At 47.9% G+C, this 141580-nt stretch overlaps 6 protein-coding genes and 1 pseudogene across 7 annotated transcripts in view; 4 read left to right on the forward strand and 3 right to left on the reverse strand.

The window, feature by feature from the left end:
• Positions 1-10954: 10954 nt before the first annotated feature.
• Positions 10955-20502, reverse strand: PDIK1L (PDLIM1 interacting kinase 1 like). Its single transcript, XM_081087942.1, has 3 exons — positions 20361-20502; positions 17777-18078; positions 10955-12268 (listed from the first exon to the last, which is right to left on the reverse strand). Exons 2-3 carry the CDS (start codon positions 18059-18061, stop codon positions 11528-11530), a joined length of 1026 nt encoding a protein of 341 aa, XP_080944068.1. The 5' UTR covers positions 18062-18078; positions 20361-20502; the 3' UTR covers positions 10955-11527.
• Positions 20503-34805: 14303 nt separating this feature from the next.
• LOC308515597 (cleavage and polyadenylation specificity factor subunit 5-like) lies at positions 34806-35474 on the reverse strand (annotated as a pseudogene). The gene has a single exon. The product of its transcript is annotated as a cleavage and polyadenylation specificity factor subunit 5-like (transcript).
• A 15204-nt stretch (positions 35475-50678) lies between these two features.
• TRIM63 (tripartite motif containing 63) lies at positions 50679-65994 on the forward strand. Its single transcript, XM_081088160.1, has 9 exons — positions 50679-51537; positions 52439-52611; positions 56315-56483; positions 57285-57380; positions 58937-59170; positions 59879-59901; positions 60241-60365; positions 63071-63139; positions 65493-65994. The coding sequence occupies exons 1-9, from the start codon at positions 51379-51381 to the stop codon at positions 65501-65503; spliced, it is 1059 nt and encodes a 352-aa protein (XP_080944286.1). The 5' UTR covers positions 50679-51378; the 3' UTR covers positions 65504-65994.
• Positions 65995-69502: 3508 nt separating this feature from the next.
• SLC30A2 (solute carrier family 30 member 2) lies at positions 69503-78241 on the forward strand (the record flags this gene model as incomplete). The annotated part of the gene is made up of 9 exons (XM_081086103.1): positions 69503-69506; positions 70183-70285; positions 70942-71162; positions 72166-72312; positions 73033-73186; positions 74548-74746; positions 75382-75487; positions 76555-76689; positions 77135-78241. The coding sequence occupies 9 exons, from the start codon at positions 69503-69505 to the stop codon at positions 77278-77280; spliced, it is 1215 nt and encodes a 404-aa protein (XP_080942229.1). The 3' UTR covers positions 77281-78241.
• A 1180-nt stretch (positions 78242-79421) lies between these two features.
• EXTL1 (exostosin like glycosyltransferase 1) lies at positions 79422-93863 on the reverse strand. The gene is made up of 11 exons (XM_081085239.1): positions 92744-93863; positions 87929-88022; positions 87528-87635; positions 86336-86455; positions 85681-85813; positions 85380-85486; positions 84232-84321; positions 83580-83666; positions 83094-83254; positions 81859-82030; positions 79422-81691 (listed from the first exon to the last, which is right to left on the reverse strand). The coding sequence occupies exons 1-11, from the start codon at positions 93511-93513 to the stop codon at positions 81527-81529; spliced, it is 2007 nt and encodes a 668-aa protein (XP_080941365.1). The 5' UTR covers positions 93514-93863; the 3' UTR covers positions 79422-81526.
• Positions 93864-105278: 11415 nt separating this feature from the next.
• PAFAH2 (platelet activating factor acetylhydrolase 2) lies at positions 105279-138366 on the forward strand. Its single transcript, XM_081086615.1, has 11 exons — positions 105279-105303; positions 114273-114409; positions 115345-115498; positions 116275-116371; positions 119942-120010; positions 120600-120741; positions 121932-122045; positions 128958-129049; positions 130875-131045; positions 133225-133379; positions 137825-138366. Exons 2-11 carry the CDS (start codon positions 114320-114322, stop codon positions 137917-137919), a joined length of 1179 nt encoding a protein of 392 aa, XP_080942741.1. The 5' UTR covers positions 105279-105303; positions 114273-114319; the 3' UTR covers positions 137920-138366.
• STMN1 (stathmin 1) overlaps positions 137839-141580 on the forward strand; it is a 45623-nt gene continuing 41881 nt past the window's right edge. Inside the window, exon 1 of the mRNA XM_081086621.1 lies at positions 137839-138366. The gene's annotated coding sequence lies outside the window, so the exon portion shown is untranslated. The remainder of the gene's footprint in view (positions 138367-141580) is intronic.

Here is a 141580-nt window from a genome sequence, read left to right on the forward strand (position 1 = left end):
CAATTGGCTGCCTCTTGCACGCCCCCTACTGGGGTCCGAGCCCGAAATCCAGACATGTGCCCTGACTGGGATTGGAACTGTGGTCTCCCGGTTCACAGGTCAACACTCAACCACTGAACCACACGGGCCTGGCATTTTAAACATTTAAAACATTTATTTCTCTCCCCCACCCCTCATTCATTTGGAAGTTATAAGCTCTGTCTTCTAATGGTCACCTCAGCAATTCTAACCTAATGATTAGTTTATCTACTGAGTTTTCAATTTCAATTAGCCTATCTTTTCATTTCCAAATGCAAAAAGAAATTGTATTTGGTTCTTTTTCAAATTTACTAGTTCCCACATGTATTAAGTTTCTCTTCATTTCTTTAAACTTATTAAACAAGGTTATTTTATATTGTATGTCTGGTAATTCCTATATTTTTGAAGGCCTATTTCCACCGTCTCTCAGTTCTACTTGTTCTCCCTCATGGTGCCTTGTTACCTTACTAGAGGCCTGGTGCGTGGATTCATGCACCAGTGGGGTCCCTTAGCCTGGCCTGCACGCTCTTGCAATGTGGGATCCCTCGGGGATTGGGCCAAAACTGGCAGTCCGACATCCCCCCCGAGGGATGCAGTAGTGCGTGAAGCAGCAGGTGGCCCGGGAGGAGCCGGAGCCGCTCCCCTCATCCTGGCCCCACTGTGCCTGCTGCTGCCACTGCTCGGTAAGCTCGCTGAGCAGCACTCAGCTGCGGGAGTGCACTGACCACCAGGGGGCAGCTCCTGCATTGAGTGTCTGCCCCCTGGTAGTCAGTGTGCATCATAGCAACCGGTCGACTGGTCATCTGGTCGCTTTAGCTTTTATATATATATATAGATATGTTTGGGTATTTAAAAAAATATGTTTTTATTGATTTGAGAGAGTAACAGAGAGAGAGAGAAACCAAGAAAGAGAGGGAGAGAGAGAGAGAAACATCATTGATCAGCTGTCCCCTACATCCCCCCTACTGGGGATTGAGCTTGAAACCCAGGCATGGGCCATGACTGGGAATTGAACCATGACCTCCTGGTTCATAGGTTAACATTCAACCACTGAGCCACACTGACCAGGCAGAATTAATGAATTTTAGAGGTGGAAGGACTCTTGGAAACTATACTTAGTGCTGACAGTAATTAATTATATGAAAAGCAAAGACATAAGTCTATTGAACCCTTTTGGTCCTATGTCCTTGAAAGAAATCCTGAAGTCAGAAGTTTCTCCTCTAAGGACGGGGTCTAAGATAAAAGAAAGGCCCAAATAAACATGTAATTTAACTCCAAAGAATATTTTTTTCTCCACAGCCCTTTGCAGCCCACAGGTACCGCCATTCCTTTGGGAAGGACTAGAAGAACCAAGTGTTTCCTCCCATCCACTGGTACTAATTTGATCAGAGGAGTTGAGGGTCCACCAGATCTCTTATAGCTTCAGGAAATCCTGTCTGCTAAACTGGAAGACACAGGCCAAGTCAAACCTCTGGAGCAGACTGGTTAGTTTGTGGGCCAGGTGGAGAAGGACCAGAGCCCCTGCAAGCACACGTAGCTGTGTTCTGACATGTAGACCTAGACAAGAATGGGTACTTTCCAGTAGACAGCCAGTCCACTGCAGCCTACCTTGGGCTAATCTCTGATTTAGCTTCTGAATCCCTTTGGTGTTCATTCTTTACTTTTCAACATCTGCTCCATTTACCCCGTAACCAAAGTTTTCATGCAATGGTTCCTTATGCAACTGTAATAGTGGTTGTTAAAATGGTGGAAATAGTGGTTCAAAGGTCTTTTGGACCTTTTCAAGAATCTGAGAAAAGCCCTAGCCAGTTTGGCTCAGTGGATAGAGCATCTGTCTTTGTACTGAGGGGTCCCAGGTTCAATTCCCACCAAGGGCACGTGCCCAGGTTGTGGGCTCGATCCCCAGTAGGGGGCGTGCAGGAGGCTGCTGATCAATGATTCTCTCTCATCATTGATGTTTCTATCTCTCTCTCCCTCTCCCTTCCTCTCTGAAATCAATAAAAATATATTTAAAAAAGAGAATCTGAGAAAAGTTGTGAACTGACTCCATGGAAAAATGCATAGGCATGTAAAACTTTGCTTATAATAATTCTAGTCTGTCCACTGATAATCCTGAATTACTTTGTTGAATTCTGGCTTGAGGAGCCTTGCCCTGGAGTAAAATACCTGGTAGTGATATAATACATTGCCTCTTCTTTCTGTTTCTCAGAGACACAGCTAAGTTCTAACATGAGGTAGGAGTCTGAGGGTAAAAATAGGGCCTTGAGTTTGGGCCTTTAGTCGGGGTGCTGGACGGTAGGAGGCAAGCAAATCTAAAAGACACTACACTATGACCTTTTCTACCTATTTCACAGTCTGACCAATGCTGTTTTTTTATTTTTTTATTTTATTTTATTTTTAAAATATATTTTATTGATTTTTTTACAGAGAGGAAGGGAGAGAGATAGAGAGTTAGAAACATCGATGAGAGAGAAACATCGATCAGCTGCCTCCTGCACATCTCCCACTGGGGATGTGCCCGCAACCCAGGTACATGCCCTTGACCGGAATCGAACCTGGGACCCTTCAGTCCGCAGGCCGACGCTCTATCCACTGAGCCAAACCGGTTTCGGCCAATGCTGTTTTGATTCCTGTTTTCACCTTAGAATCACTAACACTGAAAAATATTAATGTGAGGGCCCTACCTACTGAAATTCTCATTTAATTATTATGAGATGGACCCAGGGCATCTTTAAAAAATTTAAATGGCTTTGTTGAAGTATAATTGATGTAAAGTAAAATGCATAAATTTAAGAGCATAGTTTGGTGAATTCTGATATATGTATGAAACCCACGAACATACTTATCATCCCCCAAAGTTTCCTCATGCTCCGTGTTAGTCCATTCTCCTACCACCTATCCCCCTCCATCCCTAGGCAGCCACTGATCTGGTTTCTGTCATATTAATTACAGAATTTCATGTTAATGTAACCATACAGTATGTACTTTGGGGGGAGGGGGCTGGTTTCTTTTACAGTGTCATTAAAGATGCAGTTATCAATAGTTTGCACCTTTTCATTGCCGAATAGTTATAAAGGAGTTTACGCAAACATCACAGTCTGGGGAACACTCCCCATAAGACTGACCTTATTCTAGACATCAGAGGCCACTTCAGAGACTCCCAGAGTCTCCCTCTCTTGGGAGGAGCTAGCTACGCATCCAGGAGTTCCCATGACATGACCAATCTCAGGTTCAATAATTTGCTTAAACAACACATTGAACACAGGGAAGTGCTACACAGAAGGTCCTTGAATAATGTTGTTTCATTATAACATTGATGAGGGGGAAAAAGAGCCACAGCTCATGACTGGGGGACCACTGTCTGCATGGAGTTTGCATAGTCTCCCCACGTCTGCGTGAGTTTTTTCCTGGGGATCCCAAAGCTTTGCCTGTGAGGTGAATGGGCGTGTCTACATCGTCCCTGTCGGAGTGAGTGTGGGACTGCACGCTGTGATAGAAGGGCATCTGCTCCAGGATGGGTTCCACCTTGTGCCCTGAGCTGCCTGGAGAGGCTCTGGTCACCTGTGACCCTAAATTAGAATAAGTGGGTTGGAAAAGAATGACCTTACTTGTTTTATTCATCTTTCTTAAATATATATGAGACTCTCATTTACTTCAATATTTAATATTAGAAGTGTTTTGGGTCATTAACCAGAAGTGTGCTGCAGGAACTTAACTCTTGTTCATACCAATTAGCCTGTGATAAAACTGGTTTTGTTATGCATAGTTTCCCTTATAGTCACAAAATCCAAGAACCTTCAATGATACTGTTTTTACGATTACATTTTTATTATAGCAAAAGAATACAAATGAGAACCAGATCTTCTAGAATTGTAAGCAGAGGCAGACACACATAAGACATAGTCTGGGAGAGTTCCAAATGCAAAGCTCCTGTCATCCTCAAAGACCAATTAACCCTTCTGAGTTGAAGTGTGAACCAGGGACATCTTGGTCCATGGGATGATGCTCAACCACTGAGCCACACCAGCTGGGTTCATCTTCTTCTTTTCTTTTAAACATCAATTTTTTTTAAAAAAATATATTTCTTTATTGGTTTCAGAGAGGAAGGGAGAAGGAGAGAGAGACAGAAACATCAATGATGTGAGAGAATCACTGATCGGCTGCCTCCTGCACACAACCCACTAGAGACTGAGACCGCAACCCAGGCATGTGCCCTTGGCCGGAATCGAACCTGGGACCCTTCAGTTTGCAGGCTGACGCTCTATCCACTGAGCCAAGCCGGCTAGGGCTAAACATCAGTTTTCTGTTCTACTCATTTATGCATTCACTGGTTGCCTATTATATGTGCCCTGACCAGGGATCGAACCCACAACCTTGGAACATGGGGACAATACTCCAACCAACTGAGCTACTCGGCCAGGGTTCATCTTCATTTTTTTTCTGGGTGTAAAGTTCTAGATTAATTATTTTTTTCTCTAAGTATTTGAAAGATGTTGTTCTTGGCAAGAGAACCAAGATGGCAGTGTAAGTAAACACCTGTACTCACTGCCTCCCACAACCACATCAAAATTACAACTAAAATACAGAACAAACATCATTCAGAACCACTCGAAATCTGGCTGAATGGAAGACATTCTGAATTATTATCAATCATGTTTTCAGAAAATAGGAAAAGGAAAGAAAACTGGGCTAAGAAGATTGTTAGTTAAGAACTATACCTGTGCCCTAATCGGTTTGGCTCAGTGGATAGAGCATCGGCCTGCATACTCAAGGGTCCTAGGTTCGATTCCAGTCAAGAGCATGTATCTTGGTTGCGGGCACATACCCAGTAGGGAGTGTGCAGGAGGCAGCTGATCGATGTTTCTCTCTCATCGATGTTTCTAACTCTCTATCCCTCTCCCTTCCTCTCTGTAAAAAATCAATAAAATATATTAAAAAAAAAAAAAAAGAACTATACCTGTGTAGGGCTACAGGGCAGAGAGCCAGGCAGGACAGTAAAATAATACTAGAGGCCCGGTGCACGGAGGCCCGGTGTGGGGTCCCTCAGCCTGGCCTGCGCCCTTTCACAGTCTGGGAGCCCTGGGGGTGGTGGTGGTGGGAGGGGTGTTGCGGGGAGTGGGCCTAAGCTGCAGTAGGACATTCTTAGCACTGCCTTGGAGGCAGGCCCCTGTGCTCGCTAGCCATCAGCCCAGCTTGTGGCTGAGCCGTGCTCACTCCGTGGGCACTGACCACCAGGGGCAGCACCTGCGTTGAGTGTCTGCCCCCCTGGTGGTCAGTGTGTGTCATAGCGACCAGTTGTTCTGCTGTTTGGTCGATGTGCATATTACCCTTTTATTATATAGGAAATATATTTTTCAAATAATTGTGGAAAAATAGAAGCTAATTTAAATTAAAAACAAGCAGACCTACTACCTATCAGGGGTGTAAATTACCAGTAAAGGCAGCTCAGAGTCATTTCCTGAGTTTTCCAAAGAGAATGAGAAGCAATCATTTAAGTGTGCCATGCATTTCTACATGCATCATCTTATTTCATCTTCATAGTGCTGAATCAGGTATTATCTCTCTTTTAAAATATATTTTTTATTGATTTGAGAGAGGAAGGGAGAGGGAGAGAGAGAAAAACATCAATGATGAGAATCAGTGGTTGGCTGCCTCCTGCATACCCCTACTGGGGATCAAGCCTGCAACCTGTGCATGTGCCCTGACTGGAATCAAATCCAGGACCTCTTGGTCCGTGGAACGACACTCAGTCCACTGAGCCACAACAACCGGGCCTTATCTCTCTTTTATACATGTGGAAACTATGAATTTGAGAGGTTAGGAAACTCACAAAAGTCACACAGCGAATAACAGAAAGGTAGTATCTGATTTCAAAGTCTGTGTCCTTTCCCTCTGCCTCTGAAACAAGTGTCGAGGTAGTCTTCAGCTCCAATGTGCATACATGTTTTTTTTTAAAATAAAGTTTTACTGAAGTATACATACCTGCAGGAAAATATATAAATTGTTAGTGCAGCTTGATGAATTTTTACAATATAAATATACCTGTCTAACCAGCCCCCAGATCAAAAAACAAAACAAGCCTGACAGGTGTGGCTCAGTGGTAGAATGTTGACTTATGAACCACAAGGTCATGGTTGAATTCCCAGTCAGGGCACATGCCTGGATTGCGGGCTCGATCCCCAGTGTGGGGCGTGCAGGAGGCAGCTGATCAATGGTTCCCTCTCTCATCATTAATGTTTTTCTCTCTCTCTCCCTTTCCCTTCCTCTCTGAAATCAATCAATCAATCAATCTATCCATACACACACACACACACACACACACACACACACACATACATATATTAAAAAAAGAAGAAGCTGCACGACTTACTCTCTGGCACATTTAAGATCTTGCTCCTCAGCATATGTCCAGTTTGGCTCAAATAAACTCATAAAAATTTTACAGGTTTGACGTTTCTCACATTGACATATATATTATCTCTGACTCTTACGAAAGCCCCAAAATGTAAATATCTCCATTTCACAGGTAGGGGAACTAAGGCTCAGAATCAAGTGACTTGTCCAACACCACACATTAATTATGTAGGTGTCTGAAAAAGCTAGTGTTCAGTATGAGATTTGCTACAACAAAACATGTGCTATTGCTACTAAGCATGATGCCTTTGGCAATATCAAGTTGCCTAACGTCTGTTCAGGACAAGCTAAGCTTGAAATACTAGGGCTGAACAGGAAATGAAATTGTGAAGTCAAACAAAAGCCCAGGCATCTTTTAAAAAAAAAACCACACACTCGAGAAAAAGCACACAACTCCCTTCTAACCAATGAAAACTCATTGCAAAAGGGAAAGTACTGTCTTTAAAAGACGCACTTTGCCCTCAGGAGGTGTGGCCGGTAAGCTTCCTCAAGTAGGAGTTATTATCTAACCACAAACCAACTGTCTATCATTACACTGCACTTTAGCAGACACCTATGATTGGCCAACAGAGAGCAGTATTTGAATTTAAAGATCCAAATAACTACAGGTTATTACTTCAGTGAGAAAGGTAAAGCTTTGTTGTTAGAGGGAACTTCAACTGGGGTCAGAGATTAGGCACTAAAGCCCTGTAGTAGGGTAAAACTATTACCTCGTAACTGGTGTTATTACTAACACATTCTTCATCAAATCAGCCCTTATTTTAAGTAAAACCTATTGAAAAGATATGCAAAACCTTGTGAAGTCATTTTGTAAACTGCAAAGGATTACAAAAAGGCTAGTAATACAAATATTTATAGTTTAAGAGTCAATTTAAAATATTAATCTTTAAATAGAAAGCAAAATTTGCCTGTCTATACCAGGAAAGAGTGGCAGAGTCAGAAGCAGCCACAATTCCTGATGCCTTCTTTCCTACTCATCACTAATCACATGTAAAGTTAATGTTCCTGTCTCCCATTTTCCCTGTGCTGTTCCATTGGACACCAAGTGCACTGTATCCTCAGTACTTTGCTTATTCTGGAGAAGACATACATAATAAAACCTATAAAGAAAAAAGTAGACCAAATGACTTTATGGAAATGAAACCATGGTCTCAAGTTATAGACAGAAAAACGGCATTTTCTTTCCTTCATTGAGTCTGGAATACATCCTCAGCTTAATAAAATAGAAAGATAAATGAAAAAAATTTTTTTTCAGCCCCACCAAGTGGATCAGATGAAACCTGAGCATCAGGTTTCATTCCCAGTTAGGTAGTATACAGAAGGCAACCGATGATGTTTCTCTCTCTCCCTTCCTCTCTCTGAGCATGTCCTTGGGTGAGGATTAAAAAATATATAGCCCTGCTGGTTTGGCTCAGTGGATAGAGTGTTGGCCTGCGGACTGAAGGGTCCTGGGCTTAATTCTGGACAAGGGCACATGCCTGGTTGCAGGCTTGATCCCCAGTAGGGGGCATGCAGGAGGCAGCCAATCAATAATTCTCTCTAATCATTGATGTTTCTCTCTCTCTCTCTCCCTTTCCCTTCCTCTCTGAAATCAATAAAAAAATTAATATATATATATATATATATACACACATAATATACATATATATACAAGTTCTTCTGACAAATTCTGCAAAATAGAAAGCACTAAAATTTTAGGTAAGTTGAAATGCTGAAAAGAACTTTTATAACTCAATCATATTTCCTTCAGCAATAGCTTCTATTATAGAAAGTTTAATTAATAGGTAAGGCTGAAAATGACATCATTTCAAATTTTATACCCTGTATTACATTCATTAAGTAAAGCACTATGGAACTACTTAGCCACCAAACCAGTAATGTAGAATATTCAGGGTTGTTTTTTTGTTGAAACTCACTTTATTAAAAAAAAAAAAAGTCATGAACAATAAATTACAATCATTTCCCCCCCTTTTATAAATTCTTCATAAAATATATTTGACAATTTTAAAAGAAAATTTCAAAAGTTGCTTTCATTTTTGAAGTGCTGATGACTTATTTTTTGACCATTTTGTCATGCTGGTGAATTATTTTGTAGCTGCTACAATAGTTTGATAAACATTTTACAGTTAAAAACAACAACAAAGAGGAAAAAACAGACCAGGAGAAAAACTATTCAGTGTGCTATTTATCTGACACTTAACACTTACTTCATCATAATGACAAAGTATCCCTTAGCACCAAAAAATCTACAGGAACCCCATCTTTCTAAGTGACAACTAGTGCAAAATAACATTCTAGGAACTAACTGTACAACTCCATATTTTAACTGGTCACAGCTGCCTACAAGCTTATTTTAAATATTTGGTCTTTTTTCAATTAAGACAGATTTCATAAAACACTATAAAATCATGGCAAGAGAATCTATGAAGAATAATTGTTTATTGAGTACCTATTATGGGCAAGGCACTGTGCACAAATTCTTTCTTTCATTTTTCCTATAGCAAATATCCAAGAATTTTCAAGTATTGCTAATCTCTTGTATTTCTTACTCCAGGCTGGAAAAGACCTATGGCTATACACCATTTTAAAATTGTCATTTTATCAACTGATCTATAGTGCTGAGCACACAGTAGGTACTTAATAAATACCTCCTGATTGAAAGAATAATGACAAAGAATTTACTGTCATTTTGCTTGGTATCTAAGGCTATTTTAGGATACAAAGACTTGAGAAAATTCCAGAAGAAACTTCCTGACCACCTGACACCCTTACCACCAATGAAAGAAAAGAATTTTACCTCACAGGTTAAATCTTTCGAAATAAATTATAATCATTAACTTTTTAAATGAAGCAGGACCAAAAACTTTGTACTTAGGAAAGGATGGCTCCAAGCACATAGATATTTGAAGAGCTTACCATCACCTGAACTGTCATGAATCTCTGTCACGTTATTGACAGACATTACATTACAATGCTGCTCTTTACTTCCAGTAACTCAATCCCCTTGGACAGATCTGTTATACTAATTTGATGATCTAGACTCGAGGGTCAATTATCATGAGGTGCCAATGTATTGTTCCACCTCTTATTGTCAAAGTGATGTTAAAATGATTTTTTGTCTTCATTTTAAAAGACTTTATTTCGGCCAAAACCGGTTTGGCTCAGTGGATGGAGCGTCGGCCTGCGGACTGAAGGGTCCCAGGTTCGATTCCGGTCAAGGGCATGTGCCTGGGTTGCGGGCATATCCCCAGTGGGAGATGTGCAGGAGGCAGCTGATTGATGTTTCTCTCTCATCGATGTTTCTAGCTCTCTATCTCTCTCCCTTCCCTTCTGTGAAAAATCAATAAAATATATTAAAAAAGAAAAAAAAAAAAAAAAAAAAAAAAAAAAGACTTTATTTCAATACAACCTTTTAGTCCAAGTTTTAAACTTCTGGATCAAGTAACACACATAGTTCAGAAAGTTTATACACTCTAATTTCTTTGTGCTTTTTTTACCTTTTATAGTCCCCTGAACCAATTTTAAATAAGAAAAAAAATTGATAGCAATATTCCAAAAGTTGTGTAAGTTCGAAAGGAACATCTGAAGAGATTATGCAAACTATCCATTATTTCAATATTCTAACTTTTAAAAATACTTTTGACCAAAGGTTCTAGTGCTTTATAAACATCAACCTAGATACGGTCTTAAGGTCTCTAACCTTGAAAGCTAATGTTCTGTTTTAGGAAAATTTTCTTTCCTTAGATATTAACTATCTGCTTTTACAGAAAAACTGGAGACAACCATGTAGAGTTAAAATCAAATTGACTTCAAGTGGAATAATGGTCTACTGGTTTTTGACATAGACCATACCAATGATTGTATAAAATCTATAACTTTTCTACTTGAAAGATATAGTTGATGTCACAATATATTATCCATTTGCCAAACTATATAGGTATCATCTCCGTTAGAAAAAGGTGATCAATATTTAATACAACTATATTACTACCATTACTGTGTCAAATTAGAAGAGAAAACAGCATTAGTACAAAATGAAAGGAATTCCAGTGATGAAACAAGAGACGATTCAAGGTAGGTAATGTGAGGATAGAGCTCATTTGGTTTCTTCAATTTTATGCTGAGGCTTAGACAAATTCTTGAAATAAAAAAAGTAATATATCAAGTACTATAGTACATATATATAGCAATGATTTCAGAAATAGAAGAATCCTGTGTTCAGATTGCAGATGCTCAAGGGCAAACATGTCCCAATGCAGTGGTTTGATTAATTGAATGCTTGGTTACCTAACGAAGGTATGACTGAATCAATATCCTTGCCAACCTGCTACCACACAACTGCATGGCTAGTTCTACTCCTGCAGCTATAGGGCACTGGAGAGCTCAAGCATATTCGGCAGCTTTGATCACTTAGTTTCATTTATGTTTAATCAGATTTTAGGCCCTCCAAAATGATGCCTTTAAAAAAACTGTATAATTATAAAAATAAAGAACTTAGTATGATTTCATTAGAGGGAGGGATAGGGTAGGAAGATGAAGATTCTTTTATTTTTCATCACTGATTTCACCAGCAAATCTCAAAAACCCAAACCTACATCAAATAATTTAAACAGAAGTGGCATTTTCTTCATATGGAATGCAAAATGCACACATTCACATACTTACATATACATAAATATATACATATATGCTTCCTTTACAAAGCTTCAAAGGTTGCATTACCAGCACGCAAACCTCTTCTTCCATGGAAATTGCTAATACTGACAAGGAATGTCTAAAATACTTAGAGACATATTTCCAGAAAACTGGATTCTCTTTTCTTCTTGGCTCTTAAGAGAATTTTCCTGCCAAACTTCTACCAATGATCATTAAAAAAAAAAAAAATTTACACCCACATTGGTAATACATTTAAAACATACGACAAAGTGGCCAGCTCAGACTTAAGAAAAATGAGGAAAAAAATATCCCACAATAAATTCTAAACCCTTAGAAGGTGAGGTTCATCTTTTTATATTCTTTTTCAGCCACATTATGTTGCATTACTGTGAAAACAGAAGCAGCATATCATCCAAGATATTTGCAAATAATGTATGTGTCACGTTTCCCAGCTGCTATCTTTAAATGCAATTTGTACTAATCTGAGTTCTAGTTCAAAAGCATCTGGACGATCCTGAGGGTTTGCAGCCAGCATTTCCTTAATCAGTTGTTTCATTCGCCCATTCATAGACTTTTTCTTCACAGGAATAAGAAGTTCCATTTTGGGATTTTCCAGAAGTGCCTCCCCAACAGGCACAATCTCAGTTCCTTGTTTCACATAACTCCCCAAGAGTTCCTTCTTTGTCTCTGTGTCTATGAATGTGATCCTTTCCAGCATCGCCCAGATGATAATCCCCAGAGCAAAGATGTCAGCCTTTGCTGTGTAATGTCCCTCCCATACTTCAGGAGCCATGTAGAAATCTGTTCCACAGGCTGTGGAAAGGAAACACTTGTTTACACTGACAGGTTCTTCTGGGTTCTGCCCAGAGGCTGAACACACTTTACTTAGACCAAAATCAGCCACTTTCAGTGTGGGTTCCAAGTCACTGGTATCCAACCTGCTTTGAGAAATCAAGATGTTATCAGGTTTAAGATCGCGATGGATGATCTGGTTTTTATGCAAGAAAGCCAGGGCACTGCTCAGCTGAAGCATGAAGCTGGTGTTAGTTTTACGATTGGGTTTCCTGGACAACAGATACTCATTCATATCTCCTCCATCACAAAAATCCATTACAAACCACAAGTAATAGGCGCTTCTGGGATCAAAGGCAATTTCTCCTTTTAATGAAGTCTCTACGAGCTATAAGGAAAAGAAAACAGTTTATAATCATCTGCATAGTTTATATAATTCAGCTATAAAAAGAGTAACCGGTTAAGTTAGTCTCCAATTTTATGTGGATATTCTGTAAATATTTTATTTGGTCAGTGTTTTCATATGTGCATGTTATTTTAAACTTCAGTACTTGAAACTGTCACTTTGTCCCTAATGAGTACACACCAAATCTCCAAGTCAAGAGCTAAAAACTTATTTACAAATAGCTTTATTTTAAAAAGTGTCTAACTGCATGTGCCAATGGAGTTGAACTCTACCCACTTAGCTAATAGCTTCATGAAAAGATTGATGTTTAGCAGTTAGATCCTGGGAGATTGCCAGCTGGCATATAAACATCAATTAGGAAATGATATTAAATGAAACTGCCTGAAATACTCTTCTTCCTCATTGCACATAGACTATCAACATCATCTAAAAAATCGAAAAAAAAAAAATGATCAAGGAACAACTTGTTATTACAGAAATAAAGGGCTCCTGTAGTCACTGATGAAAAAAGACTGACATTATTCTATACACTTCTACAACCAGAATGCAAATGTTGGCTCTTTGTATCACAGGATGGTTTCTAAAAATCCAATTTATAAAAATTATATTTGCATTTTGATATAAAAATTCAAATTGGAGTTTGTATATTTCTTTGATACAAGCTGAAAATCTGGAATAAATCACTGTTTTATTTGTTATTATCTAATTATAATTCTCCTATTATCTGAAATTCAAGAGTATTAATTATTTTACTGAACATGAACTACCATTTTAAAATACAGGTATATAGCCCTGGCTGGCGTGGCTCAGTGGTTGAGCATCGACCTATGAACCATGAGGTCCTGGGTTCGATTTCCAGTCAGGGCACATGGCCGGGTTGTGGGCTGGATCCCCAGTGTGGGGCAAGCAGAAGGCAGCCAATCCATGATACTCTCTCATCATTGATGGTTCTATCTCCTTCTCCCTCTCCCTTCCTCTCTGAAATTAATAAAAAAATATTTAAAAAATAAATAAAATACAGGCATATAGTGCTTTGAAAACATATGTCCTATGGTGTCCTCTTTAGAACCATGGGTTTAAAAGAAACTCAGTAGGGAAGCCGAAGCGTTGTTGAAGAGTGAGTAAACTGCTAACTTCACATTCAAATCTACGGGTACTTCCTCTTATCACTGTGGCGGGCAGAAGCAAAGAACAATTCTCCGTGCCATTTCCCCCCATGGCAAACAACAGTAATTGCAAAGGTCTGCTAATGTCCTTTTGGCCTGTATTTTCTTTGTTGCAAGTGTTTGCCAGTGAAGACAGAAAATGAAAGACTATATCATAGTTATTTACCAGGTGCACTATTACTAAATATGCTGAGAGTAAAGACCAATACCATCACTCTTACTTCACTCTCTTTTTCTGCCTTTACTCTCAAAAGCAAACTTCCTAAACAGTTTAAGCAATGTGAAGTCCCAGCATTCAAAGAATGGTTTAGAGCAGTGGTTCTCAACCTTCCTAATGCTTCGACCCTTTAATACAGTTCCTCATGTTGTGGTGACCCCCAATTTCATTGTTACAAATTGAACATAATTAAAGCATAGTGATTAATCACAAAAACAATATGTAATTACGTATGTGTTTTCTGATGGTCTTAGGCGACCCCTGTGAAAGGGTCGTTTGACCCCCCCAAAGGGGTCGCGACCCATAGGTTGAGAACCGCTGGTTTAGAGTAAGGCCAGATAGTAAATACATATTTTAGGCTTACAAGCCACATAAGCTCTCTCTGTTCCATGTTGTCCTTTCATTTTTTTTTTAATTCTTAAAAAACGTAAAAACTATTTTTAGCATTTAGGCCATACAAAAACTGGTCTAGGGCTATAGTTTGAGAGCTATAAAAACTGATTGAGAGCTATAGCAATACAGAGCCCAATTTGCTTATTTTTATGTGTAGAGGATGTTAGTCACTGGCTCTCTTGCCTAAAATCCTTCAATAGCTTTCCTGTTTTCTTAGGATATAGTCTAGTAGGCTCTTTAATAAGGGCTAAGGGCTCCTGTGTGCTCTGACCCCTGCTGAGCTTTCTAGCCTCATCTAAAATAACTCATCCTGCCCTACCTGGTTTTGCTCAGTGGTTAGAGTGTTGGCCTGCAGACTCAAGGGTCCCAGGTTCGATTCTGGTCAAGGGCATGTACCTTGGTTGCGGGCACATCCCCAGTGGGGGGTGTGCAGGAGGCAGCTGATCGATGTTTCTCTCTCATGGACGTTTCTAACTCTCTATCCCTCTCCCTTCCTCTCTGTAAAAAAAATCAATAAAATATTAAAAAAATAAAATAAAATAACTCATCCTAGCCCAGTCGGTGTGACTCAGTGGTTGAGTGTTGATCCAGGAACCAATATTCCTGGTCAGGCTGGGTTGCAGGCTCGATTTCCAATGTAGGGCATGCAGGAGGCAGCCGATCAATGATTCTCTCTCATCATTGATGTTTCTATCTCTCTCTTCCTCTCCCTTCCTCTCTGAAATCAACAGAAATATATTTAAAAAAAAATAACTCTTTCTTTACACTAAAGTCTTACTATCTTCTTTCATTCTTAGAATGTGTCATACTTTTTGCTCCAATAGATTTGTATGCGTAGTTCTTTCTGCCTAGGAAGTTTTCTTACTCACCTGGCTAATGCCTCTTCACCCTATAAGTTTAGTTAAAGCAGTTAGTACTTACTGAACCCCAGGATGTCAGTTTCCCTATTATATGTTCCTATGCCATCCTGTACTTCTCACTCATGACACTTATCACAAGTAGGCAGAGTGGCCTCTAAGTTCTTATGCATGAGATTGTGCCCTCTGTTAATTACTTGTTTTACATTTTCTTCTAGGTGAGGTGTTTAGATATCAGGAACTGATTTTTTTTTTTTAAATCCTCACCCAAAGATATTTTTTCTTTTTTAAAATATATTTTATTGATTTTTTACAGAGAGGAAGGGAGAGGGATAGAGAGTTAGAAACATCGGTGAGAGAGAAACATCGATCAGCCGCCTTCTGCACACTCCCTACTGGGGATGTGCCCGCAGCAAGGTACATGCCCTTGACCGGAATCAAACCTGGGACCCTTGAGTCCGCAGGTCGACACTCTATCCACTGAGTCAAACCAGCTAGGGCCAAAGATTTTTTCATTGATCTTTAGAGAAAGAGTGGTAGGGAGAGGGAGGGAAAGAAAGAGAGAGGAACATTGATGGGAGAGACACATACACACACTATTTGCCTCCCACAGTCGCTCCAACCAACCAGGGCTGGTTATCGAACCTGCAACTGAGGTATGTGCCCTTGACTGGGACTCAAACCTGCAACCCTTCTGTCCTCTGGCGGATGCTCTAACCACTGAACAACCAGCTAGGTCGGGAACTGATTTAATGATTCCAACAGACAACAAAGAAGCTATCTGGAAAAACAAGGAGAAAAATAAAAGATTTGTATAGAGAATTGAGAAGACTATGCATAGGGACTCTGTGGCCACTCTTTAGATTTAATTATCTTTACCAGATATAAATATTGGTTGTCTTTACTAGATATAAATTTAGATAAACTAAATGTGTTGATGAATATCTGGTTAACTACACAAATCTATAGAAAAGACAATTTTAATAGGGCTACCTAGCATTGAGTACTCCTATATGTTAAGTACTGTATCTGCATCACTTCTAATTTTGACAACTTCCATGGAAGGCAGAAATTATTATTCCTATTTTACATACAAGAGGTAGATGCTGGGAAAAGTTAAATTATTTATTCCAGGTTATACACCTGGCAAAAAGTGCCACAAGTAAAACACAAGTCTATCAAGCTTTAAAAGAGGAAGGGAAGAGATTACTAAACAAAAAGGTGTTTTAGATTTAAAAAAAAAAAAAAATCATCACTGCCCTGGCCAGGGTGGCTCAGTTGGTTGGAGCATTGTCCTATATACCAAAAGGTGGTGAGTTCGATTCCCGGTCAGGGCACATACCCAGGTTTTGAGTTCGATCCCCATCACCATGTTTCTCTCTCACATTAATCTCTCTCTCTCTCTCTCTCTCTCCCTCCATCCTTTCCTCTAAGATCAATTTTTAAAAAAAAATCACTGAATGAAGTCTGGAAGTACTTATATCATAGAGCCTTGAAAGACCAGCTAATACCTAGTTACTATAAAGCTTGCTTGATCTGGACTCAAGGATACCATCAGCACTGCTATGTGTTTAAATGTTTTGGTCTCCAAAATTCAATGGAAGGTTCTATACACTTTTAAGAGCAAATTCGGTGGTAAGAATGTTTCTGATATTTTCTATGAGTATAACTTACAAAATAAGCACTTTGAGAAAAGTAAACAATAAATCAAATAGAGGCAAAATAGTTGTGTTTTATATTCAGCCTTAGAAAACTTCAGGGCATAGCATGGTAAACTGCAATGTATACTAGATTCTCAAGATTGATATTTGCTCACCATACAGTAGAACTAATTACACATACAGGTATTGTTTGCTTTCTTTGTTGTTTATAATCCATAAGCCTTTGTTGTTTTAAAAACAGACATTAGCCTAATGGTAAATTCTGAATTCAGATACAAATGGAAAATTGTTTCCCTTTCCAAGAATGACTGGACTTAAGACATTTTGTTCTGGCCTTTAACTAGCTATGTCTTAAGAATCTTTTCTCTTTAGTGAGTATAGAGCTACTAGAGATTTTGGTCGATGGCAGAAGCCAACCTAAAAAAAAACTAACGTTTTCTGTTTTCCTGTTAATGCTTTTCCCAGGTCTACAAAAGAATAACATGGAGGCAAAAGAATAATTTGGAGGTTAAGAGAGCACAATTTTTAGGTTCCAATTCTGCTAAATGCTAGCTATGTGACTTTGTATGTAATCTAAACCTCAGTTTCTTCATTTGTATGTAGATAATAATAGTACTTTTCTCATAGTATTGTTCTGAACAACTACCTTTAAAGCACTTAGCACACAGCATGGAACTAAGCAGGAACCCAAATAAGTTAGCTTAGCACTGTTAATAACATTCAGGTGCTAAGCCACAGACTTCATGAGAATTAAGTGGAACTGAATGGTTAAAAAACTATATAATTGTCTAAAACAGCAAAGGCTTATGTTCAAAACAGTGTCCTATGGGTGCTGCTACTGATTGTGGAGATTTTCTCTTTCTTTTGCCTTCAGTTTTTAAAAAATTGATTTCAAATAAGTAAACTTATTAGGGTCTAGTCTTGATCACTTCTCTAGCTCCTATACTGCCCCATTCCTATGCAGGCTGGCAAATATCATGGCATAACAGGTGGCTTATATTATTTTTAGGTATTTGCATCACGGTTTAAATAACACCTTGTTTTAAAGCAAACATCTATTCAATTTTTGGCAGACCCCTATCTACGCCTCTATGAACACCTGCATTTAAAAGTAGTTCATCTGATTCTTTCATTCCTCTTTTTGCTTACAAATGTCACATTCAAATCATTTCTATTTCCCGTTCAACCACACATACCTGTAAATAAAGGGAAGAATTAGAGCCATGGGACATCTTTTGCACCATCCCATCTTTTTGTAGGATGCATTCCTCCAAGTGAATCACATTTGGATGTTGGCTCTTGATACTGCTTAGGGCCCAGAACTCACGCAGGGCTAGTTCAACATTCTCAGGAGCATGGCATCGAATTTTCTTCACTGCCACGCGTGCAGAGGTCTTTCTGATGACTGCTTCATACACAACACCGTAACTACCTCGGCCTACCTCCCGTATTAGATCGTACTTTGGCTGGCTACTCACCATCTTCAAGGTCAAGGCTTCTGGAAAAATCAACAAAATGCTTTATTGAAATTAAGCATGCCTACTGGCTTGTATTGCTTCTTATGTACGATTTAGGTATCATTTCTCTGTTTGCAATGCTTTAAAGGTATTTGCTACACCTTGGGCAAATCTAAACATTTTAATCATAACAGTAAAACAGCTAACATTAATGTAGTACTTACCATCTATTAGGAACTGTTTCAAGCAATTTTTAATACAGGCTGGGGCAAAAGTAGGTTTATATTTGTGACTACGCACAAGTTTATTCTTTTTTTAATATATAATTTTATTTATTTCAGAGAGAGAGGGAGAGAGAGAGATAGAAACATCAATGATGAGAATCACTGATTGGCTGCCTCCTGCAAGTCCCCTACTGGGGATCTAGCCCACAACTGGGGCACACGCCCTTGACTGGAACCGAACCCGGGACCCTTCAGTCCAGAAGCTGGCGCTCTATCCACTGAGCCAAACAGGCCAGGGCAGAAGTTTATTCTTGTATTATTATTTATTAATTATTGTATTATTTTCTGTACGAACAACTGTAAACCTATTTTTGCCCCTCTCTGTATTCTGGATATCAGCCCTTTGAAACATAGGTGTGTTAACGCACTGAATCCTCATAATAATGCTACGAAGTAGATACGACTATTGTCGTTTTATAGGTGAGAAAAGGGAAGCATGGAGAGTTTAAGCAACATGCCCAAAGTTGGCTAGTAACTGGAGGTCCTGCGATTTGAAACCAGGCCACCTGGCTCTGACATCCGCAGTGTTAACCACTGCACTATACTGCCTCTTACAAAAACCGCTCCAATCGTCACTGTTAAAAATAAACCAAAACATTCAGCATTCTTACTGATCATGAAAAAAACACATGCCAGCTTCTCTTTAAAGCGGACACACACACATCAAACACCCCTCACAGTGAGAAATGCACACACCTGGCTTACGCTTCGGGACTGAAAGTGAGCCAGGGCACATTTAGAAATGAAAACGTGTCCTTGTGTAAGTCAAAATGTATATGTTCCTATTTTAACTTTATGTTACTTCCTTATTTCCCGCAAACTAAATGAGAATAAAGTCTGTGGAGGAAAAAAAACCCACAACACGTTCCTTACAGTGGTTCTCAACCTTCCGAATGCCGCGACCCTTTCATACCGTTCCTCATGTGGTGGTGACCCCCAACCATAAAATGATTCTCGTGGCTATTTCATAACTGCCATGTTGCTACTGTTATGAATCACCATGTAAATATCTGATATGCAGGATGTATTTTCATTGTTCGCGACCCACAGGTTGAGAACCGCGGCAAGTAAAGGAAGCTACTTAGAATAGGATTCCCTTTCTGCTGTCGAACAATAGTTATTTAGCTCTAGGTCATTTCTGCCAACAAACACTGTCCTCCACGTCAAGGGGCTCTCTTTGTTCGGGGGAACAAAAAGCCACCGGCCCTGAGGCTGACGGACTGGGAACAGCTACTTTAAGTCCACGGGACGATGGAATCGAGAAAACGAAAGCTTCCGAGATTGCTCCAGTCCCGCGTTCTCGGGTGGACGCCCACCCTGCAAAGCCCAGCGCGCGTCCCGGCGTCCGGTTTCCCGGCCCAGAGCGCTCTGCCCGGGCCGCACAGCAGCCTTTCCCCTCGGCTTCCCACGGCCGCCGGCGCTGCCCACCTCCCAGCGGCCGCGTCTGAGGAACCGTCCCGTCTCCCCGGACGAAGGAGCACCTCAGGGCGGGGAGGGCGGGTGCGCACGAAACCCTCGCGACCCGAGCAAAACACAGCCGGGCGATGCACCCCGTGCTCACCTGCGGGACTGAGGCGGGCACCCGGGCCCGCCCTGCTCACCCGGCGCCCGGTCGCGGGCCGGCCCGGCCGTCCACCTGCTGGTGCCCGGGTAGGGCCGGTCCCGGGCAGAGGTGCAGCCGGACGCGGCAGCGGCGGGCCCAGCTCATTGGCCAAGTCTCAGGCCCACCCCCTCCCCAGGCGCGTCCGGACCAAACCCGGAGGGAATGCTCCCGAGGCCCCGCAGCCGCAGGGGCCCGTCCGGCGGCGGCCCCAACCCCCGGGGGCTGGCGGCTGAGGCCGGGGGCCCGGGGCAGAGGCCACAGGCCCAGAGGAGGCCGGGGGCCTGAGGTGTGCGGGCCGGAGGCCGGAGGGGCGCGAGGCCCTCCCCAGGAGGACTCCGCTGACAGGGCTGTGACAGGCCCCCCGGAGGGGCGGGCACCTGCGGGGCCCCGGGCTCTGCAGCAGGGCCTCTCCGCCGGGCTGACGGGCCGGATTTACCTCAGGGCCGCCGACGCCGCTTCTCCCTCCCACGGGCTCTGCAGGCCGCCATTATCGGGCAGCTCGCGCCTCCGCCGCCGCGGCCTCCCGTCAGAGGCCGGCGCGCGCCCCCGTGCTGCGCGGACTCACACCCCGACGCCGCGGGCCCCGCCCCCTCCGGCTTGCCGTAGCGCGAGCCGGACGCAGCGCGGTCCCCATTGGGCGCGCGCCCCGCGCTCCCGGCCACCTCCGCGCTCCCCGCTCCCCTGGCTTCCAGGAGCCGGGAGCCGGGAAGGTGTGCGCGCTCCGGCACGCACCACTCCGGTCCCTCCACGCAGGGGAGGCCGGGCCCGGGAGCGAGGAGGCCACCCCACGCTGGGGACTCGGTCGGCTGCGGCCGCAGCGGGCGAGCACGGCCCGGGCCCCGGGCTGGTCCTCAGAAGCGGGTCTGGGCGCGGGGCGCACGCGCTCGGCGCGGCCACCCCTCTCCCTTTCGCCCCCCTGCCGACCTACCCAGCGGCGGGCAGGTGTGCGAGGGTCGCTGGGGTCGGACGCCCGGTGCATCTTCCTTGGTGCGGGCCGAGGGTGCGTGCGGGAAGCGGAGCGCCTCGGCGGGCCCGCGGGGAGGCGCGGCCCGAACTGGGAGGCCTGGCGTCGGCCCCGCCGGGAGAGAGGCGGCCCCTTTTGTCAGAGTCTCCGAGCCATGTCTGCGGGCGGTGCAGTTGCCGAGGCGGCCGCGGCGCCGGGCTGGGTGCGCTCATCTGGGAAGACGCCGTCCCCTGCCCCGCCGGCGCGGTGGTATCTCCCTTAAAGCAGCCGGCGCCTCATTGTTCCGGGACCGCGGCCGCCGGGAGTTGGGGGCGCCCAGCCCAGCGCGTGGAGAAAGGGACGGTGGCGCCCGCACCTGGCCGCTGTCACCCGCGCGTGTCCTGCTTGACGGCCGCACCCGCGGGCTCGTGGAGAGTCGGGAGGCGGCGGGCGGAGCCGGCGGGGCCGGGACTGGCGGAGAACGCGGCGGCGCCCTCGGGCCGGCGGTCAGCCCAGTCGTTGGGCCAGCGACAGCCGGCGGTCAGCTCTCAGCGCGCGCTCGCCTGGCCAGCGCGGGGCTGTCCGTTCCTCGGGGACCAGAACCGTCCGTCATGCAGTCAGTTACCCAGATGAGTGAGCATCGCCGAAGCGTCCATTCCTTCTGCACCTATTGTGCACCTCCTGTTTGTCAGTAGGCGGTCGGTCCTCCTCCCAGTGCGGTGTGAGGCACGATGTGCAAAGGATCCGGCGCCGCCGCCTTCAAGGATCAATCAGTTACCCATTTTATTTTCTGTCCTCCATTTATCGACCTTCTCTAGAGCCCGGAACTGACTTTAGAGAAGGTCTAAATTATCTCCCCTAATCCTAACCAAACCCCACAGGCTTTATTATTAACGCTATTTTTACAAAAACGAGGAGACAGGCCTCCGACTTATTTGATCTGAAGGTGTCTGTTTCTTGGGGGGAGGGTGCCTGCTTTGAATACTCACACCCCTAGTGTGACACCTCCCTTCCCTCCATCCCGCCCCCCCCAAAAAACTTCTGTAATCTGTGCCAGGCTTTTGTCCTGAGTGCCATGCACCAGTCTTCACCTTTCTACTGGGACTACTGAGGTCGGCCGAGGCTTGGTTTCTGCTCTTCTTGAAAGTAGAGGGAAATAAGGAAGGCTCTGCGGACAGCTAGCTACCTGTATCGATAATTGATCTGAATCCGGGGATGGATATCTCTAGGCCAGAGGACGCGTCTTTTGTTTGTCTCAGTCATTAACTATAGGAACCCCTCCTTTCGAGCTGGCGGCAGAACAGACTTGAAATCCACCCCCCTCAATCCCCAAAGCACAGCTGAGTCTAGTCTGTGAGGTGGATTCAGGACTGTGGAGCTTAAACTTAAACAATTTAGGGTGTCCTCTTTAAGAAAAAGATTACAAATTGGCCCTGTAAACATTGCTGGGGCCTTGGAAACGGTTTCATTTTTTTTAATAAATATATATATATAGATTTTTATTGATCTCAGAGAGAGGGAGAGAGAGAGAAACATCAATGATGAGAGAGAATCATTGATCAGCTGCCCCCTGCACACCTCCTACCTGGGTATGTGCTCTGATGGGGAATTAAACTGTGACCTGGTTTATAGATCGCCGTTCAGCCACTGAGCCACATCAGCCCGGCAAAGAAAAGTTATTTTTATAGAATTCCAACTAATAAACACAGAAGAGATTATAGCATAAGAAAATTATGATTTTGCAAACTCTAATGAAATACTGCATCTAAGCAAAGACCATGTAATGATGCTAAAACATTTGGGTGAAAAATTGTTGGGTAACTTTGAAATGGAGAGCTTAGGCTGACACAGCCTAAACCCACTAACCTGTCTTAAAATCACTTAGTGCTCTTCATGGAATATTCTTGCAGGGGGAAAAAAAGAAAAGAAAATAATCTAAGCCTAGTTAAGTCAAGATTCAATTACTTGGCTAGGTTACCATAAATATGGGGGACAGGCTATCACCATAATCAGCCAAACTCAAAATGTGGGACATTCAACAGGACAAGTGACCTGGTTTCTGCAACAAATTCATGGCATGAAAATAAAAAGGGAAGGTAGAATATTAAAGCATAAAAGTCAAGACTTTACCAAAGGCAAAAACATTTGGATCCTGATTCAAGTGAGCCAACTGTCAAAATGCATCTTTGATACAATCTGCGTTCTTTATATGAACTGATAAATTAAGGACTTTTCATTTCTCTTGGTTAGGTATGATGATAACACCATGCTTATAGAAATAAAAACCCCTTTTAAAAAAATTAGAACTGCACACTGATGTATAATGTGCCGGAAGCCGGTCGGTCCATCCTTGCTGCTTGACACAGTCGCTGCAGGAAAGAAACATCTGCACAGCATATGTTTCAAGGGACCTGGCGTATATAGCATACTGTTCTTAGTATGTTTGCTCACCTTCTTGGCGCTATGTGTTTTAACCAAGGTCACCTCTCCGAGAAAGGTTGTTTCCCCAGGTAAGGATTTTTCCCTGAAGTTAGGGAGGGAATACAACTCCTTAACTAAGTGCCAGGCGGGTAGTTAATCACTTTAACTACGAACAATCACGCTTAAGCTACATAATCTTTACTTCCTGGAATGGAGATAAGAAACGCCCTAACCATTGCAATAGAAATTGACAGGATTAAAATCAACTAGTATAAATACAGATGTAACAACAGCAGAACTTCGCTGGAGGTCCTGAACAGAACTTGGCTGGAGATCCTGACTAGGTTGCTGATCAACTGAACGCTGTCTCTGTGTCATTCCTTCTTAATCTAAAGATCAATAGAGTCTTCTTTCTTTGGACTCAATATGGCACATCTTCTCAATCTAAGTTCTGTACTATCCACCTTCTTACCCTACTTATCCTCTATAGGGGGTTCTGCAGTACCCTGGTGGAGTCCTATCCGTGCCGAGTGTGGAGTCCTCAATGGGGGGGGGGGGGGCTTACCTAGGGGAATCCTGTTCCAGGGGTTCCCAAAGGTGTGGACGGAGTCGGCAAAGACTATCCACCCTCTTCCTACGGTGGAGTCCTATCCATCCCGAGAGTGGGGCTTACCTAGGGGTCCCTGTTCGGGTGCCAGATGCTGGGGTCCAACCCCAGCAGGTCCAGGGGTCCCCAAAGGTGTGGACGGAGTCGGCGAAGAAGGAATGACACAGAGACAGCGTTCAGTTGATCAGCAACCTAGCCAGGATCTCTAGCCAAGATCTCCAGCCAAGTTCTGCTGTTTATTGTCTTGTTACATCTGTATTTATACTAGTTGATTTTAATCCTGTCAATTTCTATTGCAATGGTTAGGGCGTTTCTTATCTCCATTCCAGGAAGTAAAGATTATGTAGCTTAAGCGTGATTGTTCGTAGTTAAAGTGATTAACTACCCGCCTGGCACTTAGTTAAGGAGTTGTATTCCCTCCCTAACTTCAGGGAAAAATCCTTACCTGGGGAAACAACCTTTCTCGGAGAGGTGACCTTGGTTAAAACACATAGCGCCAAGAAGGTGAGCAAACATACTAAGAACAGTATGCTATATACGCCAGGTCCCTTGAAACATATGCTGTGCAGATGTTTCTTTCCTGCAGCGACTGTGTCAAGCAGCAAGGATGGACTGGCTTCTGGCAATAAAGGATAAAGTAAAAGTGTGATCTGGGATATGCTTTAAAAATACCCCACAGGCAGCATAGCAAACCAAAAGAGGAGGAGATTGGTAGAAGGTTGGTAATTGATGAAACCTGGTGCTGGTAACATAGGGTTTGTATACTATTCAACTTTTGTGTATGTTTGAGTTTTTTCATAAAAAGTTAGAAAACCATGCTCAAAAAATGAATGTGTTAACTAGGAACTTGGATGTAGTGTTCTAGCCCCCTGCTGGCAGATTCTGTTAGCACAGCTACTGCCCCAGTCACTGAATTCCCAGACCTGTTTAGAAGAGAAACTTTACCAGTATTTATAAATCTTACAAGAACCCTACAAAATGGATAGTATTAGCATACCATTTTACAGTTGGGGAAACAGACTCAGGGACTCGGTAATTTATTGTATTTTAAGAAATAGGCTTTTATTGATTTCAGAGAGGAAGGAAGAGGGAGGGAGAGAGAAACGTCAATGATGAGAGAGAATCATTAATCGACTACCTCCCGCACACTTCCTCCTGGGGATTGAGCCCGAAACCCTGGCATGTGCCCTGACCAGGAATTGAACGTTGACCTCCTGGTTCATAGGTGGATGCTCAACCACTGAGCCACACCAGCTGGGCAGGACTCAATAATTTCAGTTCCTAATAAGTCAGTGGAGCCCTAGTCTGTTTGGCTCAGTGGATAGAGCATCAGCCTGCAGACTGAAAGGCCCCAGGTTCGATTCAGGTCAAGGGCATGTACCTTGGTTGTGGGCACATCCCCAGTAGGGGGTGTGCAGGAGGCAGCTGATGAATGTTTCTCTCTTATGGGTGTTTCTAACTCTATCCCTCTTCCTTCCTCTCTGTAAAAAATGAATAAAAATAAATTTTTTAAAAAGTCAGTGGAGCCAGGATTCCATGTTCTAAGTTCCATAGATTGGTGCTTCTGGATCTTACTTTTTCTACTCGAGCAAAGGGTCACATGGGAAAAGGCAAGTGGAGATGCCCCTAATGAGAATGGATCCATAGGAAGCATATCACCTATGAACAATAGATAAGTAAAGGTAAATAGGTAATATGTATAAGTCAGGCACAGTGCAAAGTGCCTGTCTATGCACGATTCCATTTACTCTGCAGTTATCCTGGGAGGTACACACTTTCACTTCTCCCCCTTTACAACTGAGGAAAAAGAGGTCCTAAGAGATGAGAGGACTTGTCCAAAGTTACATAGCTAGGAAATATCTGAATTGGAACTTGAACCCAGGTCTGACTATAATGCCTGAGTTCTTTAAATAATTTTTTGAGATATAATTTACACATAGTGAAGTGCTTGCATATGCTTCAGTTTTAATCTATAGTAACTATTGTATACTGCTTGTCTTACTTTAGCATGAATACAAATATTAATTTTTCATGGATATTTTATTTTTCTAAGTAAGAATGGAATCATGAAAGAGAAGAAACTGGTCAAGAAAGGGAAGGTGGACAGGTAAGGTCAAAGTTCACAGTTCTGCCCAGTGCTAATCATCCCTCTAATGGTTCTTTTCTTTCTTTCTTTCTTTCTTTCTTTCTTTCTTTCTTTCTTTCTTTCTTTCTTTCTTTCTTTCTTTCTTTCTCTCTCTCTCTCTCTCTCTCTCTCTCTCTCTCTCTCTCTCTCTCTCTCTCTCTCTTTCTTCCTTCCTTCCTTCCAAAGGTAGCTCCTTATATTCTTATCTCTTCTATTCTTTCAGTGGAATCTACATCATACCCTCATAGCCGCTTAAACATACAGTTAAGTCAGTGGTTCTCAAATAGGGCAATTTGCTTCTCAAGGGACATCTGTCAATGTCTGGAGACATTTTTGGTTATCACAACTAGGAGATGCTATAAGCATCCAGTAGGTAGAGACCAAGGATACTGCTAAACATCCTACAGTACAGAGGCCAGTGAACAAAACATGTAGAGGACCTGTTCTCAGGGAGCTTACCTTCTCATGGAAAGAGACACTTATATACAGTTGTAGAAAGTGTTAGAAAGAAGTAGCTCTAGGTACCACAAGACTAGTAGGCAGGGAGTGGAGGTAAGATGGGTCTTTTGGGTCACATTTATACTAAGAAATGGCTGATGAGTAGTAAATAGCCAAGCAAGCTGTGGAGGGAAGAGCATCCTAGGTGGAGGGAATTTACATGCCCAGCTGCTCTACCAAAGCCTGAGCTGGAAGTTAAATCAGGATTTGGGGGAAGGCAATGGATGGAGGCAGGTATTAGGAAGCTCTGTTGTGGCTATAGGCGCAAGCCTTGTCTCCAGCCCAATGTTATCAATAATAAAACCCATATCTTTCTCTATTGAATGATTATAGAAAATGCTTAGGATAAAATGTTAAATGAAAAAAGTCTCAAAAGTTGCGCAGCACTTAAGTACACCATGGTTACAATGTAAAAATGATGAACAGGAGAAAAATCAGAAGGAAATGGAGTAAAATGGTGTCGGTGGTCGTGTTGAATAGTGGATGATAGGAGATGATTCTTTAAAGTTTCTTTGATAAATGACTTCTTTCCATTCTGTCTGTGATGGGGAAACTGAGGCACAGAGAGGTTAAGGAACCTCACCAAAGCTACACAGCCCTAAGTGACCTGGGAGGGAGGCCTAGCCAGAGCCTGGCTCCAGAGGCTGCAGGTTTAACCAGGAGGGAACACTGCCCCTCAAAAGCTAATGTCAAAAGCCTAAATTCAAGGCCTTTGTGGCCATAGCCTCTGGACAAATAGTTCTCCTCTCCCTGTGATTGACCCTGTCTCCTGGGATGCCCCCAATAGTCAAACACCTCAAAGGAGTGAAGAGGTGAGTGAGGGTGGAGGACCAAACCAGAGGAGAAGAGGTGAGCAGAGGAGTCAAGACCTGCTCCAAGCAAGACCGTGTGTCCCTGGGTAGGAGCAGCTGTTCCTGTCACCCGATTCCCCACTCCAGAAGCCTGGGGAGGGCCCCTGTCCCAGGCTGGCCCTATTTTTGCCCCCTGTGGCTGTCCTGAGGCCTGGGCCCACAGGTGGGGTCCTGCTGTCCACGGGAAAGGTGGATTCCTGGAAGTTCCTCCCCCTCCCCTGCCCTATCCCAGACAACTCTGTTCCTGGAAGTTAAAGGAACTGGGCTGCAATGTTTACTGTGGCCTGAGCAGGAAGCCTGTCATTGGCTCCTACCCCCCACGGGAGGGTTCAGTGCTGCTGGCAGATAGGATTTCAGTTCCTGCCTAGCCATCCACCTGCTGTGTGATCTTGGGCAAGTTATTTGACTTCTCACGGCCTCGATTTCCTTATATATAAAACAGATGCTAGAAGTCTCTGAAGGGATTGAATGCAACAATGTGAGCGACACATTTGGCACCCTGACCTGGCACCCTACCGCACTCAAAGCAGAGTAGTTAGGATGATTGTTATCCTGCCACCCTCATCCTCTTCAAGGCCATGAAAGGCTTGGAGTGATGGCCTGAAAAGGCATTCATATGTCTTGGCTGCCAGGAGAGAATGCCTTTCTAATTAGCCCTGTTGAAGGAACTCAAAAAGAGTCAGGAGGCTTTGGCTAGAAATAAATAATAAACATTTATTCCAAGGCCTTAGGGTGTGCCAATTGGAGGCACACTTGGTAATACCTAGAGTGTTCTGAAGGGAAAAGGAAAGCTAAGCGTTCTTATAATGAAAAGTACATTGTTGGGAAGATCAGCCTTGTGTTCGTGGTCTCTGGGTTGGACCAAGATGGTGATCCTCTAGATGTCAGTCTAGGTCAGTGGTTCTCAACCTTCCTAATGCCGCGACCCTTTAATACAGTTCCTCATGCTGTGGTGACCCCCAATTTCATTGTTACAAATTGAACATAATTAAAGCATAGTGATTAATCACAAAAACAATATGTCATTATATATGTGTTTTCCGATGGTCTTAGGCGACCCCTGTGAAAGGGTCGTTTGACCCCCAAAGGGGTCGCGACCCACAGGTTGAGAAACCCTGGTCTAGATCAAGCATGTCAAACTCATTTACTAGTATTTGGCCTGTGTTAGCCTTGGAGGTGGACATGCTTAGTCTAGATGATGGATGTCAGGTGGTCTGGATACCTCAGTCCTTCAGGGGGTAATCAGATGGTTATCTGGAGGTTTAACCTATATCCAGGCATTGATACAGGACCGAACAGTTCAAAAAATTCAGTTCCCAGGCTAGTTAAAACAAGAATAGATGCCCGGCTGGCATGGCTCCATAGTTGAGCATTGACCTATGAACCGGGAGGTCATGGTTCGATTCCTGGTCAGGGCACATGCCCTGGTTATAGGCTGGATCGCCACTTGGGGGTGTGCAGGAGGCAGCTGATTGATGATTCTCTCTCATCATTGTTGTTTCTATGTCTCCTTCCCTCTCCCTTCTCTCTAAAATCAATAAAAATATGTTTACAAAATAAAACAAAAAAACAACCTCAACCTACTTGATTTTATAATTTAGCAGCTCGACTATAGTGACTCCATTTTATCTCTTCACTCTTTCCCCAGCACAAACATTAGAGTCTGGTTATTAATACCCCACTGGTCCCACCAGCTATTGGCTTTAGCATTCCAAAAAGAAGGTGGAGAGGTGGAGAGGGTGAGGCTGGAACAGGTGGCTGAGGGCTGGAGGAGGAGCCCTCCCTCTCCGTGGGAACAACCCTTCCCAGCCTCAAAGGCTGCTTCTCTGCCAGACACTCTCCACCTGCAGGCTAGGGTCTGGGAAGGTGTGAAATTCCTCCATGAAGTCAAGCTCCAGGCAGTCAGATTCTCAGTCCCCTAAGGGCACAGCACTGTCCTTCCAGGGATCCAATGCCCAAGTAAGCAGGGCCCCTCAACTGGGCCCACAGAAGAGACAAAACAATTCATGGAATTGTGGGCTATTGAACGTAGAAGGGGGCTGAGAGAACCCCCAACCTCCCCTAGTGGTTTAGAGCTCAGCCTCTGGGTTCAGATAGACAGGTAACTGGGAAAATCTATATCCCTCAGCCTCAGCTTGCCAGCTGTTTAATAATAATAATAATAATAATAATAATTATTATTATTATTATTATTATTTTGCCCTGGCTGGTGTGTGTCGGTTGGGTGTTGTCCTGTGCACCAGGAGGTTGTCAGTTCAATTCCGGTCAAGGGCACATGCCAGGGGTTTCAGGGTTTGGGGCTCAATTCCCAGAAGGGGGCATGCAGGAGGCAGCTAGCTGATCAATGTTGCACTCCCTCCCTCTTCTCTCCTCTCTCTCTAAAAAAATAAAGTATTCCTTTTTACAAAAAAAAAAAAAAATCTAATTAAAAAAAAAAAAGAATTTTCAACCCTTCGTGTAATACAAACATTTTCATTTGGCAGCTGAAAGAAGAAATGAAATGATTTATGTAAAGCACAGGGCTTAGCACTATGGCCTGTCCCGCAAAGAGTAGCCCAATCTCTTCATGTCACACAGGACTTCTTTCTTGTTTTCCCAGGTGAGTGGTGGCAGAACTCATTCCCATTCGCTACCAGAGCTAACAATCATACCAGACAATACTTCTTTGTTTTCTTATGTTGATTTTTTTCAAAATAAATAACCTTCATTTTTTAGAGCATTTGAGGTTCACAGCAAAATTGAGCAGAAAGTACAGAGAGTCCCCATATAATAACGCCCCCCCCCCAATTCCTTACCACTCTCCACCCCCATGCTCCCCCCACTATCAACATCTGCACCAGAATGGTACATTTGTTACAATCAACATTCCAGCATTGACAGGTCATTTCCACCCAAAGTCCGTAATTTACATTAGGGGTCACTCTTTGTGTGTATGGGTTTTGACAAGTGTATAATGGCATGCAGCTACCAGTAAAGTTTCGGACAGAATACTTTCACTGCCCTAAAAATTCCCTGTGCTTCACCTGCTGATCGCTCCCTCTCCCCTAAACCCCTCGCAACCACTGAACCTTTTACTGTCTCCATATTTTTGCCTTTTTCAGGATGTCATATGGTTAAAATCATACATTAGGTAGCCTTTTCAGATTGATTATTTTTCTTCTTACTGCTTTTGGAGAGAAAGAGAGAAACACTGACTTATTGTTCCACTTATTTATGCATTCTTAGTTGATTCTTATATGTGCCCTGACTGGGGATTGAACCCACAACCTTGGTGTATCGGGAAGATGCTTTAACCAACTGAGCTATTTGACCAGGGCCAGAATGATTATTTTCCACTTGGTAATATGCCTTTAAATTTCCTCCTTGTCTTTATGTGACTTGAGTAGGTTGTGGGGTTTTTTTTTTTTAGCACTGAATAATGTTCTGTACCATAGTTTACTTACCCATTCACCTAGTGAAGGACATTTTGGTTGCTTCCAAGTTTTGGCAATTATGAATGAAGCTGCTATAAACATTCATGTGCAGGTTTTTGCGTGGACATAAGTTTTCACTTCATTTGAGTAAATACCGAAGAACACGATTGCTGTTTTGTATACTAAGAGTATGTTTAGTTTTATAAGAAATTGCCCAACTGCCTTCCTAAGTGGCTGTACCATTTTGTGTTCTCAATGAATGAGAGTGCCTGTTGCTCCACATCCTTGCCAGCATTTGGTTGTCAGTGCTTAGAATTTGGATCATTCTTTTAAAAAATATATATATTTTTATTGATTTCAGAGAGGAAGGGAGAGGGCGAGAGAGAAACATCAATGAGAGAGAATCACCAATTGGCTGCCTCCTGCACACTCCCTACTGGTCCTTGACCTTTAATTCTGGTCCTTGACCAGTATTAAACCCGGGACCCCTCAGTCCACAGGCTGATGCTTTATCCACTGAGCCAAACTGGCTAAGGCAGATTTTGGGTCATTCTAATGGGTGTATAGTGGTATCTGATTGTTTTACTTTGCAATTCCCTTAGACATACGATGTTGAGCATCTTTTCATATGCTCATTTGCCAGTTTTATATCTTTTCTGGTGAGCTGTCCAGATCTTTTGCTCATATTTTAATTGGGTTGTTAATTTCCTTGTTGAGTTTTTTTTTTAATGTTTTTATTGATTTCAGGAAGGAAAAGGGAGAGAGCAATAAAAATATCAATGCTGAGAGAGAGTCATTGATCTGCTGCCTCCTGCATGCCTTTTCCTGGGGATCAAGCCAGCAACCTGTGCATGCGTCCAGACCAGGAATAGAACAGTGACCTCCTGGTTCATGGGTCGATGCTCAACCACTGAGCCACACCTGCCAAGCTCTTGTTGAGTTTTAAGAGTTCTTTGTATATGTTGGATACCAGTACTCTATCAAATATGTGTCTTGCAAATATTTTCTCCCAGTGTGTGACTTGTCGTCTTATTCTCTTTAATTATTTTTATTAATGACTCAATGTTTCTTTTTGTGCTACTTTAAAAAAATAATGTTTTTTCTTATTTTTTACTTTTAAAAAATTACAGAATCAATAATGTGATAACAGAAGATTTTTAAAAAGGAAAATATTTAAAAACCACCCACAATTACTCCACTTCAATAAAATAACTGTGTCACTTTTCTGAGAATTTTGTCTATTTAGCAAAGCTTGGGACAAGGTGCGCGCAGGCACTAGAATAGTTATCCTAGTGTATCTTTTTAAAAATATATATATATTCTATTGATTTTTTACAGAGGAAGGGAGAGGGATAGAGTTAGAAACATCGATGAGAGAGAAACATCGATCAGCTTCCTCCTGCACACTCCCTACTGGGTATGTGCCCGCAACCAAGGTATATGCCCTTGTCCGGAATCAAACCTGGGGCCACTGAGTCTGTAGGCCGGTGCTCTATCCACTGAGCCAGACAGGTTAGGGCTGTCCTAGTATATCTTGTCCTTTTTTATTTTACCTTTTTCCAGGTTTTAGCTTTCAAAATGATATTTTAGAATTGGTGCATAATATTCTATCTGTTCCTTAAACATGCCGAGCTTATTGCCTGGCTTTCCCACTAGCTGCCACAGGACTGACTGGCTTCTCCACATCATTCAGGTCACCTCCCGAGGGAGTGGGGCTTCCTTGAATGTCATATCTAAAGCAGTCCCCCTAATTGCAAGTTTCTCTCCATCCCATTATCCTGCTTTCTTATCTTTTAAATATATTTTTATTGATTTCAGAGAGGAAGGGAAAGGGAGAGAGAGATAGAAACATCAGTGATGAAAGAGAATCATTGATCAGCTGCTTCTTGCACACCCTCTACTGAGGATTGAGCCTACAACCTGGGAATGTATCCTAACTGGGAATTGAACCATGACCTCCTGGTTCATAGGTCAATGCTCAACCACTGAGGCACACTGGCTGGGCCTGCTTTCTTTTCTTGATAGCATTTATTACTATCAGAAATTATCTTTATTTATGTCTGTGTCTGTCTTCTCCCAACAGAACATAAGCTCTCTTGCTCTGTATCTCCAGTACCTACAATAGTGCCTGGCACGTAGTAGGTATTCAGTGAATACTTATATATATATAAAAGCCTAAGCAACCACGTGACCAGTCAACTGGTCGCTATGACTTGCATTGACCACCAGGGGGCAGATGCTTAATGCAGGAGCTGCCTCCTGGTGGTCAGTGCGCTCCCACAGCCAACCTCCCATGGCACCTGTGCATGAATTCGTGCACCAGGCCTCTAGTATTTAATTAACTCAAGAATTCAGAAGACCAGAGTTTTCCAAGTTGGTCATTGAATAACCAATTTTTTACCTTATTAGTTGATGCTGCAATAGACCTCTTGAGGAATCAGTATATCAAAGGACTTGGGAAGAGAGTTTTGGCAAAAGACTTGGGTTCCTCTCTCACCTCTGTCATTTACTAATTTTGGTGTTGGCCAGTATATTTAACTTCTCTGAATCTAGGTTTCTTTATTTGAAATTAAGGTAATATTAGTGCCTACCTCATAGGGTACCGTGAGTAGTAAGTAAAAATAATACATGCAAAGTGCTTAGCACAAAGGCCACAAAACAAGAGCAAGTAACATTGGCCACCCATTACCAGCACTCTAAGTACAGTCAAGCCTTGATGACAGAGTGGTTTAGAAGGTGTCTTTGAAGAGGTAACATCTCAGTTGAGAAGGGGAAGACTATTCTAGGCAGAGCACACAGCATGTGCAAAGGTCCTGAGGTGGGTACTACAAAGAGGGCTTTCAAAACCTGGCAGAAGATGTGTGCGCACGCTTCTATGTAGAAGTAAAGATATTTGCCTGCAAAAAAACAAAAAAAAACCTGCCAGAAAAGGGTCTTCAGGGGTTGTAAGTTCAGACAGCCATTTCAGACAGTCTTGAGCAGTGGACTCTTCCCTCCATCTCAGGCTGATTTTTCTTCTAAATTCAGCTGCACTTTTCCACCTGTCTGCTGGTGGATGCCACAAAGTGGTCACCTCAAAGTCATGTGTCTTCCCCAACCAGCTTCCTAGTTCCAATGGTCCTTCTATTTCTCTACACCAGGGGTCCTCAAACTTTTTGAACAGCGGGCCAGTTCACTGTCCCTCAGACATTCCACACATGTGCACTGCGGGCCCGGGATGAGCCGGCTGCTAAGCAGGACAGGCAGCGGCGGCAAAAACACCTGGCGGGCTGGATAAATGTTTTCGGTGGGCCGCATGTGGCCCGCGGGCCGTAGTTTGAGGACCTCTGCTCTACACTGTCCCAGGCTGTTGCCAAGCTCCTAATGCTTCCCTTTTCATTCTCTCACTTCTGTCTTGTCTTTGGTCACCTTCCTGGACCAGGAGAGCAGCCAGATTCTGTGGTCCAGTGGGCCACGCATAGCAAGCACTTTGGAAACACACAGATCTGGGTTCAAATCCCAGCTTTGTCATTTAGTTAACTTCATTGGGTCTTGGTTTACTGGTCTCCAAAGGGGAGTTATACCTAGCTCCCCTTAGGTAGGTATAGGAGTACCTATACCTACCTAAGGGGAGCTAGGTATAACTCCCTAGCTAGGGAGTCAAATGAGATGATGATGTTAGTGACAGTAGCTAGCACATAGTAGGTATTTGATAAATGACAGTGTTTTACCTTTGCCCTACCTACTCTTATTTTCATACCTTGGCTCCTCATATTTGGGAAACAGAGAGTTGGTAAAGTTCTGGGGTAACCACTGGCTCCCTAATACCTTTCTGGAGGGAACCAAATTCTCAAGTATCCCCTTACAAAATCCACTTTCTTTAATGTACAAAACCGTAAGAGTGGAAACAAAAGCAAGTTAAACATTATCATATTTGTTTACACCACTATCTAGTTCTTCATATCAACGCTACTATTCAAACAATAGCAACAGGTGGCAATTTAGGTGTTGGGAGAGAGATAAGACAAAACTTTTCTACCATGTTTATTCTATACAGTGTAGAGCTGTGCTCACAGAGACGGCCTCTTTGACTTCTCCATTGAACCTGCTCAAAAGCAGAAGGAGACCAGAAATGATGGATCTGTGTCCTGGTGTATTGTCATACAATTCTAACAGTGGTGTGGCTACCAGCTTGTAATTTTTAGGGTTTGCAAACAAGGCTTTCCCTTGAAGTTGAACCGAAAACAACTTCTTATGTTCCTTTGGTTTTGTAATATGTGCAGGAATATATAGATACCGAGGAAATTCAAAATTTGGTTTCCACCAGTTATCAATGATCCAGTCCTGTGGGACTCCGCCTTGATGATCAAGTGTCTCTGTCATTAAGCATTTTAGTCCTTCCACTTCATCTTCTGGGTTGAATTCACCGTCAGGTAGTGTGAAGAACGGTGTTCCCAGCTGTAGCAGTAACACATGGGGTAGCCGGTGCTCATGTACAACCAGAACCCCTTCTATAGTCCTTCTTATTCCAATTTTATCAAATTCCTCCCTCATGCATTGAAACCTGGCTGCAGCAGAGGTGTCCTCAGGGCTCTTTTGTACCAAAAGTATAATGGGTAAGAGGGTACAGGGGATGGCTCGCTCCAAGGTGAGGGGCTTGGTTTGTGGTTTTTGCCAAACTGGTTGAGACCCCTCTGTCCTCCCCCACCCCATTCCCCCTGGGCCAGCTGGTCTGTGAGCGTTTGGGTGGCACCATGACAAGTTGGCAAGTACTGGAAGCCAGCAGAAAGGGGTGAGTCAGGGCGACTTTCCCTGTGCGAACAGCGGTTATCTGCGTCCCATTCAGCAGCCTCCACCTGTCATTAACATGAGAACCTTATAGTATTTTAAACAGACTTTGATTTGTAATCATAATACCGATCATTACCTAGGGGTCTACTGCATGCTGGTTACTGCGGAAGTGCCTTATATGCGCTCTCTTTATGACAATCCTGTGAAGGTATTTCCATTGTTACCCCATTTTATAGTTCAGGAAACAGATTCAGAAAAGTGAAGTGATTGACTTAAAGTCACACAGCTAGATAGGAAATAAAATTGAGACTTGAGCCTATGTTTTTCTGGTACCAGAAACCTGTGTGTGTGCCCCACAGGCAGGCCATCCTGCCTCGCAGCCCATTAGCAACATGGTTCATTTCCTGGATGACAGGAAGGCCAGAGAGGGGAGTCCTGTAATGGGCTGGACCCTAAGCCAGGCTGTGGTGGGCCTGCCACAGACCCGCAAACTAGGAGGCCTGAGACCTCAGACCGGCCCAGACCTTCTTCCCAGAGCAACAGAGTCATAAACATTGAGCTTGAGTGAGTCATGGAGTATTTATAGATGAGCCTCCCCTCCTCTCCTCAGCTTTGCCAGGATTTATCAGGTTTATTCGGGGCTTGCAGGGTGACAACTTGTTTATCATCCAAGGTGCCCAAAAGGCTGTTGGGACATCCTCTGAGAAGGAGGTCTGGAAGACTGCCCATGTTTAGACCTGACCTGACCCGCCCTCCCCCTCAGCGCCCCCGCCAGGCTGAAACAACTCTCCCTATCCCAGTTGTCCCATCTTCTCCCAAATACCAACCCATCCATGCACCAGCCCCCACCACAACCACACACACACACCCCCAATGAACTCACGGTCTCAGGCTAAAATGGGACAGAAATGCTGCTTTTCTCAGGAATACCTCTTGGGTTGATCTGAGAAGTTTAAAAACTTTCTGTAGCCCCACTATCTTTTTTTAAAATATATTTTTATTGATTTCAGAGAAGAAGGGAGAGGGAGAGGGAGATGGAAACATCAGTGATGTGAGAGAATCATCGATTGGCTGCCTCCTGCAAGCCCCCACACTGGGAACCAAGCCCACAACCCAGGCATGTGCCCCTGACCGGAATCAAACCCGGGACCCTTCAGTCTATAGGCCAATGCTCTATCCACTGAGCCAAACTGGCTAGGGCAACATTACCTTTTAAATCCTCACAATTTTATAAATTGGATGTTAATTTAATATGATTTTTATAAATAAGGAAACTGTGGCTCAGAGAGGTAAAGTAACTTGCCCAAGACCACACAGCTCATACAGGTCTAGGTTAAAAATCTAGGCCTTCCTTGGTTCCACAGTCCAAACTGTGGGCAACCTTGAGCAAGTTACTTCCCTTTGTGATCTTCAGTTTCTTTATCTGTAAAACGGAGACACTAATACAGTGGGGCCTTGACTTATGAGTATCCCGACTAACGAGTTTTTTTGAGATACGAGCCGTCTCTCGGCCGATTTTTTGCTCTGAGTTGCAAGCTCAAAAAAATTCGGGTTATGAGACAGCTTCAGATACCCCACCGCTAGTTGGCGCAGCGAACATCACAGTGATTTGACATATATGAGTAATTTGAGCTCCATCACAGAATGAATTAAACTCGTAAGTCAAGGCCCCACTGTACGCACCTTTCACAGTTGTGAGAACTGATTAAAACTTGTACCCGGTGGGCTCTCAGCCACTGCTGCCCCTGACCCCCAACAATCAGTGAGTTAGCTTAGTCTACGCTGCTTAAGACAATCAGCTAAGTCACAAGTCACAACTGGCTCAAACTTCAGAGACTTGAATCCAGGACCCAGGCTATTCCTGCCACACTGCCTGCTGCCCTCCCTCCCGCCCCCCTTTGTTTTTTTCCAATGGCCAGGCTGCATATCCACAGTGACTCAGAACCCAAGGGCTGACGGGGGCGGGAGGCAGCTGCGAAAGTGAGGGGTGGAGGGGGGTGTTGGAGGATTAGGCTTGGTGGATGTGCGCTGAGGCACAGTGGACTGACCAGGCGCTCACTCCTGGGATCTATTTTGGATGGTGCCCGCCTCTAGGCTGCCAGCAGCTGGAACCTGAGGTGTCGGTGCTGAGTTAACAGAGCGGCCCCAGGAGCCAGATTTAGTGGTTGAGACCTGACCCCAGAGAGTGGCCTGGCTGCAGGCACAGGGTAGAACCTGCTTTTGTGATTCCTGGTAGGCTGGGGCTCCTGAGGCTCTGAGTCCTGTGGACTGGGTTTCTGAGTCTTTACTTAGGGCAGCCTTTTGTTCCCTGCAATCTTCATCCTCTCCCTCCCCAGCCCAGTGCAGAGCCCCTAAATAGAGGTTCAGACAGATATGGATTCAAGGTCTGGCTGTTCCATTTACTACCTGTGTGACCTTGGCATCCTGATCTAGAAATGGAGAGTCATAACAACCTTATAGGGCTGTGATAATTAAATGGGGTCCCTGGTAGGGCTGTGTTCCCTTTTCTGCCCCTCCAGCACCACCACGGGGGCCCATGAAGGCAGGGCGGTCCTCCCCTGCTCTGCAGGGGCCTTTAAATGCACTCCCCCAGGTGTTGACCTGGCTACTTAGGGATCCTGAGTCTGCTCACCTCTCACAGTGTTTCCAGAAACCCTGGTCCTAAATCCTCTCTGGCCTACTGGCCAGGACTAGGCTCTGACACAGGTGAAGGCCCAGCTCACTCAGCTGTAGCTTAAATTTCCTCTTGGGCTTTGGTAGAGGGCCCCAGTAAGAAACCCCAGCTCTTTGAGTTCTAATCCATAAAAACAGTGACTTTTATTTTTTTTTAAATTCCTTATTAGTTAAGGTATTACAAATGTGTCCTCATCCCCCCCATTAATCCCCAGCCCCCCCCCTCCCCCACTCATGCTCTCATCCCCTTGTTGTCCATGTCCATTGGTTTGGCTTATATGCATGCATACAAGTCCTTTGGTTGATCTCTTCCCCTTACCCCCTCCCTCCCCTACTTTCCTTCTGGGGATTGATAGTCTGATCGCTGTTTCTCTGTCTTTGGATCTGTCCCTGTTCATCAGTCTATGTTGTTCTCTATAATCCACAAATGAGTGAGATCTTGTATTTATCTTTCTCTGACTGGCTTATTTCACTTAGCATAATGCTACTCCGGTTGCATCCATGCTGTTGCAAAAGGCAAGAGTTCCTTCTTTTTTACCACAGCATAGTATTCCATTGTGTAGATGTACCACAGTTTTTTAATCCACTCATCTGCTGATGGACACTTAGGCTTTTTCCAAATCTTAGCTATGGTGAATTGTGCTGCTATGAACATAGGGGTGCATATATCCTTTCTGATTGGTGTTTCTGGTTTCTTGGGATATATTCCCAGAAGTGGGATCACTGGGTCAAATGGGAGTTCCATGTTTAGTTTTTTTGAGAAAGCTCCATACAAAACAGTGACTTTTAAAAAATCGACTGGCCAGCATGGCTTAGTAGTTGAGTGTTGACCTATGAACCAGAAGGTCATGAGTTCAATTCCTGGTCAGGGCACATGCCCAGGTTGTAGGCTCGATCCCCAGTGTGGGGCGTGCAGGAGGCAGCCAACAATGACTCTCATCATTGATGTTCCTCTCTCCCTTCCTCTCTGAAATCAATAAAAAATGTATATTTAAAAAAATACTAATATATATATGTATATATATATGTATATATATATATACATGTATATATATATACACATATATATATAGTCTTATTGATTTCAGAGAGCAAGGGAGAGGGAGAGAGAGATAGAAACATCAACTATGAGAGAGAATCATTGATCAGCTGCCTCCTGCATGCCCCACACTGGACTGGGCATGTGCCCTGACTGGGAATCGAACCGTAACCTTGTGGTTCATACGTCGACGCTCAACCACTGAGTCATGCCAGTTGGGCAAAAAAAAACAGTGACTTTTTTAATGTATTTTAAAAATGTATTTTTATTGATTTCAGAGAGGAAGGGAGAGGGAGAGAGAGAAACATCAATGATAAGAGAGAATCATTGATTGGCTGCCTCCTGCACGCCCCCTACTGGGGATCGAGCCCACAACCCAGGCATGTACCCTTGGCTGGCATCGAACCTGGGACCCTTCAGTCCGCAGGCCGATGCTCTATCCACTGAGCCAAACCAACCAGGGCAAAAACAGTGACTTTTAACATGGAGATTTTTCCCCAGCCATTTTCTATGCCAGTACAAAATTTTTAATATATAAATTTATTTACATACACACATCTGTTGTGGAGTGAGGCCACAACATTAGTATAAAAGAAACAGAATTTCTGGAGGATGAGGCCCAGAAATCAGGATTTTGAAAAGATTCCCAGGTGATTCTAATGTGCAGCCAAGGTTGAGAACCACTGCTATAGACAGTTGGAATGCTTATTGGGGTACATTTTTGCTTTATTTTTTAGTAAACTTTTTTTTTAAGTGTAATATGCATTCAGAACAGGGCACGATTCATAAGTGCACAGTTCAAGGCATTTTCACAAAGTGATATGCCTGCAAAACCCGAACCCAAGTCAAGAACAGATCATTAGTGCCCGGCTGGTGTGGCTCAGTGGTTGAACGTCAACTTATGAGCCAGGAGGTCATGCACGGTTCAATTCCTGGTCAAGACACATGCCTGAGTTGGAGCAGAGTCAATCCCCAGTTGGGGGGTGCGGGAGGCAGCCAATCAACGATTCTCTCATCATTGACATTTCTGTCTCTCTCTTCCTCTCCCTTCCTTTCTGAAATCAATTTTTAAAAAAAGTACATATTTTAAGGAGAACAGATCATTACCAGCAAGCCCGTATCCCGCATGTTCCCCCTTCCTGCTCCCTACTGAGTTAACAGGATCCTGACTTCTACCAGCTTAGTTTAGTGTGAGCTTTTTGTGAACTTATAATGACAGAATTACATAATACATACGTACAGTTTTGTTCAACATTCTTTATGAGATTCATCTATGTTGTTGCATGTGGCCATATTTACTCATTCTCATTGCTGTATAGTATTCACTGTGTGACCACAGGACGATTTATTTGTTCCACTGATGGATGTTGGGGTTGTTTCCAGGGTTTTGCTACTACCAACAATATTGCAAAAAACATCTTAGTATGTGAATAGATCTATGTTGTACACCTGAAACTAATGTAATATGGTATGTCAACTGTAATTGAAAAATTTTAAAAATTATAAAAATAATCTGTAGATCTGAATATCTAGCTAGCTATTTCTTTCTGTCATATTTCTAGTTTAAAAAATAAATATGTATATACTTAAATATATTTTTATTGATTTTTAGAAAGAGAGAGGAAAGGAAAGGGAAAGAGAAACATTGATCAGCTGCCTCCTGCATACCTCCTACTCTGGATCAAGTCTGCATCCCAGGCATATGCCCTGACCGGGATCAAACCAGCAACCTTTTGGTGCATGGGATGATGCCCATCCCACTAAACCACACCGGCCAGGGCTCTAGTGTTTTGATAAGATAGATTTCTCAGAATAAACTACTAAGGCACATGTATTAATATTTTACATTTTGATTTTGTCAAATTACACCCCCCAAGGTCAAGTGTAGTAGCAGTGTCCATTGTCCTACACCTTCACCAACCTTGGCTATTAATACTGTTTCGTATTTTTGTCAATCTGATAGAAGAAAAATCAGACCTTATTATGGTTTTAATGAGATTTTTTAACATTAGTGAGGACAAGCACCTTTGTTTTGTTTGTTTTTGTTTTGGGGGGAGGAGGCACTGGCATTTATTCTTTTTTGTGAATCTCCTTTTCTGTATCCTTTGCTTGTTTTTAAAATTTTAGTGTATTGTGGGGCTTGACACTTGGTCTTTACCAGTGTTCCTACTGTTTTCTCCCAAGGGTCACTTACTTGTCTTTTAGCTTTGTGTATGGAGCAACTGCCAGTTTAAATATAGTTTGTTTTCCTCCTGCTTACTGCGTATGATCTGGATCATCCAGTGTGTGTGTGTGTGTGTGTGTGTGTGTGTGTGTGTGTGGTGGCAAACCTGAGGTTCAAGCTGGTGGGGGTGGGGAATAGCAGGCCAGGTGGAGTGGGCAGCTGGCCCCAAGACTGTCTCTCTAGGATACAAGCACCTGAACCTCTGGGTCAGTACTGAGCCCGGGGCTTTGAGTTTGCCATGAGGCTTCCTCCAGTTTCTTTTGTGTTTTTGAAATATATTTTTATTGATTTCAGAGAGAAAGGGTAAAGGAGAGAGAGAGAGAGAGAAACATCAATGATGAGAGAGAATCATTGATAAGCTGCCTTCTGCACGCCCCACACTGGGGATTGAGCCCCCAATCCAGGCATGTCCCATGACCGGGAATCAAACCGTGACCTCCTGGTTCACAGGTAGACGCTCGATCACTGAGCCTCGCCAGCCGGGCATCCAGTTTCTTTTCTAAGTTTCCCAGTGCTGACTGGCCCCATGTTATTAAGAGTCTCTCCCCAGAGCCCAAGGACCAGACAGCTGAGTCAGGACCACTGTTCTTAGGGCCGTAGAGGGAAGGAAAGTTTAAGAGTGAGAGCTAAGATGCCCAACTCTCTGAGTTCAAGGCCTGTCTCAGTCTGCTCAGGCTGTCATAACAAAATACTACAGGCTTGAGGCTTAAACAACAGGAACTTATTTCTCACAGTTCTGGGGGCTGGAAGTCCAAGATTAAGGTGCTTCATTCTTAGCCTTTTTCTCTTGGCTTGCACATGGTTGTCACCTCCTGTGTACTCACATGGCCTTTCCTCGGCAAATGTGCACGAAGAGAGAAAGAGTAGGCTCTCTTGTGTCTCTAAGGACACTAGTCCCATCAGATGAGGGCCCTACGTCATGACCTTATCACTGAGTTCCCTCCAAAGGCCCCCATCTCCAAATATTATCTCTTTAGGGTTTAGAGCAGCCGTGGGCAAACTACGGCCCGCGGGCCGGATTCGGCCCGTTTGAAATGAATAAAACTAAAAAAAAAAAAAAGACCGTATCCTTTTATGTAATGATTTTTACTTTGAATTTATATTAGTTCACACAAACACTCCATCCATGCTTTTGTTCCGGCCCTCCGGTCCAGTTTAAGAACCCATTGTGGCCCTCGAGTCAAAAAGTTTGCCCACCCCTGGTTTAGAGCTTCAACATTTTGGGGAGACACAATTCAGTTCAAAACAATGCCCATTTCCTAGAAATATAACCTTAGCCAAATTACCTAATATCTTTGTGACTCAATCTGTGAAATAAGGACGATGGAAATATCGCCCAGCCAGTGTTGCTCAGTGGTTGAGCATGAACCCAGGAACCAAGAGGTCATGGATTTGATTTTCAGGACACGTGCCCTGGTTGTGGGCTTGATCCCCAGTGGTGGGCGTGCAGGAGGCAGCTGTTTGAATATGTTTCTCTCTCATTGATGTTTTTGTCCCTCTATCTCACTCCCTTCCTGTCTCTCTAAAAATCAATAAAAAACATATTTAAGAAAGAAATATTGACCTCATGAATTAATAAATCAATCAATAGCTCTAAAACACTTAGGGCTTGGAGCTGGCCTCCAAGATGGACCTCAATAATTCTTGCCTCCTGTTATTCATGCTCCTGTGTGCTCCCCTCCACACTGTATCCGGGTTGTTCTATGTAACCAGTAGAATACAATGGGAGTGATAGTGTGTGGTGTCTGAGGCGAGGTCATAAAAGACATTGCCACTTCTGTCTTGATTTTTTGGGTCACTCTCCAGCCACCATGCTATGAGGATGCTCAAGCAGCTCTGTGGAGAGGTATGTGTGCTGCGGAACTGACGCCTCCCACCAACTGCCCACCATGTGAGTGAGCCACCTTGGAAGTGAAGCCTTGAGACGAACTGCCTGCTGCCCCAGGCAACATCTTCACTACAGCCTCCTTGGAGATACTGAACTGAGCAACCCACAGAAATGGGGTGAGATCATAAATGTTTATTATTGTTTTAAGCTGCTAAGTTTTGGGGAAATCTATTATGCAGCAATAGCTAATACACAGGTCATGGAGTTATCCATAGTAACTGTTTAGTAAATGCCAGCCTGTATTATTCCCCTGGGTGTGAAAAATATCTTTTTAAATATATTTTATTTATTTCAAAGAAGAAGGGGGGGGGGGAGAGAGAGAGAGAGAGAGAGAGAGAAACATCAATGATGAGAGATAATCATCAATTGGCTGCCTCCTGCACGCTCCACACTGGGGATCGAGCTAGAAACTCAGGCCTGTGCCCTGACTGGGAATTGAACCTCAACCTCCTGGTTCATAGGTCAATGCTCAACCACTGAGCCATGCCGGCTGATCTGACTGTGAAAATATTAACAACAATGTTTGCTGAGTGTCTGTCATGTGCCAGATATGTGCCATGTGCCTTGGCAAGTGGACTCCCACCTCTGTCATCAATTTTCTGCAAGGGATAGAGCAGGGGTGGGCAAACTTTTTGACTCGAGGGCCACAATGGGTTCTTAAACTGGACCGGAGGGCCGGAACAAAAGCATGGATGGAGTGTTTGTGTGAACTAATATAAATTCAGAGTAAACATCATTACATAAAAGGGTACGGTCTTTTTTTTTTTTTTTTAGTTTTATTCATTTCAAACGGTCCTGATCTGGCCCGCGGGCGTAGTTTGCCCACGGCTGGGATAGAGTGTTGGGGGCAGTCACTCAAAACCCAAGACTCTCAGGGCTAGAAAGGTCCAGAGATATCATTACTCTAGCCAACTCTCACTTATAGGTGAGGAAATTGGACACAGCTAGGTAACCTTCCCAAGGTAACAGAACTGTTATGTAGAGGAGCCTAAACTTGAACTTGGATTCATTAGTACCTGGGCAGCCTCTTTGTTGTTGCTTTGCACTCTCGGGGCCTTATGGTAATGGTTTATTATATCTCAGTCTATAAAGCACTTTCAATACTCTATTTCAGGATCATCCTTGTAGAGCCCCCTCCAGACCCTCTTGACACCCCATGTTCCCTGGACAGTCCCATTCTCTAAGGCCATCTATTCCCCAGAGCCCTTGAAGCTGTCCACAACAATTGTCTAGACCAGGGGACAGAGAGAGGAGGCCTGTGGGGCTTCCAGTCCTGAGTGCTGAGTCCCAGGACTCTATGTTCTCCTTCCATGGCATATGGGCCAGGCCCAGGGGACTTTGCCCTGGCATCTGGGGCACGACATTATGTCCCAGACCCCATGGACCTACTTCTGCCAACTGCTGTGGCTTTAGCCTCTGGATCAAATGACCTATTGGTTTGATCTCTTGATTAGGGCTGATTCTTCTATGAGGATGACTTTGATCTCAAACTATAAGGAAATAAGATCTCCCCCACCTTTCTGAGGCACTGCAGAGGCTCGAGGGGAAATCCAGAGGAAGAGGCACAGTGGGCCCCACCCTCCGAGGGAGGTCATGGGGCCTGGAGGGAGAACAGCACACATGTGGAAAGGAACACCGTGATGTACCAAGGAAACATGTAAGCAAGCCCAAGCTATGCGGAAATGAAAGGGGAGACGGAGTGTGGTTCCTCTCCTGCAGCACATCCCCCAGGCCTGTGTCATTACGGGGAAGAGCTCCTCCAAGAACCCTGCCGCTGGGGACGGGGAAGGACACTCAGGGATCATCTCTTTCAGTTGCTCCATTTGGCAGATGAAGAAACTGAAGGTGGGTGTGGCTTGCCGGGCATCACATTGCAGGTCTTTGGCAGAGCTAAAGATGGAGCCCAGGTGTCCAGGCCCTAGGCCATGATTCTTTCCCCCAACCAAGAGGCCTCAAGATCTCAGGTTTCTAAACAGTCCCCTCTCTAGTGACAATCAAAAAGAACATTGACTTTGGGGATAGACTTTGGGGTTAAATCGGCTTATTCCAGCTCTGCCTACACTAGCCGTGAGACTTGGGCAACTCCATATGCCAATCTGTGCCTCAGTTTCCTTAGCTCTAAAGTGGAGATAAGTATGACTTACTCATGTTTGTTGTGACAACTGACTGAAATAGTGCCAGGATGCCCAGCCACTTGCAAGCATTAAATCAACAAATAATGCTGTACTGTAATTGCTGTTCCCTTCCATCTCTCTCTTTTCCTTGCCAAGCCAGACCATTTTCCCTGCTGCTTTTCCTGCCCCCTCAATCAGCTGAGACCTGTCTCAGACAGTAAAGCTCCTCCCATTAGTAACACAGACTTTTCGGGACAGTAGCAAATAAGAAGTCTGTCTCTTAGCTGTGTGATGTTCCACAAGTCACTTAACCTTTCTGAACTTCAGTTCCCGATATGTCAAAACGGGGATCACAATGCCCAGAATCATTCTCTGACAAATCAATGGCATAGAAGGATGGGAGGGAAGGCAATTGTTATAGATTAAAAGAGACTGATGAGACAGAATCAACAATATGCCCTGTCTCAGACCTTATTTGGATCAGATTTGGCAAACTAACTGTAAAAGATACGTGAGACAATCAACAACCTCTGGAAATGGTTTGGGATTTAGATAATATTAAGAAATTATTGCCCAGCCGGTGTGGCTCACTAGTTGAGTGCTGACCTATGAACCAGGAGGTTACGGTTCGATTCCCAGTCAGGGCATATGCCCAGGTTATGGGCTTGATCCCCAGTGTGGGGCGTGCAGGAGGCAGCGGATCCATGATTCTCTCTCATCATCGATATTTCTATCTCTCCCTTCCTCTCTGAAATCAATAAAATTTTTTTTAAAAAAATAAATTATTGTGCTCTGGCCAGATAGCTCAGTTGGTTAGAACATTGTCCTGATATGCCAAGGTTAAGGGTTTGATCCCTGGTCAGGGCATATACAAGAATAAGCCAAGGAATACATAAATAAGTGGAACAACAAATCACTGTTCCTCTCTCTCTCTCTCTCTCTCTCTCTCTCTCTCTCTCTCTCTCTCTCTCTCTTTCTCCTCTCGAAAAATCAATAAAATACAAATTAAAAAAGAAAAAAAGAAACTGCAAAACTGTTATTCTCCAGAGCATTTGAGATCTTGCTCCCTGGCATATGGTGTCAGTTTGGCTCAAATAAACTCTTGGGGGAGGGGGGAAATAATTGTTATTTTTACTAGGTATGATAATGGCATGGTAATTATGAAAGTCAATGATTATCAGTTGGAAATGCTTACTGAAGTATTTATGAGTGAAATGACTTAATGACTATGACTGGCTTTAAAATATTCCAGAAAAAAAGAAGTATGTGTGGGGAATTATAGATAAAATAAGATTGAGGAAACATTAAGGGTGAAAGCTGGGTTTGGTTACATGAGTTCATTATACTATTCTCTCTACTTTTGTATGGTTGAAAGTTTTACTAATAAACAGTACAGTGAATAAATAAGACTTGCAGAAAAGGAAGCAGTAAGATGTAGTAGTTAAAAGCTTTGGGCTCAGACATACCACTGAGATTCTGAATTTGTTTCTTCATCTGTCAGTCTATAATTTGATAGAATGTTCGAATAACTGGTAATGATACTGGTTTATAACTTCCTGCTTCTGATGCTGGCGCTGTCACTCACTGGCTGGGGGACTTTGGCCAAGTAACTTAACCTCTCTGAGCTTCTGTAGCTCAGTTATAAAACAGGGAAAAGCATGACCATCCCTGTCTCGCTGAACTATTTTGAGGACTGAACAAGAGGATGAATGGAAAAAAGCTTTGCATGGTGCCTGGAATGCAATAAGCACTCAATAAATGCTTCAGTGTAAGGAGTACAGGTTTAGGAGTCAGGCTACCTTGGATGTGAACCCCAGCTCGGCTCTGCCAGTTGTGACTTTGGCCAAGCCATTAATTCTCTGAATCTCGTTTCCTCCTGGGAAAAACGAAGATCATAATACCTCCCTTGCAGGCCTGTTGTGAGGATTAAATGACAGGACATGTTTTGATGCCCAGCATGGCCCATGTGGGAATTTCCCTTTCCCACCCCTTGACTTTCAGCAGTGCCAGCCTTGCCAGCTCCCAGGCTGGAGTTGATCCCACTGTCCATTTGCTTGGCTTTTGCACCTGGGTTGCCAAGTGTGGCTGGAGAGTCAACAGAATCATGTGAATGGCTCCTCACAACTGGCAAATGCGTGTTGGGAAACATCAGCGAGGCTCTTCTGCTCCCAGACAGTCCTCCCACCCCCAGGGCACTTCCTCCTGTGTTTCACACTGTCTGGTCCAAACTTTTTCCACCACCCACTCATGCTACCCTTCTGCTTGCCTCTGCCTCAAAAGTTGACCTCAAATCTCTGGACCGAAGTCGTCAGAATGAGCACCTTTCTCTCAACTTTCCAACATCTCTGATTCTCACCTCCATCTTTTCCTCTCTCTTATCCTCCCATCTCAACAGTCAGATTGTCCTTCTTCTTCCGAAGGCTTCAGAATTTACTCCATCACCCTCTCCTCAATCTTCCAGTACTTCCTCTCCACTGGCTGCACCATCTCAGACAACACACACACACACACACACACACACACACACACACACACTTGGTCAAGTACCTTGATCTCTCCCAAGTCTGACAGTGACCCTGCTGCTCCCTTGTTTAATTCACATGTTCACTTGTTCACCCATTTAAGAAACATTTGTTAAGTGTTTATTATGTGCCAGGCACTGGAGGCAAAGAGATGAATAGAGGCAGTTTTTGCCCTTAAAGTCTTCAAAGTCCAAGGGAGAGTCAGACTCACAAATGGGAGGATGACAAACGAGATGTAAAGATGGACCCATGCATGGATGGGACTGGAGAGCATTATGCTGAGTGAAATAAGCCAGTCAATGAAGGAAAAATACCACATGATCTCACTCATTCATGGATTATAAAGACCATTATAAACTTATGAACAAAAATAGATACAGAGGCAGAGCTGCCTCAAACAGACTATCAAACTGCAGCGGGAAGGCCGGGGAGGGTAGGGGGGCAGAAGGGGGGTAGTAAGAGATCAACCGAAGGACTTATATGCATGCATATAAGCATAACCAATGGACATACCTGGGGGGTAGGGGAGACCAGGGGATTGTCAAGGGCGGGGGAAAAAGGAGACATATGTAATACCCTTTGTAATACTTTAAGCAATAAAACAATGGGGAAAAAAAACCTCAAAAAAAAAGATGGACCCATGCTTGATGCTGAGATTGACTGAGTGTGCAATGGGAGAGAGGAGAGCTCCAGGATGGCTCCCAGACACCCGGTCTGTGCAAATGGGTGTATGGGTCCTGAGACATGAAACAAAATAAGGGAAGGAGGAGCTTAGTGTGGGGGGAGATGGTGTGTTCTGCTTGGGGCATGATGAGTTTGAGGTGCTATTGGGACACCCCAGTAGAGAGCTCCAAAAAATCTTCAGTTTACGTGAGAGAGCAGTATGAACTGGAATCTGAGGATCATTAACATGTAATAGTTGGAATCATGAATGTAGATAGAGTGTTCTCTGCTGCAAGTAACAGAATAATTATGCTATGATGACATTTGTTAAGTTACATCTTAAATAACCAAGAAGTGGGCAGTTCTAGGGGTGGGTCACCTGGCCACACAATGACACCATTGCTTTCCCTAGTCCTTCTCTGTCCTTCCCAGGGAACTGATTTCTTCCTGAGGCTTGTCCTGTCTTGGTTGCAAGACTGAACAAAACTGAGGCCGTGTGAGCAAGGAAGAAGCTGGCACTGTTGGGCTCCTGAGTCAAGCGTATCTGGGTTCATGTCCTAGAGCCACTTCTTGCAAGCTGTGTGAATAATACAAGTTATTTTACTTTTCTGTGCCTGAGTTTCCTCATCTGTGGAATGAGGACTTGTGATGTTGTGATTTATAATAAGAAATATGTGTTTGGTCTTTGCCCTGTTTCTGGCTCATAGCTCCCTAAACCCTTGGAATTTCCCAAGTGCTGAGAGTGATGGAGGTGTGTTTTGTGATGTGAATGAGGTGACTTGACTTGGAAGCACCAAAGCATGGGGGCTGGTTGCCAGGAGAACCCACCATGGGATTAGAGGGTTGGAACTTTCAGTCCCCTCTACCTCCCACTCTGGGCAGAGGAAGGGAGCTGGAGGTTGACCCAATCACCAATTGTTAATGATTTAATCAATGTACTTACATAATAAAGCTTCCATAAAAACTCAAGAGGATGGGGTTTGGAGAGCTTCCAGATTTATGAACAGGTGGAGGTGCTGGGAGTGTAACGGGACAAACAATGAGTCCATGCTGCCTGTCACTACTCAAGCCAATTAAGCAGAGACAGGGTTGAATCATATATGAGCATTTATTCCAATACTGCCAGCAATATGGGAGAGCAGTAGGTCATCCACAAAAATCTGCTCTGCAGCCCCCCAATAAGCCAGCTGCTTATACAGGTAGAATTACAAAGGAAAGTAGGCAAACGGGCAAATGGTCAGTTTACAGATATGCAAAAGGGCTTAGTGATAGGCAAGGGCTGGGGTTTCCTGGGGAAATAGCCAAAGGGTAGGCCAAAGGGGCAGTTAACAGGTAAGCAGCCTGGAGATTTGCAAAGGCCGGCAGGTATGCAAAAAGGGCTGGGGGATCTTAGTGATTCTGGTTCCTGGCTCTGACTTCTACAACAAAATTGTTCATCTTACTCTAGCTCAGCGGTTCTCAACCTGTGGGTCGCGACCCCTTTCACAGGAGTCGCCTAAAACCATCGGAAAACATATATAATGACATATTGTTTTTGTGATTAATCACTATGCTTTAATTATGTTCAATTTGTAACAATGAAATTGGGGGTCACCACAATATGAGGAACTGTATTAAAGGGTCAAGGGATTAGGAAGGTTGAGAACCACTGCTCTAGCTGGTTTGGCTCAGGGGATAGAGCGTCAGCCTACAGACTGAAGGGTCCCGGGTTCGATTCCAGTCAAGGGCACATGCTGGGTTGTGGGCTCAATCCCCAGTAGGGGGCAGCCAATCAATGATTCTCTCTCATCAGTGATGTTTCTTTCTCTCTCCCTTTCCCTTCCTCTCTGAAATCAATTAAAAAATATTTTTAAAAATTGTTAATCTTTCCATGATAATGGGCAGCTCCAAATGGGCAGGGTGGGCTGCATATCCAGGTGAAGCTCCCAGGTCCTGAGTGCAGCTGCCAGCCAAGTTATAATGTGCTTTCTTTAATCAGAATAAAACAATCACAGTTATCAGTATGATTAATATTTCTTACAATACTAGCTGGTTCCCCAACATTCTATTTCTGCCCCCTTTCAAGAGAATAATGCCCCTGGAGAGGGCATGGAAGTTCCATGTCCCTCCCCACATACCTCAGATCTAAGGCAGAGGGATGGGCTCAGAGAGAGGGGCTGCTCTGCCCCTGTCCTGGGAGCCGCCCAGGACTCCAGAGGAGGAATGGACCTGATTATGGTCGGTGAGGGGGCACTGGCTCTTAACCCTGAAAATCCCAGTGGCCCATTCTCTGGGTCCCATCCCTGGCTCACCAGCCTGATGCGGGAGGGGACTAATTTCTGGAGGAAACTCTGTTTCCCCAGTCCTCCCCCAAGTCTGCCCACGAACAAGCTGTTCTTGTTTACGACCCCCATCTCAGGGGAACAGTGATTGCTCATCCCCACATGTGATTTGAGAGGCCGCTCTTGCAGGCCTGGAGGAAACTCAAGCCCCGCCAGCCGTGCTGGCACCGGAATGCTCAGCTGGTCCCCTCCTGGGGCTCATGTGACCAGGGTCCAGCTATAAATATCAGAGGGGCCTCAGACCAAGACAGAATTTGGGCGCCAGGAGAAGAAGGCCAAGAGGCTCCGGGCGGGTGTTTTGTGACAAAGGCAAGACCCCAGGTCTGCTTAGAGCGAGGCAGGTAAAGGAGGCAGCCAGGTGGGCCCCACACTGCTGGACAGTATGGATTATAAATCAAGCCTGATCCAGGATGGGAACCCCCTGGAGAACCTGGAGAAGCAGCTGATCTGTCCCATCTGCCTGGAGATGTTTACCAAGCCGGTGGTCATCTTGCCCTGTCAGCACAACCTCTGCCGGAAGTGTGCCAATGACATCTTCCAGGTCAGTGCTGGGCATGGCCTAGTCCGGGGGCTCAGGGGGCGCCTCAGCTTTCCTGTGATGAAAGCTCTTCTCTCTTAGCCCAGGACACTTCTAAGCCAGGGCCGGGCAGGTTCTTTCCCCTGCAAAGGCCTCTGGACTGGGCTGAGGGGGCTGGGGCGGTGGCTCTGGCTGCCCAATTCCATTTCCATGACGCATGTTTCCCCTCCCCACCCTGCCGGCAGCTCTGCCACCCGCCACCTCTGTCCTGAGCACCGCAGTTGACTCTTCAATCAGGAGTCAAATGCCACAAGTGATAAGTGGGGGAAGCAGGGGAGAGGAGAAAGAAACCAGACCCAGGGGCTGGAGCCAGCTCCCTGGTGGAAGGGGGCCCAGAGCTCTAGGAGGAGGGAGGGTGGGAGGCACTGAGCAGTAGAGGCATTTTCCCTTTTGAGGCTGTGCCCTCAGATATAGGGCAGGAGGGGCTTCCTCTCCTAAGAAAGGAATGAGAATGGATGTCCTGGCTGGGAGGCAAGACTCAAGGTTTCCCAGAAGCACGTGATAAATGTTCTCTCACTATTTTATCTTTAAAGTAGCGGCCCTGATCACTAGCTCTAATTAAAATGCCCATTTGATGAGTGGGCAGACTGAGGCTTGGAGGGATAAGGCTGCTTGCCCGAAGTCACTCGCACAATAACCGTGACTTGAACCCAGGCCTGCTGACTCTCAAACCTGCTGATGGCTTAGTGTTTACCAGGGGCTCCTTGTGTCAGTGAGCCGTCTCTCATCTCAGGAAAGGGGACTGCAGCTCATGGTTTGACAAGAGGATGGTTGATGTAAGCAGTGTGGAGGATAACCTGGAGATGAGAAAGGGCAGGGACTGAGGAGCGAGCCCAGGCCTCACCTCTGCCCTTGCCACCCACAGGCCGCAAACCCCTACTGGTCCAGCCGGGGTGGCTCGATGTCCATGTCTGGAGGCCGTTTCCGCTGCCCGACCTGCCGCCACGAGGTGATCATGGACCGCCACGGAGTGTACGGCCTCCAGAGGAATCTGCTGGTGGAGAACATCATTGACATCTACAAGCAGGAGTGCTCAAGGTCAGTTCGCCCGCTGCTGGGAGGCCGGCCTCCTGCCCTAGCCGCTCTGTGCCCAGCTCTCCCAGGCTCCTTCCTCCTTCATTTGCTCCGGATCCAGTCCCCTGGGTGGATGAGTTAACTAGCCAGTCCAGAGAGCGTGTCCCTCACCCTCAGGCAGGAACAGAGGCTTACTCTCTCCCCCAACCCTGGTTCTCCGTGTCACTCAGCGAATGGGAAGGGGCCCAGGCTGTCCTCCTGAAAGATACGGTAGGAACCAGAGGCAAGACAAGCTGTGAGAGGGACAGAGAGAGGCACTAGGGCCAGCTAACTGGCCCTGATAAGCAGAGAAAGCGCCCAGTGAGAACGTAGTCAGTCTCTCTATAGCAGCGATTTTTAACTGGTGTGCCATGGCACACTGATGTGCCACAAGAATTTTTAAGACATGCAGTACCTGACTACTTAGTCAGGGGCACTGACCTCTTTTCCCTTAGACTGTCAAATAAAAGGTGACAAGAGCCAACACAACAATAGCCATCTGGTATTAATGAATCAAAAGTATACCTTTTTTTGGGTCAGATTGTCAAAAAATATATATTTTTGATGTGCCACAGAATTTTAGTAATTAATTTGTATGTGCCATGAGATGAAAAAGGTTGAAATCACTCAGCCAGTGTGGCTCAGTGGTTGAGTATCTATCTATGAACCAAGAGGTTCCCCGTTCGATTCCCAGTTTGGGCTCGATTCCCAGTGGGGGGCGGGCAGGAGGCAGTTTCCATCTCTTACCTGTCTCCCTTCCTCTCTCTCTCTAAAAAAAAATAATAAATTATATATATATATATATATATATAGATAGATAGATATATGAAAAAGGTTGAAATCCTTGCTCTATAGTGATAGCAACAGTTAAGGTTCCATGTGCTGGGAGGCACAGCACCAGGCACTGGGAATGCTTCTTCTTTTTTTTTTCTTTTTAAAAATATATATTTTATTTATTTTTTACAGAGAAGAAGAGAGAGGGATATAGAGTTAGAAACATTAATTCAGCTGCCTCCTACATATCCCCCTACTGGGAATGTGGCCGCAACCAAGGTACATGCCCTTGACTGGAATCAAACCTGGGACCCTTTCGTCTGCAGGCCGACGCTCTATCCACTGAGCCAAACTGGTTAGGGCTGGGAATGCTTCTTCCTGCTGCTTCACAACACCCCTATGGAGCAGGCAAGACCATTTCACAGATGAAGAAGCTGAGGTTCAAAGAGGTGAAGTCAGTTGCCCAAGGTTGTCCCGCTGGGATGTGTAAGAACTGGGAGTGGGACCAGTGATGGAGCTCTATGTCTCCCTAATTTTAGAATAGCGGTTCTTTCTCAGGCAGAATTTGTGAGTGGTGGAGGTTGTGCGGTGTTGGGCCTCAAATTGGAGAGAGACACAGCTACCAGGGAGATCTTTACAAATCAGGACATCCTGACAAGGCTTCCCGGCTGCTGACCTCACAGCCCTTATGATCCAAAATTGTCATCAAGTGCTTGCCTGCAGGCAGTGTCCTGTCCAAGGAAAGGTGGCAGACTAGTCCTAGTGAAAAAAGCCAGGCCTGGGGAACTGTGTTTGCTAGTCTGACTCTGTTACTAATGCATTGTAGGATCCTGGGTAAGTCTTTGGGCCTTCATTTCCCCTGCTTGCAGAAGGAACAGTAAGATTTGTTTTGTGATTGTATAGCATTTTAAATTTTCTTTTTTAAAAAAGATTTTATTAATTTTTTACAGAGAGGAAGGGAGAGAGATAGAGAGTTAGAAACATCGATGAGAGAGAAACATCGAACAGCTGCCTCCTGCACATCCCCCACTGGGGATGTGCCCGCAGTCAAGGTACATGCCCTAGACTGGAATTGAACCTCGGACCTTTCAGTCCGTAGGCCAACGCTCTATCCACTGAGCCAAACTGGTTAGGGCAACTGTATAGCATTTTGATGGGAAATGTTACAAATATCAAATATTTATTGAGCACCTACTGTGTGTAGGCTCTGTACGAAGTATGTCCCATGCATTATCGCTATTTAATTCTTACAATAATCCTGTAAGACATTCTTACCTTCATTTTACAAGGAGGGGGCTCAGAGAGGTTCAGAGATTTGTTCAAGCTTGCAAGTGGTGAAGCTGAGAGGGAGTGTTCCATGATGAATACTTCTAACTGCTATTGTCTCTCACATTGCTAGGGCTCTACACTACAAAAATGCAAATATATTTTTGATCATTATAATCATAACTAGAGGCCCAGTGCACAAAATTTGTGCATGGGTAGGGTCCCTAGGCCTGGCCAGCCATCAGGGCCAATCGGGCCTTCTGGCTGCTGGCCTGGGCCTCTCTTCATTCCGCGCCGTCCCCTGGTGGTCAGTGCACATCATAGCGAGCGATCGAACTCCCAGTCTCCTGGTCGAACTCCCAAGGGGTCACTTTGCATATTAGCCTTTTATATATATATATAGATAAAATCAACATTGCACCAAAATATTAGCCCACCCAGTGTTGACCTATGAAGATCATGCTGTATTTGAACCCTTCGAGGCCTTTCTGCATAGTTGGATGACCATGATAGCTGCCCTTGGTGGGGGGTCTGCCCTGTGCCCGGCTCTACACATTCGTTACAGACAACTTCTGCCATGATCCCAGTAGCTCTGGGAGGAAACCAAAGCTCAGAGAAGTGAAAGCACTTGTCCAAGGTCCCAGAATGAATACATTCAGGACACTATGGATTCAAACCCAGACGCGGAAGCCCGGGCTTGGGAGGTGCCTGCTGTGCTAGGGGCTGGGAAATCAGAGGTAGTACAGACACAGTGTTGACTAAATGAGTGTGTAGTCTAGCTGGAGAGGTAAGAGCTAGACTCTCCTCAAATGAATCTTGGGTACGAGGTAACCAATTTCCTGAGAGGCATAAATAACATGCCAGAGACCCTGAGTGGAGAAAGAGAAAAAGGAAGAAAGACATTCTAGAAGGGATGTTTGGGAAGAAAGAGAAGGAAGAGACTACCCTGGAAAGAATCTCTGGGCTAGAAGTCAGGCTTGTGCTGGGCTGTGGGACAGCCCTGAGCTGCCCACGTAATGGCTGTGTGACTTGGGGCACACACACTGCGATCTTCTCTGAGCCTCGGGACACCCTCCGGGCACGCTTGCTTATCTACTCCCTCCTCTGTGCAAGGCGCTGTACACTGCAGATTCAGGAGTGAGGAGAATAGGCAAGTTTCCCTGCTTTAATGGAGGTTACAGTCTGGTGGGTTAAATATAGAATTCAGTGAGGCCATGAGAATAAATTGCTTCACTTAGAGCCCAGCCTGCAGGAACCGAGAGCTACGGTGACTATAATTAGAGCAAATGCGCTTTTGCCTCCCCTACCCTGACTTGCTGAGTGACCTTGGGCAAGTCAATTCACCTTTCTGAGGCCCAGTTTCCTCTTCTTGAAAATGTCTCTAGACCTGATGACTTGGGGATTCTACCATCCTTGCCATGTCCAGGCCAACTCCATCACCAGCGTTTGAGCCCTAGTCTACAGAGACAGCCTTAGTGTCACTGGCTTCCCCGGTCCTGGGTCCCCAGAGGATTAAACAAAAAGGATTAAGGACATCTAACCACTGAGAACTTGGGTCATAGATCTGAGGTGGAGCTGTGATTGGAGCTGAGGGAGGAGGCAGTGACTCGGGGCGCCCGCCTGATGACTTGTGACTCTTCCACTTCAGTAGGCCCCTGCAGAAGGGCAGCCACCCCATGTGCAAGGAGCATGAAGATGAGAAGATCAACATCTACTGCCTCACGTGTGAGATGCCCACATGCTCCATGTGCAAGGTGTTTGGAGCCCACCAGGCCTGTGAGGTGGCCCCACTGCAGAGTGTCTTCCAGGGACAAAAGGTACTGGCCGGAGCCACTTCCACCCCCAGCCTGGGCCTGGTGGCATGACCCCATGATTCAGGCTGTGGATCTGATCCCTGCAGATCTGCTGAGCCGGCCTTTCAATAATGGTCCCTCCAAAGGGACTTCCCAGGCTGCGGGGACAGCAGTTCTTGCCTTCCTGGAGGAGGCAGCTGAGCTCATGGGTTATACTTAGAGCCACTTGAGAGCACCTGGGTGTGGCCACAGGGGAGAGACCAGACCCCAGGGCCAGGCCACCAGGGAACGTCTCAGGCCATGAATTCTACATCCCAGTGTGCTCTGGGTCCCGGTCCTCTCCTCTGGACTGAGGCCATCCTCTTGGACCGAGCTTCGGGAGGGATGCACATGGATCGGTGAGGGAGGAGGGGGACACCCGTCTAGCCAGCCAGATCAGCCGAATCAACACTGGCGATCAATGGGGTGACAGATGTCGCAGCCAGATAGCCCTCACATCTGATCTCTCTCTTTTAGAACTCCCAACTATATTTCTTTTCTTCATCCCTCTCTTCTTAGAAACAAGCCACTCCTCTAACAGTACCTTGCTGTGTATTTTAAGCAGCTCACGTCCCCTCTCTGTGCTTCATCTATAAAATAAAGGAAACAGTATCTGATATTCCCTGCTCTGGACCTCAGAAAGAGGGGCCAGACAGCTACTGCAGGCTCTTTCTAGCAGAGAGGGAGTGAGGGTGCCATTGTGCTGCCAAATCCCAAGAGGGCAGGCCCTGAGACTATTTCTGTCTCTCCTCTCCTCTCCTGACCCCCACCCCTCCTCCCATCTAGACTGAACTGAGTAACTGTATCTCCATGCTGGTGGCGGGCAACGACCGAGTGCAGACAATCATCACGCAGCTGGAGGACTCCAGTCGAGTGACCAAGGTGAGGGGACAGAGTAGCTCTGCCTGGGGGTTTGAAGCCTCCAATGCAACCTGGGGCAAAGTCTCACCCATGGCTTGTGACTCAAGGTTGGGGCCTGGAGTAGGGTGTTCAAGCAGGAATGGTGAGGAGGGATGGACTAATCCACTTAATTCACTAATCCACTAATTCATTATACATTGACCCATTAATCTACTCATTCAACAAATGTTTCTTGAGCACAGCTGTGTCAGCCCCTTCCAAAGGCTCTGGGGATGGGGTGGTGAACAAGACAGACCCCCATCCCACCAATAATTCTCAGTATTCTTTTGTTAGCATTGGTAGTTTTTATTTTTTTAATTGATTTTTAAAGAGAAAGGGAGCGAAAGAGAGAAACATCGATGTGAGAGAGAAACATGGATCAGTTGCCTCCTACATGCCCCCTACTGGGGATCAAGCCTGCAGCCGGGCATGTGCCCTGGCCAGGAATGGAACCAGCAACTGTACTAAGCATGAGACGACGCCCAAGCAACCGATCCCCACCTGCCAGGGTCAGCATTGGTAGTGTTTAGGCCATTGTTCTCTGGTGTGCTATAGACCAAGGCTTCAGACCTTAGAGTACATACAGATCACCCTGGGGTCTTGTTAAAATTTAAGTTTTGATTCAGTAGGTCTGGAATGAGGCATGCAATTCTGCTTTTCTAACAAGTTCTCAGGGTTTGCCCAAGTTGCTGGTCCATGGATCACACTTTGAGTCGCAAGACCGTAGAGGCAGAAGGAAACTTCTATTTCTGCAAAAGCATCTATGATTTTTCTTCACTTGGGATGGGGCCCTGGAAATCACATGGGGGGAGGGATCATTGTATTGTTGATAGACAAAAAGTATGTGTTAGATAGCTTCGAAGGAAGGAAGGGGACATTATTACCACCCGTGATGGGACTCCCAGATTGATAAGTAATGCTAGAACTCCAGTCTGATGAGATGCTATTATTATACCCATTTTACAGATAAGAAACTGAGGACCAAATGGTGCAGAGCTTCTTGAATCCAGTCTTGGTCCTAAAATGGGGGGAAGAGCGTGATTTGGAGTCACACAGGAGGGCCAGAATATATATTATTTCATTTGACCCTAGAGTCTCTGTTTTTTGAAGAAGGGGATTGCTTTCTCCATGACACCAGACTCCAAACATGTACCGAGTAGCTATGAAAACTTAGCAAGGGCTTTCTTCTTACTAAGCCTTCATTTCATCTTGTGTACAATGAAGGTATAGTAAGACCTTTTCCAGCTTTTAAAAAATAAAATTTTAAATTAATTTTTAAAGAGAGACAAACATCGATCGGCTGCCTCCTGCATGCCCCGCTGCTGAGGATGGAGCCCACAACCCGGGCACGTGTCCTGACCAGGAATTGAACGGTGACCTCCTGGTTCACAGGCCTATGCTCAACCACTGAGCCACACCAGCCAGGGCGGACCTCTTCGGGCTTTAGAGCCTTTGTTCCTAATACATCCATCCTAGAAAGGAAGTGTTGGGGATAGGGAGGGCCCCACAGGGTGTGACTCCCAGATGTGTGTCCCCAGGAAAACAGCCACCAGGTGAAGGAAGAGCTGAGCCAGAAGTTTGACGTGCTGTATGCCATCCTGGATGAGAAGAAGAGTGAGTTGCTGCAGCGGATCACGCAGGAGCAGGAGGAGAAGCTCAGCTTCATTGAGGCCCTCATCCAGCAGTACCGGGAGCAGCTGGACAAGTCCACCAAGCTGGTGGAGACAGCCATCCAGTCTCTGGACGAGCCTGGTGGAGCCATCTTCCTCTTGGTGAGCAGGACTAGGAGGGTGTGGGCAGAATCACTTCAACTCAATCGCTCTGTCTACAGTTCAAGTCATGCTCCTCCACTGACCATCCATATGTCCTTGGGCAAGTCGCTGAAACCTCCCTGAGGCCCATTTTCCTCTTCTGTAAAAGGAGCCTGAGACAATCCCTACTTAAACCTATTAATTGAGCACCTACTGTAGGTCAGCCACTGAGGTAGAGACACAAAGATGTATGAGTCGCAGCCCTGCCCTACAGTTCAGTTCTTTTGTAAAAATTTCCTAAACACCTACTGTAGGCCAGGCTTTGTGCTAGGCATCGGCTATAAAAAAGTGATTAGGATAAGAGTCTCATCTTGGAGGGTCCAGGGATTAGGTGTTTAGACTGATATCCCTAAAATCCCAGCTTCCTGCCAGGACAATGGGAGGGGCCTAGAGCAGCGGGTCGCCAACCGGTGGTCCGCGGACCACAGGTGGTCCATGAGGTCCGAAAGGTTGGCAACCACTGGCCTAGAGTGATCACCAAGACCTGTGCAGACCATGGACAGAGGAAAGATCCAAGTTCTGTTCAGCTCAGGGTGGGGAGCAGGTCACCACTAGGCTAGGGAATGGCCCCAAGGGCCCATCTGCAGCAGCCAGTCTCTGGTTTTGCTGATTTCCTGGAATGACCCCTAATGCAATCCTAACCCTTTGCTCTCTCTCTCTCCCCCACAGAGTGCCAAGAAACTCATCAAAAGGTCAGTGTCTCCCCAGGGCTGTGATCCAAGGCCCTCGCTCCCACCAGGGCCTCCCGCTTTGCATTCAGGCTGCTTGGGAGGGTTTCAGCCCAGGCTGGCTTTCCTGGCCTTTGTATCATTCCCTGCTTTCTTGGACCTGTACTTGCTTGTGACTGGAGAGGAAATACTCCACACCCCAGGGGGAGCCTCTAGGTGCAAGGCCTGGGTGTGGGCATGAGCATGTGCACTGGTGTGCTTGGAGCTAAAACACCCCATCCCTGCACTAACCCCCAGAGATCTCACTCCCCCTCATCTCTCTCTCTTTCTCCCCCCACCCCCTCCACCCCACGCCCCCTACAGCATTGTGGAAGCTTCCAAGGGCTGCCAGCTGGGGAAGACAGAGCAGGGCTTTGAAAACATGGACTACTTCACTTTGGATTTAGAGCACATAGCAGACACCCTGAGGACCATCGACTTCGGGACAGGTAAGGGGGAGAGGTGCACTTGTCTATTTCCCTGCTCGGCCCCTGGAAATCAGCTTCCCTTCCACTGCATCCCATGTGGGAACAGATACACTAGCAAAGATGCCCAGGTATCAGCCAACTTCTGGATGAGTTGAGAGCTGAGCACAATGCCTGGTGCATAATTGTTGCTCAGTGAATTATCCTTGCAGGGAGGTGTCTTGGGCTGTAGGAAGAGCATGGCGTCTGGAGACAGGCACACCCAAGTTTGAATCTGGAGCTGCCGTTTGTTATCTGTGTGACCTTTGGCGAACCCCTCCACCTCTCTGAGCTTCGTTTTTCTAACTTTAAAACTTAGGTTAGCCCTAGCCAGTTTGGCTCAGTGGATAGAGCATCAGCCTGTGGCCCAAAGGGTCCCAGGTTCAGTTCTGGTCAAGGGCACATACCTTGGTTGCAGGCTCCTCCCTGGCCCAGGCCTTGGTTGGGGCTCGTGAAGGAAGCAACCAATGGATGTATTTCTCTCACATCAGTGTTTCTCTCTGTCTTTCCCTCTCTTTTCCAGTCTCTCTAAAAATCAATGGAAAAATGTCCTCAGTTGAGGATTAGAGAAAATAAGGTTAGAAGTGGGCCTGCTAATAATGACTACCTCTTGGTGCTATTGCAACAACTACTGTAAGACATTGATAGGAAAGAGTTTATAGAGTACTAAACACGTACTAGTTATAGTTAGTGCCTAAAGCCAGCCTTAGCTTCAGCTTTCTCATGCTATCATCTATGAATACTCAGGTACCTTAATTTATCTGTACCATGTCCTCACTTCTGTTTATAATTACTCTTCCATAGAGTACCTATAATAATTGTAACAATGTAACCATAATAGTAATAAGGGGAAACTGAGGCAACCCGATGAAGAACAAAGATGTTAATAATTAGCTCAAGATCACAGTTGAAAGGTAGCTATTTTGCGATAGAGAAAGAGAGAATGGAATCCAATTCTGCCAAATGTTGCATTGTTCTGATAGGTGATGCTTCAATGACCAGGACAGAGAGGTGACAGGAATAGGGAAGAATTGTACATGGGCTGGCATGAGAAAGCTTGGCTCTCCCACAAGCTTGCAGAATCTGGTGTTGCATCTATTCTCAGAGCACCAGATGCACCTCGTTTGTGGGTGAGGACAAAAATGCGTCCCAGAGCTGAGATGTTGGCAGACTTGGGTATAGCCATTGCTGTAGATCACCTGTTCCGCTCTACCCTCCCGAAGCTAAGATATTCAAGAGGGGATCATGCTGTGCGAACAGCATGGCTTTGTGAAGACCTGCACTGCCTTCTATCATCTCCCCAAGCCTCAGTTTCCTGAGAGGAAAACGGGGAGAGAACCATACCAACAGCTCCCATTTATTAAGCACTTTCTATGTCCCAGGCACTAAGCCCTTGACATAAATTCTATCATTTAGTGCAACTTCATGAGGTAGTTCTGTTGTCATCTCCACTGTGAAAGCCAAGGCAGCATAAGAGGTCTCCTGGAGGCCACACAGCTAGTTAGTAAGTAGCCCACGTGAATGCCACCAAGGGCCATCTGGCTCACGAGGCCCTCGTGAGGATTATCTGAGACCATGCCTGTCCAGCGCTTAGCACAATTTTTGGCACATAGTAAGTCCTCCACAAGCTGCTATGAGTAGTTGTGCATAGGTCCCAGGTAGGTGGCTGAAATTTTGAGCTGTCATTTTGGAGGCATTTCCTCCTTCCAGCCTCTTCGCAGACACTCTGGACAAATACTCTGACTCTGTGGTGACCCCCTCACAGCCCCAAAGGATTAAGGAATGGCTCTGGAGAGGGGACGGGCAAGAGCCATGTTCCTTGCTGGCAGAGCTTGAAGGTGATATCCCAGGAGAGGAAAGTGAGGACACAGGTTGCAGCTCAGTCAGTCTGTCTGGGCTCAGCTTCAGAGAGCCAAGGAGCAGGAGGCCCCAGAAGTGTTCCCCACCCCCAACCACTCCCAGTAGGCTGAGGAATGAGGAAAGATGGACAGGGAGTGCTAGGCTAGCAGATTCCAAAGGTTGGTAAATTCCTTCAAGACAAGGACTCTGATTGCTGAGAATTCAGGTGCTCTTGTCCCATCTCCACGGGTGATGTTTACCTGTCTAACTGAGAGGTGGGCAGAAGTACAGTGTGCCTACCAAAGTCCCCTTTGGTCACAGGCAGATCAGGTGACAGCAGCTGCTGCAGCTGTTGGATCAAAGGAGCCTCTTGAACCTCCCTCCATGGAGGTGCAGGAGGGAAGGGGCGGGAAGAGACAGGAGGAAGCCCGCCTCTGTGCAGCTGAGGTTTGGCAAACCCATCACCTCCTGGGCTACTGATGTCATTGCATGGCCAGTTGACCCTGAGTGGGCATCAGAAAGGATTGGGATGGCCCTAGCCGGTTTGGCTCAGTGGATAGAGCGTTGGCTGTAGACTAGAGTCCTGGGTTCGATTCTGATCAAGGGCACATGCCCTGGTTGCAGGCTCAACCCCCAGTCGGGGGCATGCAGGAGGCAGCCAATCAATGATTTTCTATCATTGATGTTTCTATCTCTCCCTCTCCCTTCCTCTCTGAAATCAATTAAAAATATATTTTTTTCTTTTTTTAAAGAAAGGATTAGGATCAGTGTTGTCTCCAGCCAGTTCCCCTCTGAGCAGCTCCTTTGAGAAACCAGCCTATCCTAACACTGTTGTTCTTTGTCACACACAGATGAGGAAGAGGAAGAGTTCACTGAAGATGATCAGGAAGAGGAAGAGTCCACAGAGGGAAAGGAAGAAGGTAAGAAATCCATCTTCATTCATTCATTCAACATGAGATGTTGACTGTGTACAAAGTGCTGTGCTGGACATTGGGGATGATGCCAATATATGATGATGTTCCCAATATGTGTAAACCTTCTACGGATAAAGTCCTGCTCCCTATACCCTTAGAGAAAAAACTCCAAACTATTTATAATAAAAAGCTCCCATTTTTTATATCTAAATGACCTATATCTAGCCTGGCCAGTGTGGCTCAGTAGTTGAGTGTCGACCTCTGAACCAATAGGTCATAGTTTGATTCCTGGTCAGGGCACATGCCCGAGTTTTGGGCTCGATTCCCAGTGTGGGGTGTGCAGGAGGCAGCCAAATCAATGATTCTCTCTCATCATTGATGTTTCTCCCTCTCCCTCTCCTTTCTTTTCTGAAATCAATAAAAATATATTATAAAATAAATAAATAAATAAATAAATTAAATAAATGACCTATATCTATATGGAAAGCAGTGTAGCATAACAGACATAAATGACAGAGCACTCATGAGCCAAGCTTGGTCCACTGAGGTATTTTGTTTGGTCAGCACAATGTTTAAAATTTTTTTAAATCAGTTGCCAACATTTAAAACATTAGATTATTTTAAAGGAGTATTTTATTTTATTATTTATTTATTTATTTTCGTGAATCCTCACCCAAGGATATTTTTTCCATTGATTTTTAGAGAGAGTGGAAGGGAGGGGGAGAAATATAGAGAGAAACATTGATTGGTTGCCTTCCACATGCACCCTAACCTGGGATTGAACCCATAACCTTGGTATGTTCCCTGACTGGGAATTGAACCCACCACCTTTTTTAAAAAAAATTATTTATTGTTGAAAGTATTACATATGTCCCTCCCCCGCCCCCATTGTCCTCTCCCAGCCTGCCCCTGTCCCCCAAGCCCCCCACCTTTTGATGTACGGGAGGACCCTTCAACCAACTGAGCCACACCAGCCAGGGCTTAAAGGATTTTTTAAAAGGAGATTTCAAGGCAGGGGAGGGTTGGTGGGTGGGATGAGATCAACCAATGAACTTGTATGCATACATGCATAACCCATGGACACAGACAATAAGGTGGTGAAGGACTGGGCTGGGGGTGGAGATGGGCTAGAAGAGATCAATAAAGGGGACAAATGTAATGCTTTCAACAATAAAGATTTTTTTTTTTTAAAGAAATTTCAACTGAGAATCTGGATTTCCACCTTCTTGTAAAATTTTGGAAAGAGCTAACAGTGTTGGGCTTGCCCTTCTCTCTCATTCTAAGGATTGGCGATGGGCGGTGGCTGCCCCCTTTGCATGGGACATACACTTGCCAATTTTCCCAGACCCACCACTGTCAGCCTTCCTGCTCTTATGCATGTCATCTGCTGGCCCCTGTTGCCATCTGAGTTTGCCAACCTGGAAGACTACAGTTAAGAGTGCTGAATTGCAGCTTTCTCACAGGCTGGTGGTGTGATCTTGGGTAGATCACCACTTTTCTGGGCTACTCATTTAGGCATGTGGGCATAATAGTACTGACCTCAAAAGATTATAATGGAGAGTACATTAGAGAATCTTTTAACACAGTGTCTGTACACAGGAAGGACATGTTTGCTAATTAACATGTTTCCTAATGTTATTATTATTATTTTTAAACATATTTTTATTGATTTTTTTTTTTTTTTTTTTTAGCGAGAGAGAGGAAGGGGAAGGGAGATAGAAACATCAGTGAGAGAGGACATGACATCGATTGGCTGTTTCCCGCATGCCCCTCACCAGATACCAGATCTCGAGCTGTAACCCATGTACCCTGACTGGGAAATTGAACTGGTGACTTCTTGCTGCCTGGGTGGATGTTCAACTACTAAGCCACACTGGCTGGGCTAATTTAATTATCTTAAAAGCCAAGTTATTATTGGAACTAAATTCCAATCCAGTTGAAACATACAGAGTAGTCTTTTGGTATTTTGTATTGAATGCACAATCCAATTTTGTTTTGGCAACTAAATTCTATTTTTCTTTAAAACGAAAGAGTCGCCCTGGCCAGTTTGGCTCAGTGGATAGAGCATCAGCCTGTGGGCTGAAGGGTCTCAGGTTTGATTCCAGTCAAGGGCACGTGGGCTGGTTGTGGGCTTGATCCTCAGTAGCGGGTGTGTAGGAGGCAGCCAATCGATCGATGATTCTCTCTCATCATTGATGTTTCTATATATCCTTCTCCCTTCCTCTCTGAAATCAATAAAAAATATATATTATAAAGAAAAGGAAGAGGCCAGGCAGGAATTGGAGTTTGATCATTTTGTCACTGCAGCTTATCCCCGAGTCCCCGTCTCACTTGGTGTTTCTTTTTCTTTTTCTTTCAGGACACCAGTAAGGAGCTGGATGAGGAAGAGACCTCTGAATGCAGAGAGGCTGGGAAGGGTGGGATGGGCCCAGCTGCCTTGGTGACAGGCCCAGGGTGGGAGGGGTCGGGGCCCCTGAGGGACAATGGGGAGGTGTGTCTTCCCTCTGCGTGAAGAGCAGACTAGGAGTAGGACCCCCACCGCTGTGTCCAGCAGTCACTGAAGCAGAGTTGGAAATGTGCTTGAAACAACCACACAGGATACTTTTCTACATTGGTGCAAAATGGAATATTTTGTACATTTTTAAAATGTGATTTTTGTATAAACTTGTATATGTATGCCAATTTGGTGCTTTTTGTAAAGGAACTTTTGTATGATAATGCCCGGTCATTGTGTGACTGGCGATCTTAGATAGAGGGTCATGTACTGTATTTCAGAGCCTATCCCTGACAGAGGGGGTGGTAACTGAGTTTGTTATATGTTGTTTTAATAAATGCACAGTGCTCTCTTCCTGTTATTGCCGAAAGAGTTGGGGTTTCATTCAGCCTTTGTTTCCGGAGACTTCAGATGGACAGAGGCCTGAGAGGAAGTGTGTGGCAGGAGGGAGCCAGTAATGGCAAGGCTAGGCTTCTGTCCCACCAAAGAAGAGCTCTTTACACCAGCATTTCCCAATGAGAGCTCCATGGAAAACTGGCCGAGATGATCCTCAAGACACGGGGGTAATGCCCTGTTCTCGGGCTCTCTGGAAAACAGAACCTGGGGCAAAACTTCAATGTTTTAGTCTAGATACAACCCCAGGGCAGTCAGATGAGGGAAAGTGGAGGCAAGGCAGGATAGGAGAGAAGCAAAGTGTCGGAGAGACCCGGCTCTTTGCTCCGTCACGTGAGATATTTCTGGCCGGTCATGAAGAACACAGCCAACCCAAAGCAGTTCCTCAGAGGGAAGAAGGGAGTTTTTTTACCTGCTGGCTCCTTTCATCTCTTGTCTCAGAATTGAAGCTTGTCTCCCAGAGTGTTAATTCTCTTATACTTCCAGGCTGTATCACTTGGCCCCTTTTGGCAGCTGTTGGGGAAGCTAAACCAGATGGCACACCATCAATTGCCTATGTGGGAGGTGGGAGGAGTAGACCCTCTGTGGTCCAGAGGGTTGGGCATGGGTGCTGGAGTTGCACAATGGACGCTCTGCTGGTTCCCAAATTTACTCCAGGGGAGGTCAAGACAGCCACCAGTTCTAGGGGATGAGGCGATGGCCAAGGCCAAAGTAGTTCCAAGGCTTTCCATGAACAAGGAACCAAGGGGCTGGGAGAGAGATGAAACTGACTGAATCAAAGATGGTGCATTAGCCCTCACCGGTTTGGCTGGGTGCATAGAGCATCGGCCTGCCGACTGAAGGGTCCCAGGTTCGATTCCGGTCAAGGGCATGCACCTTGGTTGTGGGCACATCCCCAGTAGGAGGTGTGTAGGAGGCAGCTGATCGATGTTTCTCTCTCATCGATGTTTCTAACTCTCTATCCCTTTCCCTTCCTCTGAGACACCTTGGACTTATAAATTTGAGGAACGCTGCAGAGTCTGCCCCACCTTTTTGACATTCAGAACACAGTAGAAAGTTAAGGGCTCTGAGTAGTCCTACCATAAACAAAGCGATTTGACTTTAGACAATGACTGGCCCATCAAGTTTATGGTGTTTGGACTACTGCTTGATCTTTAAGGCTCTTAATAGTTTTTTGTTGTTTTTTAAAAATATAGTTTTATTGATTTCAGAAAGGAAGGGAGAGGGAGAGAGAGAAACATCAATGATGAGAGTCATTGATCAGCTGCCTCCTACACGCCCCCCCACTGGGGATCGAGCCCGCAACCCCGGGCATGTGATCTTCACCGGAATCGAACCCGGGACACTTCAGTCCGCAGGCTGACACTCCATCCACTAAGCCAAATGAGCTAGGGCAGGCTCGTAAGTTTTTGGTGGATTGAATATTTAACCAGCTAGGGCTGTTCTGAATAATTTTTTAAAAATTTATCCATTTCCCAACTTATCCATTTATGTGACATCCTCCAGAACTAATGTTCTATGGAACTCATTTTATGAAAGTGCTTGAAACCCTCACACCTTGGCCCACTTTCACTTCTGGTTTTCCCAAGGCTAACTCAGTCCCTAACTTTGAATTTCAGGGAATCAGATTTTTGTTCTCAATTCTAGTTCTTCCTCAAGTTCTGAAGCATTTTTTTTCTTGCTAATCCTCACCCGAGGATATTTTTCCATTGATTTTTATTTATTTTTAAAAATATTTTTTTATTGATTTCAGAGAGGAAACAAGGAGAGAGATAAAAACATCAATGAGAGAATCATTGATTGCCTGCCTCCTGCACGCCCCCTACTGGGGGTTGAGCCTACAACCCAGGCATGTGCCCTGACCAGGAACGGAACGTTCCCCTGGTTCATAGGTTGATGCTCAAGCACCGAGTCATGTCCACCAGGCCCATTGAAGGGAGGGAGATGGAGAGAGAGAAACATCAATGTGAGACATGTTGATTGGTTGCCTCCCACGCTCACCTGACCAGGGCTGCAGATCCAGCTTGCAACCAAAGTACGCGTGCCCTTCTATCCACTGAGCTAAACCAGCTAGGGCTGTTCTGAATCATTTTTTTTAATTTCTTTTAAAATTGTGTAATATATTACAGCCATACAAATATACAAAACCAGTTATAGAGTTTAATAAACTATTGTAAAATGAATTCTTGTGTTGCTACTATGCAGGTCAAGAAGTAGCCACTATCCTGTCTTTTTTGATAATCACACACTTAAATTTCTTTATAGTTTTACTTTCTTTTTTAAAATATATTTTTATTGATTTCAGAGTGGAAAGGAGAGGGAGAGAAACATCAATGATGAGAATCATTGATAGGCTGCCTATCAGTCCTAACGAGGGCCACTGAATTGAACCCAGGATCTTTCAGTCTGCTCTGTTCACTGAACCAAACCAGCTAGGGTTATAGGTTTACACTCTAAAGCAGCGGTTCTCAACCTGTGGGTCACGACCCCTTTGGGGGTCAAACGACCCTTTCACAGGGGTCGCCTAAGACCATCGGAAAACACATATATAATTACATATTGTTTTTGTGATGAATCACTATGCTTTAATTATGTTCAATTTGTAACAATGAAAATACATCCTGCATATCAGATATTTACATTACAATTCATAACAGTAGCAAAATTACAGTTATGAAGTAGCAACGAAAATAATTTTATGTTTGGGGGTCACCACAACATGAGGAACTATATTAAAGGGTCGCGGCATTAGGGAGGTTGAGAACCACTGCTCTAAAGTATCCTCACATAGTTCTGTCTAGTGTGGCTCAGTTGGTTGGGAGTCAACCGGTGCACCAAAAGGTTTTTGGTTCGATTCCCCCTCAGGGTACGTGCCCAGATTTGGGGGTTCGATTCCCTGGTAGGGGTGTGCTGGTGGCACATCAACTCACATATTTCTCTCCCCCCCCCCCCTCCTTTCCTCTCTCTCTAAAATTCAATAAAAATAAAATAGTAGCCTTAGCCGGGTTGGCTCAGTGGATAGAGCATCGGACTGCGGACTGAAGGGTCCCGGGTTCGATTCTGGTCAAGGGCATGTACCGTGGTTGCAGGATCCTCCCGGGGGCAAGCGGACCCTGGTCAGGGCGTGTGCAGGAGGCAATCAATATTTCTCTCTGTCTTCCCCTCTCTCTTCCACTCTCTCTAAGAAATCAATGGAAAAATATCGTCGGGTGAGGATTAAAAACAAACACAATCAAAGATAGTATCCCTCCACAGAAGCCTGAAGGAATGTGAGGCCAGAAAGCGAGAGGCGAACACCATGCGTGGCCCCTCGCTGGGGCTCCTGTGAGCTGATGGTGGTGGTGGTGGTGGTGATGGTGGTGTTAGCTCTGCCCAAATGGAGACCGACGCCCAAGTGCGACGCTGCCCTAAGGGAAGGGAGATAAGCCGGTCACTCCAGACTGTAAGCCGAGCGAGGAACCGGAGCTGCTCCGCTGGCGAGGATGGGTGGGCCAGTCCCAATCTGTCCTAACGAGGGCCACTGCCCGGCCCGGAGGGAGGCAGCTCGGCCTCCAGGAACCCCTCCCGAGCCTGGCGGAGCGCAGTTCACCGCAGGTGGCTGCCGCCCGAGGGCAGAAACACCCCTGTTTCAAAGGCGCAGGCGTCTCCCGCCGGAGGCGAAGACACAGCTCTAGCCTCAGGAGCCACATCCCCTCCCTCCCTGGATCCAAAGCTAATTCCTACGAACCAAGATCGAGAACTTCTCGGCTGCCCACGCCCCGCGGGGAAGAGCGCACGCAGCCGTCGCGCGGTCCCAGCTCAGTAGCGGCGGTTCGGCTGTTCGTCGCCAGCTACGCGGGCTCCCCGGGTCCCAGGGACGCGGGGACGGGTGCTGGGTGGGGAGGGCGGGGAGGGGGCGGCAGCTCCTGGGCATCCTTTGCACCCGGCCACCCCATCCCCCTTCCCCGAGGGCTTTTGCACACGACGCGCGGCGGGCCGCTTCACACGGGGTGGCGAGGGCCGAATAAAGGGCTCGCGCGCGGAGCTGGGCTGCGGCGGAGCGGCTTCGGCAGCAGGACGGTCCCAGCGCGGCGGAGCGGGCGGGAGAGGGGCGCGCCGGGCGGCGACGGGAGAGGCGCGCGGGGCGACGCGAGAGTCCGGCTGGGCTCTCCCCGCAGGTGAGCGGGTCTCAGTGCGGGAGTCGGCGCGCGGCTTCCCGCCCCAGCGCGGCGCCGCATGAAGACCACGGACAAGCAGCGTCTGTTGGACGCCGGGTCCGCAGCGCGGTAAGGCGAGAGCCCGGGCAGGAGTGGGGATTGAGCAGCTGCAGACGCACCTCCTGGTTTGCCGTCCCGGATGGTTTGAGCGGCACCGGATGGTTTGTGCACACAGGAGGGGTGGAGCGAGGTGGAGGAGAGGGGAAACCCAGCGTGGCGCGGGATCAGCCCCCCTTGGCGGCCGAGCACAGAACCTAACCACCGCCCCGGGGTTCGGAGAGCTTGGCCTAGAGCCCCGCCCACCGCCAGGAACTTTGCCCCGGGGCAGCCTGGCCCAGGGAGGACCCGTGTCCCCAGGTGCAGAGATGGGGGTTTGCCCAGCTGCCAGGGCCTGAGCTCTGTTCCTTCTCCGTGCTCGACTGGCCTGGTTCCGCCCCTTGGCCACTTCCCAAGGTCTTGGCCTCCTCCAGGCCTTGGGAGGGATGGGGGAGAAGTGAACATCTGGGGCACGGCCCTTAGACTCCCGGAGACTGGTCATTCCCCCAGCACCCACCTGCGGACATGGGCCTCTGGTCGCTCCTTGGGGACCTTGGAGCTTGGAGTGTCCCTAGCTAGTCCCCTAATTGTCCACATGGGAACGCCCAGGCCCCACGGAGAGAGAGGATTGGGGTCAGCCCTCCTCGTCCCCATCTCCGAGCTGAGTCTACCCTTTCCTCTCTGGCTAGGTCTTACATGGGATCTCGGTGGCAGAATGAGGCTGGCTGGATTTCTGTGTCACGACCTGAGCTGGACTTGCCATCCATTGAGCTGAACGTGGAGAACAGTCACTACTGCCACTCCCAGCAGGGTCCTGGCAGCCGCTGTGACCCCGAGAAGGAGCGGGCCCGGCGCCAGCTCTATGTGGCCTCTGCCATCTGCCTGGTGTTCATGGTTGGGGAAGTCGTTGGTACGGACTTTTGTGCTAATTAAGTGAAATTGGCACGCGGATACTCTGGATGATCCAAAAGGCTTTTCTCCTGAATGTTCCAGCAATATTAATACAGTTGACACTTGAACAGTGGAGGGGGGGGGGGGGGTTAGAGGCGTCAACCCACACAGTTGAAAATACAGGTGTAACTTCTGACTCCCTAAAAACTTAGCAACAGTTGGCTCCTTCTCATCCATGGATTCAACCAACCACAGATGGAAAGCTGTGTTTAGGAAGCCGTGTTTGGGGATGTGAAAGTAGAGTTTTCCACGGGGATGGTTGAATTAACAGGTGGGAAATCCGTGGATATGAAGGGCTAATTGTATTTGTTGAAAAAATTTCACCTAGGAGTGGACCCCTGCAGCTCAAACCTGTGTTGTTCAAGGGCATAGTTGAAGACTGAAGACTCTATGTTCCTTTTAATTTTTTTAAGAACTTTATTTTTCAATTACTATAGACATACAATATTATATTAGTTTCAGGTATACGACCTAGTAATTAGACATTTATATATCTTACAAAGTGATCACTCCGATAAGTCTAGAACCCATCTGACACCATGTATAGTTATTATGGACAATATTATGGATTATATTTCCTATGCTTTGTTAAGTCTTTTAAATACATGTATCTCATGCAACCCTCAAAACAACCTTGTGCTGTTACATGGGTGCTGTTAGTCTCCTGATTTTATAGATTTTGAAACAGGTACATTTAGGTTATGTAATTTGCCCGAGATTACACAAAACTAGTAGGTAAGGGAAGGGCTGAATGCCTAGAAAGGAAAGAGCATTTACTGAATGTTTACTATGTTTCCCAGGCCCTATTTGAACTTGACTTTCACATTCACCCTGTAAGTAGATGTTGTTAGTCCCATTTCACAGATGGTAGAAATTGAGGCTCAGAGAAAGAACTTGCAGTGAGTATCAGTGTCTCCTTGGGGAGCTGACGAGGACCCTCCATTCTTATCACTCCCCTGCAGGTGGGTACCTAGCACACAGCTTGGCAATCATGACTGATGCAGCCCATCTGCTCACTGACTTTGCCAGCATGCTCATCAGCCTCTTCTCTCTCTGGATGTCCTCCCGGCCAGCCACCAAGACCATGAACTTCGGCTGGCAGCGAGCTGGTGAGGGCCCTGGTCTGAATGGGGTTGGCGTTGGAAGAGTGACAGGTCCAGATATGGTTTCTTAGGTGGATCCCCTGAGTGAGGCCAGGAGAGCAACTTTCATGGGGGAGGATAATGTCAAACTTGGCTTCTGTCCTCTGGGAACTCCCAGTCTGGGGGGGAAGGAGAGTTCACCTTCCAATGAAATGAAGTGGGCAAACTTCAAGAACAAATGGGGGGGGGTCGGAAGGCGGGGGGAGGGGTGCAGGAAAGGTCAGCAAAGCTTTCTGGAGGATACAGGCTTTAAACAGGTATACATTTAAAAAAGGCATTTTCACCAAAACCGGTTTGGCTCAGTGGATAGAGCGTCCGCCTGCGGACTGAGGGGTCCCAGGTTCGATTCCGGTCAGGGGCATGTACCTGGGTTGCGGGCATATCCCCAGTAGGAGATGTGCAGGAGGCAGCTGATCGATGTTTCTCTCTCATCGATGTTTCTAACTCTCTATCTCTCTCCCTTCCTCTCTGTAAAAAATCAATAAAATATATTTTTTTTAAAAAAGGCATTTTCATTACATGTAAAACAAAGTCTTGAGCTAAATGACTTAAACTCCTTCTAGCTCTGATATTGTCAGACGTTTGAGTGGTGGGCTAAGGTGCAGACCCAGCCCTGACTTGGGACAGGGGTCTCCTCCGCCTTCGGGCTCCACACTAAGGTTGGTGTTGGGGTTGGCTCTTCCTCAGAGATCCTGGGAGCCCTGCTGTCTGTGCTGTCCATCTGGGTGGTGACTGGGGTGCTGGTGTACCTGGCGACAGAGCGGCTCATCTCCGGGAACTATGAGATCGAGGGGAAGACTATGCTGATAACAGCCGGCTGCGCCGTGGCCGTGAACATCATGTGAGTCCTCCCTCCTCCCGCTTCTCACGTGCGTACCTGTGTGCCTTCTGGTGGAAACAGGGCAGCCGGAACTCCGGTACAGGAGTTCAAACTCAAAGGCTAACATGGGCCAAATAAGCAAGGTTTCAGTTATGTGGGCTGCAACCAAACAACAGCTTCGCTTTTCATAGAAAGGCAGGTTCATTTCGATAGAGACCTGCTGAACATAAAGGGCTGAAATAAATGAGTCATCGTTAACATAAAATAATAGAACATTTTAATAAGAATGAGTATTTTTTTTCTTGAACATCAACTTACCAGACACTGAGAAACTGCACAAATTCATAAGCACAACGCAAATAAACCTATTTTTCTTATTCTCCGAAAGCGAAATATTTCCTGTTGCGCACACCAAACAAGTCAGTCCAAGAAGTAATGACATGGCAATCGGCTGCTAAAATATTTGCTGCTAGTGTTAGTAGAGAAAATGGTGCGCCTGTGCATAAGGCACATAAAGGAAATGAATGCAGCACGATTATAGTAATCAGTCATTAGCAAATGTTGTAGTTCGTTCGTTATTAATAATTATGTATAACAGGATATTGTAAAAATTAAGTTACGGAATTTTTATTAAAACGTTTCTGACATACCGTTATATTGGCTGGGCTGCAAAAATATTCATTGTGGGCCGAAAGTTTGACCTGCTTGAGCTACAGGAACAGAATTTTCCTAACGGTCTGAGCTCTAGCATCTGGAACACCTGGGTTCTGCCTTAGGGGTGGGCCCAGACCATCAGGAACTGTAAATCTGGGGCAGCATCAATTCCACCCCACCCCACCCCACCCCACACGTGTTGGTGAATAACCTGGGAGGCTTCATACCTGAAGTGGGAAGGGGTTAGTCTAGTTCTTGCAGGAGCAGATGTCCCTCGGGGAAGAGTCCAAGTTCTTTTTCAAGTGGATGTGGTTGAAGTTGGTCTCAGTGAGGGGCAGGGTGTGTAGCGCGGCTGTCTTATTTGGGTTCTCTCTCCCTTGTTCAGTGGCCTAGAGCAAGCCACTCCTCTACGAATCGGCTCCCGTCTGGGGCACAGCGGGGGGAACTGATGACTGCATGGTGTTCTGCTCTGAGACATGGCGCTGGGGCATCTTTGTGCCCAGATTCAGCCTGGCATTGGAGTTGAGCCCTTTCTCTATGTCACTCTGAACCAAGGCCTCATGGGTCTGGGTCAGGCTGCTCACATAGTCAAAGGGGTCATGCAGTCTGGGGCTTTGGGCTTTTAGCCCCACAGGGAGGCCAGCCCTAATGAGTAGCTTTACCTGGCTGATCTGAAGCCTCTGCCCTCTATCTCAGTGAGCCCTTTGGCGTTGTCTCCACTTCCGTAGAATGGGATTGACTCTTCACCAGTCTGGCCATGGACACAGCCACAGCCAAGGGCATGGACACAGCCACGGCCAAGGGCACAGCCAAGACACCACCCAGCAGCAGGAGAACCCCAGTGTCCGAGCTGCCTTTATCCATGTGATCGGAGACTTGCTGCAGAGTTTGGGCGTCCTGGTGGCAGCCTATATTTTATACTTCAAGGTCAGAGCTGGGGAGTAGGGTAGGAGGGGACCCTCTTGCACAGGACCCTTTCCAGATTCTAGCCCCCTTTCTAGCTCCTGGCAAAAGAGTGGGGAGAGGGAAGGAGCATTTCTCTAACTTCTGGTGTTTCCTGCAGCTCAGAAAGGTTCAGTGACTTGCACAGCATCACATAGCTAGTAAGTGGTGGAGCCAGATTCAAACCCAGCACTGTGTGCTGCCAAAGCCTGGGCATTGCCCATCACACAGAGGCAGTGCAGTATATTGGAAAGGGCTGGGCATTGAGTTTGAAGCCTGGCTCCACCCCTTGCCAGCTGTGTGACGAAGAGTGAGTCCCTTGCTCTAACTGAGCCTCAATTTCCCGAGCTACAAAATAGGGGTGATGGACTAGATGGTGCCTAAGATTCCACTCAGATCTGTCCATGTTTCAGCCCCGTGGCAAGGAGGTGGGAAGGGACTATGCCTTATCTGAACTGTGGTCTGGCGTGCCTGTCCTTCTGGGTGTGGAATAAACTGGGAGGCAGGGCCAGGGTAAGGCTCATGCCCACCCTGGTACAGAGAGAGCCCCTCCTCCCTACGCACTGTGAGGCTGAGGTGTGGATGTTGAACCCTAGCTCTGCCTTCCCTTTTTCCTGCAGCCAGAGTACAAGTACGTAGACCCCATCTGCACCTTCATCTTCTCCATCCTGGTCCTGGGGACAACCTTGACCATCCTGAGGGACGTGATCCTGGTGCTAATGGAAGGTAACCGGGCATGGGGCTCCCTTTTTGCTCTTGGCTCTCCAGCTCTCATGGAAGTTCCAGGGTGGGGGTTGGATCCCAGCACATTGGTGGGGAGCCAGGGTCTGGAGCCGGCAGAGCCTAGGGCCCTAGGCCGGTCTTGGCACGAAGCTGGGCCCTCAGGGTGGCCATTCCTGGAAATGTCCCCTGGACTGTGCCTTCCCTTCCCCCTAGGCACAAGGTGCCTCCTCCCTGCTGAGGTGCGTCCTTCTTGCCTAATCAGGCGGTTTCTGGGTTAGCCCCTGGCACTCTAGCCCCTCCCCATACACTTCCTCAGTCTCAATTTGCCTTCCTCAGGCAGAGCGAGGGTTGAGGATCATGCTTCCCATTGCACAGGGGGACAGACTGAGGCTCAGAAAAAGACGGTTAGTGTTGAACAAGGCTGCTGAGCATGTGGAGCAGTCCGGGCCATCTTTTCCGAGGCCCCGGCATGAGGAGGATGTGGCTGGACTCGGAGGGGTGCTAGGTAGCAAGTGGCAAATGGTCTGCCCTGAGTTACCACGCTATTCGTCTGGCTTTCTTGTGCTCCAGGTCTTGGGGTCATGGGTCTCTGTGTGGGAGGGTCACCTGGATTCTGGTTTGTGGTCAGCAGGAATGTCCAGCTGCAGGTCAGAGCTTTTCCTCCAAGAAAAAGTGACTGACCCAGATCAAAGTGACAATCACGATGCCTCACGTAGGGGCAGCTTCCCAGGAAAAAAGAAAAACCTCTTTTTATTGAGCACCTACTATGGGCTAGGCACTGTTCTAGACACTGGGGAGGATAGGGTGGTAAATAAAAAATAAAGACTATCCTGCTTTCATGGAGCTTCCATTTTAGAGGGGGAGACAGACGAGAAACCAACAAACGAGAGAATTTCAGTGTTAAGTGTTAAGAGGAAAGCACAACAGGTGGTATGACGGCGACCACATGGACGGTGGGGTAACAGCGGGTCTGCTGGCCGAGGCGCTCTTCTGAGATGACCTTGGAGGAGCGGGAACCAGCATGGGTGGAAGGGAGCAGTTCCCCTCAGCCCCGCCCTGGCTGTCCCCAGGTACCCCCAAGGGCGTGGACTTCACAGCTGTGCGGGACCTGCTGCTGTCAGTGGAGGGGGTGGAAGCCTTGCACAGCCTGCATATCTGGGCACTGACTGTGACCCAGCCTGTGCTGTCTGTGCACATCGCCATTGGTGAGTGGTGGGGACACTGGGGGTGGGGGAGGGGGAGGGGCAGCCAGAGAGGCCTGGGCATCCCTCCCAGATGCTGCCGGTGCCCATGCTTGGAACCCGGCCCCATGCGGAGTGCTTGGTGTGCATTATTTCATTTGATCATCACAGTCCCATTTATACATGAAGAAACTGAGGCTGGGGGAGTGGAGCGGGGGCGGGGGCTGGGGGGGCGGGGCGGGGCGGGGGCGGGGTAGAGGAAGGCCTAAAAGTGCCCTTCGTGTTCTTTCAGGGTGTGGCAGGACCTGGGGCGGGGGCGGGGGCGGGTATCTGGTGCAGGGTGGAATCTTAGTGTGCATGGTCAGGCACCCTGTTCTGCTGTGGGCGGGGCATGAGAGTTGGCTCCTGATTGTTTCTAAGGGGCCACGAGTGAGTAAATGTTTTTCTCCTGTGTCCTCTTGTCTCCCAGCTCAGAACACAGATGCCCAGGCTGTGCTGAAGGCAGCCAGCGCCCGCCTACAGGGGAAGTTCAACTTCCACACCATGACCATCCAGATCGAGCACTACTCTGAGGACATGAAGGACTGTCAGGCGTGCCAGGGCCCCTTGGACTGACGGCCGGGCCAGGTGCCCACTGGAGCACGGACAGGACCTGCAGACGGTGGGGCCCCGTGTCCCCCAGGCCCAGCCAGGACTCTGTTTACCCTGGCTGTGTCATAAACCAGATCCCTCTTCTGACCTCAGCTCCATGCTCAGCGCGGAGGAGCCTTGCCCACTCCAGGAATGGGGCTCCTCCCCGGCCTCCCATCCGAGGATAGCAGCCCCAGGGTGGGGACTCAGCAGGTACAAGCCCACTCCTCCTGCTCCTGGGTCAGTTCCTGGTGGGGCTGGGTTTGGGCCTGCTCCGCTGCCAATGCTGTCTTACCACCAGCCTCAGGGAGAGGCAGTGAGGGATGCTGGAGGGGAGCCTGGCCGCAGCGCCCCCTGCCTACCTGCCTCATTTCCCATCTTCTTTGCCTTAGAAACCTGTAAAGAAATCTTAGGACTGAGCCCCCTCCCTCTGCCTCTAACACGATCTGATTTAAGGAGGCCATGGGGGCTAGGGAGTTGCAAGACAGACTAGTAAGCCAGGACAAGTGGAATAGGGAATCCGAGACAGATAAATGGCCAAGCAGGTTACAGCCAGCCATCGAGTAAATCACAGCATCCCATCTCCCCTGGCCAAGGACGCTTAAAAGTAAGTGGTTTGCACGTCTCCCCAACCAGAGGATAAAGAGCTAAAATCTCAGGAAGACAGATAACACAACCAATGAGTGCCATTTATACCAACCACATCCAAGGACAGGTGAAGTTAGGGGAATAAATCTCATTTTGGTGCATCAGCATAAACTGATTAATATTCTATTGAAAGCCTCCCCTAAACTCCCAGCTTTTAAAACCCTCAAGATGAAGGACTTAGGAGCCTTTTCTCCCTCGACCCCCCTCCCCGCCCCCCGCCCCCCCCCCCCATGCATTACCTCCGCCTTTCTCCTAAGCTCCAAGGGCCCTTCTGTAAGTTTCTAAATAAACTTTCTCTTAAAATTCGCGTTCTTGGCTCTGAAATCCTTCTCTGCTAAACTCAAGAACTGAGGTGGTTTCCCTGCCAACACCACCATTAACATAAGGCCCCAGCCCTCTCCTCTGTGTCTCCCTGAGAAGGGGAGCCACGGGGCACCCAAGGGCCATCTGTGTGGTAGTCACTTCAGCTGTGAGCCACATGGTTCCCTTTCCGAAGGGAGGAGGCTTCTGGCTAGGTAAGGACCTGGCTGGGTTCCTCTCTGCTTATTCCCCCAGCCCAGGAAGCTGTGCCAACACAAAGATGCCCTGGCCACAGGTGGGGGAGGAGCAGGAATGTCACCCCGGGTCCTGCCCTGACCACCCCGCAGCTCCTGGGCGACTTCGCAGCCTGATAGTGTCCTGAAAGCAGTCCTGCTTGGGCCAGCTCTGTTTCCTCTGTGACAGGACAAACTCTGAACTTGGGGATGGAGGACAGAGTGGCTGTACAATTGGGACAGGACAGGAGCCGATGGCTTCCTGGAGGGTGTGAAGGTTCCTTACTCAGGGGGTGGCTTGCAGGGGGAGACCTGTCCCCAGGCTCACAGAGAAGGCAGCGTGCCCTGGCCTAGTGGTCCGTCCGCCATAGCCAGCCAGTGCCCTTAGGCAAGTCAGCCTGGCTGTGCCCTGATTCTCGGAGAATGTTAACCCCTACTTCACAGGTTGTGGGGACTGGAGCCAGAGTCTGCGAAGCACCTGGCCAGTGAAGGGTTACTTTGATCTTTATCCTGGAAAGATGCAGCCTGAGGCTGCCTGGGTGAGGAGCCGGGTGGGCCTCCCCAGGGGCAGCGCTGAGTTTGTCTTGACTCTCTCCTGACCGTGGCAGGAGGGGGTGTGTGTGTGGGGGGGGGTGAGGGGAGGCGGGTCACTCACCTTCTCTCTGAGCCTCTTTCATCTGTGAAATGACATCTCTGTGCCTTTCCAGCACTGGCATCCAGGGTTGCCCGTGACCCAGGCCAGTGGGTTCTTCTGCCCTTGAAATCAGCGGGAGTCACTTTGTGTTGGTTTGGAGTTGGGGGTGCGAGGATGACTGATGGCGTGCTCCACTCCACCCTGGCCTCTGGGGAATCCAGACCCCCTTCCCGCTCAGCCACAGCCCCAGCAACCTGGATCCTGAGCTTTGCTCTACGGCAAGTCCTTACACCCCTCTCAAGACAGTCATTGCGATGCTCCATTTTTTATTTTATATATTTTAAAAATATGTTTCCATTGATTTCAGAGAGGGAGAGATAGAAACATCAATGATGAGAGAGAATCATTGATCGGCTGCCTCCTGCACACCCCACACAGGGGATCAAGCCCATAACCTGGGCATGTGTCCTGACTGGGAATCAAACCGAGACCTCCTGGTTCATTGGTCGACACTCAACCACTGAGCCACGCTGGCTGGGCAGGATTCTTCAGTTTTACAGATGAGAAAACTCAGAGAGGTTGAGTCACTTGCCTTAAGTCACACAGCCTGTGTGAGGCAGGTCTGGGGTTTCTGCCTCATTCCCCTAGGCCTCCCCCTACAGCAGGGGCTGGGGACTTGTTCTGAGCTGCATGTTGTTACAGTGTGAGTCCTTGGGCCTTGCGGTGCCCTCCCCACGGGCAAGCTATGCCAAGGCAGTTCAGTGTTTTGGTTGCCGCAGCTGTGATTGGGGTGGAGAAAGGTGACTCTTTCCCCTGGCTGGCCTGGCACTCAGAGCCCTCCACCCTGGGAAGGCTGCCTGGGCTGCAGCTGTGTGCTCCCTCTCCCACTCTCAGCAGCTGATCTTGATCCTGGGCCAGGCTGCCTCCCTCCCAGTGCCCCCTCCACCTCAAGAATCTAGCAGCCCCATGCCCTCCAAGGGAGAGCCTTCTCAGCACCCCCAGCTGTGACTGGCCCCAGGGAGCAGAGGTCAGGCTGGAGGGTGGGGATGGGAAGCCTTGGAGAGGCCCCGGGGGACAGCGTGTTCTGGCCTGCGAGCTGGTCACGGGAGTTTCCAAAGCGGCGAGGCCATCAAAGCAGAAAAACACCTGACACCCTGGACCTGGGCTGGACCCATTGCCCCCACCCCTCTAGAGCCGCGCCCCCCCCCCCTCCGCCCCGGCCAAACCTCCCCAGGCTCCTCCCTCGTGCAGCTGCTGCAGGGGTATTTATAGCCTCGGCTTGAGGGGCCAAGGACAGGCGCTGTATTTCGGAAGCGATAATTCCTGTTCCAGGTGGATGAATCCCGGAGAACTCAGCGTCCCCTCCCCGCTGCACGTTCACCTACAGGCACTCCAGTTTCTGCTCCCACCTAGAGATGGCCCTGCTTAGTCCTAAGTGTGTGGGCCAAAGCGTAGGCCCACTCTTCCAGCTAGTCCCCCTCCCTGCGTGTTCAGACTTCAGGCTGCGCACCCCAAGCCGCCTAGTGCCCGGGATCGCTCTCGGACCAGACGGGTGCTGAGAGCTACAGCCCTTTCCCGGAGGAGGGAGCGCGGAGCGGCGCTGACCTCTAGTGGCCCGAGCTGGTAATGCAGGGCGACGGCCGAGCTCCAGCCGAGGGTCCCGGGCCGGCGGGGGCGGATCGCCTGCTTTCTCGTCCCTTTCTTCCCCTCCCCATTCGCTCCGCCGGTCGGGAAAGAAGCCCAGAAACGGCCTTCCCGGCGCCTCTTTGCTCCATCGCTGGGACGCGAGGATTGCGCCTGGCAACCCCGGCGTCTGCGGATAGCGGCCTTCCCGACGGACTAGGCACCACAGGGGTGGGCACGGAGTTGTGTCTTCTTACTCGGCACATCCTGTCCACACTCCCGGCACCGTCCTCACAGGGCAGGCCCGCAATTGATGTCTCTTCCAGTTACCTGTTCGTCAAATATTCGTAGCGCTGCCTGCAAGGCCAGGGAGAGGAGGACACGACCGGGGCGTCCAGACCGTCCAGGGGCTGGCGGTGTACGCGGCAAGGAACACCGGGCTGTGAACGCGCAGAGGAGACCAACCGACCCGGAGAGGGGATGGGGGTCGGGCAAACCCCGGGGGAGGCGAAGATTTGAAGACTAGACGTCAGCTCGGCAGAGAGCCTGCCGGGCAAAGGCACTAACACAAGCTAATGCCTTGCACCTGCGAACAGAAGCTGGCCGCCGGCTGGAGGGTGGGCCGAGGTCCCGCCCCCGGCTCTATGATAGGCCAATCGGGGGCTGACGTTTGGCCGCTGAGCGTCCTGATTGGGTCCGTGGATGTCTCCAGGGCGGGGACACCTGAGCCGAGCCGCCCCCTCGGAGCAGACTCGGCGCTCCGGGTGTCGGGGCGGGGTCCGGTGCGCCCCCCTTAGGGCTTCTCCAGGCCCCGGTACTTCTTGCGCAGCACCGACACCGGGTCCTTAAAGAGCACTGGGTCCAGACGGAGGCGAGAGGACACCAGGGGCATGTGGCCGAACCCCGCCGCCACCCGGTCGATGCAGTCCCGGGCTGCGGGCCCCAGGTCCCCAGGCACCTAAGATGCGAGGAGAAATGCGTCCGAGTTTCCCGTCCTTCCGGACCCAGCCTCTCCCCCGCACCCCGCACCCCGCACCCCGCAGCAGAAAGAGTTCGTGTTGGCCGGTGAGAGGAAGCCCTCCCTCCCGCCTCCCCCCGGTGCCGACCTGCCCCCTCCATCCTCACCCGCGGTGGGCTGGCGTCCTCGTGCCGCCTCCCAGAGGGCACCTTGATGGGGGGCAGCTTGGTGGCTGCTGCTACCAGGAAGTTCATCAGGACGTCCACACAGGGGGGTGCGGCCTCCGCCAGGCGCCTCAGAGCCTTGGGCAGGGAGTGGGTGAAGAGGGTGTGGTAGTACCTGGGCGCGGGGGGAGGCAGGGAGAGGCTGGAGCCGAGGCCACCGCCCAATTCTGTTCTTCCCGTCCTGACGTCACTCTCCCTTTGACCCCAGTCTCCCAGCCTCTGGCTAAACGCCCCCCACCCCCGCTCCCTTCCCCGAGCCCTGGCCCCTGCAGAGGGCCCCGCCCCAAGTACCAGCCGCTCTCCACTGTTCTGTGCTCTGTGGCTGGTCTGCAGCCAGTGGTGTATGTAGTTCCTGCCCCTCCCTCCCAGCTCCCTGGGCCCCCACCCCAGGAATGAACTCAGCCAAATTGGGGGGTGGGGGGTCAGCTAATTCCAAGGACATCAAACATGGCAGCCCAAAGCCAGCTTCTGGAAGGATGTGGACTAACTAGGCTAAGGCGGCTCCAGATGAGCCCTCCCACACTCCCAGGACCTACTGGCCCTACAGACATTAGGGGTATTCTTCACTTCCTGAGAATCCCCTGCAAGACGGTCCATGCTTGGTTTAAACACGGGTAAGGAACTCCTCTAAAGAAGCCCTTCAGAGTTCAGTCCCTGCCCCAAGACTGGGTGCCAGTGCAGCTCCCCAGCTCATCACACACACTTTGTAAAAAATTTATTAAAATTTCTTTTATCATGTGATTATCACAGCAGCCCTGTGAGGTGAATACATTATAGAGATGAGGAAGCTGAACCTCAAGAGAAGTGAGGGGACCCTGGCCCATTTGGCTCAGTGGATAGAGCGTCGGCCTGCGGACTGAAGGGTCCTGGGCACATGCCTGGGTTGCGAACTCGGTCCCCAGTGCGGGGTGTGCAGGAGGCAGGCAGTCAATGATGCTCTCTCATCACTGATGTTTCTATCTCTCTCCCTCTCCCTTCCTGTCTGAAATCAATAAAAATATATTTTAAAAAGAGAGAGCGATGTGAGGAGACTCGCCCATCACGCAGCTGGGACATGGCAGATCTGGGCCTTGAACCTGGATCTCTGGGCTCCAGGATGACTGCTGTGTTCGCTCCCATGCCCCCCTGCTCCTGGTGTAAAGAGCCTCTGATCCCGGTGCCAGGGCTACCACCTGTACCTGTGGTAGAAGGCCGCTGAGGTGAGGACCATGGAGAATTCATTGACCCTCTCAGCGGTATAGCCCCAGCGCCCCTGGGCCTCATCCCAGAAGTGGCTCCATGTCAGAAAGCCCACCATCCGCTCCGGGAAGCTCTGCCACACCACGAAAGCAAAGTCCACCTGGGGAGATATGTGAGTGAGGTGTGAGCAGGAACATCCAGAGAGATGGAGGCAAAGCCAGCCTGGCTGATGGGGGGGTGGGGGGTGGGGAGGATGCTTAGGGGAACTTTTTCAGCTGGGAGCTGAAAATAATGTTTTTGAAAGAGTCTGTGGAAAGCTATTCGGTTTCTAAGGTGGAGGCTGAGTGACTTGCTGGGGTGGTATCAAAGCAAAAGGCTGGGCCTCTTGGCATCTGGCCCTCCCCTCTCAGGGAATCTGAGGAGCCACCAGGGCCCTCTGGCTCAGTCCCCACCCACACTGGGTTCCTCTGGGGCCTAGTCCTCACCTCGCTGGTGGAAAGGCTGCTGTGGGCATCCAGGCTGAGGATGGCATCGGTGCTGATGGCACTGTGCGGGAAGAAGCGGGCACTGACCTGCAAGGGGGGCGGGCGGGGTGTGAAGGGCGGGCAGTGAAAACAAGCTGCGCAGCAGCACTCGGACCTGAGACTCCTTCCACCTCTGGAGTTGTTTCCTCTTTGGGGACAGTGGTGTCTGGGGGCCCTTTCAGTTTGGACACCTCAGAATTCCTCCCTTGTCTCATTGGAGGCTGACCTCAACTCCAGCGGGGTTGTCAAACCGCCTTTGTTTGAAAGAAACAGGTCCAGAGATGAAGGGACTTGCCCAGAACCACACCGCAAGCAGGTGACTCAGACCATCCCAGGTTCACCCGCTCTGGCCCATTTGCTGCCATCTGGCTGTTTCCTCAGGACCCCAGGCTTCTCCTCTGTCCCTCATCTGAAACATCCAACATACTCCCAACTCATAAAACCCCAGTTCTCTGGAAGCACAATTCACAAGGCCAGGGATGGAAGAGAATCAGGCCTGTTAGGTCTGTAGCCAAAACCTCCTGTCTGATTTCTTCATGAAGTCCAGCCTTCCCCAGTTCCCAGCCTTCCTGCTGGGCGAGCCCACCTCTTCGTGCCCCTCCCCATCCTGTACCTTCCTGTGCCCCTCGATGACTAGCAAGGGCACTGCTGTCTCAGGCCAACTGGGTGGGGGTGGCTTGTCATTGCTCCAGAGAACCAAGATCTAGGCGGAAAGGGGGGTGTTACTGAAGTCCGGGGCAGTAAGGTCCCAGGAGCCACCTTTCTCAGATGGAAGAAATATGTGAGTTTGGGAAGAGCTTAGTTGCAGCCAAGGTCTTGTCATTACTGCCCTGTTCTTGCCTCTGGGCTTCTGGAGGGCAGGAATTCCAGGGACATGGAGGTAGCTGCCTGTGGCATTAGAACTCAGGCGGTGGTAGCCCCTGGCCAGGGTCCTGACCCCATTTCCACCCCCATCTTCTCGAAGATTTTCATTGTCCTGCTCCATTATCATTCCCAGCCCAGCTCAATGTCCCCTCTTTGTTGCCACTCCATCTGCCCTGGCTGAGCTCATGGCTTCCCTGCTCTGCAAGTACTCTAGGGAGTTTATCTGGCTTCTCTGGAAGTGACATTTGACAGTGAGTGTACTAGGAAATGCTAAGTGAACCTGAACCTCAGGGCAGAACCCTTTCCTGCTTTTTCTCTGTATCCTCAGCATCAAGTCCAGGGCTTGGTGCTCAGAAAGTGACTGCTGGGTGAATAATTGAGTGAACACAAGTGTGTTTAGTTCTCCAGCCTCCTCAAGAGGCACCTCTTTTTAGATAAAGTCATCAATTTCCATGGGGAGGTAGAAAAGAGGGTGGGGGGAAAGTGTAAGAGGCCTGGGACTTGCCTGGCGGTGTGGCTCAGTGGTTGAGCATCGACTCATGAACCAAAAGGTCACCGGTTTGAATCCCCATCAGGGTACATGCCCAGGTTGTGAGCTTGATCCCCAGTAGGGAGGGGGGTGCAGGAGGCAGCCCATTGATCGATGATTCTCTCTCATCATTGATGTTTCTGTCTCTCCCTCCCTTCCTCTCTCTCTAAAAATCAATAAAAACTAAAAAAATAAAAAAAAAAAAGAAACTTGGGACGTACAGAAAAAGGCAGCAAGGGCACTTGAAAGTCCTCCCCGTGCCTCCTCTCCCCAAAATGGTGGTTATCTTGGGGGTTTAGGTATCCTCAAGGGCCCTGCCCTTTCCCCCCACCCTGGATCCCAGGACCCCAGCTGGCAAGGGGGCAGACCTGGGCACAGTGCTGGGAGCCTGCCACTGCCTGGATGAGCTTCAGGGGGGGCTGGCCTGTGGCCCCCACCCAGATGAGGGCGCTGAACCTGCCTGCAGGGCGAGAGCCTGGGGGAAGGACACAGGCTATTAGGGTGGGAAGGGACAGAATGCCCTGGAGAGTGACCTGGGTTAGGGACCCAGGGAACCAGGAGATGCTGGGGACTTGGGGAGGGCCTTGGTGGGGCTCTGTGGTTGAGACTGGGAGGAACTCGGGGAGAGTTGATGAGGGGACTTCAGGTTGTCCCGCCCCCAGGACCTACCCTGCTGTAGGTAATAGAAGGGGAAGTCCAGGGGACTCGTGGAGAACGTGGGCAGGGCCAGGAGTGCCCCTGGGGGGCTGTTCCACAACAGCGATGGGTGAGCGGATGCTCCGAGGATCCGGTCCTGAATGATCTGCAGAAGGAACGCAGGCTCTGCAGAGGGCGTGGCCAGGGCGGCAGGGGCGGGGTCTGAGGAAGCGAGGACCTGGCCTTCCCTCTCCTCCCCTTTAAAGCTGGGGGTGGGGGTGGCAGTTGCATCACCTGATCCCTGGGGACAGGAGGGTTCAGATGCAGAGGTCCAGAGTCGGGGGCACTCGGGGATGGTGCCCACAGTTGGCAGATGCCGGCGCGCTTGCCTCCCTCTCCTTCCTCACCCATGACCGACATCACTAACAGCTCCTGACATTCTCTCCAGCCCCAGAGCCCCTCCCAGCACAGCCCCCGGCAGCCAGGACCTATCAGCTGGAGTTGGTACATGCCACAGCTGTCCCTGTACAGAGGGGGAACTGAGGCCATCATCGGGGAAGGAACGTATCCAAGAGCTCCAGTCCCAGCTTCATCCCAGGAGCGCCTGTAAGGGGGAAGCCCGGACAAGGCGGAGGAGGTGCCCCGAGAGGGGTGAGGCAGGAGCCCCTACCAGGGGAGCCCCCCTTACCTCGAGGGCGGTACGGATGACCTTCTCCACGGAGGAGAAGTAGGTGTCCCACAGAAACTGGGTCTGCTGACGCAGGGCGAGGACCCGCGTGGGGGGCATCTCCTGGAGGGCAGCCAGCACCTGGGCCACAGCGGGAGCAAAGGAGCCGGCATGGGGCCTCCTCAGGCCCTGCTGACCCTCGGGTGGGGACAGCCTGGGGTGGCGGCCAGGGAACCTGAGCCCTCTCTCCGTGGGTCTCCCGTTAGCCACGGCCACCCGTGGTCAAGTCCCCGGCAACGGCATATGGAGTTCAAGGGTCACAGAGAGCTGAGTGTACATGCCGTTTAGTACCTGACGGTGGACACCTTACTTAACCTCTCGGAGCCTATTTCCTCATCTATAAAGTGGGGAGGATAGCTGTACCTGCCTCATAGGATGGTTGTGAGGATTAAATGAGCACACAGCAGAGGCTCAGTGAAGAGTAGATGTTATTAACTCTCTACACCAGGGGTCCTCAAACTACGGCCCGCGGGCCACATGCAAATACAAATATTGTATTTGTTCCTGTTTTGTGTTTTTTTACTTCAAAATAAGATATGTGCAGTGTGCATAGGAATTTGTTCATAGTTTTATTTTAAACTATAGTCCGGCCCTCCAACGGTCTGAGGGGCAGTGAACTGGCCCTCTGTTTAAAAAGTTTGAGGACCCCTGCTCTACACCATTCTCACTTCTCAGCAGATTCAAGGCTCACACGTGTTTTTCAGAGTTGGGCAAAATTAGCTTCATCCGATGGAAAAGTCACTGTCTTTTCCTTTGCCACCCAAAGCCACATGGAGGCGCTCCGATTCTGATGTGTGTGTGTGTGTGTGTGTGTGTGTGTGTGTGTGTGTATGCGGTCTTCCCTTAAATTGGGTATTTAAGTAGTCATGGCCCAGTGGGGCTGAGCCCATGGAAATCACCTGGTCTAACTTATCCCATTGTACATATGGGGAAACTGAGGCAGACAGCGGCTCAGGACTTGCTCTCAGAACCCTCAGGAGTCTGCCTCCTTCTGATCCTATGGAATCCCAGAGGCTTGATGGGGGGGCGGGGGGGGGGGATTGTCAGTATATCACATTAGATGAGGACTGAGGCTAGCCTGGGGGCTGGGATCCTGGGGTCCCTCCCATGTCCGGGGTCCAGTCCCCACCCCATGGGCAGGGCCCTCAGCTACCTGCAGTGGGAGCCTCTCGTCTGCTACAATGGCCGCCTTGGTCCAGTCGATAACCTCGGAGAAGGGCAGCTCCCAGCGAGGGCTGAGAAGCACAGGGATGCAGCCAGCCTGGGGGGCAGGGGTGTCACTGGAGGGCCCAGCCCCACCCTGCACACCCTCACCCGCCTCCCAGTTCCAAGTCAGCAGCTGCTGCTATTGGGGGCAAGAAGCAAAGAGGAGAAAAGTGTTTTTGGGGGAGTGTGGGTGCTGTGCAGAGGATGAGATGACCATGGACACAGGCACACCTGAGCCCCAGAGTAAAGAGCAGCTCACCTCTCCTACCATTGGCCCGGGGCCCAGAGACCCAGGCAGCTCAGGGGTGTGGGGGGAAGAGATGGGGAATGCTCAAGTTGGGGCTGTACCTGCAGGGCTTGGAGGAAGCGCAAGGCACCAGCACGGCGGCGGCCAGGGATGAGGCAGAAGGTGGCATTGGGCAGCGCTGCCCCAGGGGGGGTCCTAAGGAGGCACAGGAGGCCTGAGACAACTGCCCTTCCCCCACCTGGCTCCCTCATGACACCCAGCCCCACACCAACACTCCCAAATTCACCATGAACGAACACATGCTCTCATAGGCTAACACTCAGCTGCACACTGACGTGCACTCGCCCCTCGCCCACACCTGGAGCCCAGGGTTCTAGCTCCGCCTCTGCCCTGGCTGGTCTTAGTCACCTCCCTTCTCTTTTCTGGGCCTCAGTTTCCTCATTTGCAAAATGGGAGGCCGTGGTGCCTGACTTTCCAAGGCCCAGGCTGACTTGGACATACACGTGTTAGCCCTCCCACGGCTCTGCCCCACGCAGACTCTCAGGCAGCCCTCACCTGCGTGGCTCCCATACTGCCCCCCCTTCCTGAGAACCAGCCCCATGAAAGGCTCCTCTGTCCGGACGTGGGCCGGGCCCCCAGCCTGGAACCACACAGGAAGCTGCTGCCAGAGGCCCCCTTGCCCAGAGGACAGGCCTCCTCTGTTCCTCCCACCTCCTCCCCCAGCTCCAGGGCCACACTCGGGCTGTGAGTGCCTGTGGGGCGGGGGTGGGGGGGGCACAGCCCACCCAGGGAAGTGCCCACGACCGAGCTGCTGGGAGGGAAGGGGCGGCGGGCAGGCAGGACTCGGCTCACAGGCCTGCTCAGAGTAGGACTGATGGCTGGGCCCAGAGGTCCCAGGATCCTCCTCCGTCCAGCCTAGCTGGTCCTGAGCCTGAGCCTCCAAGAAGCAGTCCCGGGGGTCGTAGTCTCTGGACCCACTCTCATTGCACAGATGGGGAGACTGAGTCAGACTCAGAGGAGCTCGGGGTCTCAGCGAGAGTTGGGCAGAGCTGGACCTAGAATCAAGGTGCTAACTCTGGGCCCCGGTTGTTTGAACTACTCAGAGCTGCTGCGAGAGACCCCAGCCCTCTTCCTCCAGTGCTAAGGTGTCCGCCAGGCTTTCCCTGGAAGAAGCCACAAGTTAAACAACAGAACACTCTCCACCTCATTAAAAGGGGCAGCACCAGACAGCTATAGCCACCCCCCACCCCCCAGTGAAGCCTTAAGGGATTGAAAATGCCTGAGGTCAAGGCTTCAGAGAACCCAGAAACCGAGAGCCTGTGGAATGAACTACACCCCTCAATCCTCATCAGCCGCAGCAGTTCCCTCTCTGCATGTCCTTCTCCCTCAGCCTGGAGCACCCCTCCACTGCCTGGCAGCCCAAGGAATCCTCCTTGATCTTAATATCTAAGCAAAGACATCACCTCTTCTAGGAAGCCTTCCTGATCCCTCTAGAGATGGCTCCCTCCTCTCTGCCTCACAGCCTCCGTGTGCACTGGAGTAGTAATAAGCCAAGCTAACCTTTATTGAGCACATACTTTGTGCTTTACATTCATTAGCTCAGTTCATTCTCACAGCAACCCTATGAGATGGTAGGTATGTGATGTTAGGATCCCATTTTACAGATGAGGAAACTGAGGCCCACAGAGGTCACATAGCTCTGAAGTACAGGAGCCAGGCAGGCAGCTTGCATAGCTTCTCTCTGCATAACAATGTGTTATAACCAGTGGCTTGTCTATCTCTCCTACAAGACCGAACTACGTGAGGACAGGGCTGTGCCTCCCTCATCTCAGTATCTCCGGGACCTAGCAGAGTGCCTGGCAGAGAGTGGGCACTCAGGAGGTGCTAAATGAATGAATTCCCAGTGTGCCATAAGGCTAGACCCGGGACCAATGGATCCAACGTCTGAAAAGTCAGTTTCAACACAAATTCTAGTAACGGAGCTGCTTGTAAGTAGCCAGTAGTGGGTGGCCTTGGGAGGTGGTGAGTTCCTCATCAATAGAGGTAAACAAGCAGAGGCTAGATGAGCGTGTGTGTGTGTGTGTGTGTGTGTGATGGAAGGGTCATCGTGGTAACTGCCAATTAAATCTTAGGGTTCTGTGACCATGTAAATGCTTGTCACGGTCCCAGGGCCTTAGTGCCCAAGGCTGGAGTCAGTGTGGCTCTACCTACTTTGAGATGCCCTCAAGTTCATTTTCTCCTGATTTTGAAAAAAAAAAATTTTTTTTCACGGGCTCCCAAAAGTATCATGGGCCCTGGGCACTGCACCCCCTGTGCCCAGGGGACTTGAAAACCTGCACTGAACTTGTAAATAAATAAAAAACAGGGAGAGCATGGACACATGTTGCTTGTACCCACACAGAGCACCTCAGAAAAGACACGAGAGGAGCAGCGGTGTTTGGTTCCAGGAAGGAAAGCGGGGTGGCCGGCGTCGGGGCGGGAGGGAGTTTTTACTGTATGCCCCTTTGTGCCTTTGGAATTTTGTGCCATGCGAATGAATTCCCTATTCATAAAGCAAGTAACAATTTCAGTGGGTAGAGGCTTATTCCCCGGCAACAGGAGCCTGCTGGACAAAGGTGGAAAAACACGGGCTTTGGGGCCAGAGCGCAGGGTTTCATCCCAGCGCCAAGCGCCTGGTCAGAACAGGAGGGAGGCCGTGGTGGATCAAGGAGCGTGTCACCAAGGGCCCTTGGCTGGCTCCCTCCGCCTCTCTGAGCCTCAGTTTCCTGTTCCTGGAAATGGGAATACGAATGCCTCCCTTGAGGGTGCCTCAGAGGGTTGGGCCTGACTTACCCACAGCCCCAAGCCCAGAGCGAGCTTTCCCCAAATACTCGCTTCTTCCCCTCCTCCTCGCTCCTGCCAGCTGAGCGAAAGTGGGACAGTGGCAGGGACTGTGAGTCGCCTCTTTCTCTGGCCAGCGGTTGTTTATTCAGGCTGCCTTCCAGGGGCGGAACCAGGGCTGTAGGCCTCTCTCTGTGACTCTGTCCCTCTCCTGTCCGGCACTTCAGGGAAACTGAGGCTCTAACTACCCCAGAGATTAGAACTCCTGCTGCCTACGGGTGGGCTGAAGCCAAAGACAGAACTTCCTGACATTCAGGGGACAGTACTGGAGCCTGCCAGGCGTGATACCTTGGAAATAAGCTTATCAAAAATGCTATTCAGAGGGTTAGAAAGCTGATTCGAAAACGCTGGCCAGTTCTGGCCAATTTTGGATCAATCGGGGAACATTTAGTGAGCACTTACCCACTGTGTGCAGTTCCCTAACTTCCCGTTTCTCAGAGTTGAGGCTGCAATAGCTTTCAGACTCACCGATAACCAATTGCCTTCAGCAGCAACTGACGTCTGCTAGAACTTTCTGTAAGCAAGAGTAGCTAAGTGCCGAGTCAGAAGAGTGACATGGGGCATGGTGATTGGAGAACCTTGTCACCAAAGGTGACACCTGGGCTGGAGGTACCTGGGGGAATCCTGACTTTTCAGGTAACTGCAGGGGTGGCTCCTGGCAGAAAGGCTGTGGGAGCTGAGCTGATGGGGCTAATTCTGCCGGCCGGGGTGCTCCCTAGAGGAGGTGGGGGGATTCATTCCCACAAGTGTCCTTTGGCTGAGAGAAGCCCCAAAAGCCCCAAGGAGGGGCAAAAGTGGAGTGTGGCCACGTGAGCAATTCCTGGGAGGGAAGTGGAGCTCAGAATAGCGCATGCTGTTCCAGGAGAGGACAGGAGGTGCCTGGGAGAGGGAGCAAAGGAGAGGGAATCCTCTGCTTTGGGGGCCCTGGACAACTTCAGGATTGATATGAAAATGAACATATTCATATTATATATGAAAATATTCTTGCCTGCCCAGCCAGCCTTTGGATACTGCTGGCTTCCTGGGGGTGAAGAGGGGTTAGGGTGTTTAGGGGCTCATTGCTATATCACCTAAGGCCGTGGTCGGCAAACCGCGGCTCGCGAGCCACATGCAGCTCTTTGGTCCCTTGAGTACAGCTCTTCCACAAAATACCACGTGCGGGCGCGCACGTACAGTGCGATTGAAACTTCATGGCCCGTGCGCAGAAGTCAGTATTTTGGGGAAGAGCCACACTCAAGGGGCCAAAGAGCCGCGTGTGGCTCGCGAGCCGCGGTTTGCCGAGCTGCAGTTTGCCGGCCACTGACCTAAGGTATGTCACCCCGAATAGCCCAGGTAGAGAGAAGTTTCTAAAGAGCCCTCCACGACCCTTAGGCTCTGGTGCTCCTTATATGTATTAGGACTCTCACTAGCAGGAAGTTCTTTTGCAAGCCTAGCCTAGTTCATACTTGTTACAACCAAAGGCTGTTTCCTGGAGAGGTTAATCCCCAAAATTAGACATAAGAGCAGCTTCCATCTGCGACTAATCTCTGTGGCTCTGAGGGGTTGATCATAAACTCTTCCTTAAAACTCAGAATTCTAATGCTGAAGGCAATTCTGAATGAAAATACTGGCTGTTCTCTTTCTGGCTGGGTGGCTTCAGACAAACGACTTGACCTCTCTGAGCTTCAGAGGCTGGTACACAAACAATGATCGCAATCAGTATTATCTTATTAGAATCATGATTTATGAAAGTGCTTAGCACAGAGCACACACGATAGAATTTTATGTCAAATAAAATACTAAATTGGAATAAGATAAAAAGAGTAAGAGCGAGTCATGGTTTTCGTTTTTAAAGATCCCCGAGGGAGACTCCAAAACCTGCCTGGGACACCTCTTGCAGCAAGTCGCCATGTTGGTGGTAGTGCTCTGCCGTCTAGCCTGACTCCCGCCTGCTGTAGCTGGTTCTCCCATCTCACTCCTGCCCTCTACCTTGGCCTCGGGGCTCGCTCCCATTACAGTCCCTCCCATCCAGCCCCCGAAGGGAAAGGTCCACTTACTGCTCCGGTCCATGGTCCTGCTCACAGTGCCCATCCCAGGGGCAGGCCGAGGAGTCGGTGGCTGCCACGTGCCAGCCGCCCCTCTCCTCCGCCAGGGCCAGCAGCGCCGCCCCGGGGTGGGGGCTGTGCTGCCGCAGCTGGCCAGGAGCTCCGCCTCGGACCGGGTGGGCTTCAGGGAGAAGCGGGAGGGCCACGTCGAAGCCAGGCCGGAAGGTGTCCACCGTGGGGCTGGCCTCGGCCACCATTGCCCGTCCCAGCTGGAAGGTCCCAGAGCAGGAGGCCGGGTGGAGCTGCAGGACCAGATGGTTCTTGCCCCCGTTCCATTTCGGGGGCACCAGGCTGCATGCTCCAGCCGGGGCGTCCAGGCTGAGGAGGTGGAGGCAGGCCTCGGTAGGGCTGACTGCGTGGTAGCGGGATCCCTCGATGGAAGCCAGGATCTTGTGCTGCATCTCAGAGATGGGTTCAGCCGCTGGGTACACGAACACCTTGAAGCCACCACTCCCGCACTTCGAGGTATCAAAGCAAGCTCCCCAGTCGCAGCTGCCACCCCGGGGGGCTCGACGAAGTTGAGGGGCATCTTCTGGGAGCTCCCCAGGCTGCAAGAAACTCTGCAGGAGCTCTGCATCTAGCCAGCGGGGCCAGCCTTGGGGGGCCCCCGCCCGAGGTCCGGTGGGTACCGCCAGGCGGAGAAGGGGTAAGATTCCCAGGAGGCCGAGGAGCCAGGAGGCCAACAGTGCCAGCCAAAGGGACTTCCTTCTGCACGACGGCATGTGGCCACCCACAGCCAGGGCCGGGGAAGCAGGAGGAGCAGGGGCCTGAGGGTGGGCCGCTGGAGCTGGGATCAGCCTAGCTCAGTGCCCTCATTGCACAGATGGAAAGACTGAGGCTCATCAGGAGCAGGCTGCCTGTGTAGGGTCCAACAGCAAGGCAGCACCCAGGCACGAGGAGGCCAGCAAGGGCCCAGCTTTCTGGCCTTGCGTTCCTGTGGTCAGGGCTCTGCTTCCTTGGTCTTTGGACAAGCGAGCCAGCCTTTGCCCTCCCAGCAGGGCCCCCTGCCCCCAGGCACTATTCAGGCTGATGCAACCTCTGCCCAGACTGCTAGACTGTGTCCTTCTGCCCTTCTGGCTGAACCCCCTGACCTGGCCCTCAATGGAAATGACTGTCTGCCAGGCCATGGGGGACCGGTCAGGGCTCCCACAAGAGGCAGCTTATGGCCAGGATGCAGGGCTGGTCTCCCCAATCACCTCCCCGCCCCCTTCCCCCTCCTCACCACCCCCCACACACCCGCCTGAGCAGTCCCGGAGTAGCCCTGGCCACCCCTGTGCCAGTTGACCGGCACTCCTGGGCTCCGGGCCCTGTGGCTGAGCTAAAATTAGACCCTGTGCCCCATGTGGGCTATCAGGGTCAGCTGAGTTCAAGGCCTGGGTGCAGCCGGTGCTCCCTGCCTGGGGGGCCTGGAGGGCTCTTGGTCCTGGTCTCCTCCCACTCTACCGCTGTCTCCGGCTCAGGCAGCTCAGCCCCTCCTCCTCCAACCCCTAGAAGCTGACCCTGCACCCTCTGGCTTGGAGCTATCACCTTGCAGAGGCCAGCGAACCTGCACCATGGCTCTGCCCCATGGCCCCTAGCCCTTCCTATGTGTCTTCTCCCTTCCCTCTCCAGGCAACATCTGGCCAGTCTAGATTTCTCTCCTAGTGGCAGCCTGGCTCCTCCCCTGCCAGCCTTGATTCGTTCCTGGCTGGGAGGCAGGGTCTCCCCTTAACCCCTTCCAAACCAGTTTCCTTGATTGCTAAAAATAACCAGCAGGGACCACACCTCCCTTTGCCACAAGCTACCACAGCCTGTGTCTCTGAATTCTCACATCAACCCTTAGAGGCATGGAGTTTAAAGCGCCAGGAGCGTGGCTGGGTACGATAGCCCGGCATGTTAGTCATCCCGGAGTTTTGCAAACCTTTTTTATGCATCAAGTGGAGGGTGGAGGTAGATATAAGCCCTCTGAAGGGATTGCATTAGCCACAGACAGAGGGGAGGGGAGGAGGGGAAGCAGGGCCAATGCTGAGATCAGTGCAGCAGGTCAGAGCCGGCCCACAGTCAGCTCTTACTGGCTAACTGTTCTCTTTCTTTAACTCCCCCGACACTATCATTTTAATTTAGAACATCTCAGATCTTTTTCTTATCATTACCCCCAAAAACGTCCTCCAGATGGCAAACAAAGGGGGAATCTGGCCTCTTTGCATTACAGGGTCAGTCACTGGGTGATGGACTGACATTCCCTGCATGGGTCAGGTTCTCTCTGCAGTGAGAAGCTTTTGCACACGCTCTTACTGCTCCTACCTGCAAGTCGTCCCTCCATTTGCTGGGCTAACTCGTCACCCTACAGCAAGCATATCAAACTCAAAGGCTAACACAGGCCAGATAAACGAGGCATTTGGCCCGAGGGCCGCAAGTTTGACAAGCTTGCCCTATAGGAATCAGCTCCCTTCCTAAGGGAAGCCTCCCTGACTCTCCTCCAACTGAGTTTGGGCCCTCCTCTAGCTTCTCATGCCATCGCTTCATCTCTCTATACCCAGATGCATTTAGTCATTCATTCATTCATCCAACCAACACTTACTGAGTACTAAATGTTGGCCAAACTTTGTGCCAGGCACTGGGAAGACACCATTGGAGAACAGTAATAGCTAACATTCATATTACTATGTTTTTTTCATTTAATCCTTCCCTATGGGGGCTATGAAGGAGATACTATTATTATTCCATTTTACAGATGCAGAAATGGAGGCCCAGGGAGCTTTATGTAACTTGCCTAAATTCCCATCACTTAGCCAGAATCTACAGCCCATTCCCTTAGCCACCGTACCATTCTGGCTCCTGCAGAAGACAGACCTGGCCCTAGGTCACTGTCCCCGGGAAAGAGAGACCAGTAACCAGGCCATTATGGAAGGAGGGGGCCAGAGGAGGCGTCTGAGGCAGTAACACCTTCCCTAAGACCGAAAGGATAACCATGTGTTTTTTTTAGAACAATCACTGCCGCTACCTGTGTGGGAACAGTGAAAGGAGTGAGATGTAGTCAGATTCTGGCTATATTTTGAGCCAGGGCAAAATGACGGGATTGTTGATGGGTGGGACGTGAGGTGTGGCCTGAGCCCCAGGCAGGGTGATGGGGAAAACTTGGAGGGAAGGGGGGCGACTTGGGGAAAAGGTCATGTGGACTGAAAAGCAGCCACCTGTTAACCCTGACAAGCTCGGGGGAGGCTTGCATGGTGGGCCTGCAAACTCAGAGACTGGAAGTAACCACAGAGGATGGTCTGAATGTTAAAATGCCTAACTAATAGCAGGTCATGGCGATAGTCACATCCAGTCACATCTGATGCCTGTAGCTTCCTTGACAAAGGTCAATCTCTACCTTAAGTGAGCCTGTCTGTTGCCTTTTTTGCATCTAGGATAACACACCTTTGAAATGTCAGAGTAATCTCCTTTTCCAGACCCCTCAGGGCATAACTGCTGCACCAGAGCAGAGACCACAGACCCTTCATTGTTACTCTTATTCCCCAAATACCATCTCCATGTGCTGTAAATATTGTTAGTTATCCTGCACCCACCAATGTAAAAGAAGTTATGTGTCTCTTCCTTTTACTCTCTATCCAATCCCAGAGATTTCCCCGCTCTGCTTCTCCTGCCCCCTTAATCTACCACCCATGGACTTCATGTCACCCTCCTTACATTTTCTCCTTTGATTCTGGTGTGCAAAATAAGATGCAAAACTGCCATTCTCTGGAGCATTTTCTCAATTTGTTGAGTTTTGCTTCCCGGCAATTGTCATCAGTTTGATTCAAATAAACTCAAAAATTCTCTACAGGTTTGGACATTTCTTACGTCGATAGTCAGGTTCTTAGGCTAGGAATTCATCCTTCTCATCCCCAGTACCAGCATAATAAATGTCCAACCAAAGCTTGTTGAACAAGAGGATGGATGGACGGATGGATGGATGGATGGATGGATGGATGGACAAAGTTGGGAGGGCTAGGAGGCCAAGGCCAGCTGTTGAGAGGATGGTGGGGGGGCACCTACTCCAGCTCCGGGGCCCCTGGCTGGCTCAGGCCCACGCCCACACTTGAGTACCCGCACACACCTTCTCCTACCTTCATCCTTGCAGGGGAGGCTCTCAGGCCAGCTGGGCCTGGGCTTGCCTGAACTGCCATTCACATTCTTGCCTTGGGACTTGGATGAAAAAAGGAGAAGGCAGGGCATTCTGGCAGGCAGGACTGAGCCGGGCTCATCCTAAAAATACGTCTCCGGGCTCTGCTAAGGGTTCTGGGCCTCCACCAGAGCCACCAGGAGTGCCTGTCCTATACCTGGGCTCTGACCACTGGAGCAGAAGCCAACACTTTGGGGTGATGAGAGTGGGACAGGGCAGGAGGGATGAGGACAACCGTGAAGAGGAGGAGGAGGAGGAGAAGGAGGCGGCACCGGGCTCTAGTTCAACAAAGGGAGGCTTCTGAGAGGAGGCAGAAGGCTTGTTTGTTTCCTGCAGGGCAGTTTGAAGCAGGCCTCTAAATGGGTTTGCAGATAAGGAGATGCTCTGGATGGCATCCCAGAGCTCAGCAGTGTTTGCTCCGTGGCTGTGGTGGTGTCATGCTGCCTGGGGCGGGTACAGGGAGGGGCGCGGGTCTGAGGGCTGCCTGAGCTTGGAGCTGCTTCCTGCCTGAGGTGCCAGGTATCATATTGGTCAAGGTGCCCAGGCAGAAAATGGAAGCTAACTTCACCGTGTTTGATCGGAAGTGTTCCCTCTTTGCACCCTGATTCTGCTTCCCCACCACCCTTCCTTTTCTGGGATGGGCATGAAATCTCCAGAAGGAACGTGTCTAGTCTTCTAGGAGAAAGGGGCCTGGAGCACTGGATAGGGCTGTGGTTCCGAGCACAGCTCAGGTGCTCTTAACAAGCTGTGTGTTCCTGTGCAAGTTACTGCACCTCTCTGTGCTTCTGTTTCCTCATCTATAAAATGCTGATAATAGCTTCTTTCTCAAAGGCTAGCTGGGGAGAGAATTAAATGAGACAATGCCTGGCACAGAGCTGGCACCTAACAAATGGTGTCCTTTGTTCCTCCTCAGACCCCGAGGGAGGTGAGATGACTTGCCCAAGGGACACTGAGCTTCCATCTGGGGTACGTCAGGACCAGGTTCTCCCTCCCGCACCCATGTTCTTCCTGCCGCACCGCCATCTCAGTTCAGAAAGAAGACACTAGAGCTCTAGGAGGCAATCACCATGGAAACCCATCTGTGGCTTCTTCGCTGCTGCTTGTTCCTCCAGCTCTGAGCTGTCTGGGCGTCTCACTGCAGAATTAACCAGTGCAGGGGCTGGAGGCTGCAGGAGCCTCCGGGGTCTCAGCTCACTTGCTTGAGCACAGATGAGTCCAAACTGTGGTCCCCAGGGGGCATCATCAAACAAGTCCCCAAGGGTCCTGGCTCCCTATGGATTCAGGCCCAGACATTTTATAGGTCCGAGAACTAAGATATTAATTTGTAGAAAACAGATATGCAAGAGTGATACAGCCCTACCTAGTTTGGCTCAGTGGATGGAGCATCGGCCTGTGGACTGAAGGGTCCCAGGTTCGATTCTGGTCCAGGGCATGTACCTGGGTTGCGGGCATATCCCCAGTGGGGGGTGTGCAGGAGGCAGCTTATCGATGTTTCTCTCTCATCAATGTTTCTAACTCTCTATCCCTCTCCCTTCCTCTCTGTAAAAAGAAAATCAATAAAAAAATTTTTTTTTTTAAAAAAGAGGATACACATGATTTCTGACCAGTAGAGATTATAGGTTATAACCCAAAGGTCATACATAGGTCACGCACTGCAGGGCGTTTGGGCTGGAATCTGACTAGCGATCTTCTTCCAGTGTTCTCTGTGCTTCTTTGATTATACCCATCAGTCCTCTGAACTAGCTTTATCATCCTGATAGTTTCCTCATGATTAAGTGAAATACAACTTTAACTTGTGCTCACGATGCGTTTGTATGATAATCTTTAAAAACATTCAGATAAGTATAATTTGGTGACTCACTGAGCCTCATTTTCCTCCTCTGTAAAGTGGGGAATTCAAAGGAGCTGACAAATTTGCCGACCCTGCACCAGGCATGACCAAGTTCCTGAGATCCGCGATTTCATTTAAGCTTCGCAGCAAAACTGCAGGGGCGCATGGTGGCGATTCTCCCCATTTTACAGGTGAGGTGAGCGAGGCTCAGAGAGTGGAAGTGATTGCCCCAAAGCTGCACAGCCAGTGAGAAACAAAGTCTGTCTTTGAACCACTGTGTCACAGGGGGCTAATTCCTGCTTCTGTGGGGCTGGATGAATGAGAACACAGGTGGGAAGGTGCTTGGCAAGCTAGATAGGTATGCTCACATGTGAACAGTTATAGACGGCCCGAGGCAACCTCCTAGCCAGCCACATCTAGACCGGGCCCAGGATCTGGGCTCCCCTCCCGTGGGAAGCAGATCTCTGCTCCCTGTGGGGTGGGTTTCTGTTGTCTGAGGTGAGTAGGCATCGCTGGTCCAGCCCCTCACACACAGGACAGCGTCCCTGCCGGAACCTGCAGAACAGTTTCAGCCCTAGCCATTCCTTTGGGGCCTGAATTGCTGAGACAGGTATCTGGCGGACAGCAGGCCAGGTAGAGTCCATTTCAAACCCTGGTTTTGAAGTTATTCTGTCTCATCCTCCTGAATTAGTTCTTCTCTGAAGGCTCCGGAAGCCATGCCCAGCCTCCTCTAAATTTCCCGACTCTCCCAAGCAAACCACACGCAGACAACTTCACCTCAGCCCTGGGGGCCCAGGGGTTAATCAGTGGGGCCAGCTGACAAATGTTTACGAGCAGGCCGACAATGATCAGCCTGCTTTCCAAAGCAGAGGCAGAAAGATTCATTTCTCCTCTCCTCCCTCCCTGGAGGTGCCACTTGGCAGAGTAAACACAGCTTTCTGCTGGCTCTTTGAGGAGCTACCCAGCTGAGAGGTGGGAGCTGAGGGGAGGGATCGGGTTTGGAGGTGGGTTCCCAGAAGGAGGTACAGGGGGCTCAGTCCCATTTCTCTTGAACTCTGGGCTCCACCTTGGGAGCCTGGCCCCTCATTTAACCCTCAAAACCACCAGAAGTGCTAGGTGCTCTTTTTTTCTTGGGGGGAGGGGGAGGGGGGGGAGAGAGAGGGAGATATTTGTTGTTCCACTTATTTATGCATTCATTGTTTGCTCTTGAATCCCCTGATGGGATCAAACCCACAACCTTGGTGTATCAGGATGATCCTCTAACCAACTGAGCTACTAGGCGAGGGGGCAAGGTGCTCTTAACTCTGCTTCCAGATTGGGGAAGGGCCCAGCCAGTGGCATGGTTCACCAGGAGGTCACAGTCCTATTCTGGTCAGGGCACATGCCTGGGTTGGGGGCTTGATCCCCAGTGGGGGGCGTGCAGGAGGCAGCCAATCAATGATTCTCTCTCATCATTGATGTTTCTATCTCACTCTCACTCTCCTTTCCTCTCTGAAATCAATAAATCAATACAAATATATTTTTGTAAAGAACAGACTGGGGAAGGGAGATGCAGAGAGGTGAACTCACACGTCTAGGGTAACCCAGCTAGTGGGTGGTAGACCAAGCCACGGTCTGTCTGACATCAGACCTGCCAGACTTTCTACTTTACCTCATGGAAGAAAAGGCTGTCGATCTGTTGAGTATCTACTGTGTGCCGGGCACCATGTTGGACACTTCACTTCTTCCTCTAACCTGGGAGTAGCATTTCCTAGAACCCCTTTCCTATGCCATTAACCTCAGAAGAGTGAGATAGTACAGTCCATAACGGGGGAGGAAACACAGGAGCCAATCCCAGAAGGAAGAAGAGATGGGCCTCAACCAGGGTCCTCATCAGGGGCCCATGAGGCCCTGTCGGTTTCACCTCCAAACGGCCCCCATGCCTCAGAGCCCACTGAAATTATGCATACTAGCCCATCCTAAGCCTGCTTGCCCTGCCTCATCCATTCTCACCATGGAAACCACAATAAAGACTCTGGCCCAAGTTACCCCTTGTTTTCTCTGCCCCCTGACCAACCTGGTGTCCTCCCCTTCCCCCCCCGCTCCCTCCGCCCCCGTGGCCCCTGTAGCATGGCGTGACTCCTCCTCTTAGGACCTCTGAGCATTGCGAACTGTCTTTCCAATGGCATTGTCTCCTGTTCTCATCATACCTAAATAATAATAAAATCTATATTTTAAAACAAACTCCCCAGTGGTTTCCATCATACAGAATAAAACCCAGGCTTCTTTCCACGGCCTAGAAGGCCCTCCAGGATCTGGCCCCTGCCTGCCCTCCAGACATTGTCTCCTTCCCTCTTCCCGGCTCCTCCAGCCCCACCGCCTTCTCTCTATTTCTCAGACCCAGCAAAGCAGTTTCCACCTCAGGATCTGGCTGTTCCCTCTCCAAGGCACACGCTTCTCCCAGAGCCCAGTATCGTGGCTCCTTATTCACATCTAGGGCTCAGTTGTCATGTCCTCTTCTCCAAGGGGCCTGCTCTGAGCGCTCACCATCCAGGAACAGGAACAGCTAGCAGCTCTCGGGTGTTTTCCATGTGTCAGGCACCCTTTTATGGACTTTCCATGTGTTCACTCTCTGAATCCTCACAACAACCCTATGAGGTAGGTATTAGTATTATTATTTCCAGAAACAATAATAAGAAACCGAGGCTCTGAGAGGTTAAGTGATGTGACCAAAGTCCCACAGCTAAGAGGCGGGAGAGCTGAGATGCAAACCCAGCAGCTCATTTCCAGTCCACACTCTGAATCACTACCTCCACTGTCTGACAGCATCCAATCCAGAGCAAGGCCCTGCTTTTTTAAAGCCTCCCTGAAATCATCTAACAAAAGCCCAAGTCCTATAAGTCCTTTCTGTACCCTCTTTTCGAGTTCCCCATCATGTGTATCCTGCCTCCCTGGAGTGAGTATCCAACTTATTCAATGACAGGTGTGTCTGCGGTGGTCTCTGACAGGAATGGCAGTGACACAGGTAACAGACGTCAATGGATCATTGAGCATAAAATATTATTGTCAAAAGTTATGAGACATTGTTCCCCCAAACTAGTTGATGATGACAGAGAGAAAGAAAAACAGTGGTTTGCTCTGGGGAATGGGGATGAGTGGGTGTAAGCTGAGAAGGGACATGAAGCAACCGTTCAGGGTATTGGAAATGTCCTATATTTTGAACTAGGTGAAGATGACATCAAATTTTTAAAAGGGGTTAAGCTGTACACATAATATTAATGCATTTACACACGTTTATGCTTTGACTAAGAAATGTCTGCCAACTTCAGCAGGTAGAGGGTGTTAAAAAAATAAAGTTTAAGTTGTAATAAAGAATAAGAAGTATTTATTTGAGCATAGGAAGAATGGTAATGCGGTCGGTCTGTAGATTCGGGTAGCAACCTAAATGGTGCTCCAACGGGAACAAAGATAGGCAGGGTTTATAAAAGGCAAAACCATACGTGCTGTTCTAATTTTGGTGCCCCATGGAAGTGAAGGATGTTGGCTAGGTCAGTTAGAATGGGTTACACCCATTATGTAAATGGTGACGGAGGTTGTCAGAATGGATTGGTTCCTTTCAGGGTGAAGAATGCTTACAGTCTGGCCACCCTGAGGAGGAGGCAAGGTCCACCTACGTCCCTGTAGCCATCATTGACCCGGATGTTTGTGTTGGCCTTGAGCTGAGTGTAGCAACATGTCAGCAACTTAACAAAAATTCCAAGAACTGAGACATGAGACCTGCCTAGGCCTCACCTCCTTAATGATCCCCCGACTCCATTTTAAGTGACTCTCTTCGCAAGGCTTATTCTATTTTATTTTCCCCATTGTCAGGAGGAGAAGAGGAAATCCAAAGCTCATCACTCAAATACCAACTTAAAGTAACTTAGCTACAAGGTAAAGGCCAGGGAGGGATTGCGGCCGACTAGAAGGGGATCTGGGGCCATTGGAAGATGAGATCTGCGGCTGGAAAATCAACCATTTGCTGAACACTCAAAGCATTTGGGTGTTAATCCCAGAAGAGACTAGATTGGAAGGAAATGCAATTGGACTCAAGTATTTTATTTTGCAACAGAAAATAGTTTGGGCCCTAGGGCCTAGGCAGGTCTTCCTAACAGTGACAAAAGAGGTAAAGGAAGCTGTGACTTCCCTGTTTTTGGGAAGTTTAAAACTCAACCGGTAGATGTCCCCAGCGTGGCCTGGTCTAGAGCAGGAGACAGAGAAATGGCCTCCAGCTGCCCCTCTCGTGCCTGGGAATCCAGTTAAGCAGTCATGAGTGTTCTGGACCAGCAGCAGAACACCGATTAATTAGCCAAAGGGAGCCTCTCTCTGCTCTGCACTAAGCTTTTTATGTTCTGCCATCAACCACAGCTTTAATTAAATCCGGGGCTTAATTACCACAGTGCAGTGCTGCCACCACTCTCTCCTGATGACTTTATCTTGGATCCTGGAAGGATGGTGGTGACGACAGTGTATCAGGAGGAGAGATGAGCCCAAAGAAACCTAAAGCACAGGCTCTGAACACTGGTGATTTGAGGGCGCACAGGATGGGCAGATGGAAGGATCAGCTGTAGGACCCAGCCCCTGACCTCAAGTTGCTCATAATTTATTGCAGAGTTAAAGCTTCCTACCTAGAAGATGGCACAAGGCAATCTATAATAATAAAAGCGTAACATGCTAATTAGACCGGATAGCCAAACTACTTTCTGGACGCAGCCGGGGCTGCCAGGGCCAAGGCAAGCTGTCGCATTGTGGCTGTGAGGGCCGAGCCCCCTGCATGAATTTCGTGCATCGGGTCTCTAGTGTGAAATACGCCCCCAAATGAGAGGCACACACAAATATCCAAGCAACTGAGAGGGAGGAGAGACCCTTTGGGACTGGAAGGGTCAGGGAAGCTTCATGGAAAGTGAGGACCTAGAGGAATTTTCAGGAAAGAACAGGATTATACAAGGCAGCAGGCAGGGCAATGTACCTAGTGGAGGGAAGAGCATGAGTATGGAAGTAACGATGAGAACCTGATACTTCTTGGGAATGATGAGGAGGGAAGTGTAGGGGGGAGCAGAGCAGAAGAGAAGGGATTCCTGTCAAAGATGAGCATGAGCAACACTTCTGGAGAAGGTGGGGGACAGGTTGGGGAAGGCCTTGAATGCCAGGCTAAGAAGTTGGGACCTCATTCAGTAGGTAGTAGGAAGCCATTGAAAGTTTTTGAGCTGCTTGAATGATCCAAATGTCTTTTTGTTTTAACTTTATTTTTTTTTTTTACAATATTTTTGGAAGTCCATGTTGTCGTTTTTTAAATATGTTTTTATTGTTTTTTAGAGAGAGAGGGATAGAGAGAAATATCGTTGAGAGAGAAACAGCAATTGGCTGCCTCCTGCACACCAACTACTGTGGATCGAGCTCACATGAGCCCTGACCCGGAATTGAACCTGTGACTTCTTGGTCCATGAGTTGATGTTCAACCATTGAGGCACACTCGCTGAGCTTAACTATTTTTACAGGTGTCCTCTTCCCCCCGCCCCCACCAAATTTCTTATGAAAGCTTACAAGACTCTTGAGGATGTGGTCCTGCCTATTCCTCAGCTCTCTCTCTCTCTCTCTCTCTCTCTCTCCTCTCTCTCTCTCTCTCCCTCCTCCCATTTTATCCCTTGCATTGTGTAGTGTAAAACGTACTTCACACTCCTTGTATTTCTACATTCTATTCCTTCAGTTTTCAACTTTAACTTCTAAGATCTCTAAGAAGCCTTGCTGACTTCATTTCCCCTTGGGAAGGTACCACCTTTCAAAGCTCCCACAAGCACATATCACTGTGTTGTAATTATTTATTCGTTGGAATCCTCTGCTGGACTGTGAATTCTTTGGAGGCTGCGGATGGCATATTGCTCACCCGTGTGTCCCTAAGTACCAGCAAAGAGCCAGCCAGGCGAGGGAGGATGGAGGGGCCGGGGCTCAGGGGGACCCGTGATCTCTCACGTTTCTCTTGTTCCTGGAGAAGGACAATAGAAAGTTACTGCAGTCAACAGGTAAAGGTTGGTGGGAAATGCGCACTTCACCTGAATGAGCAGTCCCTTATTCTCACAGGCAACAAGTTCCCACCTTCCTAAAAATAAAGTGAAGCCGCGCTATTTCTCGGCACGCCTGGGAATTATTGAAGGAACAGTGAGGCTGACGGTTGCTAATAGGACTAAATGCAGAAACCTCCGCTCGAGCCTTGTAACCACGGAGGTGGCTCCTTGACCACCAGGGGGAGGAATTGCAGCGCATCGCGGGCCTTGGGCGGTTTCTCCCAACGACAAAGGGCCGCGTAGAACTATGGGAATTGTAGTCCTAGGGTAGAAATGCGCGATCTTGCGCGGTGCACCACGGGAATTATAGTTCGGGAAAGAGAGGCGGGAAATGCTTTTAAGTACCATAGTTGAGTTCTAGAAACTACAACTACCACAGGGCCATGAGCTCCTGGGCAGTTTCTCGGTTCCGTCGAAGTGACCGTCTGGGCTGCTTCTGAGAGGTCAGCTTGACTGGGTAAGTTGGAGAGGGGGAAGCTCCGATTCTGAACGGAGGTGTCTGCAGACTTTTTCATATCCCCGCCCGGTATGGTGCTCTTCGTCTCATCCCAGGAACTTCATATTAACGTCTCGTCCTTTCTGGTTCCTATTCCGACGCCTCCAGTAGCCACCCACACCCTTAACTCTCCCACTGTCTTCTCCAGCCGTCACTCCCGGCTGAGGACCCAGCCCCCACGACCCCGCCCTGAGCCCACAGCTTCACCTCTCGGAAACCCGGGCTTCGCTCGCCACACCTGTGTGCGTCACTGTCCCTCACTTGGCTGTTTCGCATGCTAGTGGGAGAAGGCTCGCCATTGCTTCTCCGTCCGGGGAACGCCCGGCAGGACTGGAAGTCAGCGGACCCGGGCGGGTTCCCGTCCAGCCCCGCAGCTCACTGGCGGAGCGACCTCGGGCAAACCATCCTTCCCTGGGCCCCACTTTCTCCATCTCCCAAACGCAGATGAATGACAGTTGCGCCCTCACTCTTCGGATGAGGCTGCGTGGTGCAGCCAATGGGCCAGTATGTGTGCAGGTGCCATGTAAACTGTAAGGCCTCCACAGGCGAGGGGGGTTATTTTTATTAGAATGATCAGGGCTCTGGAACAGTCCTGTCTTGGCTCCTGGTTTAGCTCTGCCCCTTGTTGCTCAAGCCTGTCCCCCGAGCGCTTGTTGTCTCTCAGCGCAGGATGGTGTTTCCTCACTTCCTCCCGAGACCAAAGGTCAGGCTAATGAGCGCTGCGTCTCCGGAGAGCTTTCCCTGAAAGGCAGCTCCGAGGAAGTGCTTATCTGGGACTCTGTCCTGACATAGTCGGAGATGAGCAGTCCACCCCGCTGGCGGAGGGAGCTTCTGCTCGCTGGGAGCAGGGCCCCGGCGGGAGATGGACAGCCGGCGGGAGACGGACAACCGCGGCACCAGCCCTGTCCCTTCCCTCTCGGTTCTTCTGGGCCTGTTCTGTAGATTGTGGTCTTGGCAGGGCTGTCTCGGGCGGGAAAAGGCTGGGAGGAAAGAATGCATTTTGCCAAAGACTTTAATCCAGAAAAAAATTAGAGACCTTGGTTTGGTATGATAAAAGAGAGACATGGCATTGTTAATGAATTCCTAACATTTTATGAACACTTCAAATGTACCAGGCCCTATGCAATATTAATTTGAAAAAATGTTTTTATTGACTTCAGAGAGGAAGGGAGAGGGAGAGAGAGAGAAAAGCATCAATGATGAGAGAGAATTATTGATTAGCTACCTCCTGCTCGCCTCCTGCTGGGGAATGAGCCCAAAACTGGGCATGTGCCCTTGACCAGAATTGAACCCAGGATCCTTCAGTCTGCAGACCGATGCCCTATCCACTGAGCCAAACTGGCTAGGGCTCAATATCAATTTTTTAATTTAAGTTTTACTATGCCCCCATTTTACATATAAGGAACTTAGGCTCAAAGAGTTCATGTGGTTATCATGATAGAGCTATCATTTATGGTTATAGTGCCTTCTACATATTATTTACATATATTTAATTTACATATATTATTTAATTTAATCCTCATCTACAACTTCATGAGTGCTCATTATTTCTATCATGTGGTTAAATTATCAGAGGCCTAGAATTTAAGGAACTTGCTCAAGATTACACCGCCAATTAAGTGGCAGGGGTGGAATTCAAACTTCACCAAAGCCTTTCTTTCCTCACTATAACATATAGCCTTACTTTTAGATAAAAAGAGATTAAAAATTGAGAGAGTTTAAAACAAAGCCTCATAGAGGGAGATTTTTGGGAGGTCCCTAATATATAGAGATAGCATGAAGATAGGTGGTTTGGCCTGAAAAGAAGTACAAAACAATCTTTACCTCTGTAGTATATCTGAAGAGATAAGGCATAAGTATGTAAAATATTAAATAGCATTTATTGGATAAATGAATTATTGAGGCCTATTATTGCAGGGCACTGCCTTAAGCCTAGTGACTAGCAGGAATATGTTTCTGGTGGCTATGGGATTAAACAAAGTGAAATCATAGTAATCATTTCATTAATTTGAAAATGAACTGGAACACTCAGGAAATGTTGCAGGTACACGTGTCTGAATAAAAGGAAAAATCCTGTGTACCAACTGAACCAGAGGTTCTGAAACCTTGCTAATCAGAAACACTCGGGAAGCTTTTAAAAATTACTTGACCTCTGGGAATGGGGGCCCTAAAATCTCTATATTTGAAGAGTGATTCCCAGATGATTGTGATGATAGGTTCAGGAACCTCTGATTTAGATTCTACTTGGGCCACTTGCAGGCAAGTCACTGCTAGAAAACTGCTAGAATAAGTACTAATATAAGAACTATCATAAGGCAGCCTGTGATTGGTTACCAGTGGGGGCTGCAGACAATGCCTAGACTTGAGAGGAGGGAAGGTGGTAAGGACTTGGGGAAGCTTCAGAGAAGACCAGGGATTTCATGGGCCTTGATGAATGGGGCAGGTTTGAAAGGGCAGAGACTCTTCTAGGCACCACCATGAATTATTTAGATAAAGTGAGCAAAAGAAGGTAGAGACACCTAGGCTGGTTTCCTTGGAAAATTCTGTAGCAATGACTAGAAATGACTGGATGCTTTTTGTGGATGTTTCTTAGGCAAAATTTGCAAGTCAAGTTGGATTTTTCCATCTCTCCATTCTACTTGGGCATTAGTGTGAGCCCAGAGAATACAGAATCATTTTTATGTTAGTTTCATCCGTGCCCAGTTAGCTTCTTTATTTTTTATTTTTTAACTGTTTTTACTGATTTTTAGAGAGAGAGGAAGGGAGAGGGATAGAGAGATATAAACATCGATGAGAGAGAAACATTGATCACCTGCCTCCTGCATGCCCACTACAGGGAATCAAGCCTGCAACCTGGGTATGTGCCCTGACCAGGATTCGAACCGGTGACCTCTTGTTCCTGGATTAATGCTCAACTGCTGAGCTATATTGGCCCTGCTAGTTTTTATTTCCAACCTTAATTTAGTTGATAACCTTCCCCAGAACTTTCCAGGAACCCCAAAGGATTCTACACTCCTGTTTAGCTGCTTGTAAGTCCACTCATTCTGATTCCAATCCCAAGCACTGTTCTCTGTGGGGTAAGACCAAAATCTCTCCCCATAAGAAGCTGCTATCATTCTACTCAATCCTGAAACCTGACTCATAGTTGGCTCTTTCTTCTCCCTTGACTCCCCAAATCCACTCAGTTGTCAACGCTTACTTCTACTTTTCAGTCAATCAATAGATATTTCCTGGATACTTTCTAAGAGCCAAGTAATACACTAGGTACTTTAAATGCATTATTTCATTTATCCCCATAGTAACCCTATGAAGGTGGATAGTATTCTCATTGTACAGATGGGGAATCAGGCTTAGAGAGATCGGATAAACTTGCCCAAGGTAAGAAAGCTAGGCAGCAAAAGAGCTAGGGCTCAAACTTGGGTTTTTCAGACTTCATTTCTCTTATATCTACGTCCTCATTTCCGGAGCTGATTCCAACTCCTTAATCTTGAGGGACTGCTACCCTTCAGATCTAATCACACCATCCATTTCTCACCTGGCATGCTTTCCTCATTCCTCATTTCTCCTGTGTGCATTCTTACCTCTGTGCCTTTGCTCACACTTTTTTTCTACCTGAAAGTCAACTTTTTCCACCATCCCCTCCACTCCCGAGCTAAAGGAGCTCTCTTTCTGAGAACTCCTGCACTGTCTTAACTGACCCTCTTTTATGGCAGTTAGAACTTTCTGCTGCTTCATTGTCGTGTGGGTGACATGTGTCTTGTGCCCCTGTGTAGGTCTTCCTTTTGTATGCCGTCAACGACAAGGGGAAAGGTCATGTCTGAGACCAGTACCCTAAGCAGCACACATTCAATTTCACTGGCTACATAGTCCACTGATTGCATCAGTCATTTCTGAAATACGTAGCCATAGTCCATTCCTGCACGCACCCCATCCTGCCTGGGGATCAAACCTGCAACCCAGGTACATGCCCTTAACTAGGCGTTGAACCCATGATCCTTTGGTGCATGGGCCAGCGCTCTAACCACTAAGCAATACCTGCCAGGGCTAAGGTCTCTTATTGCTTTGACTTGAACTTTATTTTCTTCTTCTTCCCTTTTTTGTTGTTGTTTTTTTTTTGTTTTTTTAATTAAATCTTTATTGTTCAGATTATTACATTTGTTCCTCTTTTTCCCCCCCATAACTCCCCTCCACCCAGTTCCCACCCCACCCTCCGCCCTCACTCCCTACCCACTGTCCTCATCCATAGGTGCACAATTTTTGTCCAGTCTCTTCCTGCATCTCCCACACCCCTTCCCCCCCCCCCCAAGAATAATCAGTTCATTCCCTTTCTATGCCCCGGATTCTATTATAATCACCAGTTCATTCTGTTCATCAGATTATTCACTTGATTTTCAGATTCACTTGTTGATAGATGTGTATTTGTTGTTCAAAATTTGTATCTTTACCTTTTTCTTCTTCTTCCTCTTCTTAAAGGATACCTTTCAGCATTTCATATAATACTGGTTTGGTGGTGATGAACTCCTTTAGCTTTTTCTTATCTGTGAAGCTCTTTACCTGGCCTTCAATTCTGAATGATAGCTTTGCTGGATAAAGTAATCTTGGTTGTAGGTTCTTGGTATTCATCACTTTGAATATTTCTTGCCACTCCCTTCTGGCCTGCAAAGTTTCTGTTGAGAAATCAGCTGACAGTCGTATAGGTACTCTCTTGTAGGTAACTGACTGTCTTTCTCTTGCTGCTTTTAAGATTCTCTCTTTGTCTTTTGCTCTTGGCATTTTAATTATGATGTGTCTTGGTGTGGTCCTCTTTGGATTCCTTTTGTTTGGGGTTCTCTGCGCTTCCTGGACTTGTAAGTCTATTTCTTTCACCAGGTAGGAGAAGTTTTCTGTCATTATTTCTTCAAATAGGTTTTCAATATCTTGCCTCTCTCTTCTTCTGGCACGCCTATAATTCTGATGTTGGCACGCTTGAAGCTGTCCCAGAGGCTCCTTACGCTATCTTCGTATTTTTGGATTCTTTTTTCATTTTGCTTTTCTGGTTGGTTGTTTTTTGCTTCTTCATATTTCAAATTGTTGACTTGATTCTTGCAATCCTCTAGTCTGCTGTTGGGAGTCTGTATAATATTCTTTATTTCAGTCCGTGTATGCTTAATTTCTAGTTGGTTCTTTATCATAACATCGAGGGTCTCATTAGATTTCTTGTAGATCTCATTAAGCTTATCGGCAGTTTCTAGAAAATTATTGAAAGATCTTAAAAATGTGGTTTTGAACTCTATATCCAGTAGTTTGCTTTCCTCCATTTCTGTCATTTGTGTCCTTTTTCTTTGTCTCCGCATTTTTTATGCTTCCCTGTGTTGATACAGTGGTTTTCTGTGCTAAGTGTCCTCTAGGGCCCAGTGGTTCAGTCTCCCCAATTACCTGAGGAGGACACTCTTGGTGCACCCCCTTGTGGTCTTTGTGCACAGTCTTGTTGTAGTTAAGCCTTGATTGTTGTAGGTATCACTGGGAGGAATTGGCCTCCAGGCCAATTGGCTGTGAGAATCAGCTGTGTCTGCAGTGGGAGAACTTCTGTGCTGGAGACACCCCTCTGGGGCAAGACTTGCTTCAATGGGGCTTTAGTGCTCACTGAGTCTGCCCCCTGAGTGTGTCCTTTATATTTCCACAGAGCTGCAAACTGGATGGTCCCCCTCTGACCTCTGGCTCAGATCTGGCTCCTGGATCTATAGGGAGGTGCTAATCTAGCCTTTGCCTGAGGCTATCCAGCAAAAGCCTCACTGCAGGGCTTGGGCGGGGCGGGTCCCACGGGATCAACAGGGCAGGGCTAGCAGTTATGGCTGCTCTCAGTCCTGCCCTCAGAGGCTTTGCTTCTCAATGTCCTGGTAATCGCTGCAAGCCCCTCAGAGAGAAAGCTGCCCTCAAGTTCCGACCACTACCAGACAGTCCCGCTTCTCTGGTATGAGTTTGGGTCCCTAGAGACTCACCCGGAACTGGACTCAGAGCCTGAGACTCCCTCCCGATTGAAAACGACAACCGCGCCCTCAGCTGCCAGCCCGCTCCGCACGCACCTCCGCACCTTAGTATTTTACTTCCGCACTGCGCCTCCTCTGAGTCTTGGTATGCTTTTCTCTTTCCTTCTCGTTGTAGAATTTCCACTCAGCCAGCCTTCCTGTGGTTCTGGATGATGTCCGTTCCATCTTTTAGGTGTATTTTTGAAGTGGTTGTGCGAGGCAGCAATCTCTGGTGTTTACCTATGCCGCCATCTTGGTTTCTTCCTTCCTTTTTTTTTTTATGACTTGAACTTTCTGATCCATCTCAGAACATCTTTAAAAAAGCAGAGTAGCCGAAACCGGTTTGGCTCAGTGGATGGAGCGTCGGCTTGCGGACTGAGGGGTCCCGGGTTCGATTCCGGTCAGGGGCATGTGCCTGGGTTGCGGGCATATCCCTGGTGGGAGATGTGCAGGAGGCAGCTGATCGATGTTTCTCTCTCATCGATGTTTCTAGCTCTCTATCTCTCTCCCTTCCTCTCTGTGGAAAATCAATAAAATATATTTAAAAAAAAAAAAAAAAAAAGCAGAGTAATGTAATGATTAAAAATGTGGGCTTAGGGCCCGGCTGGTGTTGCTCAGTGGATGAGCATCGACCTATGAACCAGAAGGTCACGGTTAGATTCCTGGTCAGGGCACTTGCCTGGGTCAGTGTGGAGCGTGCAGGAGGCAGCCAATCAATGATTCGCTCTCATCATTGATGTTTCTCTTTCTCTTTCCCTCCCTCTCTGAAATTAATAAAAATACATAATAAACAAACAAATAAGTAAAATAAAAAGATGTGGGCTGAGGACTGGACTCAATGTATCAGTTTAAATGTGTGTGTTTTTAATTGATATCAGAGAGAGGAAGGGAGAGGGAGAGAGAATCATCGATCACCTGCCTCCTGCACACCCCCTACTGGGGTTAGAGCCCAAAACCTAAGCATGTGCCCTGACTAGGAATCCAACCATGACCCTCTGGTTCATGGGTTGATTGCTTTTCGTTCAAGCAATAAAAATCTAAACTCAGTTGGTTTAAACAAAAAAGGGGATTTATTGATTTATGTAACTGGAAAGTCTAGGATTGGGTCAGGCTTCAGGTGTAGTCGAATCCAGAGATTCTTAATGCTTGCACAGATGTGACCATTTCTCTGATTCTCTTAGCTCTGCCATCCTCTACAGGTAGCTTCATCCTCAACGTAGCAAAGTGGCTGCAACAGACAGTTCAAGGCTTCATATCTGCACATCACTATAGTTCAAAACAAGGACTTTTCGACCTTTCACCATCAAACCAAAGTCCTGGGCTTCACTCTGATTGGATCAACTTATGTGACCCGGGGATACCAGGGCTGATTGGCTCAGGTCAATTAAGGCCCAACTGTAGAGGTTAGGGATAGGTCAGCCACAACCAGATCACGAAGCTGCTGTGTAAGAGGGCAAGATAGAATGGATATTGAGAGTGTGACGATCCTCTCCACAGTTATAGCCATATTACCCATGATCAGATTCTGGTTTTGCTAACTGTATGTTCTTGGATAAATTACCCAACTTTATCATGCATCATTTTCTTCATCTGTAAGATGAGATAACAGTATCTCAGAGGATTGTTGAAAGGATTCAATTAAATAATTTATGTAAAGCATTTAGTGTAGCTCCTGGCACAGAGTAAGTGTAATGATGACGGTGCTGGTGGTGATGAGATTGAAGAGGGACAGGGAGCAATGGCCCCAATGCAGAAGCAGCCAAGTTACAGGAATGTCTTCTAGGCAGAAGCGTGCGCAGCTGCCACATTGAAGGCTTCCGGTTGAGCTACTGCCCCCATCGTACTCTTTCCTATTTCTGCCCCATTTTGCTCTTTTTTTATGTCCTGTCTAGAAATGCTTTTCTTTTTCTTCCCTGCCTCTAGTCTTCCTTATGTTTTAAGGCCCAGCATAAGTGCCACCTTTATAGCCAATAGTTTAGGTCAGTGATTCTGTAAATATACAGTTGGCCCTTGAACAATGCGGGGGTGGGGGTAGGGGGTGGGGTAGGGCTACCGACCTCTCATGTAGTCAAAATTCATGCACAGCTTTTGCCTCCCTCAAACTCAATTACTGTTGTGCCTCAGTATCTGCCGGGGATTGGTTTCAGGACCTTAGCCCCTTCCCCATGGACACCAAGATCTGCAGATGCTCAAGTCTCTTATATAAAATGGTGTAAAACAATGCACACAGCCAGCCCTCCCATCTGCAGATTCCCAAGCACAGATAGAAAATGTTGTGTTTGATCTGCGCTTGGTTGAATCTGAGGATGCAAAACCCAGAGAAATGGAGGGTCGACTGTATATTTATTGGGGGGAAAAATCCAGGTATAAGCGGACCTGTGTGGTTCAAACCCATGTTGTTCGAGGATCAGCTATTTAACATGAGCAGGATCAGTAAGGGTTAAGAGCTCAGGTCTGGATTAGACAGACCTGTGTTTTGCCACCTGTAAGCAGTGTGACTTGGGCACGTTGTTCAACTTCTCTCTGCCTTATTTTCCTCATCTCTAAAACAGGGTCTTGGTAATTAAGTACCTTCTTCAGACGTTTGTTGAGAATGCAATGATGTGGTATATGTAAAGATCTTAGTTCAATGCTGACACAGTAAATACTATGTCTAAGTGGTTATTATTCTTTGCCTCATGAGGACAAGGTTTGTGTTAAATTCTCTGCAGCAATTGCGTCTCTTTACCACCCCTTCCCCATCAACAACAACAAAATCTTGGCAAAGGCAGTGTAGCAAAGAGATGATGTGAAAGATGGAAAGAGCCACACTGGCAGGGAGATCGGGTGATAAGGAGGGGTGGTCAGGGGTGGCAGATGACACACATAAGCAACAGGAAGCTAAGAGGGAACCCGCGAGAGCTTGTTCTGTGTTCCATTCTCCAGCATCAAGGTCAGCCCTGCCCAAGCCGTTCGATTCGACTGGTGACGAGATGGGGGTCAACCAGTCCGTGGGCTTTCCACCTGTCACAGGACCCCACCTGGTGGGCTGCGGGGATGTGATGGAGGGCCAGAGTCCCCAGGTAAGTGTCTGCAGCTCCATCCCGGGGCACCTGCGCTGCTTCTACCTGCAGTGTGGCTTATCCATAGCCAGGCTGATGGGGAGGAGACTGAGTTAGAGCTGGTCTGGATCCGGGTATAGAGCCCCCAGGTCTGTCCTCCCGGCATTTTTGTTACTCCTTTCAATGAGGCACCTCTCAGAGATGGTGGATTCTTTTCCCAGCTAGGAAGCAAGGGGGCTCTGGCTTCAACGGCAGCTTTCAGATCCTTCTCCCCGTCTTGAGAGCAGATGCCTAATCCTGGAAAGGTTTCTGATCTCCTACTAATTGGAGTGTCTGACAGGAGAGCGGTGGACCATTTGCCATTGGCCTGTGACTCCCAACCTGGATGGGAAGGCAGTCTCCTTTCCTCCTCTCCTGCCTTCATTTATTTTCCCCTGCTGCTTCGGTTCCAGACTTTTCCTCCAAGAGCTCCTAGGTCCTTCTCTGCTGGCCTAGGACTCCCCTCTCTTGTGAGAGGCACACACTTCCTGGTGACCTCTTACTGCCGTGTAAGAGGAGTGTGCTGCTGCTTCCCGAGGGCCAGCCTGGAGGCGGCCCATCAATGCCACCCCATTCAGCATGCCGGCTAATTTCTCACCCCTGGTGTTCCTCCAGGCCTGGGCTCAGGGCCAGATTTAAATCTTTCCATGTCCCAAGCACTGAAAATATTTTGGTGCCCCCAGATGTAATTCAAAATACAGTTGGCTATTTGAAATAACATAAGCCTTATGTGCATTCTAAAAATAAAAGTGCTTTCTGGGTTTTCTGGATGCAGAATTCAGGTATGTGAATTGAAGCTCAAGGTTTCCCGTTTTGGTGCTTTGCTCTTGCCCCAGAACCTGCTGAGTGTGTTTGTTGGGAAATCTAGCAGTGCTTGGGCCTCTAGCTGTGAGCAGCTGCTCTCTTCTTCCCTACAGGGGAGCTTCTTCCGACTCTTCTACCCCTGCCAGGAGTCAGAGGAGACCATGGAGCAGCCCCTGTGGATTCCCCGCTACGAGTACTGCGCTGGCCTGGCCGATTACCTGCAGTTTAATAAGCGCTGGGGGGGTTTGCTCTTCAACCTGGCTGTGGGTAAGAGTTGGCCTCACCCCTCGATGCTTTCCCAGCTTCTTGGTTATGTTCCTAGGAAATCACCAGGAAGACACAGTACCTTACAGCTTGCTTTGTCCAGCGCTTTTGTAGTGGGACATCCATTAGCCAGCATGGTGTGGAGAGCTGGAGGAGGATTATATAATAAGAACTTTTATTATAGAGTTAGGTTGTCCTGGATTCGAGTCCAGATGTATATCATTTACTAGCTGTAGGGCTTGCGCAAGTTATATAACCTGCCTGAATACCTGCCTTTGCAGGTTCTAGTCTGGGGTGTAAGTAAAGCCTCTTGTGCAAGGGCTGGGACAGAATGTGTTCCATAAATGGTGGCTATTACTCATGTATTCGTCATGTAATTCCCACTCTGCCAGCTGTGTAGATCAGAGAAACATGCCTAACTGCCAAAGAGCGTACTGGCTCCCACAGTTCCCCCTCCAGCTCTCTCCTCTTCTCGGGAGGGTCACACAGAATCATCCACTTCCCCCAGTGACCCACCATTAGGAACTCTACCCACTGCCTTGGCATCTCAGGGATTTACCCCCCTTTCTTCCTGTTTGGATTTATCTTCCCATTTCCTATTGTGTTCATGCTGTCCAGGGAACACAGAAAAGGTGATTGGTTACCCTGGGCTACTCAGGAGTACATGACAGTCCTCCAGAAAGGAGGGACATGTGCTCCCACACATGCCTATGCCCAGGCTGCCCTTGGGATGGCAGCTTTGGGGCAGCCAGAGATTCTATAGCCTGTGTCTCTGCTAGGATCTTGTCGCCTGCCTGTTAGCTGGAATGGCCCCTTTAAGACAAAGGCCTCTGGATACCCTTTGATCATCTTCTCCCATGGCCTGGGAGCCTTCAGGTAAGAGCTCTTTTCCCTTAGACCTTGTCATATTCCTTGCCTGGTGACAGCTGTTGAGACTTATTCTCAAAGGGCAGAGGAACAGACATTTCCATCTGCCATCTGTCTTACCTGCCATCTGCCTCATTCCCTGGCCTGGAGTCCACCTTCTCTCGAAGGCCTTTCCCAGGCTCCTTTCACCTGGTGGAGCCTTTCAGTGGGCTTCACACCCTTCGCTTCTCATGTTCCAACATTTATATAAGTTAATACTTCTGGTTTTCTTCCAACATAACAGCACAGAACTATTAGAAGGAGTTTGAGCTTTATAGTCAGATAGTCATTTATTCCACATATGTTGAAGGATGACTGCACTGAATGAGAGAGGCTCACTTCCTGCCCTCGGGGAGCTCTCAGCCTCACCTTCAAGTCTCAGCCAGACCAGATGTGCTCTGTGTGAGCTTGGGCAGCTGTAGAACTCCAAGCCTAGGTTTCTTCACCTGTCAAATGGGGACAGACGCTGCTCCCACAGGCAGTCTGTGCGGATTCAGTTGGACTGACCAGTAGGAGCATACACAGTTCTCTTCGTTTCTAGCTGGAGGAGCATGGGCTGGTGAACTGTAGGGTCCCTGTTACCAGACTTCAGAGACTCTTTAGTGTTTGTAAGCTCCATGAAGACAGAGACCATGCCTGTCTTCTCTTTCTCCCAGTGCCTAGGGAAGTACCTGGACAGTAGTTGTTTCCCAGTAAATATTTATTGAATGAATACAATGGCTATGTTTTTCTAGATTCTCATTCATTCAGAACATATCTGTTGAGCACCTGCTCTGTGCTAGCCTCTTGGCCTGAGAGGAAGGTGAGACATACAAAATAAAAAGGAATTCGCATTCACTAGAGGAGCCTGAATACGGACTCACATGACTATAGCCTATGGCAGGAAGTGGAGAGTTGATGAGAGATGAGGGTACAAGACAAGTAGATGGTTTTCCATATTGCTTTCTTAGTCAGTAAATTTAGTATCTGCTGTGTGCCAGGACCTATGCTGGGATTGGGTACTCAGTAGTGAATAAGATAGAGCACCTGCCCTCAGAAAGATAGTCTAGAGGGGAAAGAAGCTAAGAAACATTCTCTCCCACGTTCACAGGTATTTCATATAGTCAGCAGGCAAGCACATGACTTTGGAGAGTGATCTTCTTGGTCTCAATCTGTATTGAGCCTTCACACCTCAGTAGACCTGTGAGCCCGTTATAAATAAACTAGAGGCCTGTTACACGAAAAGATTCATGCAATAGGCCTTCCCTTCCCCTGCCTGCCAGCACTGGTTTTCCTCCGGCACCCGGGACCCAGGCCTTCGCTCTGGCCAGCGCTGCCTTCAAGCCTTCGCTGCTCCGGCCCGAACCGCCTTCAGTCTTCGCTCTGCAGCTTCGCACCTACATATGCCAATTAACCGCCATCTTTGTTGGTGGTTAATTTGCATATCTCACTGATTAGCCAATGGGAGGTGTAGCAAAGGTACAGTCAATTACCATGTTTGTCTGTTATTAGATAGGATGCTCTTCATTAACTGGAGCAAAATTCCAAGAAAAGGGAGGGGGAGGAAGAGACATGATTTCCTTTTGTAGTTTCTGTGGTTGATTCAGGCTCTGAAACCCTTCCCACGCTCCATAGACTCATGGTTTCCCATCCCAGGGCAGGGTATGTGCTCTAAACACTAATCATTTGCAGTGTGCCATTGTCTCATTTGGGGCAGGCCGGGGAGGGTGCATATTTTACAGAAGAGCAGACAGGCTCTGGAAGGCATACATGCCCAAGGTTACAGTTTGAATGAGAAAGGGATCAGAAATCTCTCTGGCTCTTATGCTCATTGCCTCCCAAAAGAAAAAGAAACTTAAGAAACTGACCTCCCTGAATCAGTTGGGATATGGTGAAGTTGTATTTAACAGAAAACCGCCATATCCTAACTGATAACAATGACCTAAATGACATTGATTTCTTTTTTAGATAAAAGAAGCTAGAAGTAGACGGCTGATATGGTAGTTCCATGCAGTTATCAGAGAAGCAGGCTTCTTTTATCGTCTTACTCTGCCATGGTGGCTTCCATTTCTGAAGATGTCTCATGACCCAGGGTGGCTGGTTTAGCTCTAGACATTACATCCATATTCCAGGCAATAGGAAGGGAGCACTCTTCTTTTTGAGATTTCCTGAAGTATAACACAGTTGTTTGCCTCCCATTGACTAGAGCTGCTGTGTCCACTATAATAGCTTCTAGCCACATACGGCTACTGAACATTTGAGATATGGCTGGTCCAAAATGAGTTGTGCTGTAAATATGAAATATACACTGAATTTCAAAGATTTCATATTTTTAAAAAGTAATAAAACACCACATTATTTTTAAAAAATATTTTTATTGATTTCAGAGAGGAAAGGAGAGGGGGACAGAGAGATAGAAACATCAGTGATGAGAGAGAATCATTGACTGGCTGCCTCCTGCATATCCCCTATTGGGGATCAAGCCCACAACCCGGGCATGTGCCCTTGACCAGAGTCGAACCCGGGACCTTTCAGTCCGCAAGCTGATGCTCTATCCACTGAGCCAAACTGGCTAGGGCTTTAAATTTTGCTTATATGTTGAAGTGATCATGTTTGGCTCTATTGGGTTACATATATTATTAAAATTAATTCTACCTGTTTCTTTTTACTTTTAAAATTTTTAAATTACTCAGTGTAGTATTATACTTCTTTTTGTTTTTAATATTTTTTTTTATTGATTTGAGAGAGATAGAAACATCAATGATGAGAGAGAGAATCATTGATTGGCTGCCTCCTGCCTGCCCTACGCCTGAGATCCAGCCGATAACCTGGGCATATGGCCTGACCAGAATGGGAATCAAACCATGACATCCTGGTTCATAGGTCGACGCTCAACCACTGAGCCACGCCAACTGGGCCAGTATTATATTTCTTTTGCTGGACTAGAATTTAATCACATACAAACCTGGTTGTAGAGGAGGCTGGTAAATGTCATATTTTGATGGCATGACAGTGTCTCTAGCTGAACATTAGATTTTATCAAGGAGGAAGAAGATGTTTGGAGTGGGCAGTTAACAGTGTCTGCTTTATTCTTTTTTTTCTGTAAAGCTGGAGGACAGACAAAAATTCCACATGCTAAATCACACATGCAGATTTGCATATTAAAGAAATAGCTAGAGTCCTTGTACTCAAGGTGCTTACGAACTAATTTGGGAGACATACAATATAATAATAAAAATGCAATTGTTGAAGTAGCCAAACTGTATTAGGGACGGTGTGGGATGGTGTGTGTGTGTGTGTGTGTGTGTGTGTGTGTGTGTGTGTGTATAGGGTTGGAAAACACCGTGGATTGATTTGCACGTGCTTCCTAGCAGAGGACTCTGGGGGCTGTGGTGAGAGCAGGGATATTCTGGCTGGAGAAAGCACCTTGAAAAGGGCTGCTATAAATGGAACTTCCTCCCTTCAGTCTTTTGAGATGGTCACTAGCAGAGAATAGTTAGAATGGGGGCTAAGGGTGGGCCATTTTTCTGATCGCTTTTCTTTTCCTTCCTGAATCTCTAGGACACTCTATTCAGCCTTCTGCATGGAGCTGGCCTCCCACGGCTTTGTGGTGGCTGTGCCAGAGCACAGGTGAGCAATGGCAGTCACAGTGAACTATCGTGGACTGGGTGCCTGCAGTGGGCTAGGATATAGGTCAGTCCCCTAATCCTCACAACAACTATGCAAGTATCAGATCCATTTTAAAGGTGAGGAAACCAAGGTTCAAAAATGTTAAATAGCCTGGCCGGTGTTGCTCAGTGGTTGAGCATTTACCTATGAACCAGGAGGTTGCTGTTCAATTCCCAGTCAGAGCACATGTCCTGGTTGTGGGCTTGATCCTCAATGGAGGGTGTGCAGGTGGCAGCCGACCAATGATTCTCTCTCATCATTGATGTTTCTGTCTCTCCCTCTCCCTTCCTCTCTGAAATCAATTTTAAAAATACACTTAAATTAGTGGTAGTAAAGCTTTAAAAGAAAGAAAAGATGTTAAATAATTTGTTGAAAGTGACACAGCTGAGTTAGGGTTCAAACTCAAAATCCATGTTTTTTTCTACTCTCCTATGCATGCCCTTAGATTTTTCCCCTAGCAGCTGAAGGGTGTTCCAGAGTGTCTTGGGTGAAAAGGAGGATTTGGTAAAGGGGAGAAATAAGCTCAAGAGTGTCTTCGTGTTTCTTTCAGGGATGGGTCAGCTGCCACCACCTGTATCTGCAAGCAGGTCCCAGAAGAGAAGCAGCCCTCGAATGAGTTGCTGGAGGAGGAATGGATTCCCTACCGTCCAATTAAGGAAGGGGAGAAGGAATTTTGTGTTCGGAATTGCCAGGTAGGCTTGTGCCAATTAGGGAAGAAGAATTAATAAGCCTGTCCTCCCTGTACTACATTCACCAAGAAGACTTATCCAAATTTCTCTTGAAATCTCAGGCGTAGTGAGTCTGAGCTTGCCACATCAATAGGAGAAATTGGGTACTAATCAAGACTGTTGATAATTGCAAGTGACAGAAACCCAACTTATGCTTTCTGGGCAAAAAGGAGAATAGATAGGACATATACAATGGGCAAGACCACTGGAACCAGCTTCAAATGCCATCAGGACTTGTCTTTCATTCTCATCCCTGTGCCCTCTGCTGGTTGGTCTCATCTGCAAACTGACTTACTTTATGAAGTTAGAGCCACAGTTTTGACAGCTCTGAGCTTGCATATGTTTGACCTCGCCATCTGAGAGAATCGGACTATTTGAGGTTGCTCCCTCAGTCCCTACCCCTGCCCCAAGCTTCAGTAGGAAAAATCCTGGAGAGAGACTCCTAGGCTGGGAGAAGTACCAAAGTAGGAAGTTCCCATCAGAAAAACATTTAAATTTTTTTTTTTTTTGCAGGGTGGGGGGGCAATCCTCAAAGGCAGGGTTAACAGAAGTGGAGCTGGTAAGTGCTAGGCAGACAAAAACAGTAGATGTGGGCAATAAATGACAAGTAGAATCCAATACTGGATTGATAATAACAGCACCCTTATGTCCTTTTGCTTTCAAAGCACTTTCATATACATGTTTTATTTGGTCCTCCAGACAACCCCAAGGGTATGTAGACAGAGTGTGAATAGCAGGTCAGACACTATTGAACCATTAGGTCAGAGCTGGGAATCTTTTTTCTGCCAAGGGCCGTTTGGATATTTGTAACATCATTCACAGGCCATACAGCGTTATCAACTTAAAAATTAGCCTGCTGTATTTGGTCAAACATTTAATTAACTCACCCTAAGGCCTTGGCAGGGCCAGACCAAATGATTTCTCAGGCCTTATGTGGCCAGGAGCCAGACATTCCCCACCCCTGCATTAGGTGATGCTATGTGAGCTGCTAAAAGGAGCTGAGCCTTTCTCAGCATGTGGGGCCCACAGGGCTTACTGAGACAAGGATGAGAAAACTCTCCCTGCATTCTTCCTTGGCTCTGTAGGGGAGTGAGTTTCTTGCTAGATGGTTTGTGCAGTGTTCCCAGCTCCCACTGCGACTGTCTCTGTTGTAGGTGTATCAGCGGGTAAATGAGTGTACTCGAGTGTTGAAGATCCTGCAGAAGGTCACTGCTGGGCAGACTGTCCTCAACATCTTGCCTGGTGGGTTGGATCTGATGACCTTGAAGGTATGACAGCAACTGGTATGACCTGAGCTCATGCATTCATCAGGACTTTCTTGGTTACACATAATAGGAACTTACGTAACTTACCAGGCTCGAATAACTACGAAGACCAAAGGCAGACTGGCTTTGAGCCGTGTAGTTAGATCTAGTGTCTCAAACGTGGCCATCAAAGCTCTGTCACTCCTCCTCCTTCTGTCTCAGTTCCACTCCGTGCATGTGGGCTTCATTAGGCAAGAAAAGTAATTGCTGGTAGCCCAAGCCTGCATTTCAGCTCAACTCTAGATTTGAAAGGAAAAGAGGCTCTGTTAGCTTCCACTAATCTGGGGAAGGCTGTGGCCCTGCTTGAATCACATGCCCCTCTGGGCCAATCACTGTGCCAGAGGGATAGGATAATTTGATTGGCCTGCCTAGGTTACACACCCGCTCTGACAACCCCACAGGGCCACGTGGATGAGGGAGAGATGGTCCCTTCCCCAAAGGGAGGGCTGTCAGGAAGCAACAAGTCCTATGTTCCCTGCAGGCTAACTCCTTTCCCCAGAATCCCCAAGAGGATAGAAACTGCCCTGGCTGTTTGGTGCCTATTAGATACATTTTTCTCCCTCACCCAGTTCTTTTTCTCCCTAATTTCAAAAGTAGCTCAACACTAGAGAACTAAGAAATCACACAAAAACATATAGAAAAAAGAAACAGAATTTTTTTTGACATTTTGATGTTTGTCCTTTCAGTACTTTTAATGCATTACACACACACACACACACACACACACACACGTATATATATCCTATATAATAAAAGCCTAATATGCAAATTGACCGAACGGCAGAACGACTGGTCGCTATGACGTGCACTGACCACCAGGGGGCAGATGCTCAACACAGGAGCTGCCCCCTGGTGGTCAGTGGGCTCCCACGGGGGAGCACTGCTCAGCCAGAAGCTGGGCTCATAGCTGGTGAGCGCAGCAGCGGTGGCAGGAGCCTCTCCTGCCTCTGTGCAGCACTAAGGACCCCTCAGGGTATGTCCACCACAGGAGCAGCCTAAGCCGCCAGGCAGATATCCCCTGAGGGGTCCTGGACTGTGAGAGGGTGCAGGCTGGGCTGAGGGACTCCCCCGCCCCACAGTGCACGAATGTTGTGCATTGGGCCTCTAGGATATGGAGATATATATACATATATGTATACACACACACACACACACACACACACATATATATATGAAAATCTAATGTTATTTACTATAAGCTGTTTTGTGACCTCTTTATTTAGTAAATATATATAAAATAACAATTACTGTTTTATGAGTACTTACTATGTAAGAGCAGCTCACACAAATGTATGCAGTAAGCATTAGCATCTCTTCACATAGAAAGAAATAAAAGATCAAAGAAGCTCAGTACTTTCCCAAGATTACACAACTAAGTGAGTGGTAGAGTTAAAATTTAAATTGGGTTTTTGGATCCCAAAGACTGTGCTGTGTGCCCCAAAACCTCTTTAGAAACTATCTTTTAAAGGCTTCCAGAAAGAGGCACCTGTCGGGATGATCAGTAGGGAAGGCAGAACCTGGAATCTGGAGTGCTTTCCCAGCCCCCACCTGCCGGGAGCCGGTCCATCCTTGCTGTTTCAAAGGACCTGGCATATATGGCATACTGTTCTTAATATGTTTGCTCCCCTTAGCGCTGTGTGTTTTAACCAAGGTCACCTCTCCAAGAAAGGTTGTTTCCCCAGGTAGGAATTTTTCCCTGAAGTCAGGGAGGGGATGAAACTCCTTAACTAAGTGCCAGGCGGGTAGTTAATCACTTCAACTACAAACAATCATGCTTAAGCTACATAATCTTTACTCCCTGGAATGGAGATAAGAAACGCCCTAACCTTTGGAATAGAGATTGATAGGATTGGAATCAACTGGTATAAATACAGTTGAAACAAGACAACAGCAGACAGAACTTAGGAGACAGAGAGAGAGAGAGAGAGAGAGAGAGAGAGAGAGAGAGAGAGAGAACCTAGGCACAGAACCTACACAGAACATTCACTAGAGACAGAAGAACTTCGCTGGAGAGAACATGGCAAAAGATCCTGGACTGAACCTGACTACAGAAATTGGCAAGAGAACCTGACTAGAACCTGGTGACTGAACCTGGCTGGAGAACCTGGACAGAACCTGGCTGGAGAACCTAGCGAGGGAACATGGCTACAGAACCTGGCTGGAGAACCTGGAGAACCTGGCTGGAGAACCTAGCAAGAGACCATGGACACAGAACCTGGCTGGAGATCCTAAACAGAACTTCGCTGGAGATCCAGACCAGAACTTGGCTGGAGATCCTGGCTAGGCTGCTGATCAACTGAACGCTGTCTCCGTGTCATTCCTTCTTCGCCGACTCCGTCCACACCTTTGGGGACCCCTGGACCCGCTGGGGTTGGACCCCGGCATATGGCGCCCGAACAGGGACCCTTAGGTAAGCGCCCCACACTCGGGACGGATAGGACTCCACCGTAGGAAGAGGGTGGATAGTCTTTGCCCCACAATCGGGATGGATCAGACTCCACCATAGGAAGAGGGTGGATAGTCTTCGCCAACTCCGTCCACACCTTTGGGAACTCCTGGAACAGGATTCCCCTAGGTAAGCCCCTCCCCCCCCATTGAGAACCCCACACTCGGGACGGATAGGACTCCACCAGGGTACTGCAGACCCCCCTACAGAGGATAAGTAGGGTAAGAAGGTGGATAGTACAGAACTCAGATTGAGAAGATGTGCCATACTGAGTCCAAAGAAAGAAGACTCTGTATTGATTCTTAGATTGAGAAGATGTGCCATACTGAGTCCAAAGAAAGAAGACTCTGTATTGATTCTTAGATTAAGAAGATGTGCCATACTGAGTCCAAAGAAAGAAGACTCTGTATTGATCTTTTAACACATATGCTTGCTAGCAGAGGAATTAAGGTTACTCCTAGTCAGACAGAACGTTTTATACAAGAAGTATGTCCATGCTTTTCTGAGGAAGGAAAGGTAAATGTAAAGGCATGGGAGGAGGTAGGCCCAAGGAGCCTTATCCTTAACCCCACTGCAGCCTTTCCACCCCGGGAAAGTGCAGGATTGGCAAGTTCTCCCTGGGGTGATAGATCAGGCCTCAGGTAATAGCGGAAAGTGCCAATCCTACTCTTAAAATGGATACAAGGGAGCATTTCAGGTTTTTCTTTTTAATGCCTGCTTTTAAAAAATAAAAAAGGGGGAATTTGCCGGGAGCCGGTCCATCCTTGCTGTTTCAAAGGACCTGGCATATATGGCATACTGTTCTTAATATGTTTGCTCCCCTTAGCGCTGTGTGTTTTAACCAAGGTCACCTCTCCAAGAAAGGTTGTTTCCCCAGGTAGGAATTTTTCCCTGAAGTCAGGGAGGGGATGAAACTCCTTAACTAAGTGCCAGGCGGGTAGTTAATCACTTCAACTACAAACAATCATGCTTAAGCTACATAATCTTTACTCCCTGGAATGGAGATAAGAAACGCCCTAACCTTTGGAATAGAGATTGATAGGATTGGAATCAACTGGTATAAATACAGTTGAAACAAGACAACAGCAGACAGAACTTAGGAGACAGAGAGAGAGAGAGAGAGAGAGAGAGAGAGAGAGAGAGAGAGAGAGAGAGAGAGAGAACCTAGGCACAGAACCTACACAGAACATTCACTAGAGACAGAAGAACTTCGCTGGAGAGAACATGGCAAAAGATCCTGGACTGAACCTGACTACAGAAATTGGCAAGAGAACCTGACTAGAACCTGGTGACTGAACCTGGCTGGAGAACCTGGACAGAACCTGGCTGGAGAACCTAGCGAGGGAACATGGCTACAGAACCTGGCTGGAGAACCTGGAGAACCTGGCTGGAGAACCTAGCAAGAGACCATGGACACAGAACCTGGCTGGAGATCCTAAACAGAACTTCGCTGGAGATCCAGACCAGAACTTGGCTGGAGATCCTGGCTAGGCTGCTGATCAACTGAACGCTGTCTCCGTGTCATTCCTTCTTCGCCGACTCCGTCCACACCTTTGGGGACCCCTGGACCCGCTGGGGTTTTACCCCGGCACCCACCAGCTAAGCGGGCTCCCAGGCACTGAGGCCTAGGCCTGCATGCCACTGGGGAATGGCAGGCTACAGTGTAGTTGGTTAGTTAAGAGGTAGCCTTTTGGAGAAATACAGAATAAAAAAAGGTACATTTTCACCTATCAGACTGAATAAGATCTGAAAATTGATTACTCATTCTTGTTGGCAAAGCTGTAGGGAAGTAGGTACTATCTTACATTGCCCATGAGAGTGCAGATTGCCCCATGTGGGGCAGTTTGGCAATAGCTATTAATGTTACAAATGCACGTATTTTTTGACCCGGTAATTTCCAGTTTTGGAAATTTATTCTGCAGATACCTGCACACATGCAACATGATATATGTACAAGGTTATTCATTCCAGTGTTGTTTGTAATAGCAAAAGATTGATCGTATCCTAAATGTTCACTAATAAGGGAACTAGTTCAATAGATGATGGAACAATGGCTGTATTCATTTGGGTAATGCTAATTGCTCTGACACATAAATCCCAAATCTCAGTGGCTTAACACAATAGAAATTTATTTCTCTCCCACATGAAGTCCAAAACTGGGAGCTCAGGGACCCAAGCTACTTTTATCCTCTAGCTCAGTGGTTCTCAACCTTCCTAATGCCGCGACCCTTTAATACAGTTCCTCATGTTGTGGTGACCCCCAATTTCATTGTTACAAATTGAACATAATTAAAACATAGTGACACAAAAACAATATGTCATTATATATGTGTTTTCTGATGGTCTTAGGCGACCCCTGTGAAAGGGTCGTTCAACCCCCAAAGGGGTCGCGACCCACAGGTTGAGAATTGCTGCTCTAGCTCTACCCTCTTCCACTTATGAAACCCAGCTTCACTGTGTGCGTTAAGCCAGGAATGGGAAAGGACATGGACGTGTGCACGAAGGAGTGTACATGGACTAGGCCTGGAAGTAGAGATTTCACTTTCACTCACATTCTATCGGCTAGAGCCCCAAGGCCACATCTAACTGCTGGGAAATAGAATCTAGCTATGTGTCCAGGAAGAAGAGGAACAGATTTGGAGATCACTAGCTATTTGTGCCACGGTGAAACCAGATGTAGCTGTAAAAAAAAGATAAGGAAGCTCTTTATGTACTAACATCATTATGCAAAAGGGTAAGATATAATACCCCTTGTGTAAAAAGGGGGGAAGTATATATTCATGTTTACTCATATATGTGCCAGTAAGTTCTTCAAAGACATGTAAGAAACTTACCTGTTTGGGTGCAGGGAGTGGAAAGGGAATGTGGTAGGTGGGAGACTTCTCTGTATACTCTTGATTTTATTTTATTTTTCAAAATATTTTTATTGGCTTCAGAGAGGAAGGGAGAGAAAGAGAGAAAGATCAATGATGAAAGAGAATCATCGATTGGCTGCCTCTTGCACGACCCCTGCTGGGGATCAAGCCCGCAAGCCCAGCATATGCCCTAACCTAGAATTGAACTGTGACCTCCTGGTTCATGAGCTACACTGGGTGGACTATTCCTGATTTTAGAGTTATATTAACCTATACAAATACCTGGACAGGCCACCAACCAAGTTGCTGTAGGCACTGAGTAAAGGGGGAGAATTTAAATATAAAAGCTTGGGCTAGAAATTGGGGAGAAGCAGGTTTAAGGCAGAGGCTGGGCAGCGAAGCCTATAGAGACTTCCCAAGCCCCTTAGCAGACAGCTGCAGTGGCTCTTTATATAGCTGTGCCCTGAAGGCTTCTAAAGGCAACTAGAAATAGGTACGTGCAGAGCATTTCCAGCAAGCACATCACTCCGCTGGAGAAAAGTCAGGACAGAGGTCCAGAGGAAGTAGAACCTGAGTTGGTTTCTCTACAGGCAGGTCTTGCTTCGGAGTAAAGTGGACGGGCAGGAGGAGCTCCCCGATCCTGCCCTTGGCTTGGTGCGTGTGTCATCCTGGTAGACCGGCTTTAAGATAGGGGTCTAGCGGATGGAGAGAGTTCTTACTCTTAGTGTGCTCTTAGACTGATGGGTCAGGTTGGAATCACATAATTTTTATCTATTCATCTATTCATAGGTATTTTTTAAATGAGGAAAATAGGTTTTTAATATATTTTCATTGATTTCAGAGGGAATAGAGAGGGAGAGAGAGATAGAAACATCAATATGAGAGAGAATCATTGATTGGCTGCCTCCTGCACTCCCCACACCAGGGATCGAGCCGGCAACCCAGGTATGTGCCCTGACCAGAAATCAAACTGTGACCTCCTGGTTCATAGGTCAGTGTTCAACCACTGAGCCACGCTGGCTGGGCTATTCATAGATATTTGAATGGCTACTCTAGTCCAGGCATTGTACGTGTTAAGATGACAAAAATAAAGACGGAGGCCCTAGCCGGTTTGGCTCAGTGGATAGAGCATCGGCCTGCGGACTGAGGGGTCCTGGGTTCGATTCCGGTCAAGGGCATGTACCTTGGTTGCGGGCGCATCCCCAGTGGGGAGTGTGCAGGAGGCAGCTGAATCGATGTTTCTCTCTCATTGATGTTTCTAGCTCTCTGTCCCTCTCCCTTCCTTTCTGTAAAAAAAATCAATAAAACATATTTAAAAAATAAATAAATAAAGATGGAAAACATGGCAGGTTTTTGGATTTCCTGCCTACAGAAGGCTGTTCAGTCCAGGGATTGCCTGGCAGGCTGCTCTCCAGCTGGCAGGTTCTTTCATGTGGTGGGGGTGGGTGGAGGTGCTGGAAACTCACTCGCTGAATTGTGCTTCTGCATTGTCTCGCTGTTTCTTCTTGCCCCTGAAGAAGTCCTCAAAAAGCACTCCTCAGTGTCTGACTTGGCTAAGTTCTCTGCTTTCCTCAGGGCAGCATCGACATGAGCTGTGTGGCTGTGATGGGACATTCATTTGGAGGGGCCACAGCTATTCTGGCTTTGGCCAAGGAGACCCAATTTCGGTGAGTTTCCCAGTAATGCTGCTATTTGTTACGTAACTATCATGCACTAGGCACTGTTTTGGGGGCTGGGAATTTAGTGGTGAACAAGAAAACAAGGCCTCTGATTTCATGGAATTTGTGGGAGGAAACAGACTAGTAAACAAGCTAATAGATAACCAAATCCCCAGCAAAAAGTGCAATGAAGAAAATAAAATAGGACAGTTGTATAAAGGTTTAAGGAAAGATCATTCTAGGCAGAGGGAACAGCTAATGCAAAGGCCTTGAGGTGGAAGGAAGCTTGCTGTGTCAGTGTGGGAGGAGCATGGTGAGTGAAGGGGAAGAGGTTAAAATGTGATCAGAAAGATAAAAGGGCAGATCATAGGGCCTTTGGTCAGAGTAAGGAAGTTAGGTTTTATTCTAAACTAGAGGCCCAGTGCACGAAATTCATGCATGGATAGGATCCCTAGGCCTGGCCGGCGATCAGGGCCAGTCTGTGGGGTGACCAGCGGGTTGATCAGGGGCCCCCCTGCTCACACTCACCTTGGCTGGCCTGGGGCCTGTGGGCTGGGGGCAGCTCCTGCATTGGGCGTCTGCCCCCTGGTGGTCAGTGTTCGTCATAGTGACTGGTCATTCCACCGGTCATTCTGCCATTTGGTCAATTTGCATATTAGGCTTTTATTATATAGGATTTGATGGGAAACCATTGAAGGAGTTAAGCACAGAAAAAACTATTTACATTTTAAAAGATCCCTCTGGCTACTGTGTGAAGAGTAGATAGTAGCTGGACAGAAAGCAAAGAGGCTAGTTAGAGGGAGCTATTTCGGGGTCCATGTGAGATGATGGATTTGCATTAAGATGGAGGCAGTGGGATGAAGAGAAATGAATGGAGTCAGGACATGTTTTAGAATTTTCAGGACTATGAGGTGAAGGAAAGAGAGGAATCAAGGTTTTTCACTTGTGTATCCATCATCTGAGTGAAGATGATCGCCCTTTCCTGAGATGGAGAAGGCTGGAGGAGCATTTGGGGTGGGAATGGGGGAGGCTTGCCCTTGGTTACTGCTTGTTTACTGCTTGACACACTGGCTAGATCTCTTGAGTTGTGACACCAAGAGGCTTTTCCTAGCCTCTGCCTCATATGCTCTGGGCTAACTTAGCAACTTGTGCAATCAGGGTGCTGAGCTGTATTTGTTAATTTGTCTGTCCTGCCTCCCTTTCTCGACTGGGGACTCCTTGAGAGCAAGAACTGTGTCATTTAGCCCTGACTGGTTTGGCTCAGAGGATAGAGCATCGGCCTGTGGACTGAAGGGTCTCAGGATTGATTCCGGTCAAGGGCATGTACCTTGGTTGCAGGCTCCTTCCCCAACCCTGGTTCAGGCATATAAAGGAAGCAACCAATTGATCTTTCTCTCTGTGTCTCTCCCCCTCCCTTCCACTCTCTCTAAAAATCAATGGAAAAATATCCTCAGGTGAGGATTAAAACAAAACAACAACAACAACAGAACTGTGTCATTTATCCCTGTATCCAGAGCATAGGGCTAAGCACGTAGTCGGTACCCAAAGAATGTTGAGTGAAGGATTAAACGAGGGAAGTGCCATTCTGTGTAACTGAAGGCAGCTGCCTGAGAGTGGTCCAGGGCGAGGAGAGGTCCAACCCTTGCTCTCAGTGAGTTTAAAATGTAGAAGGATCTTTGGCAACAGGTGAAAGTGGTCTCCAGCCAAGATCCTAACCGAAGGGTGTGGACCCTGGTACCTCCTTGGCTTTCTGAACCTTCAGAAGATCTCAACGCTCCCCCCATTGCCCTGACCGCTTCTGCACGGCAGCTCCCAATGTCTGGTCCTGTTGCAGGTGTGCTGTGGCGCTGGATGCTTGGATGTTCCCTCTGGAACGTGACTTTTACCCGAAGGCCCGAGGCCCTGTATTCTTCATCAATGCCGAGAAATTCCAGACAGTGGAGAGTGTCAACTTGATGAAGAAGATGTGTGCCCAGCATGAACAGTCCAGGATCATCACTGTCCTGTAAGTAGACTCCAAGGCCACGCTCCCCAGTGCCCTGCCATCTTCTTGCCAGCTGGGCTCCCTTGATTACTTTTGGATTATCCAGAAGCTCTGCCTATTAATGGGATACCTGAATGCTTCCCGATTTTCAAAATCTTAATTCCTTTAGAATTTCATACCTGCTCTGCTCCACTTAGTTCTGCAGTGATTTCTTCACCAGTGTATATGACTCTGTGACAGGATTTTTCTGTTCACTTCTGGGAAAAGGGTATTGTGGGATTGTGTGTTGGGGAGGAAAGTGGGTCTGGGTGGACTCCAAAGATCTTTAACCTCATTTGGGAATTTTATTGGGTCTTTTGAAGAATGTGGGTGAAGCCCGGTCAGAGTGGCTTAGTGGTTGAGCACTGACCTATGAACCAGGAGATCACGGTTCAATTCCTGGTCAGGATACATGCCTGAGGTTCAGGCTTAATCACCACTGTGGGGCGTGCAGGAGGCAGCCAGTCAATGATTCTCTCTCATCATTGATGTTTCTATCTTTCTCTCCCTCTTCCTTCATCTCTGAAATCAATAAAAATGTATATTTAAAAAAAAGAATGTGGGTATGATAGACCTTTGACATTCATAAGACAGGTTTTAAGAGACCTTCATTACTACCTAAATTCGGACATCTTCCAGAAACCATCTATATTCTGGCTAAGAGAAACCACATTCTTTTCACTCCATCATCAGCACTATCAGCTTTCTTTCATAAGCCATTTTTCACAGGAAATTTTTGAGAAATTTTAAGAAACATACCATGCATGGGAAGTGGCCTAGAGCTCCAGGTGCAGGCTGAAGGCTCGCTGACAAGGCTGTGACTTGCTCCTGTCCTGCACTTGAGCCTAAAATACATGCTTCAAGGGTCCCAGGCCCCATTAAATCAAAACAACAAGTAACTGCATGCCACAGACCTTGGAATCTTCCAGAAACCATTTCAGGTAGTTGAAATGCCAACTCCACAGCCCTGGGAGGCTAGGAATCTGCTCAGTAATAGCGGCTTCTTCCCTTGCTCATTTTGGCCGCGGCTCTTTTCCATGGGGCCAGCCCCCCCTTTCATTCTGACTTCATGGCAACAGAAGACTGCTTGGAAGTTTCCCCAGACCAGCCAGATTCAGGATCATTGTGACCCCTGGAGGAAAAGGCGGTGAGAGCAGTTGGAAATGGGTACACAATGGGTACTGGTAATGTATTCTTTCTTAAACTGAGTGCTGCACATTCAAGTGTCCATTATATTATTCTTTATGCTTTTTCATGTGCCTTAAAAAATACATTTAAAAATATTTTTTTATTGATTCCAGAGAGGAAAGGAGAGGAGGGAGAGAGAAATAGGAACATCAAGATGTGAGAGAATCATCGATTGACTGTCTCCTGTAGGCCCCCTACTGGGGATCCAGCCCACAACCTGGGCGTGTGCCCTGACTCAGAATTGAACTGTGATCTCCTAGTTCATAGATCGAATGCTCAACTACTGAGCCAAGCTGGCCCGGCAAAAAAATACATTTTTGTAAAGTCACCTTTTTTTTTTTTTTTTGCATGATATCAAAGTTTAGCATTTATATTTTTCTTCCTCATTGATTTGACTAGTAATTTTAGTTTTAAGTAATTTAGCCCAAAGTGAACCTAGTCAGAATTTCACCTTTGCAGTAAATGTATTTGATACCAAAAGACTTAAATTCTAATCCAGAAACCCTCTTTTACAAGCACTTGCCCTCACTTAAATTCCTTTTTCCTGTTTACTTTGTGGTACAGTTCTGAAGACAGGAGCTGACATGTTTTATGAATGTTCGGAAGTCACCAGGTAAAAGCCGTGGTGTTATAGTTTATAATAACATAGGAATGGCAGGTGCTGCAGACCTCGCCTCCTTGGCCCTGCCCCCACTCTGGCTAACTCAGCCCTTTCCTTGCACCGTCAGGCATTGTGGTCCAGGAGCTGAGTCAGCTCTGAAGCCAAGCACACCTGTGTTCAAATCCTAGCGCTGTCCCCTTACTAGCTGTGTGACCAGTTCTCTCCTGATTTTGTCAAAGGGGAATATTCTTCCCTTATTGTGAAAATGAAATAATGCACATAAAGTACCTTGCACATAGTAGGTGCTTAACAAATATTTGTGTGCCCTGACCTCAAAACTCCTGCCAGTTATTTGTTTTTCTTTTCCTCTAGTGGTTCTGTTCATCGGAGTCAAACTGACTTTGCTTTTGTGTCTGGGAACTGGATTGGTAAATTCTTCTCCAGTCAAAACCGTGGGACCTTGGACCCCTATGAAGGTCAAGAGATTGTGGTGCGGGCCATGTTGGCCTTTCTGCAGAAGCACCTTGGTAAGGACAGAACTGGGACTTCTGGGGCAGCCTGGGGTCCCTTAGATTTCCATGCACAGTAGTCTATACTGATAGGTCTCGGATCAGGGAGATTATGGCTAAAGGAAACTGACTGAAGGAGGGAGTTACATAGACTTATAGAAATAACACTGAGCTGAAAGTTTGGAGATCCTGACTCTGTCTCTTACTACCCCAATGACCTTGACCTACTCTTAACTTCTCTGAGCCTTGGTTTCCTCACTGTAAATGGAATATTCACATCTCTCTACTCCACTACCCCTGTTCTAACTCATCACTTATCTGTATGGTGGAGGAGGTTGTGATGAGAAGTGGGTTAAATTCGTAGAAGTGCTTTAATAAAAACAAAGCACGGGAAGGTGGTGACTAATACCATAAATCACCCCAGCTAAATGGCAAGACCCGCAGAGGTCTTTGGTCCAGCCTCCTGTCCTTAGGAGATAGCCTCTCATGTCCTCCCTGCCACCCAGTCCAGCAGCAGGGAGAGTGCTCTGCCACAGCGTCAGCCCTCACCGCCACTGGATACTTCAGTGGTTGGAAGTTAATGCTGTAGGCTTTTTGGGTTGCAAGGACTAGAGAGATTCACTGGTTTACCTCTGCTCTTCTGCCAGTGACTCTCATGAGCCACAGATGCGAGGACTCAGTCTTCGGACGACAAGAGAGAAAGGAGGCCCCCTAGAGCAGTGGTCGGCAAACTGCGGCTCGCGAGCCACATGCGGCTCTTTGGCCCCTTGAGTGTGGCTCTTCCACAAAATACCACTTGCGGGCGCGCACGTACAGTGCGATCGAAAGTTCGTGGCCCATGCGCAGAAGTCGGTTTTCGGCATGGGCGAGTCTGTTTTGAAGAAGTGCTGTTGATGTTTGGCTCTGTTGACTAATGGGTTTGCCGACCCCTGGCCTAGACAAGGCCATGCTTGTCTTTAATCTTAGCGGGTGATTAGGGTCCAGCAGGCAGGGGAGGGCAAGGGTCTTCTAAACAGGACGCACAGGGGCCTGGGTGGGCCTGGTCACTTTTGAGAAACTGTGTTCGGTGTATCTGGAGCTCAGGATGGTGAATTGTTGGAAGATGAAGGTAGAGAAATGGGCAGAAACCAGATCTCGAATCCCATGTATTTGCTGAAATAAGCTTGAACTTTCCCCCACAGGCTGTGGAGAGTCCTTGGGTTCTACGCAGGGGGATGTCATGATTAGACTTGTATTTGCATTTGGGCTGCAACGTGGAGGATGGGCAAGATGGGGCATGTTGAGAGGCAGAGAGCCTGGGTGGGAGGCTCTTGAAGTATCTAGGTGCTGAGAGATAAGACAGAGTCTGGAAAAAAAAAAAAAAAAGCAGAGCCTCTCTGCTCCAGTTAATTAGCTTTGCAAAGAGAGAAAAGCTTTTTGGTGGCTGCACAGTTCCTTGTCACGTGGGAAACTAAAATAGGTGTAAGAGGCTGAGCAGAACTTCTCACCAATCCTAAAAAATACTGCCGAGAGCACATAGTCCAGTGACACAGGGATGTTCTTTTCCATCAAGAAGATTGGTGCTTCTCATATTAACTACATGCAGCTCCTGCCCCCACCTAGTCATTCTCTCTTCCCCTCTCCTGGGAAACTATTTTACACCTTCTCCTTTATCTTCAAACCTCCAACACCTCATCCTTTTTGGTCTGCTCAAGATGGCTGTGCCAGCAATTCTTTTCTCTTTACCTTAGATCGGGGGTGGGCAACCTTTTTTCTGCCAAGGGCCCTTTGGAAACTTATAACTTCATTCAAGGGTCATACAAAAGTATCAACTGCCTGGCCAGCATGACTCAGTGGTTGAGCATCAACCTATGAACCAGGAGTTCATGGTTCGATTTCCGGTCAGGGCACATGGCCAGGTTGCAGGCTCCATACCCAGTGGGGGGGTGTGCAGGAGGCAGCCGATCAATGATTCTGTCTCACCACTGATGTTTCGCTCTTTCTCTTCCTCTCCCTTCCTCTCTGAAATCAGTAAAATATATATATATATATTTTAAAGAAATATCAACTTAAAAATGAGCCTGCTATATTGCTCAAACATTAATTAACTCACCCCTAAGGCCTTGGCAGGGCTAGACCAAATGCTTTCTCAGGCCTTAGCTAAATCCAGTGGTCAGCTCCCATTCCTCACCTCAGCGGAGCTCTCAGCACTGCTGACAGGGCTGTGATGCCATCCTTCGAGGACAACCCACCATGGTTGTCTCCTGTCTCAGGATCTGCTCCTCCTCCGTCTACTTCGCTGCTTCCAGGGCTCAGCGCTTGGACCTCTCCTCTGTCTGTGTCCTAATGTCATCTAGTGGCTTCAGATGCCATCTCCAGGCTGACGGGTCCCCAGCTTATATCTGCATTTTGATCTCTCCCATGAACATCAGATTTAGATAGCCCACTTATTCAAAATCTAATAAACGTCACAAGACCAGTTGCAGTTACAGTCTTTCCCTTCTCGACTAGTGGTTACTCCATCCTTCTCGTTACCCAAGCCAAAGTCCTCATTCATGTCTCTTCTCTTACACCTCCCATCCCAGCCCCAGAAAGTCCTATCAGCTCTACCTTTCACATACATGTGGGATCTAATCACTTGTCACCCACAATTGCCATGCTGAGCAAGTCAGCTCTCACCTAAACTTAAACTGCTGTATCAGTTTCCTGCTGGTCTCTCTACTGTCATCATGCCTGCCTACACAATCTTGTGTGTGTGTGTGTGTGTGTGTTGTCACTTTTTATTTATTTATTATTTATTTAAAAATATATTTTTTATTGATTTTAGAGAAGAAGGAAGAGGGAGAGAGAGAGAAACATCAATGATGAGAGAGAGTCATTGATTGGCTGCCTCCTGCATGCCCCCCACCTGGGATTGAGCCTGCAACCCGGGCATGTGCCCTTGACCAGAATCGAACCCGGGACCTTTCAGCTCGCAGGTCAGTGTTCTATCCACTGAGCCAAACTGTCCAGGGCCCTACACAGTCTTTTTAATAGTACAGCCAGAGAGATCTGTTAGAAAGCAAGTCAGATGTTGTCACTCCTCTGCTCAGAATCCTCCAGTGACTCTCCATTTTTCTGAGAGTCAGAGCCAATGTCCATTGTCCTGCTAGACCGATGCTGTGGGCCTCCAGTCAGTCCCTGCTGAGCTCACCTGCCCCCTCCCCCGGCCTACCTCACTCCTGCCACACAAGCCTCCTGCACTCCAGGGACACTCTGGCTTCAAGCCTTTGTAGTGCTCTTCCCACTGCCTGGAACATTCTTCCTGTGTAGTCTCATGGCTCGCTCCCACCTCCTTCAAGTCTTTGCTCAAATCTCACCTTCCCAGTGAGGCCCACCCTGACCAGCCTTTTAAAAACATTCCACCTTCCCTTCCTCCCTCACCCGTCCTTGGCACCACCACTGCTTCTCTTACCTGGCTCTTCCCCGCTGCCCCCCGCGCACTGATCACCTTTCACATCCTATAGAGTTTATGACGTTTATTGTTCTCTCTGCCACTGGATTGTGAGCTCTGTGAGGATGAGGGTTTCTATGTGTGGATGGACTTTTTGGAACCAAGAAAAGAGTGTGGCACGTCATGGGTGTGTTCAGTATTTTTTGAATTAATGACTATGTAGCATTTATTTGTTGAGGACCTATTCCATGCCAGGTTCTTTGCAGGGCACTGGGACCCAAAGATGAAGGCAGTGGGCCCTGCCGTCTGTCCCAGGTTTTGTTTGTTTTGAACAAGGAGGTCCTTTGCCTGCTTGGCTGTGCCCTTCTCCCTCAGCCCGAGGCTGCAGACCCTTTCTGACTGTTCTTACCATGTAGTTAGACCCACCTGCCCATGACCCCAGTGCCCTCTCTTGATCATTCCCAGCGTTACGCTGCTTCATGATGTTGCCACCCTATTCCTTCTGCCCTTCACGGAGGTGGCCCTGGATTTGCATCCACTGGCTGGCGTACGAAGGACCTTTTCTTGCTCAGCACTGTCTCTGAGCCTGAAGTAGGCTTCCCATTTTCTCACCCTTTCTGACCAAGGTGTGAACTCTGTCACTTACCAGCTATCATGACATTGGACAAATCAGGGAGCGTCTTTAAGCCTAGTTTCCTCAATGATAAAGTAGGGCTAATCACAGTACTGAGCTAATAGGGATATTGTGAAAATTAAATGAAACAGTGCGTGTCCATTGAGTTATTCTACAATGAGTTATTCTTCAACAAATGTTACTTTTTTGTTATCATTATTTAGTTATTGTGGATTAAGCAAATGACTTATGAAGCATCTTTATAAAGGCACTGAATGCACAGTAGTTACCATTACTGCTGCCACCCTCACAACCAGTCCTTTTAGTATCCCAGGTGCTTCTCTCTAGGATGGCCCACCAAGTCTGTGGTCAGTACTCTTTGCTCTAACCTTACAATGACTTACCTAACCTTCCTGGGGTTTTGTGTGTTTTTTCCAGGCCTGAAAGAGAACTATGACCAATGGAACAACCTCATCGAAGGCATTGGACCATCGCTCACCCCCGGGGCCCCGCACCATCTGTCTAGCCTCTAGACACACCTGGACTGAATTCTCATTTGGGGTCTGCCCATAGCCTCCTATCAGGAAGTGGTCAACAGCCCTTCTTCACAAATCCAAAGGATGTAATCACACTGCTGATTGGATGACGGGGTGCTTTGATCTTAGACTTGTTGATCTTAAATTTGTGGTGGGACTTGGATCACTTACTGATTGGCACACTGACTTTCTGGGGCCTGAGCCCTGATGGCCTGGAGTTGGAGCAGTTGGGGTGGGGCTGGGGAGCACTCAGGCCCTAAGCTGAGCACTGTGAGCACTATTAACCCAGCAAGCCTTCGCCCTCACCTTGGGCCAGGGTGGCTTCTGCAGTGGAAGAAATGAAGCCACAGGATGGAGTGAAAATTCCTACCTTCAGGACCTTTAGCCAACCTGGCCCTCTCTCTTCATACCTCTCTCAGCCTTCTCCCTCTCCAGGGCCACTTGGTGAGTTCTCAGCACTTTGGTAACTTTCTAGGATATGGACCACCGTCAGGTTTTCTGTATTTTCGAGCTTCTCTTGCATGAAACAGTTCTGGGCACTTAGGACTAAGTTATCCTTGTGAGCCTATGGAGGAGGGCAGACAGCATTGCCCTCACAGCACAGGGCGAGATGCGGAGCCTCAGAAGCTCTGGATGTCTTGGGGTTTTGCTAAAAATGTATCTTGACACAAGTAGGTTGAGTTGGAGAATAACAGTGTTAAGTAGCCATTTGAACAGTCCTTGCCACAGAGGGTTGTAGTTTGGTAGCTAGAGTTCAGGTGGCCAACCCTAGAAAGGTTACGAACACTTTGGTCTTGCCTCTTACCTCAGGTATTGTGGGCCTCCACCTTGCTCAGACCGGGGTGCTATAAGTTGTCTGTTTTCTGGCTCTGAGGCCCTAGCCCCAGATTTAAGTCAGGATATAGGTTGAATTTTTATTCCGTTCCATTTATATAATATGAATGATCTTAATACTCATGTTTGCCTAATGATATGTTGGGATATTCTTTACTTAATCTGCATTAGAGCAAGATGGGGAGCCATCTGGAAGTCACTTTTCCTTCTGTCTTTCTTTGTTCGCTTACCACTTGTGACCACGCGGAAAAAAAGCTTAACTTTAAAAGGAAAGGAAGTCTTCCTGGGGAATCTAGTTCAAAGCTGTCTGGAAGATCAACCTGAAACACCCCTCTCCACTACCCTAGACCTCTTACCTCAGTTCAAGTAGGGGCCCCAGAGGAGCAGGAACTAAAGGGACATGCATCTCTGCACAGCAGGTCCAAGGCCAGTGCCTCCACCACACGCTGGGACGAGGCCTCCCACCTCTTACCAGTTGCTTTAAGCGGTGAAACCTCAGATCCGTGGAGGCTCTGAACCGTGGGAGGGTCTGTGAATTCCAGTGAGACGTAGCGTAAAGAGAATGTCACGAAAGCCTGGGCTCTAGAGTTCTATAGGCTGGTTTGGAGTCCTGGTTTCACCATGACTAACTGGGTAAATTTGAGCAAATGATGTTCTCCTTCCACTCTCGGTTCCTGCATTTCTAAGATGCATTATGATAGGAGGGTTAACTGAGAGGATGTATATGCGTATGGATTATTTAAAAGTATGTTTCCTATTTTCCAAATATACAAGATTTTTCCAGTTATCCCGTAGCTGTTGTTTTCAAGCTTAATTGCTTTTGGTCAGAAAAATAACCCATCTGGTTTTCATCCTGAAACTTGCTTGTGGGCCAGGATGAGGTAAATTTTGTGAATGTTCCTTGTACGCTTAAAAAGACTATCTCCTCAGGTTGTTGGCTCACTCAGCAGCATGGTGCTTTTCCTTCCATGAGAGCACAGACAGATGTGCAATAGGGCCTTCCAACCCCGCTGGGGACCAGAGCCCCGCAGCACTCACAGAAGCGGCAGATGCCACCCCATGTGCATGGACTGGCTCTGCAGCTTTAGCACATGAGCCCCACCTGCTCTCTGCCCGACATGATGCAGTATATTCTGTAAAGACCGGAGCCTCCCTAGAGAAAGAAGTAGTTTGGAAACTGGATCTGTCTCTCCTCCATTCAGTTCATATTCTGCCAATGACTCATTTACCCAGCAGCATTGGAGCAGGTGACTTTTCCCTGTGATTGAAAATGATTCTTTAAGCCACAAAACACAGCATTAACTATTTTGAATGGTATCTTACCAAAAAGATAGTGCACATACCTCTTAATGTGAAGTGACCTCATTTAAATGTTTAGGATGTTTCAGTCATGATAGACTATATTACATGGTAGTAGCAAGCAACCCGGAAAAGCAACAGAAGTTTATTCTTTGTCCATGCTACTTGTCCTCTGGGGTCAGCTGGAGGGTCATCAACATGTCATTTTTTACAAAATACATTTTTACTAGAGGCCCAGTGCACAAAATTCGTGCACGCAGAGGTGAGGGGGTCCCTCAGCCTGGACTGCGAGAGGGTGCAGGCCAGGCCGAGGGACCCCACCGGTGCTGGGGAGGGATGCAGGAAGTTGACCAGCCGGGTAGGGACCGCGGGAGGCCTCCAGGGAATGTCTGGCCCATCTCGCTCAGTCCCGATCAGCCAGACCCCAGCAGCAAGCTGACCTACCAGTCAGAGCATCTGCCCCCTGATGGTCAGTGCATCATAGCAACTGGTCAACCGGTTAACTGTCTGCCCCCTGGTGGTCAGTGCATCATAGCAACTGGTCGACCGTCTGCCCCCTGGTGGTCAGTGCACGTCATAGCGAGCGGTTGAGCATCCTTAGCATATCATTAGCATATTACACTTTGATTGGTTGAGTGGATGACTGAACACTTAGCATATTAGGCTTTTATTATATAGGATTGATTCCAGAGAGGAAGGGAGAGAGAAAGAGGGATAGAAACACCCATGATGGGAGAGAATCATTGGTTGGCTATTTCCTGCACACCCCATACTGGGGATCAAGCCCACAACCTGGGAATGTGCCCTGACTGAGAATTGAACCATGACCTCCTGGTTCACAAGTTGATGCTCAATCACTGAGCCATGCCAGCCAGGCTCTGTGTCATTTTTATCCTTACTTGGGGAATCGGGCTGGCAGAGCTGCCACCATCTGGAAGTGTTGGAAGAGCATGGGGAAGCTTTCTGCCCAGAAGTGACACTCATTATTTCCATCCACATGTCATTGGCCCAAGCAAGTCATCTGGCCATACCTAACATCTCATAGCATCCCAGGAGAGCCAGAATATCTGTGGCCAGGCCCAGTGGCAGTGCAATGGCACCCTTTGGCCTGTGAAGATGTGATAGCTCTTTGCACCTATACTACGTGCCTCCCAGCAGCTGTCCTCTTATCCTGAGATTGCATTTCATAGTCTGTGTCATCTCCCTGTGGTCAGGCGGCCAGCCATTACTCTCCATTGCCTTCAATGTGCCAGCCCCTAGCAGCTCTCCCATTCACTTCAGATTTATTCAGATCAGCTACATTATTTACAACTGTCTAAAGTAAAAGTAGGTAGTTACTGAGAGAGGGCTTTAGGGACTCTCCTGCAACTAAAATGCACTGCCTTTTGTGCTTAGAATTTGTAACCCTTCCTTTGCTCAGAGAGGGTATAGCAAGGTTTTTGGTCCTTTGCCTTGGTTAGCTTCCCGGGAATCAAAGGACACCAGATACATGGCCTTTAGAAAAGCAAGATAAACCTACATAGTA

The sequence above is a fragment of the Myotis nattereri genome, assembly GCF_964212035.1.
Source record: "Myotis nattereri genome assembly, chromosome: 3".
Taxonomy (NCBI): domain Eukaryota; kingdom Metazoa; phylum Chordata; class Mammalia; order Chiroptera; family Vespertilionidae; genus Myotis; species Myotis nattereri.

Excerpts from the sequence above, each read along its gene's own strand:
- PDIK1L (XM_081087942.1), bottom strand. The coding sequence starts at position 18,061 with ATGGTGAGTAGCCAGCCAAAGTACGATCTAATACGGGAGGTAGGCCGA. Across the intron at positions 12,269-17,776 it reads ATTCTTCCCTTTATTTACAG|CTCGTAGAGACTTCATTAAA; the intron begins GTATGTGTGGTT and ends TTTTCCTTATAG.
- TRIM63 (XM_081088160.1), top strand. The coding sequence starts at position 51,379 with ATGGATTATAAATCAAGCCTGATCCAGGATGGGAACCCCCTGGAGAAC. Across the intron at positions 52,612-56,314 it reads TACAAGCAGGAGTGCTCAAG|TAGGCCCCTGCAGAAGGGCA; the intron begins GTCAGTTCGCCC and ends CTTCCACTTCAG. Across the intron at positions 59,902-60,240 it reads GCCAAGAAACTCATCAAAAG|CATTGTGGAAGCTTCCAAGG; the intron begins GTCAGTGTCTCC and ends CGCCCCCTACAG.
- EXTL1 (XM_081085239.1), bottom strand. The coding sequence starts at position 93,513 with ATGCCGTCGTGCAGAAGGAAGTCCCTTTGGCTGGCACTGTTGGCCTCC. Across the intron at positions 87,636-87,928 it reads GCTTCCTCCAAGCCCTGCAG|GCTGGCTGCATCCCTGTGCT; the intron begins GTACAGCCCCAA and ends CCTGCCCCCCAG. Across the intron at positions 85,814-86,335 it reads TCATCCGTACCGCCCTCGAG|ATCATTCAGGACCGGATCCT; the intron begins GTAAGGGGGGCT and ends TTCCTTCTGCAG.
- PAFAH2 (XM_081086615.1), top strand. The coding sequence starts at position 114,320 with ATGGGGGTCAACCAGTCCGTGGGCTTTCCACCTGTCACAGGACCCCAC. Across the intron at positions 115,499-116,274 it reads GCTCTTCAACCTGGCTGTGG|GATCTTGTCGCCTGCCTGTT; the intron begins GTAAGAGTTGGC and ends TGTCTCTGCTAG. Across the intron at positions 133,380-137,824 it reads CTTTCTGCAGAAGCACCTTG|GCCTGAAAGAGAACTATGAC; the intron begins GTAAGGACAGAA and ends TGTTTTTTCCAG.